Here is a 144,179-nt window from a genome sequence, read left to right as displayed (position 1 = left end):
CAAAATAAAAATCAATCTTTTATGCATCTTCCTATGCATAAATTCATTTTAAATGAGAATGACACTTTTGGATTAAAATAAATTCTTTATGCATCTTTCCATGCATTGTAAGGTCCCTCCCAAGCCATGTATGTATGTGTCTCTTTTAATATAGATTTCAATAAGGAAAGAGAGTGTAATTAGAGAAGAGTGAGACAACAAGGCTAGAAACATTAGGAAAGTGTTAGAATAAAAATATTAGCTCCAAAAAAATCCTAAAAGAAATAAGAACATAAGAATAGTTCTATTAAGAGATAAGTATCCCCAAAAATAGAATTTCGAGTTTAGGTGATAAGAGGTCATATTTAGAGTACTTTTACACATTTAGAGTCCATGCATACTAAAAATGTGGAAAAACAACGCGTTTCTAAAGATGGCGCGTTTGTGGCTACATACAGACGTTTTTGCTTATTCTGCCCGCGCTAGCTTGTAGACCAGATGCCTTCCCGTTCTTTCGACTAGCTATATGACCATATTCTGAGTTTTTATCAGAGAGTTATGGCCAAAACAATTTGCTGTTTCTGTCAGGGTCTCTACACAGAGAAAACTGTGAGAAGACAACAAGTAGCCTCAAGGTAATCCTAGAGTTTGAGATGTATATATCCCTTCATTCTTATCTAATATCTTAGAAAAGAAGCTTAGATTGCTATGGTCTTTCGGAGAAAGAGACCAAAATTCCATAGCTTTTCTTTTAGAGAAAGAATAGTATGCCGTAGTCCTGTAAGAGAAGGCTATTTTGCCATAGACCTTAGAAAGAGAGAAGAGTCACAGTACGAGTAAGAAGAGATAAAGCTTGGAGATTATTGGATAATTTCAATCAAAAGACAAGGTATTAGAAGACTCTATTCTCACATGTCAAGTTCTAAAGCTCTTGTTAACGAGCAAAGGTAACGATAAATGACAAATTTCTATAAGGTATATATATGCTTTGTTTTTCAATTATATATCATTCTTAGGAGTTGAGGTATGGCCCCGGCTTCTCTATTAATTGTTAATAGTGATCTATTTGATTGATTTACTATTTAAAGTTTGTATTCTTTTAAACAATAGTATATGCCTAAATAAAGAATGTCTTATCCGCAATCTCAAGTTGAAATGCAAAAATCTTTGTGAAAAGGATTGTTTTCTTAAGAAGGTAACATGGATTCTAGTCCTATGGTTTAGTTGAGTAAATGGATTGTTATCTTGGTTAAATTAAGGTACAGGTACAACTTCTCCCTGCCTTGACGCTGCTCCGTTCTTGTGCTTGTATAGCCGGACGACGGAGACGTTAGTAAGGCTCGGAGTTGGCCCATGGTATCCCTCATACCATTGGGAGAATGAGGTTCGCCGATTGAGGCGAGTGATTGTGATACTGCCTAGTTCTGAGGGCCCAAGCTAGTGCGGTGAATTAGCCCACCCTAGTGCACAGACATCCCTCCGAGGGGTGGGAGGATCGAGCGATGGAGCCTAAGAGGGGGAAAGGCCGGCTTGAGTCCTCGCCAGCGGTCGACGATGAGGTGTATGGTCCTGTAGGGTTTTGCCCCAGCATGTAGAGGCTGGAAGGCCGAATTCTAGATCATCGACGGTATAAAGGAAAAGAATAAGAGAGCCGGTTTGGCTTGTATGAAATTGATTCATGCTTAAACTTTGTTTTTATAAATCTTGTCTTTGGTATGATTATATTGTAGAAAAAGGATGTTTTAACAAACCTTCTGAAAAGGGCCTTAATTAAGAAACATGTTTTTTTATGTCAAACAGTGTGGTAGGATTAATTAGAAAATAAATTGACGCATAAGCAGGGTGGAAAGTGGGAGGATGGAATGCCCCGACGGCACCATCCTACGAACGGGTGGACCCGATTAGTCGGGTAGCTTTCCAATAGATTAAGTGAAAGCCCTACGCTAGATAATTAGGTTCTTGGGTAACTCTATTCTAGAAGACTAGGTCAGCGGGCGGCTGTGCCTTGCATGGATGAGAAAAAAAGCGTTGCCTCTAGAAATCAAGTCTAGTAGTTGCCCAATTTATGATAAATTATCCTATGGGTGATTTGACTTTTAGAAGACCACGTTCCCCCTGCGGGATAGAACTAGGTCTTACCTATGAATCGTATCGTTGAATCTCTGCAAGGTCAAGGTGTCGATGAGTAGGAAATTTTCTCCAAGATAAGACTTAGTGGACTATCTTAAGTGTTTCCTCTATTTTTGGAAGGGGGGAAACCTTACAAGTGGTATCAGATCCGATCTTAGTTCCTAGGATTTGTTTTTCAAAGGTTAACTGTCAAGGGATTAAAACAAGTGATTGTTTATCATATGAGGACGAATCAATCATCTCTACTAGCCATAAAAGTGATTTGAATATCCTCACATGTTGAGACAATCATCCTATGAAATTGTTCTTGTATCTTGGGGGTGCACACGACGCAAGATATTTATACAATAAATTTGAGAAATAAGATTGGGGAGAAAACCTTTTATGAGGAAAAACATAGGGTAATCAAATTAAGAAACTAGTGAGAGACTGAATGACTAGAAGGATAGACCGAAACTTGTTTAGAGAAATTTTCAAGATATATCTCATTAACTTGCATATTATAAATTATTAAGATTATAACTCCATTAAGATTTGAATAGTTAACGTGTGAATGCCATCCATTGGATGCTTTACACTAGGATGATCATCCAAGATCTAGAACCCATCTCAGACAAACATGGGTCTAACTTCGGATGTGTAATTCCCAGAGGATCACGCTCTTAGATGTGTTAATCCCAAGCTACTAGATGTGTAATTTTTAGAAAACTAATCATCTCAGACATGTTAATCCTGATAATCTTTGGATGTATCAATCCCAAGGCACCAGATGTGTAATTCTCAAAAAATGAAGATCTCACATATATTAATCCATAGTGGCTTTAGATGTGGTGCTATGATAAGTATTTGATAGTTTTGAGCTTTTCATGGATACAATGAAAGAAGCAAGCTCACCCTTGCTCGCGTCTAAAAATCATAAGAAATGCCAAATTAGTTGGAAGCATTGTTGTCAATCTAACCATTGGAGCTAAAAAGTTAGAAGCATTGTTGTCAATCTAACCACTGGAGCTAGAATCAGTTTATGAGATGCCATGAAAGTACACCTTCGTGAAAGGTTTTGTCCTCCAGGATTTTGAGAGGATAAAATGAATGAACTTTTGGAGCTAACCCAAGAAAGGAAGACCCTAAAAGAATACCACCAAACTTTTTTTGAACTTCTTCGATTTGCTCCAGAGATGGATGAGGTAACTCTTCTCCATCGATTCATTTGGAAGCTTAATCTACCTTTGAATAACCTCATCAAGAATGTAAAACCATCCTCTATTTTAGAAGCTATAATTATAACCAGAGACTATGATAAAGTTTTTAATATAGAAAGTGTCGAGAAGGACATGAGTCCTTCTTGAGAAGGACATGAGTCCTTCCATGTTAATCAAGAAGAGGTCTCCTAATTCAAGAGGAATGTCAAGCCCACCCCTGACTACAAGGAATCATGAGCTAGAGCAAAAAAATAGGTCAAGAAATAGGGATAGCAGGGTTAAAGATAACCAAATTCAACAAGTATTTCTATGAGTAAATAGAAGAGGATTGGTGCAAGATTTATGTGAAGTAATGTGCATGATGAATAGAGGTATTCTACAAGACGATACTAAGATTATGAAATTGCTATCATAGATTAGATTGCGTAAAGGATTAATTCCCTTACGTTTTTCCATGATAATTTGTTAAGTACCATATTACATGGGAGTATAGAATAAGGAAATTTGAAGGTTCATACTACATATGAGAGGTATATGGATACATGAAATTAGGATAATAAGGCCAATTAACTTTAGAATAATAAAGACCTTTTGGAGGCACAACAAAACGAGCCAAGCACATGAAATAAATGACTCTTTAAGAACAATATTTAGATAAAAGAAGATTTTTACCTAGTGGAGACACCACTTGGAAAGAGACAGGAGGATTTACTTAGATACTACCCCAGCTCGCGAGATGACGACATCTCGAATCTTTTAAGTGGGGGAGATTGTAAGGTCCCTCCCAAGCCATGTATGTATGTGTCTCTTTTAATATAGATTTCAATAAGGAAAGAGAGTGTAATTAGAGAAGAGTGAGACAACAAGGCTAGAAACATTAGAAAAGTGTTAGAATAAAAATATTAGCTCCAAAAAAATCCTAAAAGAAATAAGAACATAAGAATAGTTCTATTAAGAGATAAGTATCTCCAAAAATAGAATTTTGAGTTTAGGTGATAAGAGGTCATATTTAGAGTACTTTTACACATTTAGAGTCCATGCATACTAAAAATGTGGAAAAACAACGCGTTTCTAAAGATGGCGAGTTTGTGGCTACATACAGACGTTTTTGCCTATTCTGCCCGCGCGCGCTAGCTTGTAGACTAGATGCCTTCCCGTTCTTTCGACTGGTTATATAACCATATTCTGAGTTTTTATCATAGAGTTATGGCCAAAACAATTTGCTGTTTCTGTCAGGATCTCCACACAGAGAAAACTGTGAGAAGACAGCAAGTAGCTTCAAGGTAATCCTAGAGTTTGAGATGTATATATCCCTTCATTCTTATCTAATATCTTAGAAAAGAAGCTTAGATTGCTATGGCCTTTCGGAGAAAGAGACCAAAATTCCATAGCTTTTCTTTTAGAGAAAGAATAGTATGCCGTAGTCCTGTAAGAGAAGGCTATTTTGCCATAGACCTTAGAAAGAGAGAAGAGTCACAGTACGAGTAAGAAGAGATAAAGCTTGGAGATTATTGGATAATTTCAATCAAAAGACAGGGTATTAGAAGACTCTATTCTCATATGTCAAGTTCTAAAGCTCTTGTTAACGAGCAAAGGTAACGATAAACGATAAATTTCTATAAGGTATATACATGCTTTGTTTTTCAATTATATATCATTCTTAGGGGTTGAGGTATGGCGCCGGCTTCTCTATTAATTGTTAATAGTGATCTATTTGATTGATTTACTATTTAAAGTTTGTATTCTTTTAAACAACAGTATATGTCTAAATAAAGAATGTCTTATCTGCAATCTCAAGTTGAAATGCAAAAATCTTTGTGAAAAGGATTATTTTCTTAAGAAGGTAACATGGATTCTAGTCCTATGGTTTAGTTGAGTAAATGGATTGTTATCTTAGTTAAATTAAGGTACAGGTACAACTTCTCCCTGCCTTGACGCTGCCCCGTTCTTGTGCTTGTATAGCCGGACGGCGGAGACGTTAGTAAGGCTCAGAGTTGGCCCATGGTATCCCTCATACCATTGGGAGAATGAGGTTCACCGATTGAGGCGAGTGATTGTGATACTGCCTAGTTCTGAGGACCTAGGCTAGTGCGGTGAATTAGCCCACCCTAGTGCACAGACATCCCTCTGAGGGGTGGGAGGATCGAGCGATGGAGCCTGAGAGGGCGACAGGCCGGCTTGAGTCCTCGCCAGCGGCTGACGATGAGGTGTATGGTCCCGTAGGGTTTTGCCCAACATGTAGAGGCTGGAAGGCGGAATTCTAGATCATCGGCGGTATAAAGGAAAAGAATAAGAGAGCCGGTTTGGCTTGTATGAAATATATGAAAAGGGCCTTAATTAAGGAACATGTTTTTTTATGTCAAACAGTGTGGTAGGATTAATTAGAAAACAAATTGATGCGTGAGTAGGGTGGAAAGTGGGAGGATGGAATGCCTCGACGGCACCATCCTACGGACGGGTGGACCCGATTAGTTGGGTAGCTTTCCAACAGATTAAGTGAAAGCCCTACGCTAGATAATTAGGTTCTTGGGTAACTCTATTCTAGAAGACTAGGTCAGCGGCGGCTGTGCCTTGCATGGATGAGAAAAAAAGCGTTGCCTCTAGAAATCAACTCCAATAGTTGCCCAATTTATGATAAATTATCCTATGAATCGTATCCTTGAATCTCTGCATGGTTAAGGTGTCGATGATGATGAGTAGGAAATTTTCTCCAAGATAAGACTTAGTGGACTATCTTAAGTGTTTTCCCTATTTTTGGAAGGGGGGGAACCTTACAAGTGGTATCAGAGCCGATCTTAGTTCCTAGGATTTGTTTTTCAAAGGTTAACTGTCAAGGGATTAAAACAAGTGATTGTTTATCATATGAGGACAAATCAATCATCTCTACTGGCCATAGAAGTGATTTGAATATCCTCACATGTTGAGACAATCATCCTATGAAATTGTTCTTGTATCTTGGGGGTGCACACGCAAGATATTTGTACAATAAATTTGAGAAATAAGATTGGGGAGAAAACCTTTTATGAGGAAAAACATATGGTGATAAATTTAAGAAACTAGTGAGAGACTGAATGACTAGAAGGATAGACCGAAACTTGTTTAGAGAAATTTTCAAGATATATCTCATTAACTTGCATATTATAAATTATTAAGATTATAACTCCATTAAGATTTGAATAGTTAACGTGTGAATGCCATCCATTGGATGCTTTACACTAGGACGATCATCCAAGATCTAGAACCCATCTCAAACAAACATGGGTCTAACTTCGGATGTGTAATTCCCAGAGGATCATGCTCTTAGATGTGTTAATCCCAAGCTACTAGATGTGCAATTTTTAGAAAACTAATCATCTCAGACATGTTAATCCTGATAATCTTTGGATGTATCAATCCCAAGGGACAAGATGTGTAATTCTCAAAAAATGAAGATCTCACATATATTAATCCATAGTGGCTTTAGATGTGGTGCTATGATAAGTATTTGATAGTTTTGAGCTTTTCATGGATATAATGAAAGAAGCAAGCTCACCCTTGCTCGCGTCTAAAAATCATAAGAAATGCCAAATTAGTTGGAAGCATTGTTGTCAATCTAACCATTGGAGCTAAAAAGTTAGAAGCATTGTTGTCAATCTAACCACTGGAGCTAGAATCAGTTATGAGATGCCATGAAAGTACACCTTCGTGAAAGGTTTTGTCCTCCAGGATTTCAAGAGGATAAAATGAATGAACTTTTGGAGCTAACCCAAGAAAGGAAGACCCTAAAAGAATACCACCAAACTTTTTTTGAACTTCTTCGATTTGCTCCAGAGATGGATGAGGTAACTCTTCTCCATCGATTCATTTGGAAGCTTAATCTACCTTTGAATAACCTCATCAAGAATGTAAAACCATCCTCTATTTTAGAAGCTATAATTATAACCAGAGACTATGATAAAGTTTTTAATATAGAAAGTGTCGAGAAGGACATGAGTCCTTCTCGAGAAGCTATAATTATAACCAGAGACTATGATAAAGTTTTTAATATAGAAAGTGTCGAGAAGGACATGAGTCCTTCCATGTTAATCAAGAAGAGGTCTCCTAATTCAAGAGGAATGTCAAGCCCATCCCTAACTACAAGGAATCATGAGCTAGAGCAAAAAATTAGGTCAAGAAATAGGGATAGCAGGGTTAAAGATAACCAAATTCAATAAGTATTTCTATGAGTAAATAGAAGAGGATTGGTGCAAGATTTATGTGAAGTAATGTGCATGATGAATAGAGGTATTCTACAAGACGATACTAAGATTATGAAATTGCTATCATAGGTTAGATTGCGTAAAGGATTAATTCCCTTACGTTTTTCCATGATAATTTGTTAAGTACCATATTACATGGGGGTATAGAATAAGGAAATTCGAAGGTTCATACTATATATGAGAGGTATATGGATACATGAAATTAGGATAATAAGGCCAATTAACTTTAGAATAATAAAGACTTTTTGGAGGCACAACAAAACGAGCCAAGTACATGAAATAAATGACTCTTTAAGAACAATATTTAGATAAAAGAAGATTTTTACCTAGTGGAGACACCACTTGGAAAGAGACAAGAGGATTTACTTAGATACTACCCCAGTCGCGAGATGAGGACATCTCAAATCTTTTAAGTGGGGGAGATTGTAAGGTCCCTCCCAAGCCATGTATGTATGTGTCTCTTTTAATATAGATTTCAATAAGGAAAGAGAGTGTAGTTAGAGAAGAGTGAGACAACAAGGCTAGAAACATTAGAAAAGTTTTAGAATAAAAATATTAGCTCCAAAAAAATCCTAAAAGAAATAAGAACATAAGAATAGTTCTATTAAGAGATAAGTATCTCCAAAAATAGAATTTTGAGTTTAGGTGATAAGAGGTCATATTTAGAGTACTTTTACACATTTAGAGTCCATGCATACTAAAAATGTGAAAAAACAATGCGTTTCTAAAGATGGCGCGTTTGTGGCTATATACAGACATTTTTGCCTATTCTGCCCACGTGGGCTTGTAGACCAGATGCCTTCCCGTTCTTTCGATTGGTTATATAACCATATTCTGAGTTTTTATCAGAGAGTTATGGCCAAAACAATTTGCTGTTTCTGTCAGGGTCTCTACACAGAGAAAACTGTGAGAAGACAGCAAGTAGCCTCAAGGTAATCCTAGAGTTTGAGATGTATATATCCCTTCATTATTATCTAATATCTTAGAAAAGAAGCTTAGATTGCTATGGTCTTTCGGAGAAAGAGACCAAAATTCCATAGCTTTTCTTTTAGAGAAAGAATAGTATGCCGTAGTCCTGTAAGAGAAGGCTATTTTGCCATAGACCTTAGAAAGAGAGAAGAGTCACAGTACGAGTAAGAAGAGATAAAGCTTGGAGATTATTGGATAATTTCAATCAAAAGACAGGGTATTAGAAGACTCTATTCTCATATGTCAAGTTCTAAAGCTCTTGTTAAATGAGCAAAGGTAACGATAAACGATAAATTTCTATAAGGTATATACATGCTTTGTTTTTCAATTATATATCATTCTTAGGGGTTGAGGTATGGCCCCGGCTTCTCTATTAATTGTTAATAGTGATCTATTTTATTGATTTACTATTTAAAGTTTGTATTCTTTTAAACAACAGTATATGCCTAAATAAAGAATGTCTTATCTGCAATCTCAAGTTGAAATGCAAAAATCTTTGTGAAAAGGATTATTTTCTTAAGAAGGTAACATGGATTCTAGTCCTATGGTTTAGTTGAGTAAATGGATTGTTATCTTGGTTAAATTAAGGTACAGGTACAACTTCTCCCTGCCTTGACGCTGCCCCGTTCTTGTGCTTGTATAGCCGGACGATGGAGACGTTAGTAAGGCTCAGAGTTGGCCCATGGTATCCCTCATACCATTGGGATAATGAGGTTCGCCGATTGAGGCGAGTGATTGTGATGCTGCCCAGTTCTGAGGGCCCAGGCTAGTGCGGTGAATTAGCCCACCCTAGTGCACAGACATCCCTCTGAGGGGCGGGAGGATCAAGCGATGGAGCTTGAGAGGGCGACAGGCCGGCTTGAGTCCTCGCCAGCCGACGATGAGGTGTATGGTCCCGTAGGGTTTTGCCCAGCATGTAGAGGCTGGAAGGCCGAATTCTAGATCATCGGCAGTATAAAGGAAAAGAATAAGAGAGTCGGTTTGGCTTGTATGAAATTGATGAAAAGGGCCTTAATTAAGGAACATGTTTTTTTATGTCAAACAGTGTGGTAGGATTAATTAGAAAACAAATTGACGCGTGAGTAGGGTGGAAAGTGGGAGGATGGAATGCCCCGAGGGCACCATCCTACGAACGGGTGGACCCGATTAGTCGGGTAGCTTTCCAACAGATTAAGTGAAAGCCCTACGCTAGATAATTAGGTTCTTGGGTAACTCTATTCTAGAAGACTAGGTCAGCGGCGGTTGTGCCTTGCATGGATGAGAAAAAAGAGTTGCCTCTAGAAATCAAGTCTAGTAGTTGCCCAATTTATGATAAATTATCCTATGGGTGATTTGACTTTTAGAAGACCATGTTTCCCCTGCGGGATAGAACTAGGTCTTACATATGAATCGTATCCTTGAATCTCTGCATGGTCAAGGTGTCGATGATGAGTAGGAAATTTTCTCCAAGATAAGACTTAGTGGACTATCTTAAGTGTTTCCCCTATTTTTGGAAGGGAGGGAACCTTACAAGTGGTATCAGAGCCGATCTTAGTTCCTAGGATTTGTTTTTCAAAGGTTAACTGTCAAGGGATTAAAACAAGTGATTGTTTATCATATGAGGACGAATCAATCATCTCTACTGGCCATAGAAGTGATTTGAATATCCTCACATATTGAGACAATCATCCTATGAAATTGTTCTTGTATCTTGGGGGTGCACACGCAAGATATTTGTACAATAAATTTGAGAAATAAGATTGGGGAGAAAACCTTTTATGAGGAAAAACATAGGGTGATCAAATTAAGAAACTAGTGAGAGACTGAATGACTAGAAGGATAGACCGAAACTTGTTTAGAGAAATTTTCAAGATATATCTCATTAACTTGCATATTATAAATTATTAAGATTATAACTCCATTAAGATTTGAATAGTTAACGTGTGAATGCCATCCATTGGATGCTTTACACTAGGACGATCATCCAAGATCTAGAACCCATCTCAAACAAACATGGGTCTAACTTCGGATGTGTAATTCCCAGAGGATCATGCTCTTAGATGTGTTAATCCCAAGCTACTAGATGTGTAATTTTTAGAAAACTAATCATCTCAGACATGTTAATCCTGATAATCTTTGAATGTATCAATCCTAAGGCACCAGATGTGTAATTCTCAAAAAATGAAGATCTCACATATATTAATCCAGAGTGCCTTTAGATGTGGTGCTATGATAAGTATTTGATAGTTTTGAGCTTTTCATGTATGGTCCCATAGGGTTTTGCCCTGCATGTAGAGGCTGGAAGGCCGAATTCTAGATCATCGGCGGTATAAAGGAAAAGAATAAGAGAGCCGGTTTGGCTTGTATGAAATTGATTCATGTTTAAACTTTGTTTTTATAAATCTTGTCTTTGGTATGATTGTATTGTAGAAAAAGGCTGTTTTAACATACCTTGTGAAAAGGGCCTTAATTAAGGAACATGTTTTTTTTATGTCAAATAGTGCGGTAGGATTAATTAGAAAACAAATTGACGCATGAGTAGGGTGGAAAGTGGGAGGATGGAATGCCCCGACGGCATCATCCTACGGCGGGTGGACCCGATTAGTCGGGTAGCTTTCCAACACATTAAGTGAAAGCCCTACGCTAGATAATTAGGTTCTTGGGTAACTCTATTCTAGAAGACTAGGTCAGCGGCTGTGCCTTGCATGGATGAGAAAAAAAGCGTTGTCTCTAGAAATCAAGTCTAGTAGTTGCCCAATTTATGATAAATTATCCTATGGGTGATTTGACTTTTAGAAGACCACGTTCCCCCTGCGGGATAGAACTAGGTCTTACCTATGAATCGTATCCTTGAATCTCTGCATGGTCAAGGTGTCGATGAGTAGGAAATTTCTCCACCAAGACAAGACTTAGTGGACTATCTTAAGTGTTTCCCCTATTTTTGGAAGGGGGGAAACCTTACAAGCATAATCCAATTTAGTAGGAATTACACTTTTAGAATAAAAGAATTTCTCTTATGCATCTAATTTATACATAAAATCTATTTATGATGAAAATCACACTTTTAATATATATATATATATATAATATCTTCTATGCACCCATTTATGCATAAAAATCATTTATGATGAAAATCACACTTTTAATATAAAAAATATCTTCTATGCATATGTTTATGCATAAAAATCTCAGTATGATAAAAATCACACTTTTAATATAAAAAATATCTTCTATGCATATGTTTATGCATTTAAAAAAATTTATGATGAAAATCACACTTTTAATATTAAAAAATATCTTCTATGCATATGTTTATGCATAAAAATCTTTTATGATGAAAATCACACTTTTAATATAAAAAAATATCTTCTATGCATATGTTTATGCATAAAAATCTTTTATGATGAAAATCACACTTTTAATATAAAAAAAATATCTTCTATGCACCCATTTATGCATAAAAATCATTTATGATGAAAATCACTTTTAATATAAAAAACATCTTCTATGCATATGTTTATGCGTAAAAATCTTTTATGATGAAAATCACACTTTTAATATTAAAAAATATCTTCTATGCATATGTTTATGCATAAAAATCTTTTATGATGAAAATCACACTTTTAATATAAAAAAATATCTTCTATGCATATGTTTATGCATAAAAATCTTTTATGATGAAAATCACACTTTTATTGTAAAAAAATATCTTCTATGCATATGTTTATGCATAAAAATCTTTTATGATGAAAATCACACTTTTATAATAAAAAAATAATCTTTTATGCATACTTTTATGCATGAAAATCAATTATGATAAAAGTAACACTTTTATAATTAAAAAAAAAATCTTTTATGCATACTTTTATGCATGAAAATCAATTATAATGAAAGTAATACTTTTATAATAAAACTAAATTTCTTTTATACAAATAATCAAAATGCATCTTCTATGCATGAAAATGACACTTTAGAATATAGAAATCATAAGGATTACTCTTTTAGAATAATGAAAGATAATACTTATTTTCAAATTGTTGAAAATTTTTGCCTTAACCTCCTTTGTATGGCTGACCATTTTTCAATTTTAAGTCTCTAAAATTAATTAGAAATGCATCAAGATTATTTAAATCATTCTAAAGTAACATTTTTTGACTTATTTAAGAGAAACATTATGAAAAACTTGATTTTATTTATTAATCATTCACCTAGGATAAAGAATGGTTGGATTTACTAGAGAAGAGAGGGGAATGCCTTTTGCAATGAGGCATAACATCATTTGCAATGTAGAGAAGACAAAATCATAAAAAAATCATAAAATGAATGGGAAAGAGAAGAATCTCCAACTTACATAGATAATTTGAGAGCTTTCCTTTGGCTTGATGGTTTGAGGGTTCAACTCTTGTTTGAGACAAGAGTGGCCACCAATCTTTTGGAAGAGGGAAGGTCAAAAACTAATGAATTATGAGTAAAATTCACTATTTTTGGCACGTGGGAGAGACAGGGTAACAGTGCAAAACACTATTAAGCTTCAACAAAGGGGGAGGATTCTATTTATAGGAAAAAGTGAGTCTCTAACCAAGCAAACTAATTCTAGAATTTTTTGGATCAGTTTGGTCAATTTTTGAGCATTTTTAGGTTAGTTTTGCTCACTTTTTGGATCTAGTTGAAATAGGAGAGAGGAGAGATAAAAATATCTCATTATTTGGGAGTTTAAAACTCATTCAAGCATGTGAAATAGGTGCCTCCTTCATGAGGGGAATTCCCCCATACTGAGGTGTTAAAAATGCATCATTTCACCTAAATAACTCTCTTTTTTAACTATTAACCTTGTCCTTAGTCAACTCTTCATCTTATGTGAGTATTTACTCATTTTTGGGGGATTTTCCTTTTATTCTTCTATTTATCTCCTCCCTACATTTGCATGAATCTTATTGGTCCATAGAAACCTTAATTTAAAATTTCGAAAAAATCTTCACCCCCAGGATAATGCCTCTTGAACAGATTATACTTAATTTCTAATGCACCTTCTGTTGAAAATCTTTTTGAACTTCTGTTTCAGGGAAACTTATTTTAATAAGATGAGATATTTTTCTATCCAAAAATATTTAAAATCTGAATAATCTCTCTCTAGAATATTTTCTCTCTCTAGGCCAAAACAGGTAGAAACAAGGTCTTTTATATCTCTGAAGAGGGGATTGATTATCTGAGCATAACTAGGTATAAAGATTCGATACCACCCACTTAATCCTAAGAATCCTCTCGCTTCTTTCACTGTCTTGGGCTCTGGCCAACAATCTACGATTGCTTGGATTTTAGCGGGATCAAAGAAATTCCATCCTTAGATACTACGAATCCCAAATAATCAACACGATCTACTGAGAAGATGTTATGGCTCACCCAAACCTTCCTTGAAACACATCCAAAAAGAGATTACCCGGTGAACTACAATAGTCGTCTGAGGAACTTTCCAATGGCAGAGCTCGTAACCCTTGAGATCTCCAAGCTCTACAACTCCTTGAGAAGCAATTCCACCGTGTCTCTCATCGCAAGTGTTGTCACACCGCCACGTTGCACTACGGGTCCTCGTCCCTCCTCTCACCTCACTTCACTCACACACACTCACTAGCATAGATTAGGGAGAGATTAGCAAGAGGATTAGCAAAAGCAAGACTCAATTACACAATGGGAGAGTATGTTGTATTATGAGAGATATTCACTTATATACATGGCCATAAGTGCTCACACTCACTTAAATTGTAGCCAGCCGAGCACTTTAGGCTCATAAGAGGCCTAATGCTATTCACTTATATACATGGCCATAAGTGCTCACACTCACTTAAATTGTAGCCAGCCGAGCACTTTAGGCTCATAAGAGGCCTAATGCTATTACAATGACTACTCTCATAGTATATCCATGAAGTACATCACTTAGGACTTCATCCTAATTTGCAACCACACGCTCTTGAAGAGGGAATCACCATAAATACTCCGTGTCACACCATTACGGGCGCCTGTCCAAGCTATAGCTTTGGACACTATTGCTTTATATCTTGAATGTATGACCCTTTGGTGTATCTACCGTGACTCCTTAATGTAAGATAATGGCGGTAGATCTTGTTAATCCTAGAATTGGATTAACATCCCGCCCTTCTTGATGGCGAATCACGTCCTCGTCGTCGTGATGATCGTGTTAAAGATCTTTGTGTGGGGAGAATGAACAAGCTTTGTCAATTTTGTTGATCTTGAGTGACGTTCAATGGTCTTTGTTCCTCCGAAAGAAATAAGAAAGCTAGTTAATGAATGAAGAGGTTAGTGGTGTAGTGGTAATTCCTAACGGGAAGGGGGTGGGTTTTTTAACGAATGATTACATTTTTATATTTGTGTGAGTCCCTTTTTTTGGGCTGAATTTATTTTTGGCAATAATCATCAAGGTTACATGTGATTTTTGTTAGTGGGGGAGACACTGCTCTCTCTCCCCTGCTTCTTTTCACCCAATAGAGTGACCTCTAGCCTTCTATGTGAGTTCTATGCTTCTGCGATGATGTGACTTCTATGCTTTTGCAATGATGTGAATGATGAATGCTTGAATGCAAATGATGGCTTAAACTTATATATATATGCTTGAGGCCCTGGTCGGCCACTTGTTGTTGCTGTCGGCTTGTTCTGGACAAAATATTCATAAAATTATCTTTAAATGCTGTGCTTACTTCCTTGTTCTGCCCATGTGCTGTTGGCCAACTATTGAGCACCTGGCCACCTGAGTCCTCTACTGGCTACCGACTGGATACTCATGCCCTCCATGTTGTTGTTGATGATGATGATGTTGGTTATGTCCTAAATGCTGTTCTAATTGCTATCCTAATCAGGGTTTATACTGTTCATGCTGAAGATTAGCCATGGTCAGTGTTGCCAGGCGTTTCTGAAACGACAGGTACCAAGACCCCAGACCTTACCCAAAGGCCATAATTGCACAAGTAAAGATTAAATGGTTAAACATTTACCCAATTAAGGGTGCAAAATAAAGATGAGTTCGTTCTAAAATAAGTATGAATTCAACCCCTCACAAAAATAATAGATTAATTAATTAAGCAAAAGAAGAAATTTGTGACTATTCCTTTGGGAAAGTCCGAAAATTGAAATAAAAGATCTCATAAGAATAAAAACTTAGAAATCTTAGTTGATAAATCTTTTTGTGAAAATATAATTAATCTCACTGGAAATCTTAACTTGCATAGAAACTTGTTTTAATAAAAGGACTATTTTACACCAGAATGCTAGAGGGAGCATTTGGCTTATTGTTTTAAATAAGGTCGTGGAACTAAGAAGAACTCCTATTTCAACGGCCTGTAGGGAGTCATCGGAGGATGTCCCACGCGGGAAAGTCTCTTGACCAGCCTCGGTATGATTAAAATTGTGTGCTCTCGGTACGATAGGTGAGGGGCCGATGAAGCGGTCCCTGAGTGAAGTGCTAGGATACCTAAGGAGGATCCTAGAGGGTACTGACCACGCGATGCTCGGGTTCGCGGTCGCCCAATGACACCCATGGGTATGATGAGGGAGATCTTCATGGATTGGCGAGAAGTTTTATGTAGTATAAGAAATGATTTTTTAGAAACTGAATCTAAAACTCGTTGGTTGGTTAGTAGACCTTCAACGGGGCATCCGGAATGATACTTATGTTGTTTGAAAAGAATGGAACTTGATATATTCAAGCTGTGAAAATGTATTGGTACTAATGATTATTTATTCATCCTTGTCTTAAGAGGAGTGTGTGTGTAAATGTTTAAGAGGAGTGTGTGTATTTGTCTTCGAAAGCAAAATGGCATTTCAATTATGGATGGGTGAGTGATTGAATTTCCACTAATATAGTGGTTGGGTGGTCGGCTAGCCCATGGGACTAGATGGGGTTAAACTAGATCGGTGGAATTCCTGATAGCTGAAATATAAATAAATCAAGGGTAGAAGTTTAGTTCAAGATATATACGATAGAGAACCCAAACAAGTCTTGTTTCGGATCAACGACTGTGTCTCACTCGAGGGGGAAAAAAGCGTTGATCTCTATGAACCAATGCAAGACTTGCTCCTCTTACTACGAACTGGGTCACTCAACCATATGAGACTAGAAGACCAGTAGAGTAAATGACCATGTTAGATAAATTGCATTAGATTTTTCCTTGGAGGAATCGCCCATGTTTTTCCAGCAAGAAAATTTTTCAGGGTTTGGCTTAGGGAAGAAACCCCAATGGTAACCAAGTAGCAGTCTTACCTATCGCCTCGACAACATTTGAACCAAAAATTCAAGAATCAATTCCCACATCTGCAACAACGGAGACTTATGAGTGCATCAAAGACAAAATCACAATGCTCTTTTCACCCCTCTGGATATGAAGCTATTATTTTGGCTATGTTAATGTAGTAGCAGCTCCATGAGTACATATCCATACTCATGCGCACTGGAGAAAATCTGCACCAAAGCCTCACTATCGCGACAACTTCCAGGTATATCTCTCGATGGGGGGGCATGGTGGGCGAAAGCCTCGTCAATGGTACAATCCATCGCCTGAAGTTTTCCTTCAAATTACAAACCTCTCCAAACAACGCGACCATTTTCACAAATCAATGATCTCCAATCCTTAGTGAAGATATCGATATTAGCTGCAAGTCGATGTAATTCTTTCAATCCTGGCCAACCAATGGCTACTTCAACATAGAGCAATTCAATAAGAGTCTATATGACTCACTTCTTGTACTTCATGTATATCTGCTTTCTAAGAGTACTTAATTATACATAAAAACATAAGAAGCACATAGAAAGAAGCATGCAAGAACAGGTCCTACTTAACAACATTAACAAGAACCTTGTCACACGGAAGGACTTCATCGAAGGTCGATTTCTTTAAATGATGAATGTCGCTTCAATGAATCAAATGAGGAACTGAGAATCACCATCTCGTTCTGATGATTATGTCTACATTCCTCCAGGTCCTTTCCTCTCTTCTCTCCCATTATTAACATCTCTTAGCATCCCCACTAATACAAATCACTTGTAACTTTGCTTATGATTGCCAAAAACAAAGTGAGCAAAAAATCCCCAAAAAAAATGCTCACAAAAATATAAAAAAGCAATCATTCGCAAAAACCACAGACCCCCAACCTGTTAGGTATTCCCAATACACAACTAACCTTTTCCTTTACTAACTAGCCTTTCTCATTCCTTCCAGAGGAATAATGACCATTGAACCACTCAACATCAAGCCATCGACAAAGCTTGTCGATTCTTTCTACACAAAGGTCTTCAATGTGATCACGAGGACGCGATCGCCATCAGGAAAGGAAAATGTTAACCCATTCCTAGGGTTAATAAGAGCTACCGCCATTATCTTACATCAAGGAGTCAAGGTAGATACAACAAAATGTCATACATTTAAGGTATGAAGCAATGGTGTCAAAAGCTACAACTTGGATGGGTGCCCGTAATGGTCCAATGGAATACTTAAGGCGATTTTCGCTTCAAGAGCGTGTGATAGCAAGTTAGGATGAAGTCCCAAGTGATGTACTTCATGGGGATATACTATGAGAGTAGTCATTGTAATAGCATTAGGCCTCTTATAAGCCTAAAGTTCCTAGTCAGCCACAGTTTAAGCGAGTGTAAATACTTATGGCCATGTATATAAGTGAATTTCTCTCATAATACAACATACTCTCCCATTGTACAATTGAGTCTTGCTCTTGCTAATACTCGTGCTAATCTCTCCCTAATGTATGCTAGTGAGTGTGTGTGAGTGAAGTGAGGTGAGAGGAGGGATGAGTACCCGTAGTGCAACGAGGCGGTGTGACAATGCTCGCGGGAGGCGCAGTGGAATTTCTTCTCAAAGAGTTGAAGAGCTTGGGGACCTCAAGGGTTAGGAGCTCGACCATTGGAAAGGTCATCACAATAGTTGTTGAGGTTCACTAGGTAATCTCTTGTTGGATGTGTTTCAAGAGGGGTTAGGGTAAGCCATAACAGCTATGAGAGAAAGTGGAGAGAAAATTTTTCCCTTGCAAGAGTGAGAGAGAGTTGAGAGTAGAAGCTAGAATGATTTTTGGTGCATGTTCCTTTCTATTCTTTCTAAAAAAGGAGAAAGAGAGAGAGAGAGAGAGGTGAGTTTTCCCTTGCAAGGGATGGAAGAAACCCCCTCGTGAGCAGCTTGGAGGAGAGGCTTGAAGAGAGTGGAGTTGCACAAGTTGTGCTTGATTACTTCAAGGGAGCAAGGTAAATGGTTGTATTTCTTTCTTGCATTTTATGAATGAGTAGAGTTCTGGAAGGGGGTAGGAAGGGGCATACTTGGCTATAGCAGTAGCAAGGTAAATGGTTGTATTTCTTTCTTGCATTCCATGGGTAGAGTTCTAGAAGGGAGTAGGAAAGGGCATAACAAGCTACAAGTAGCACCCCCATCCTAAGCCCCCTTTTAAACCTCTTTGATAGAGGTGGTCGCTCTTTGTCAATCTACTTCAAATCAATCTTTGTCGATCTATTTAATGTTATGGTCCATTTTGTTTTAACGACCTTGTTGGGATGGAGTTGTTGACCTATTTGATGATGTGGTCCCCTCCTAGTGCCATTGGCCTCTGACTCGTCTCAACAGAGTTCAAATCAAGCTTCGTTGATCTATTTGATGCTATGGCCCCCTCCGTTTTAACGACCTTGTTGGGATGGAGCCGTTGACCTATTTGATGCTGCGGTCCTCTCCAAGTGCCATTGGCCTCTGACTTGTCTCAACAGAGTGCAATGTAAAATGCAACTGTGTTGAGCTCACCTCCTAGGTTGCTAGTTGCCTTAATTCCCCCACGGCCATAAGATAGATCTGAGCTCATGGTCCACAAATTATTCCCCCACCACCACAAGATAGATCTGAGCTCATGGTCCACAAATTATTCTTGAGCTTTTACTTCTACAATATCCTAATATGTTGTAGTTACCCTTTTTTGTGTTGTAGGTATGCCCAAAATGCATGTGTGTGTGTGTGTGTGTGTGTGTAACAAATTTTGATACATCACCATTGTCGCATCATTGCTACACACTTAATGCTTAACCACTTACACATGACCATTGTTGCTGCACTCTTAATGCTTAACATTGCATAGTTGCTTGTTCTACATATGGCTAAAACACTCTAGGCTACATGGAGCCATTGTAATTGACTATCAGACAGTCCTCCTCTCCACTATTTCCATAGGAGTCTTCCTCTGTATAGAGCCATCAGTTCTCTAATGACTACTCTCTCCTTCCCGAGCTTTTGAAGCTGTCAACAATGACTCCATACTCACCATCTCTTCTTCATTATTGAACTCAACAACCAATATGGCCCACTCTATCCAAGAAAGCAAGCACAAAAGCAACAAACCAATCGTAGATTGAATGCACTTGATGTTTGCTCGTAGTTTTGCCTTTCTCTATCACTCAAGAACACACACACACACACACACACACACACACACACACAAACAAACACTCATATCTAACAAAAAACATAAGATTGATCCATAATGCTAATTACTCCACAATGTTACACAAAGCTCAAAATAAACATAAGAATCAATGCAAGGAGCATAGGACCTCTTTGATGGCTAGAAATCCAAGAATATGGTCTTCAACTTCAAGAAAATCAAGAGCAAAACCTCCTCCTTCATTCTTGCAATTCTCATGTCCCCCTCCTTTTACATATGTGAACTAAGGCTCTCTTTTCAAATGCACTTGACCATGGGCCTTTCACCTATGCCTTGGCCTTTGGTGGTTATTGTCCACCCATCATCTTTTGGATTTGCCAATATTGTCATCAAGTTCTCTGTGGTTCTTCTCTAATCCACCTCTCACTGAGTTTGTTCTTTCTCTTTGGGATGGACCCGCCTCCTATTGTGGTACAAACTAAAAGTTATATATATAGCATGCCAACTGGTGTGTATTCTTCTTTTTTCTTTGGAAAGTGGATATATATAATATTACCACTGAAAGATCTTTACAAGGCCCTAGGCCAAAGCCTATCTATTACAAGATAAAGGAAGAGTGCCTACCTCTACACGTGGAGAAAGGAGAGGGAGAATTTTTGAAAAGGAGAAAGGAGATAAGAAGACAAGTGTTTAGGGGTTTCTTTCCCACACACCTAGATGCATTGGGGCTCACAATTAGTTGTCACCATCAAACCATTTACTCATTGAATGAGTTATATATATATATATATATACATAATACATTAGAAAGCAAATTGCCAACCCCTCCCCCCTCCTCCTCACACACACACACACACATATCTTCTAATATTATATTATGTGCATGTGAAAGAGAGAGAATATACACACACACATATATATATATAGTGCATGTGTAAGAGAGAGAATATACACACACGTATATATATTATGTATGTATGTGTATCTATAGGTATGTAAGCATGTATATATAAATAAATTTATATGTATGTCGACGCACACACATGTGTGTCCATGCACACACACACAACACATGATACGTGCACGCACATACACACACTCGCACGCATGGACACTTGGCAACACATAGAGATATGCACACTTGCACACATACTCAAGCTTGCACATACACACATGTGTATACATGCACACAAGCACATAAATACACTCATATACACAAGTACATGTGCACACACATGGACATGCACACATATCACACGAGTATATTCACATGCTCACACACACGTACATGCAAACACTCGCTATGGATACACATAAATAAAAACATACACACCATGTACACACACACAACAAATACACACTAACACATACACACAATCAAGACACTTGTACGACACATGCACGCGTGAAGACATTACACAATCACACATACATGTATATATGAACATACAATCACACACATATGTATATAAAAAAGAAGACAAAAGACATTGTATATAAGATACACTTATTAAGAGTGAACACACCTTATCATGCATCCCCACGTATTAAAATTTAATATTAATTAGTGTGTGTGTGTGTGTGTGTGTGTGAGAGAGAGAGAGAGAGAGAGAGAGAGAGAGAGAGGCAGAGAATTTCTACGTAGGAGAGAGTTTGTGTGGGAGGGGAGAGTGTGCATTTGCATTAGTGTATATGCGGTGTGTACATGTGTGTGTGTGTGTGTGTGTGTGTGAGAGAGAGAGAGAGAGAGAGAGAGAGAAAGAGAGAAAGAGAGAGTATATGCATCTATGTGTAGAATGTGCTTGTTGAGAGAGAGTGAGATGGGGCAGACCGAGAGAGAGAGAGAGAGAGAGAGAGAGAGAGAGAGAGGGTGAAAAGAGAGAGAAAGAGAGCGAGAGATAGAGAATAAAAAGTAGCTTTTAATAAAATATAAATTAAATAGGAAACATATATTTATATGTGTGTATATATGTTTGCCACATTTAAAACAAACATGTTTGCACATAATGTGGTATATTCCAAGGTATCTTTGCAATCTTCTCTTCTAGTAGATGACCGCATGCATTGCGCGTGTCGGATTAGATGTTACGCGTGTCGATTCCTCTTGTTGCATGGTGCATGTGTGTCAACTTGCTTGTTGGTGTACTTGTTAGAAGGCGAATGTCTACTCCGCTTATGACGTTTTCCTTGCCAGCAGAAGCTGATCGTGGGCTTCTGGGCACTTCTCTGCATGGAGCTTCTGGGTGCTTCTCTGTGTGGAGCCTCTGGGTTCCAAGGTATCTTCGGATTCTTCTGTTGGTTGCATGGTGTACGTGTGTCGACCTGCTTATTGGTGTACGTGTTCAAAGGATTGTCTGCGTGGAGCTTCTGGGCGCTTCTCTGCATGGAGCCTCTGGCCGGAGCTTCTGGTTGCTTCTCTACGTGGAGCCTCTGGGCGAACGTCTGCTAGGAGGTTCTAGGCGAATGTCTGCTCCGCTTATTGCGTTTTTCGTGCCGGCTGTTTCTGGCCTATCCTCTTATATGGTCGTCTTGTTTTGTTGTGCATGCCATGTTTGCCTCGGCATGCCTCAGCGCTCTCGTAGAGACGGACGAAGGTGTCGTCGCCTTCGCAGCTTCCTGGCGAACCTCCTCCTCCACAGCCGCTGGACTCCAACAAGAAAAATGTGCCTCCTCAAATCCTTACGCCTCTTGAAGGTCTAACCGGTTTAGAAAATTTGAAAGGTGTTAAACGCAAAGCTCGCTCCTCTGGTATGTAAATCTCTGCGTTCATCTCCTGTACGTTTTCGTATCTTTGGTATGTATTTTTCTGTTCCTTCGTCTTTCCTGCGCATTTTTTTCGTGCATGTTTCCATGCATGTTTGTGTGTGATCGTTTCTGAACATTTGCCTGAACATTTGCCTATACCTATTTGTGAATATGTGGCAAACATGTTTGTTTTAAATGTGGTATATTAATGTTTTTGAATATGCTCGTCGACATGTTCATGTGCATGTTTCTCTACGTTTCTGTGTGATCGTTTGTACATCTTTCTGCACATCCATGAGTGTATCTGTTTCTGAATATGCTTCGTGTGCATGTTTTTGTTCATTTATGATTTCTTCTTCTTCTTTGCAGGGACTTCGGAAACCTCGTGTGCTACGACAAAGAGGAAAAAGAGTGCAGATACTGTTGGCCCCTGCTCTGCACCTAACCGAGCCACTCGCAGCATGTCCTCAGTATCCTTCCCGGAACAATCTAAAGATGTTTGAGGTATCAATCACCATCGGCATTGGAAATGATGATGTGAACATCTCTTTGTGGGATAATCTTGTGGAGTTTGTACATCAAGAGTGCACTCAGGCTGTGTTCTCGCTTGAGAGAGAGGTGGAACTCTGCACCACCTTCATTTCGAGATGGTCACTCACATACTGTCTACCTCTATAATATCAATAGGTAAAACTGTGAGGCGTTATTTGATGTGGAATAAAGCCGCCGAGGGCTATTGTCATGTGCTGTGCATTGCGCCAGATAAAGATGCGTACGTTTGAAGGAATGGTAGGTTACTGTCTCAAAGATCTGCATAAACCTCACTTTCGCTTTCATGCACACAATGTTTCTGTTGAAGAAATCTCCCGAGGCCGAACACTGTATGCACAATTTGGGCAGGGTGACTTGAAAAATAGGGTTTGTCTCACGCCACTGAATATTTTTGAGAGGGGTTTTTGTATGCATGGAAAACTATATACTCAACAAATGGACAGTGACCCTTGGTGTTACTCTTCTGAAAATGATGAGAAGTGGAAAATATTTCCCTAGTGCTCAATGGATCATTTCCGAAGGCAGGCAATGGAATGGATTCAAGCAGAGCTCGTGTGGTGTGAAAGTGCTTGAAGACTCATGAGCTCGCAGGCAGACATCTCTGACATAAGAAAAGTGTTCTTCAGAGATCACTACATCAGAGGTGAGCCTGCCAGGTATTTTCTTCCGAAGCCATGTGAAGCACAGCAAGAAGATGATCCAAAAGCCTTCTTGCGAAGTGAAGAGGATGGAGTTTCACTTGGTGCCTGCAATAATCCAATGATCGTGGAGGACAGCCCTCCTGATGTGTCGACCCTGCAGAGCCATACATAAATTCCTCTGAAAGAGAATGCTGCAGAGTTCTTTAGAGCCATCAGCGAGGGAGATGAGTTCATCTCAGTACTGCCGAAGCTTGACCTTAGTGGAGAAGCCTTTGTCTGAGTCTTGCAGTTCACTTTCCTTGTAACGTCCGCTGGATATTTATCTACAACTTCTAGTGGATCAATAAAACAAAGTTTGCTTTCATTTCCGTCTTTTCTGTTTGAAATATCTTAAAACAAAGTTTGCTTTTGTTTCCGTCTCTTCTGTTTGAAACCCGCTGGAGTAAGTGACGTGCCACGTCGATACATGATATTCTGTATCCTAAGATACCTGCAGAAAATAATTCACAAAAATGCACCGGTCACAAAAATCTCAATATGCACCAGTCAAGTACCCAAAATTTTAAAACGCCTGCAACAAAAATAACATATCGTAACGTAAATGACATTAAATTGGACACAACATAAAAGATTTTGTTCTCACACAGACGGGCGCTTGCAGGTTCCGCGCGCGCGAGAGAGAGAGACTCTCTCGAGAGAGACAGACGACAGAGAGAGAGAGGACGACAGCATGGGAGTGCGATTCGGTGGTGACTGCACTCTTGTTGCGCAGAAAGCCGCTGCCATTCTGTCGGAAGAGGGCGTATGGAGCCCTGCGCTGGAGTCCACCCTCACCTCCCTCTTCCACGATCATCCGCTTACGCCTGCCCTGCTAAGCCTCGTCATCCTCCACCCTCGGACGTCGTCGGCCATGGCCTGGAGCCTCTTCAGATGGGCTCCCAAACAGCCCCGCTTCGCCCATAACTCCCACACTTTCACCGCGCTCGGCAGATCCCTCGGACGCCCAGCTCACCTCTACACCTTATGGTCCGTCCTCCATTCCATGAAAGACGCCCGCATCCCACCCATGCCCCACTTTTTTGCCGCGCTTATCAGCTCCCTCGGCCGGGCGAACTTACCTCACGAGGCCAAACGAGTCTTCCGCTCCATGCGGGACCTCCACTGCCCGCCCAACATCCATGTCTTCAACGCCCTCCTCTACGCCCTCCTCAACCCCAAGGGTAAAGTCTTCACCCAAGATCTTGCTTCAGAGAGAGCCACAGAAGCTCTTGCCTTCTTTGAACAAATGGCCAACATGGACTGCCAGCCCAACACAGTCACTTACAATGTGCTGATCGGCTGGTTGGCTCAGCATGACCGGGCGGAAATAGCTTTTCCGTTGCTCGAGCACATGAGCGCTAAGGGCTGCCCTCCAGACACAGTGACTTACAACAGCTTAATAGATGGCTTGCTCAAGACAGGCAAAGGCAACAGGACCCTTCACGTCTTCTCTCTGATGGTAGAGAAAGGGTGCAGTCCAAACACAGTGATCTGCAATTCAGTGATGCATTGGTTGGTCAAGGAGGGAAAGATGGATAAAGCTACAGAATTGTTTGACAAAATGGAAGGTATGGGCTGCCCTCCAAACACAGTGACTTACAACAGCTTAATAGATGGCTTGCTCAAGACAGGCAAAGGCAACAGGGCCCTTCATGTCTTCTCTCTGATGGCAGAGAAAGGGTGCAGTCCAAACACAGTGACCTGCAATTCAGTGATGCATTCGTTGGTCAAGGAGGGAAAGATGGATAAAGCTACAGAATTGTTTGACAAAATGGAAGGTATGGGCTGTCCTCCAGACACAGTGACTTACAACAGCGTAATAGATGGCTTGCTCAAGACAGGCAAAGGCAACATGGCCCTTCACATTTTCTCTCTGATGGCAGAGAAAGGATGCAGCCCAAACACGGTGACTTACACCAGTTTAATAGATGGCTTGCTCAAGATAGGCAAAGGCAACATGGCCCTTCACATTTTCTCTCTGATGGCAGAGAAAGGGTGCAGGCCAGACACAGTGACCTGCAATTCATTGATGCATTGGTTGGTCAAGGAGCGAAAGATAGAGGAAGCTACAGAATTGTTTGACAAAATGGAAGGTATGGGCTGCCCTCCAAACACAGTGACTTACAACAGCTTAATAGATGGCTTGCTCAAGACAGGCAAAGGCAACAGGGCCCTTCACGTCTTCTCTCTGATGGCAGAGAAAGGGTGCAGTCCAAACACAGTGACCTGCAATTCAGTGATGCATTCGTTGGTCAAGGAGGGAAAGATGGATAAAGCTACAGAATTGTTTGACAAAATGGAAGGTATGGGCTGCCCTCCAGACACAGTGACTTACAACAGCGTAATAGATGGCTTGCTCAAGACAGGCAAAGGCAACATGGCCCTTCACATTTTCTCTCTGATGGCAGAGAAAGGATGCAGCCCAAACACGGTGACTTACACCAGTTTAATAGATGGCTTGCTCAAGACAGGCAAAGGCAACAGGGCCCTTCACATCTTCTCTCTGATGGCAGAGAAAGGATGCAGCCCAGACACAGTGACTTACACCAGTTTAATAGATGGCTTGCTCAAGACAGGCAAAGTCAACATGGCCCTTCACATTTTCTCTCTGATGGCAGAGAAAGGGTGCAGCGCAAACACAGTGACCTGCAATGCCCTGTTTCATTGGTTCGTCAAGGAGGGAAAGATAGAGGAAGCTATGGAATTGTTGGACAAAATGGAAGGTATGGGCTGCCCTCCAAACACAGTGACTTACACCAGCTTAATAGATGGCCTGCTCAAGAGAGGCAAAGGCAACATGGCCCGTCACATTTATTCTCTGATGGCAGAGAAAGGATGCAACCCAGACCCTGTTGCATTAGGGAAAGATAAATGAGGCAACATGGCCCTTCACATCCTTCCTCAGATGGCAGATAAAGGATGCAACTCAGACACTGACTTGTAATGCCCTGTTGCATTGGATGAAAGATGGATGAAGCTGCCGAACTGTTGGATACAATCGAAGGTATGCGCTGCCCTCCAGACAGAATGACTCCACAAGCGTAATCATAGTTGCATTCTGTACTCATACGGATTTGTACAATCCGTCTAGTACATACCACCGTATGTTTTGTACGTGGTATAGAAAAATTGAATTTCACTTTGGGTAAAAAAGTCCCTTATGTTCTAGAAACCCTTCAGTTGCGTCTGTTGTCAATTCCCTCCAATTTTTCAAAATTTTCCCATTTCTCCCGAGTTTTTTCTCATTTTCCTCAAATTCTATAAACATTTTCAGTTTCCCCAATTTTCTCCAATTTTCTCCAAGTCCCTCCAATTTCTCCTAGATCTTCCAATATTCCCATATTTCTCCAAATCTCTATCCTAATTTCTCCCAATTTCTTTTTTCAAAATTTCTTTCATTTCTCCTATTTCTCCAAATTATGTAGAGTGGTCAAGATCGCTAATTTCTCTCAATTCCCCTAATTTCCTTCAGTTTCTTCCCATTTCTCCCAATTCTCCCGTGTTTCTCAATTTTCCTCGAGTCTCCTAATTTCCCTTAATTCTCATAATCTCCCTTGATTTCCCCAAGCCAGCGCAATTCCCCTCAAGTTTTCATGATTTTTTCAATTCTTCCAAGTCTCCCAAATTTCTCTAAAATTTCCAAATTAAATTCCCTTTTTAGATTTTCCATTTTTTTACTATAGATATTTAAAAAGAAAAAATTGAACGTACTTAAAGTACTTATCCGAGTATTTTGCATACTGGTTCCGTGCATGTATCATACCGCACCGTACCTAAAATACTGAACCACCTTGAGCTTAATAGATGGCTTGCTCAATGCATGTAAAGGCAACATGGCCCTTCAATTTTTTTCTCAGATGATAGAGAAAGGATGCAGGCCAGACACTGTAACTTGCTATGATGCTCTGGTTTGCCAGATAGACTATGCCACGGAATGATGGACAAAATTGAAGGTATGGGGTGCCAGTCCAACAAAGTGACATACAACAGGCTAATAGATGGCCTGCTGAAGGTAGGGAGAGGTGATATGGGCATTTTCATATTTTTCGAAGTGATGGATAAAGACTGCAGCCCAAACACAATGACTTGCACTGTACTAATGCATCCATTTGCCAAGCAGGGGAAGATAGGTGAAGCTATTGAGCTACTAGACAATATGGAAAACACTGGGTGTGATCCTGATAGGTTTACATGGTACTTACACAAGCCTTATCCATGGAATGCTCAGATAGGAAGAGGAAACGGTTGTTTCCATTTTAGCCCAGATTACAAAGCAAGGATGCAGCCAAACACAGACTACAGTGCCTTATGCTACATTGATGCATTGGTTTGCCAAGGAGGGAAAGATAGACGAGGCCATGGAATTGTTGGGAACATAATGGAAGGTATGGGGTGTTGGCTCAACACGGTGACATACAACAGCCTAATAGATAGCCTGCTCAAGGTAGCGAGAGTTGTGATGGGAATTTCCATTTTTGTCCAGATGATGGAGAAATGCATTGGTTTGTCAAGGTGGGGAAGAGAGATGAAGCTATTGAGCTGCTGGACAATATGGAAAACATTGGGTGCCACTGACACTTACACCAGCCTTAAATATGGAATACTCAAGGTCGAAAGAGGCAAAATCGTTGTTTCCATTTTAGCCCAGATGATAGAGAAAGGATGTAGGCGAGACACAGTGACTTGCAACACGCTGATGCATTGGGATGCCAAGAAGGTCACAATAGATGTAGCCATGGAACTTCTGGACAGTATGCATAAAAGGGGGGTGCCTCCGTACAGTGACAACAGCCTATTTGATGACCTGTTCAAAGCAGGTAAAGGCAGCATGATTTCTTCCATTCCGAGTCAGATGACAGAGAGAGGATGCAGTCTAGACACATTGACTTGCACTACATTGATGGCCTGGCTCACTAAGGAGGGAAAATTTGAAGAAGCTTCCCAACTGCTAGACTGCATGATGAGGCTACTGATCAACTCATGCATGGTATTAATCATCTGACTCAACAGATGGAAAATTTGAATCTGAACCTGTTGCAAGGAGGCAGGAATGCCCCTAGGGTAGCAGACAGAGATGGTTTGAGACGTAGGGGAAGAGAAGGACCCAACTTGAATGTTCCGTGTTGCAACTGTATGGAGAGGGGTCACAGTTCTCCTCACTACCCTTAAGTGTCAAGGAATTCAATGCATGTTGTGGATGATGAATGTGATCAAGCTGAGCTGGAAGATGCTTCTCCATGCTTTGTTGATAGTTTCTTAAATGATATTGATATTACTTGCTTTGATGTGGATGGCGAAAATGTTGTTGCAGTTGCTAAGCCTTTGGAGATGGGTGATGAAGATATCCATAATAGAAAACTGTGACTTGTATGACGCAGAGAGCTTGAAAAAAAAAACTATGATAGGTTTTTTTGTGCCAAGATATGATGCCCAAAATACGCGCCCATCCACACCATAGACACAAGAATAAATTGTCGAGTGTGGATGAAACCTTAGGAACAAGGGGCTGTTGTGTGGCCACCTTCTATTATAGAACTAGCCGTTGTCATCACCGGCCAAAAGAAGAAAGAGCTTTTGCATGCACAGTAGAGGAAGAGAGATTGCTGAGAGGTGCATTGGAGAACCTGGGAGAAGTGGGTTGAATGAGAGAGTAGAGGGCAAAGGAGCCAGGAGAGTCTAGCTGGTAGATTTGTGAGAAGGCTTTGTGGAAGCTTACTGTTGTGCTTTGCTGTTTTGTTAGTTTGGATTGGAGGTTGTTGTGACGACGGTGTTTTGTCTGGGAAGAAGACGCAGGAATGGGTGTGAGAAAGCTTGGATTTGTCTAGAGCAGAAGGTGCAGGGGTGACAGAGGATCTTGTAGGAGGTTGGATGAGAGAAGAGAGGGCGAAGGAGCTAGGAGAGTCTTGCTGGGGGATTTGTGAGAAGGCTCTATGGAAGCTTACTGTTGTGCTTTGCTGTTTTGTTAGTTTGGATTGGAGGTCGTTGTGACGACGGTGTTTTGTCCGGGAAGAAGATGCAGGAATGGGTGTGAGAAAGCTTGGATTTGTCTAGAGCAGAGGGTGCAGGGGTGACAGAGGATCTTGTAGGAGGTTGAATGAGAGAAGAGAGGGCGAAGGAGCCAGGAGAGTCTTGCTGGGGAATTTGTGAGAAGGCTCTGTGGAAGCTTACTGTTGTGCTTTGCTGTTTTGTTAGTTTGGATTGGAGGTCGTTGTGACGACGGTGTTTTGTCTGGAAAGAAGACGCAGGAATGGGTGTGAGAGCTTGGATTTGTCCAGAGCAGAGGGTGCAGGGGTGACAGAGGATCTTGTAGGAGGTTGGTGCCCTAGGATCTCTGAAGTTGCAGCTCAATTGGAACTTGGACCAGCCCAAAGCTTTGCTCAACTTTTCCTTTCTGTGTTCGTGGTGGAGGTCTGCAAAGTGTGCACTGTGGTTGCAGAGCCCTTTGTTGCTGGTTCTTATGGAAATTGAAGGAAAAGATTTGAAGAGTTTTGCCAAGATTTTACCGTGGTGGATTTCCCTTGTTCTTGATGTTTTCTCTCTCTTTTGTTTAATCCTCATGTCTTAGGGTTGTTGAGACAAGCTCATTAATCGTCTATATGCAAGTGGCTCCTTATGTGTTTGGATGGATGAATTGATTATGCTCTACTTTTTGCTGTTTGGTTTGAGATACTGAGGAAAATTCAATTGTGAGTGAAGAGCTGAATTGTGTTGAATCAGAGTTGTGTCAGATAGCTTTGTTTTGGAGTCAGCAGGGTCTGACAATGTTAGAAGTTGATCAGCAAGGAGTCAACTGAGGGCATACAAGGGTAGAAATGACCTCTTTGGGTTGAAGGGGAAAGTTTTGGGTTTTGGTCTGAATTTCAGTCAGTAGGAGTCAGATCTGAGTCAGCTGAGGAAGATAGGTCTGAATCCAATCAGTCGATAGTCAGTAGGGGAGAGCTGATAGGTTCTATGGGATTATAAAGTAAGTATTTGAAGTTTGCTGGTATTGGAGGAACTTTGAGGAAGCCTGGCGGACGTAATTCTGACTGGGGTCAGTTTCAGCTGTCCGATTCAATATTCAGTCACAGAAGTAGATCAATTTGTGTCAGCTGGGAGTGTTTGTGGTTAGCTAAGGTCAGCTGAAGACTTGGGAGTGAAGACCAAGGCCATTGGAGGTCAGGACGGACTTGGGAGGATGACTGCAAGAGTTAGCTGCATCAGTTTTGAAGAGTTTGGAGTGTGCTCAAGTATTCGCTTGTGTCAGTTGAAGATCAAGGGACATCAACTGAGTAGACTGGTGCTTTGATTTGGTGTTTGTGTTGGTGGTTGTTCCCTCCTTATGGTGGTGGGTTCGGACGGGCTATAGAGGCGAGCCTCCCCGACACATCAGCGGCATCTTTCAAATGCATACGAACCATTCGAAGCTTTGACCTTTTGGAGTAATCGTCTCCTTCAAAAGCGGCATCAAACTGTTTGACAAAAGATAGAGCTTTTTGGGTGTCCCGCTTTCCATGAAAAGCATCAAACTTGATGCTGTTCTCTCTTGGCTTGAAGTCCATCTTGCTGGTTGATGTAGGCTCTTTTGCCTTTCTTTCCTTTACCTGTCCCCAAGAAGCTACATCTGAGAAAGTAGGCCTAGGGAAAGCCTCCTTGTTTCCTCCATGAGAAATGGAACAGGTAGGTCTAGATCCTTCTGTGATGGTGACTCCCTTGGCACGAAGTAGCAGCTTCAAGTCCTTCGACTTCAGTGGCTCAAACCTCGATGAAATCTTCAAACATCCGAGCCCTTCTATGGTCCTGTTCCTTCTTGGCTCTCCAAGCAAGGAATTCTTTGTCTTGAAGAAACTGTCTAAACTGCTGAAAATCTCGGTACTCTGCCGATGTCATGGCCACGGTCTCATTAGAAATAGATCGACAGCCTTGGTTTCCATCTTGAAGTCCTTAATCAGCCTCATAGTTGTTCGCTTCATTAGGCTCTTGGTTTCCCTCTTCTCTCGACATGGCTTTGTCACCCCAAGAAAGTTTCTTCAAGAGAAATCCTGCTCTGATACCACCGTATTGTAATAGATTCTACCACATCTCCAAGAGATATAAATATAGAGAGAGGAGATAGAGAAAGGGAGAGAGAGAAGGGTTCAGAGAAGATTGCATGGTACACCACACTGAGCGGGGAACATGCTCAGGCCCGTTTTAGGAATTTATTATGGAACAATCCACGGGCACACTGGCCAAGATCAATACAACAATGAATACAAAAGCAAATAAATATATCGATGTAGAACCCCAAGTCGAAGTCGGTGTCGAGCCACGAGATCTCTGATGCTGAGCACACCACGGAGATGACCCACAAGAATCTCTCGCTGGGCTAGTACAAGATCCAATATCCAATTCCAGGTCCAAATCCAAGGGACTCCAAGTCCATACAAGAAGTATATGAGGGATGTGTGTAGATGACAAGGTTTATGGTGATTTAGTTGTAAGCTTGTTGCCCAAACCTGAGGTAGAAGCAGCCCACAAGATTCCACCAAACAGGGGAGTATGAACCGAGTCCAATACTTGTGGTCTCACAGTATGATCCAGTCAGCAACCGTAAGGTATAGCGTAGAATAACTCGTATGGTTGACTTCAATAGATGGCGGCTGGGGGTAGCAGCCAGCAAATATCGGTGGTTAGCTTTTGTTTAGCCTTGTTGAGCAATGGGCCTGATGTTGAGACAAAGTTGCTTGATTCCCACACCACCACAAGATCAAGACACATGCGATGGTATCGCCAGACATGGGTAGCAGCAGCATCTGAGAACCAGCTTGGAGCTCTGATACCAATGTCCCATGCGAAAACTTATGGGAGCCTTCTTTCAGGCCTAAATATCATTTGGGAACATGCTGATGCAAGACGCATGCAGAAGAGAGAGAGATACCTGAGTATTTAGTATATCATAAAGTACGAAAAGGTACAACAGTCTTGCAGCCGTTGGCTGCCTGCAAACCCTATTCCAAGCCTAATCTATGATCTAGTCAAATCGTTGAGCAAAACTGCCTTTTATAGGCTGGACATGACACCATAAACTGGCCGAATGCTGGTCGGCTAGCCACCTGGACAAACATCCGACTTTTACTGCAGCCAAGTGGACATTACGCTGAATCTGCTGGCCGACAGCCCTTCCATGTCCATCATTAGTCAAATCCCTGCCAAAACTAGCAATTCATGCTCCTAATCTCTGGTTCTGATCTGTCTTTATTTGGTTGCTCTCCTCAGCATTAGCTTTGAGCTTGGCCAGTGCATGTCTTGCACATGACATCTTGCGAGTGGTGCCCTTGGCTTGCGGTTAACCCAGTTTGACTTTTTGTTTTTTCTTGCTGTTTGGCCCTTGTCTCCATGCCTTCTTCCACCTGTTTGGTATTTGGGCAAAGGTTCCATCATGTGAAATAGAGCTAGGAGGGCCAAATGGTTACACAAACCTTCAGGTTTAGCAATGCTAAACACTCATGGTCTCCTAGATGAAGATGCATAGTCCAAGGAGAGTAACACAAGACATGGAAGAAGTTCTAATAAGTTTGGTTGGTGGTGTTCCACAAGACCCAAGGGGAATGGTAGCCTGTGAGTCGGATGCCACTTGGAGCATACCAAGAAAGGCTTTCAGGAAAATGGTTGCAAGGGATGATCATCATCCAAGGGGTGGAGTGAGAGTGCCAAAGACTCAATACTTAGGAAAAGAAGACCAAAGAAAGTGACCTAACGAAAGGTTTTTAGTGAAAAGGTTGCCAACCAGGAAGGGAAGGATGATCATGTGGAGGGTCATCCGAGTCCATGAGAAGACAAAGAGATGATAATAGTCATCTAGGGTCAGGAGTTGGAATCCCGTTATCAAGTTTAGCAGAAGGGGATATCATGTGCATGCACATATACATGCTAATCCCACAACTAATCCATGAAGGGCAATAGATTAAGATCATATTCAGGACCAGATTTAGGAGCTTCAGTAGCTATTATTGGCAGGGAAGGCATTGGGATGGGCCAGGTGGCTGTCGGCCACCAGCTGGATAAAGAAGGCATTCTGGTGTCGGCTACAACAAAGGTTTATTTTATGTCCGGGGACCTGGCTGACAGCAGGTCGGCTAGTCCACATGACCTTACACGGCTTATATAAGGCAACACATAGCTTTATCTTTTCCTTGATGTGGTCATAGAGTAGGACTTTTTGGAGTCAATAATACATTTTATGGGACAGCCTAGGGCTTGCAAATATTGTATCCTTTTTGTACAATATGAATACACTGAAAACATGTCTATCCCTTTCTCTTCTCTCCATCTTTTGTTTGTGTTTAGCATCAAGATGTTCTTGAAACCTTTTTAGGGTTGAAAGAAGACATAGAGCTTCCATGCATGTGACAAAGCCTTGATGGCTGCGATAATGAAAGTATTGGAGCCAAGCAACTTAGAGGAAGCACTAGTAGATCCGAATTGTAGGGAGGATATGGGATCTTGTGGATCGTCTTGTAAAACGGAAGGTTATCAGCACCAAGTGGGTTTGGAAGGCCAAGTACAAGTTTGATAGTAAATTGGACAAGGGAAGGCTTGTGGTAAAGAGTTTTGCATAAGTCAAAGGGTTTGACTTTCAAGAGACATTTATCTCCACATTATTTTTTTTTTCAGGGAAAAGATCCTTCAATTAGTTAAAGAAAAAACAGCCACAAAGGGCTACATACAAACTTACCTCATTTGAGGGTGGGAATCAAATGCTCATGAGGGACAGAGATGCTTCTCCTCCGGCTGCCGCTTTATGAGGAGAAGGCTATGTCATATGGGGGGAAATCATAGAGCGGCCACAAAGGGCTACATACAAACTCGCCTCATTTAAGGGTGGGAATCAAATGATCATGAGGGGAAGACGGGGGGAGACAGCCACACACATGTGGCCTGTAATGCCAAATGGGGTCACCTCCTCTCTATCTGTGAGGAACAAGCCGGGTCTCCAAAGTCGCGAAAGCTTCCCGTCACTTCCCCATGCAGTCTCAACCTCCCTATAACTTCCCTCACTGACTGTGGAGGGTGTGAATGATATTAAGCCATATGCTCCTGTGGTCTCCGCTGATGACAGAGTGTGGGTACGCTTGATGGCCTCGCTGCATCTAGCACGCCAAATGTGCTAGGCTGCTATGCTACTGCAAATCTCCCATCTCTGGCATCAGCCTGGCCGGCAGTCTCCTATAGGTGGGACTGTGATTGGTACTGCTGCAATATGATAGTGAGAGATGTTGAAATTTGAGCATAATGATGAGCTATGGTGGATCAAACACTAGAATCAACATCATTAACAAAGTGATTAGCAAAATAATTAAGACATAATTAGTGGGTAATTAACAAATAGATTAATGTAGGCATGGATACTCAAAAACCAGCCAATTCTCATTAGGGCTATGCCTCAATTTATAGAGTTTACATCAAGCATCAAATCCCATTGATTTCTCCATGATTCACTCCCAGAATATCTCCACCTCTTGCCTGATTCTCTCCACCTCTTCTCTTTTCCCTGAATATCTCCCAGAATAACTCCACACTCCTAAATTCTCTCATGCTACCCTTTATTCTCTCCCAGTAGATTCTTCTCACCTTTTCACAGGTTCTTTCACAATTACATCTTCTCTTTTACAGCCTCTAACCAAGGGCTTGTTCCTGCACACACCCTATTCACTTGTATTTTCAACACCTCCTCTCAAGTGAATAATCCTAGCACACCTGGACCCTGTATCAAGTTTCCCTCTTACTTGATAGCCCGCGACCAGTGCCTCAAGTCCCTAAACTCCATAGTCCTTGACACTCTCTCTCTCAATGTGTCCAAGGCTACTATAAGTGCCCGTGACCTTGACTAAAGTGCTCACACATACATCCACCACGTGGCCTACATCATCGGTGGCTCAGAGGTGGTTTTTACTTTGTTGGGTAGGTTACATTGGGTTGTGGGGTCTCTCTCTCTCTCTCTCTCTCTCTCAGAAAAGATGATCCGACTCCACTTCCTTTGGAGCCTCCATGAAGTTTGCCGATGTCGTTCGTTCTTCACTGGGTTTGCTGTAGCAGTCTCTCGCCATGTGTCCTGGCTTTCCACATTTGTGGCAAGTGAAGGTCCTTCCTCCTACTCTGCCTCTTCCTCGTCCTCGTCCTCGAGAGAATCCTCCTCGGGTGAAGAATGCTTTTTCTTCTTCTGCTGTTGAGTCGAGCCCTTTCTTCTCTTTGCCTCTGTGCTCTAGTAGAGGTGCTTCTATCTCTTGTAGCTTCAATTCAGGTACATTCTTTAGTGTTGCTACAATGTTTTCATAATCACCTTTGTCCACACTCTTCAGAAGTACAGCTAATGCTTCATCATCTTCTACATTTTTGCCAATAGCTGCCAGCTGTTGCTTGATGCTTTTATATTTGTTCAAGTGTGTGATTAAAGGTTCACTTTCCTTCATGTCCAATTTGTAGAATTGCATTAACAGATTTATCTTGGAATTTTTTGCTTGTGTACCAAATAATTTATTGAGTTCATCCCATGCATCTTTTGCCCACTGTATCCCTGTGATGTGATGAATGATTTCATCATTTAAACTGAGTGCAATAAGTCCCAATGCTTTTTCATTCTTGCTCTTCCACTCATTTTCCCCTCTCTCTGGGCATTCATCTCTCCCTTCAACTAATCCCCATAGATTTTTCCTCATCAGCAAATACATGGTTTTTATCTGCCATGTATAAAACTGTTCCCCATTAAATTTGGCTATTTCTTGTGCTGAACTCATGGTGATGTGAAGGGGGTCTTACCTCTTGATCCAATTTCAAGATTCAAGGGCAGTGTCTACCCTTTTACAACTCAATCTGGTGTTTAATAGATGATTACAACAAATTTATCAGCATAAAATCACCAGAAATTACACTAAATCAAGGGTAACCAATTTGTACGGGAGGGTTGGAGTATCAAACCAACTCCGATTTGCAATCTGAAGTTATAGGGATCTGTATCAGATACTTTATGGTTAATTTGAACCCTCAATTGCACCAAAATACAGTGATTAGCATTGATTAATCATTGATTAGTAAATTAATGCTAATCAATGTGTGCAAAAAACAGAGTATGCGGGGAGCCCAGATCTGGTGCCTTACACTTCAAATGAGCTCAAATGCTTTCAAAGGCATCAATAGCAATGAGTCTAGTAGAGGATTAAGCTAAGAAACACAAGATTTGACCAAATATTGAAAGCTTAATCTCTGTTTTACACCAGTCACCTGCTGCAGATTTGATGAAGAGCTTGGATCTCAATGTAGACTTGATGAAATTGAATTCTGTCTTCACCAGCTTGTAGAGCATGCTTGAATACACCTTGGGCTAAGAGGAATTAGAGACATTTGATTTGAGCAAGAAGAAATCTGCAAATTACTCAGGAAAAAACGCGCCCGCCAAATCGTTGATTTCTGCTTCCTTCGCTGGCGGTTTGCTGCGCCGTCTTGATGGGCTTGAAGCCAAGGATGTTGACTATGTTGGGCTAGAAGCACAAGACCTAATTTAGAGTGTACAAGAAGCTAGAGCTCCTCCACTGGCTGGGGGTGATGGAGTGAAGTGAAAAATAACTAAAAATTGGATTATTTCTTAATTATCTACTAATCTTGATTAATTAAATAATGGGCTCATAAACCTAATTGATTCTAGGCATGGCTCTGATACCATGTTGAAATTTGAGCATAATGATGAGCTATGGTGGATCAAACACTAGAATCAATATCATTAACAAAGTGATTAGCAAAATAATTAAGACGTAATTAGTGGGTAATTAACAAATAGATTAATGTAGGCATGGATACTTAAAAACCAGCCAATTCTCATTAGGGATATGCCTCAATTTATAGAGTTTACATCAAGCATCAAATCCCATTGATTTCTCCATGATTCACTCCCAGAATATCTCCACCTCTTGCCTGATTCTCTCCACCTCTTCTCTTTTCCCTGAATATCTCCCAGAATAACTCCACACTCCTAAATTCTCTCATGCTACCCTTTATTCTCTCCCAGTAGATTCTTCTCACCTTTTCACAGGTTCTTTCACAATTACATCTTCTCTTTTACAGCCTCTAACCAAGGGCTTGTTCCTGCACACACCCTATTCACTTGTATTTTCAACAAGAGATTTGAAGGCCTAGCCCTCCCCCATCCTCCTCATAAGCCATGACCACTCTAGCCTCTATGGCCCAAGCGACAGTGCCCCATGTGATGATCTGGGTTGATGTGTTGAGATGCGGAGAATCCTTTGCCGAATTTGCTGAGCCTTTTGGCAATCCCAAAGGCAATGTCTCTGAGTCTCTTGGGGGTGGCCGCACTGCGAGCAAGCTGCTGGTCGACCACCAACTGCCAACAAGTACCAATCGCTAAACTCCTATGTGCGATTAACCAAAGAGAGAGGGTGGTCTTTCTTGGCCGAAAGCTGTCCCATTGTCTCTTCCAAAAATCTGAAAGGAAACATTGTGAGAGGCCTTGAGATTGCCAATGTGCTGCTGTTGTTGGTGTGCCATTTATCTTGGGCATTTGGATCTTACGGCCTAGCCATGCAGTATATGCAAAGAAGGGGGCTCCAAAGTCTCCTCATGATCCATTGGATCATGCCAAGTCCACTCTCTTGGATCCCATTGAAGGCGCGTGAAAGGTCGGCACTCCCATATCCATAGCCGCCATAATCTTTTCATGGCCACCTTGGCCGGTGCTGGATCAATATACCATTCTCGTGCCTGAAAACTAATCACCCTTACCCTCTACAAGGTGCAGCCACTAAAATCCTCCAAGAGAAGCTCAGATCTCTCTAGTTTGCCATGGTATCCAATAGAGAAAGTGAGCAAACCACTGTCCTCATCTGCTCCATGACCGCCACTAGGATATCGTGTCTGGTAAACACACCTAGCCACAGTGAGGGAGTCAGCCACTCTTGAGGGATAGCTGAGTCGATGTCGATGTTGAGCCTATCTCTACCCCGGATCCTTGTCAGGCCTCTCTCCTGCACCTCCGAGGGTAATTGCTTGTGGGCGATCCAATCTCCAAGAGACCTGGCTGGTCCCATGCTCAAGGCGCCCCAAGAAACATGCGGGCGGGCCCCTAGCATGTGGCCATTGGGTAAATGGATCAGAGGGTTCTAGAGCAAAGACTGCCAAAGCCGCTCCTCTGTTGCAACTAGAGCTATCTGTCTGAGGGCAGGCCTAAGGTGCTCGCAAAGCACGAAGTAAGCTGGCTACAAATCTGTCCTCAAAAGCCAGGCTAAAACCACAGGCTCGTATCTTTGTGAAGATCCATTTGGTACTTTGTAGTCAAGGGTCCCCCAAGACTCGGAGTGTGGGCTGAAATCTGGGCTAACAAGAAATCCTTCCATGGCTTACCACTGGAAGGAGGCCTTTAACAATCAACTTGCCTAGCAGGGCACGGCTTTGAATAGCCGGGTCAATGAGGCCTAGCTCCCCTTTGCGAGACGAGGCTGAATAATCACTCTCCCTGCCACCTTGGCCCTGGCTGGCCTCCCATCACTTACGGCCCATAAGAAATTCCGGATCAATCGTTGTACCTGGCCAATACATGCGCGAGAAAAGGCCTACATTAAGTGATGTACTACATGGTGGCAAGAAGTACCTGGTTTTCCGCCACCACTTTGCTTGCTAGGGAGAGCCTCGTCGATCTCCAATATAGAACCGTCTTCCAAATACTTAGAAGAAGCGGGGCGAGCTGTTGCTTATTTAGAAGAGATATCAATGCCAACCTAGAAACCGGGATATCGAACTGGAGTGCCCCTCGGGATCCACTGAAAATCCTCAACTGGTTGCTGCCAAGTCGGGGCGGGTGCTGAGCCTACCCAAAAACCATTTGACTTGTGCCAGTTGATCTGTGCTCATGACCTCGATTGCCTCCGCAAATCTTTGTAGATTCCCCACATCTTGTGAAGGAAAGCTATTGTGTCGTTTGCAAACTCTAAGTCAAGCAGCTTCTCTTGCGTGCGGAGGAGAAGACACAATCCCTGAAGCCCGGTCTCGTGGGCGGAGAGAAAACTACTCATGGCCTCGACGACGAATACGAAGAGGTAAGGTGCCAAAGGACATCCTTGTCTAACCGAGTGTGAGAAGGGGAATCTGTCGCCACCCACGGGCTCCCTGAATGAGAACCTGGCTATGTGAGGTTGAGTAAAGTCCTGAGACTCCACGAATCCACTCCATGGGGAATCCCATCGGGCTCATAGTGCCCTCCAGAAAGCTCCAATCCACCCTATCATAAGCTTTCTCAAAGTCTAGGAGTAGCACAATGAGGTCCTGCTGCCGCATCCTGGCTGAAGCTGTCGCCTCCTAGAAGGTAAAGATGTTGTTCAAAATGCTCCGATGTTGAACAAAGCCGGTCTGAGTGCCATGGATCAAGTCTGGGAGAAAAGGCTGAAGTCTCCTGCTGCTGCTGCTGCTCTGCTGAATGGCCTTGGCCAAGATCTTATAGGCTGTCCTTAGAAGAGTGATGGGTCTCCAATAATCTATCACCACCCTCCTTGGCCAAGATCGTATAGGCTGTCCTTAGAAGAGTGATGGGTCTCCAATAATCTATCACCACCCTCCTTGGGAATCAAGTGAATCAAGCCCTCTGAGAGCCTCTCTGGCATGGCACCTGTGATCATAATCTCATTGAAGGCAGCTCGAAGGCCACCTTCCATGAGGTCCCAATGGTGAAGAAAGAAGGAGACTGGAAGCCCGTTTGCCCTCGAGCATTTGTCGTCTCAATGCCTTTGCCAATTCCTTAGCAGTAAATGGTGTCAATAAGAATGACCAAAGAGAAGGGGGAATCACCTCCCTCCTATACCGCCAGACCCTCTCGCGTGCTTCCACCACTTAGGGAGATGCTGGGGCACTAGTGAGGAGGGATCGAAAAAAGTTCGTGGCGATGGCTCTCACCTGGGGGGGATTTGAAACTATAGCTCCATCCTGGCCACGCAACTTGCGAATACTGTCGAAACGCCAGCCAATGGGTCAGATGTCAAGCCGTGCTGCCACCGTACAAAGAAGTCTTGTGCCGTACGCAGTGTAAGGGGACTCAACTGCATGACTCGTTCTAACGCCGATGGCAAGTCGAACTCCACTTGGTAGTATCCGCACCCCAGAGGGTGAATATTGGTGATCTTTGCAGGTTCACCAATGAGGCTCACTTGAACAAGATGCTTGAGCTGTTCACGCGTATGGTGGCTACCAACAATTTTGCAGACCAGGGTGAAGGCTCAAGTGAGGCAAAAGTTGTGGCAAGCTGTAGATCCGCTTTGGAGAAGGTAATGCAAGCAACGATGGCTTCGGTTGGGGATGATGAAGCGGCTGCCATGGAGTCCTCCCGAGGGTGAAGACCAGAATATTTGCCGAATAAAGCTGAAAACTCCAAAAGCTAGAAAGCACCAACCTGACGGGAGGGGAGAGAGGAGAGGGACAGGGAAACAAAGAGGAGGATGGAAAGAAAAGAGGGAGGGGGGGCATTTAGAATCTCTCAGAGTATACTTTTGTACATGAATTTGCTTTCTTGATAATTAAGACATTGCTAATTATTCTTTAGGCTTGTCTTCGTTTGCAAGATTTTTGTGTTCAAATATGTGAATCTCTCATGTTAAGAACTCATATTCCTCACTATATGTAAGGAAGACATATAATGTTTTGGTGGTGATTGTGACTTATGTGGATGATTTGATAGTCACAAATGATTGCGGGAATGATATAGCTAATGTCAACGTATCATTGAGGAGCTAGCTTGACATGAAATAATTGGTAGAATTGAGATGCTTTCTTGGCATTAAGCTAATTAAGACATCACATGGTATATGGTTGGTGTGCAAAGGCAATATCCCTTGGATATGTAAGTAAAGTATGGCATGACTAGATGTAAGCCTATGCTGACACCATTGGAGAAAAACATAAAGCTAATGATTGATTTTGTTGATAAGTTAAATGATGTTACCATGTACATGAAGATGGTTGGTAGCTTGAATTACTTGATTACCACTAGATGAGATTTATGTTATACAATGAGACTAGTTCACCAACTTATACAAAGTCCTAGGAAGCCACATTTGGATGATGTTAGAAGATTATGAGATATGTGAAGACCACTTCTCATTGTGGTCTATTTTATGAGCATAAAAATAATGTGATGGTGTATAGCCGTTACCTTAAATGGCCTTATCAAGGAATACAGCTAGTTTTAGCCCTCCATTGGAGTTCGAGAAAACTTTCTTGATTTTCAGGAATTGATTGCTCTTCTCATCCTATTATGAAAGGTTTATCCTCTCAAAATTTACATGAGCAAGCTTTCTACTCAGATACAGGTAGAAGTAGAGGTAAGTCTGTAAATAGAATGGGGATATATAAATAACGCTTACATAAACCCTAATTAGCTCTCTCACTCAACCATACACAAGAATAGATCTCCTTCACGTACTCTCCGTCTTCCAAAATCCACACACACAATGATAAGTTCACACCATACTAATGTAACACCAAATATTCATACACTTAGCCACTGGAGATGACTAATTACTGCCCACACACTCCTACCGCCACTAATGCACACCGCATGTATCACACCAACACTATTTGGATGAACTTGCTATCTCAACACTCCCCCTCGAGTTTATCATATCCATCTCTAGTACTCCAAGTCTGTCTCTGAAGTACTCATACTTCTCTTTCCCGAGTGACTTTGTAAAGATGTCGGCATCCTGTTCTTCAGTCTTCACATATGCCAAATCAATCTATCCATCTAACACCTCTCTAATAAAATGATAATTGGACTTTATTTGTTTGGTCCTTACATGATATATCGGATTACTCATGCTATTACAATGTATGAAAACTCCTCCATCATGATCACATTAAGTAGTTTCCTTAGTCAAACCACTTCAACCGTAGCTATCTTCTATATTCTTCCTCCATGCTTGATAATGTAGCTATGGGTTGCTTCTTATTGCTCCAACATACAGCAGCACTTCCCAAGCTGAATACATACCCACTAGTAGACCTCCTGTCTCGTAAGCACTTCCTACACAATCTGCTTCATATCATCATCATCTAATGGTGATCCAATAGAAGAAAGGGCATTTGCAAGCTCTTTAACCTTCATACTTAGCTTCCATGTGGTCATATTATATAGCTCTTGCTTTAGGTGCATCTTTTGAGCTTGGATATTTATACTATATCTTCACCAAGGTGTCCCAAGCCTCCTTAGGCATTTGTGCATCTTGTATATGCACAATCATAGAATCTATCACATTGATAGACAACCAATACAAATTCTTTCTCGCTCTTTCATGCCATGCTTTATATGGTTGCACCTATTGTGGGGTTAGATTTTTTCAGCAATCTCTGGTTCCTTTTCATCACTTGTAAATGAACCAATATTCTTTTCCCATAAGGAAATTTTTCATCTTAAACTTCTATGCTTGGAAGTTATTCTTGTCTAACTTCTTGCTCATAATAATTTGGGATAGACTATTGGACATGATTACATGTAGTAGCAACTTACCAAGTAGCGCTTGTAAATTCTTCAGCACTTGCAACAACAAACTTTGTAATCTTCAACACAATGGTATGGTACAGTAGTTATACTGCGAATAACTATATATGAAACAATCACACAAACGTTCATCCACCAAAAATTTTGTAAATCTTATAATCTTTACAAGAATGTCTTGTAACCAACTTTTTTGCCACAACTTTGCTCTAGCCAAAATTGGGTATACACAGTCAAAATCGATACTTTCTTAGAGTGCATATAGAAAACTTGTAGAGCCAAAACGAGACTGAATCACACTCAAATGTGTAAAACTTTCGGTTAATATTTTAGGCCTCATCTTGGGTGAAGCAAGAAGACCTTGTTTTGGTTCAAAACGCATAGTTGACTAAACACGACATGGTCTTCTTCCTTCACCTAGGAGGATGCCTCAATATGAGATAATGACTTTCCTACCTTTGCTGCCTATAGGTCTCATAGCTACCCAAGGTGTTGCTACTTGTCTTGTTCTTAGGTGTGTCACATAAATAGGAGCTCTGATACCATAAAGAGAATGTGGGGAGGGAGGGAGAGCTTGAGTTTCTTGCAAGTGAACACGCACACACAAGAGAGATGGATGGCTGAATTTTCTCCTATGTTTTTCTTCTCTCAATCTAGTATATCATAAAGATAAGACTACATACTATAAAGGAAAGTACTCTCCTACTAAAACATACACGGCTAGTCCATAGTGTGAATGAGACTATATGAGCTTGCACTATAACTATACCATACTCTAGTAATCCAAATATGGTTGTCACATAGCCTGTCATCACTGATAGCATACTCACCACACTGGTGGCATACTCACTAACTATGCCAATGGCATAGTTAGCCTGTCATCACTGGTGGCATACTCACCAACTATGCCAATGGCATAAATGCAGAAGCTATCATCCAGTGAGTCATCAATGTCCGTAGCACTAGTTGAGCTTGATATCTTAACAATTTTGGACAAAAAATATATTTCCCTTCTCTAGTTATTTGAATTAGTTAGCTAATTAAGCTTTAACTAGGATACTTAGGCTTGCATTGCTTAATTTTTATTAGAAATTGCATAAAGCTTAATTAGATCACTTAAGAATCATCAATTAAACTACTTACACTTGTTTTTGTTAATTAGAAAATTGTGACTTCTCTTTGGTTCATTTAGTAGGATAAGATTAATTAGCTTAATGAGATCACTTAGGAATCATCAATGAAGGCTACTTACACTTGTTTTCTTAAACTAGAAATTAGTTAGAAAATTACGACTTTTCCTTGGTTCATTTTGTTGGAGAAGATAAATTTGCTCATATATCTCTTATTTTTTTTTGATTTACAATTTAAACATACCATGATCATCAAGAGAGCAAGATTGAGTAAATCATAGCTTCAAATAATATATTTGTCTCAAATTCTTTGATTTTTTATTAATTAATCAATAATTTTTTTAAATCTAGTTTTGTTTATCTTCTTCCTCATGAGGAGTTGGATTTTTCCATGTTCTTGCATTAATTTATAGTGAAGGGGTGTGATTGGATTAATGTGAAATCAAGCTACCTCATATGTCACCCATAGGAGTTTCCCTGTACTTAGTCTCTATGCTCAACAAAGTAAAGGCTGCTTCTTACGACTCTGGCTAGTAGGGGCACTCCTAAAAGAAATTATAAAGCCACTAGTAGATCTCTTGTATGAGACACTATTAGCCCAATAATATGTATCTATGTACCTATGTTCTTGTATGTGTATCCCACTTATATGTGTATCCCAATCTCATAGAAATTTTGTGATGTTTTGTGGACCTCATATGTCACTCATAGGAGCATCCCTGTACTCAGTCTCTATACTCAATAAAGCAAAGGCTGCTTCTTACTACTACGACTAATAGGGGCACTCCTAAAAGAAATTATAAGCTAGTAGTAGATCTCATGTTTGAGACAATATCAATCCAATAATATGTATCTATGTACTTGTACGTGTATCCCACTTGTATGTGTATCCCAACATCATAGAAATTCTGTGATGTTTTGTGGAATTTATAGACTTGAGCCTTCTAGTAGACTTGAGCCTTCTGTGATGTTTTGTGGTCTCTTTGGGACTTGCATAAATTCATTTACTATTCTAGCATCACAACTTAAATCTAGCGCGGCGATAGTCATGTAAATCAAACTCCCTACTATGCAGTGATAATTAGCTCTCAACATATATGAATATCATCATCACTATCACTAGTGATAATTAGCTCTCAACATATATGAACACTAGCACAATCTCCTTGTTAGTCTTTCTCACATAGAGTAAGAAAATCTAAGAATCTAATAGTGATACAATACTCTCCTATCTTATCTAAGCATGCTTTAGTAGAGTGAGAATATTTGAGAATCTAATAGTACGAGTGATAATTAGCTCATTAACATATATGAATACTAGTATAGTTGTTGAGAGATGTAATCGCGGTGTTGTGTGTATGTGGGAAGATATTGTGGTAAGATAAGAATGCCACATGTAATATTAAATGGTGTGTGAGTGTTGACCAAAAGAAGTGGAAAAGGGAGTGCCACATGGATGATGATGTGTAAAGTGGGATAAGGCTAGAAGGCTAGAAAGCCTATATCATTGTATGGTTCATTTGAGATATGCAAAAGAATAGAGATCAAGTGTTGAGTGTGCAATATCTCTCTCTCTCTCTCTCTCTCTCTCTCTCATGGAGTTTTTAGTGTGGTATAATAATCCACCTTAATTATGTTGCTTAATCGATGTCCTTCACCATGATCAATCCCATTTTAGGATTGTTTAACATGGTATCAGAGCTTGGGTGGGCTCTTAGTCATGGTGATAGCTTCAGGAAGAAAACCACCAGAAAGGCTATCATTAAAGCTTGATTATCAAGATTCAGGCCACCTATGAGGTAAGCGTAAAGGTGCAACTAGGCACTTGTATGCAATCCACGCGGCAGATGAGGCACTGCAGTGCCAGCATGGCCAGTTTTGGCACACCTGGTTGGTCTAAACTGGTAGCACTGTGCCCAAAACAAGCTTGGGAAAATCGTCCCCGAGCCTACGTGCTCAAGATGAAAAATTTTGTAATCACCCATGGTATGAGGGTCGCCCTACCCGAGCTCACCTAGAAGCTCCAAATGGTTGTCGTGTGATGTGTGCATGAGCGATGCACGTGTGAGGTGCATGCGCATGCTCAGTGGTTTCGCTGAAAGCGAGTCGGCTCAAAATGGACTAGGTGTCTAAGATGGAAGACACACACACACATGTTTGGTTGATGGACACTCCAATGTATCATTGAGGGGGGAGTGTTGAGAGGTAGCGATTGTGGTTGTGCAATGCTACATTGATGGGTGATGGGTGAGTTGTGGAACACCTCGATTAAGAGGGGGTGTTGAGAGATGTAATCGCGGTGTTGTGTGTATGTGGGAAGATATTGTGGTAAGATAAGAATGCCACATGTAATATTGAATGGTGTGTGTGTTGACCAAAAGAAGTGGAAAAGGGAGTGCCACATGGATGATGATGTGTAAAATGGGATAAGGCTAGAAAGCCTATATCATTGTATGGCTCATTTGAGATATGCAAGAATAGAGATCAAGTGTTGATGAGTGTGCAATCTCTCTCTCTCTCTCTCATGGAGTTTTTAGTGTGGTATAATCCACCTTAATTATGTTGCTTAATCTATGTCCTTCACCATGATCAATCCCATTTTAGGATTGTTTAAACAATAGTATCCCTGTTAGTCTTTCTCACATAAGAGTGAGAATATATAAGAATGTAATAGTGATAAGATACTCTCCTATCTTGTCTAAGTATGCTCTAGTAGGTGCCTACTTTAAGCCATACAAGGCTTTGCATAACTTGTGAATACAATTAGGGTGTGCATGATCCTCATATCTCCTAGTGGCTACACCATGTAAACCTCTTCTTACAAATCACTATGTGGAAAGGTATTCTTTACATCCATCTGGAGCAACATGACTGCTCTCATGGGGTTACCATCCTAGCAATTGGAATAAATGTCTTATCAAAGTCAGTGCCATATGTCTATGCATATTGCTTCGTAACTAAGCTTGCCTTATTTTGCTAACATAACAATCTAAATTGTGTTTCATTTTAAGAACCCACTTATATCTAATTTCCTAGGCAAAGGCATCAAATCTCATATCATATTTACATCTAATGTAACCATCTCTTCACCATGGCATCTTCCCAATGCTTATGTCCAAGTGCCTCCTTAATACATGTGGGCTCTATCCCTTGAATGGTTTTGACCATATATACATAATAATAAGCTATATACACATCATACCTCAACAGGTTAACTGGATATTCAACCATGTTAGGCGGATACACTTGGATCACTTCTAGATGTTCTGATGTTTGGGTGCCAACAAAGATGGCTTCAATCAAAGGATGACATTATTATATATCTTTCATTGATGAGACCACACTAGGTAGGTGTAGATGTACTTCATGAAAGAGAAAAGTGAAGTGTTAATGCGCTTTCACAGCTTCAAGGAGATGGTTAAGAAAGATAAAGCCATGCATATAAAATGCCTAATATCATATGGTGGGGGAGAATCTGTCTTCAATAAATTCAATGATTATCTAGGAGAGCATGGAAACAAAAGACAATTCACATGTAGGTACACCTTGCATCAAGATGAGGTTGTGAAATGGAAGAACATGCATATTATATAAATTTCCCATGCATGAACGAGAAGGGAATAACTCACTATTTTCAGGCTACAGTTGCAACAATTGCAGTTTATATTATGAAGAAAACCACGATTACAGAGTAGTTCATGGTGTAATTCTTGAACATAAGCTTATTAATACTGACAAAAAAGCACATTTGGCACACTTGAAAGTGTTTAGGTGCAATACCTATGTACATGTGTCATATGATGTGAGAAGTAAATTGGATCTTAAGGCATATGTATCTTTATTGTGGATATTCCCTTGAGCAAAAACGTTATAGATGTGACAATCTCATTACACCTAAGATGCGAGTGAAAATTGTTGTGTTTGATGAGTAGCTAGTATGCACTATTGAAGGATTCCATAGAGGTTGGTGTAAACAATAATGTGGCTGCCCCCACAAATTGAGAGCAGTAATCACATGTACTTACCAACAGAGTCCTCTAGCAGTGGGTCTATTGTTAGACTTTGAACGCAAAAGGTTGAGGTAGAATAACATGAATTTCGACACATCATTTGGTGGTACTACAGGTGCCAAAAATTTCACATGTACTTACCAAGAGAGTCCTTTAGTAGTGGGTCTATTGTTAGACTTTGGTCGCAAAAGGTTAAGGTAGAATAACATGAATTTCGACACATCATTTGGTGGTACTATAGGTGCCAAAAAATTAGCAAATTTACATGTATTTCATAAGGGAAAAAAGAAGGTGAATGAGCCTTCAATAATGCTTAATGTTTCATAAAGTTCTTTTGTTGATGGGGATAGTGGCTCAGAACAAAGCCTTGATGAGGTGTTTTGTTAAAACCCTAAGATCTCTCTAGATAATTGTTATGCATAAACATGCATAAATTAGGCATAAACTCAACCACCCAACCACCCCCGAGCCCAAGGGATGCACACATGAATAATAAATGAAATACATCATACCTCTACCTTGACGTCCCATACCATCAAGAGGTATAACTCCAATCCAATAGCATGTAGCTAAAGTGTGAAATGGTAGATGAGTAGATATGGACCTTTACACAAGAGACTATAGCATAAGCCTTCAAGCCTCCAAGCCTCCAAGCCCCCTTGAGTGTGCCCCATGCCCCTATTATATAGGAGGGCCCTCAAGTGACTCTTGACTTTCCATTTCCCATGTGTCACCCTTGGATGCCTGACCCTAACCTTAACCCTTAAGGTTAGTCCTAACCCATGCTCCCACTAGAGCTTGTTCCCATGCTCCCATGCTCACAAGCCTAATGTGGGTTAGCCCCTAGTATATGCACACATAATGTGTATATAACATAGCACACATAATGTACATATAACATACTTCCCTTCTCTCAAAACATTGCACTCTTGCAATGAAAAGAAGGAGAACTGCACTGAACAATCTTAACAGACTCCCAAGTTGAATCCTCAATTTTCCTAACTTTCCACCTAATTTTAACCTCAGGGATTAGTCAACTAGAAAGTTTCATTTCCCTGAATTCAAGAACCTTATCAGGTTCATGTGGAACATAGGATAATTTTTGACTTCAACGAGTTCTTGAGGAGTAACTGTGTTATTCTCACCTCCCAGTTTCCCTTTCAATCTATTGATATGAAAGACTGGATGAACTCTAACATGTGGAGGTAGTTTTAAGTTCAAACGCAACCGTGCCAATCCGATGTATAACTCGAAATGGACCACAATATCTAGGAGATAAATTCGAGCATTTTCCCATTGACAAAGTCTTAGAATCTTTAAACCAACGCTCCTGGTTCAAAAGACCGAGATGAGCATCCCCTATCAGCATAAAACCGTGCCCTATCATGAGTACTCCTAATAGAATCCCGAGCTTCAGTCAGCATTTCCTGCATATCTCGCAAGAAATCCCTCGATGCATCAAGCTCTATGTTCTTAAGACCGACATCAATAGGTGCCCTGGGTTGATACCCATACATAAGTATGCACGGACTAAAAAATAATAGCCGTAAATTTAGAACTGTTATAGGCAAATTCCATCATTGGAAGATATTTTTTCCAATATGATGATTTTCTAGAGACATATGCACGAAGCAGATATACTATAATCTGATTCATACACTCTGTTTTAGACTACTACGGATGATCAGAGCAATTCACATTCAAAGTAACTTCCTCGTTTGTAAACCATTCGGAATAAAGAAGGAAAACAGGGCATTATAACAGCAGAAACCAGGGATTCATTGGCACCCCGACATATCCACATGTGCATATGGAATAATCGACGTCTCGAGTTACCCATATCAACATAGAGAGTCATCAACGTCTCGATGAGTTACATATGTCCATCCGTAAACCTATCAGGTTGATTGTGTAAATCACCTAAAGTACGGAACTAGAGAAAGAAATACCAACAAAGGAAGAATCCAAATTTCCTTATCCGAACACAACAAGATAAACTTGTTTGAACTTTAAAGAAAGAGATTTCAACAAGTGAAAATGCCGATGAGATTACCCTCATCACAACATGCACGCTATAGATAAAAGAAGTTTGTCTAGAGAATGCCCACAATATAACTTCTAGTGAATTTAGAAAATAAGATTATCTTTGAATGTTGAGATCAACATGCTAAGTGATGTAAGCAAAGCAACAATCTTGAGCCCAAATTATCCCATAAGATAATATATGTGAGGGATCACTAGCGTCCCATTCCGCCATGATACCACCCATACATACCTTAATAATTTGAAACTCCCTAGTATGCTGTCTAGGAAAATATGAATAAAATCCTGTATAAAAGGAATAAGATGGCCTTATCCAGACTTTCACATACTAAAACTGTCTCTATATACTTGAGACTACATCAAGGAATAACTCCTTCTGAGTACATCATTAGAAAAGAAATTGAATTATTGGCGCCTTTCTAATGATAACTACCCAAAACACAATAAAGTTAGGATAGAAAAATAACTCACCTAGATATATAAACAACTAGGTATTCGAGTTGGAATATATACAAGAGTATAAGAAATATACTCTAAAATTACGTGCAAAAAATGAAGGCAAATGCTACCTTCAAAGCACATGTAAATATTCAAAAGATCAAAAGATCCTTATAAAACCATGGATAAAAGCATAGAAGCTCCTTAAATCCATAAACACCATGGATAAAAGCATAGAAGCTCCTTAAATCCATAAACACCATAGTTGATCATAAAAATCAATGCATACCATCTAATGGACATAAACCATGCCAAAAGAAGCATTAAAATTGGTGGCCAACTCATCAATCCGGAATATATGAACGTTGTGTTGTTCAAATAAAACTCCAAAGTAAGAAAGTGAAACACATGTGTGTAGCACTCAATAAGAAAACCCTAGACATAAGTGATCTAGGCAGAATCTGATGAGTTTATATAAAACTTGGAAAACATCCAAAAAAAAATCCACCAAAACAAACCGATCAACTAACCCATGATAGAGTTTGTCTTAGGCTTAAGAAATTAAGCACAATCCATACTTAAATAAGTGCAAAATAAATTATCATGGAAAAGTGTCAAAGGTGAAACACACTTTGAACGCAAATTATAGCCATCAAAAGAAATTAAGGAACATGTCCAAAAAGAATGGCTAAACAATGGTAAAAAATCATGAATACATCGTTTAGAATTAATCCAAACATAAATATCTATTAACACGAGGTATAATCGTATTAATAATATGCGAATAACTCGCATCTATCTAATGTCAGCACGAGAAAACGTACTTCAACATTAAATAACCCTCAAAAATATTAAATTCTCGAGAAAAAGCCATGAATTTTTCCAAATTTTTTCTAATTTTATAGGGCCTCAAAATATAATAATTTTGAATTCCACCAAACCTATCTTATGGCATTCCAAACCTATATTTTTCCAAAAAAATTTTAGCAATTTAATTTGCCAAAATGCCATTGATATTTTAAAAATACCAATTTTTAGGATTTCTAAAAATAATTTCCTAATTTTTCCTGAGAATCCCATCGTTCACAAAATTTCCAATTCCGCCCGACAATTCTCAAATCCAATGAAAATTTTCAAATTTAATGAATTTTTCTAATTTTTTGGATCAAAAAATATAATTTTAAAGGAATTTGAATGGTCACGGGCGCCCAAATGGACACACCACATGCCAAACACCAACCTCACATTTTCTCGAAATTTAAAATAACCTTTGTCTAATTTCCACTAATTTTCAAGAATTTTTTGAAATTTTTAAATTACCCCGAATGCATTTAGAATACGAACGGTCAAAAAATTTCACAATTCCAACGGTTTTTCCGGAATACGGAAAGCCAAAAGTTTTGGGAAAATGAAAAGACAAAAAAATTGAAATGTGAAAGGTCAAAAGTTTCCGGAATACGGAAGGTCAAAAGTTTTTCCGGAATTTGGAAATCCAAAAGGTTTGAAGAAAACGGAAAGCCAAAGGTTTTCCGGAAGGTGAAAAGCCAAGAATTTTCAAGAAGAAATTTCCAAAAAAATTTTAGGGATTTTTTTCCTCAAATCCCATATTTTTCAGGCTTTTTTCAAGCTTTTTTTCTGAAATAAATTCAAAAGCTTTTTTTTTAAAATAAAAAAACTCATTTTTAAAAAAAAATGAAAAAAATAAGCTTTGATTAGCTTATAGTTGAATTTGATTTTTTAGGGGGGGGTTTCCACCGGTTGCTGTGCGCACCCCCCTCCCGTCCCCTGCGCATAGAGATGTGTGAGAGAGAGATGAGTCTCTTCTCTCCACCCTCTCCACCCTCTCCATTAACTTTCCTCTCCAATTCATTCTTCTCCCATCTCTTCTCTCTCTCTCTTAATTAGAGAGATTAACTTAATCCATGATTAAGTTTTTAATTAAACTTTTTTAAATCATAATTATCATTAATTATGATTAATGTTTTTAAAAAATCATTTTAAAGAGAGTTTCTCACGAAAAAAAGAAGGAAAAATCAGATTTGAGAGACGGAGAGAGTCCCACGCACACGAGAGAGCATCTCATGCATCAACACGCTGTCCCCTACTGAATTTCAGTAGAAATTGACAGAAATTTGATCGCATTCCCGCGCAAAAAACCCGTAAAAATGTATAAAAATACATTTAAAATCAAAAAAATGCTCAAAAAATTCCTAAAAAATTAGAAATTTTTTTAAAAATTCTAGAAATTCAGGGAATCCATTCTCTCAAAAATATCCACCATAAACTTTATGGTATTTTTGAAAAAATTCCATTAATGCTCAATTTTAACCATAAAAATAGAGAAAAATAGCATTAACTCACGGAATTTCTCCGCAACGTCGATTCATCCATTGAATTGTAGTTACACATGTTCCAATCACCAAATCGATGATCCACGTGTAATTCATCAACACAAATCAACAAAAAATAATATTTTATTAGTAAATATTAAAATTTACTAAAAGAAATCAATAATTAAATAGAGATTGCTCTGATACCACTGTTAAAACCCTAAGATCTCTCTAGATAATTGTTATGCATAAACATGCATAAATCAGGCATAAACTCAACCACCCAACCACCCCCGAGCCCAAGGGATGCACACATGAATAATAAATGAAATACATCATACCTCTACCTTGATGTCCCATACCATCAAGAGGTATAACTCCAATCCAATAGCATGTAGCTAAAGTGTGAAATGGTAGATGAGTAGATATGGACCTCTACACAAGAGACTATAGCATAAGCCTTCAAGCCTCCAAGCCTCCAAGCCCCCAAGCCCCCTTGAGTGTGCCCCATGCCCTATTATATAGGAGGGCCCTCAAGTGACTCTTGACTTTCCATTTCCCATGTGTGACCCTTGGATGCCTGACCCTAACCTTAACCCTTAAGGTTAGTCCTAACCCATGCTCCACTAGAGCTTGTTCCCATGCTCCCATGCTCACAAGACTAATGTGGGTTAGCCCCTAGTATATGCACACATAATGTGTATATAACATAGCACACATAATGTACATATAACATGTTTGGGATCTTGACTATTGTGTGGTGTATAGAGAGCTAGAGTAGTGTTGAGACCACCTAGCAGTGATCCAAGTGCAGGAAAGTCTACAAGGGTCAAATACCCAATGGGAAGGTTGAGATATGCACAGCCCATCATTATGCATATAGTCAAAGCAATATAAGAGATAGAGCCCATATATGTTGAGGAAACACTTGGACATAAGCATTGGGAAAATGCCAAGGAGGCATCAATGAAGAGATGGCTACATTGGATGAAAATGATAGATCAAATTCGATACTTTTTTCCAAGAAGAAGAGGGTAATTGTGTGGGTCTACAAAGTAAAATGGAATTCAAATGGGTGTGTGAGCAGGTACAAGGCAAGATTGTTAGCCAAGGGATATGCACAAATCTATGGCATTGACTATAAGGAGACCTTGGTCTTGGTTGCTAGGATGGCAAAAACCATGAGAACAGTCATTGCTATATGGCTGTATGCACAAATCTATGGCATTGACTATAAGGAGACCTTGGTCTTGGTTGCTAGGCTGGCAAAAACCATGAGAACAGTCATTGCTATATGGCTATAGTTAAGGGACGGTCTTTACATTGAGTGGATATAAATAATGAATTTCTATATAGTGATTTACAAGAGAAGGTCTACATGGTGCACCCACACCAGGATATAAGGACCATGCATAATTAGATTTTATTTGCAAGTTGTGTAAAGCCTTATATGGATTGAAGCAGCCACCTAAAGCATGGTTAGACAAGATAGGAGAGTATCTTGTCACACTATTAGATTTCAGATATCTACAATAAATTTTTTACTTTATGATAAAAAGACTAACATGTGCATTTGTGCTAGTGGTCATCTCTATGTTGATGACTTGAATGTCATAGGGGACAGTGATATTGACATTCATGAAGTGAAGAGGCTCCTTAATAAGAAGTTTGAGATGAAGGATTTACCACTAGTATTATGTTTTTTCTGACAATGTTGTTGTTAGCTAGAGTAACAAGAAGAAACCAATAAATTATTTACATAGTACAAAAATGGAGTACAAGGATATTGCTATGGTAGCATGTGAGGTAGCTTGGTTGCACAAGCTACTTCAAGATATGGGTGGTGAGATTATAGATAGGGTAGTTATCATTATTGTGATAACATAAAAATCATATAGTTGGCTAGTAACCTAGTGAATCATACTAGGATGAACTAGATTTAGGTTGTTTATCATTTTATATGGGAGAACATTGTAGTAGAGGTGTGACATGGATTTGGTATATGTCAACATAGAGGATTATGAAACTGACATATTCACAAGACATTGGTATACAAAGAAGCTCCACAAGTTTAGAAGCTTGCTTGGAGTGCAAGGTATGCCACTATAATTCTACATCAAATAAAAAATATGGAGAAACCAAAAGTATGCTTGATGAATCTATGAAACAAAAATGTCCAAATGTACAACTTGAATGAGCACACGAAAATGGTCTGACAGAACACTTATGGTGATTCTCACTCCAAGAACGTGTGGCAAAACAAGATGGAATGGATTGCTTATGAATGTAATTCATGCATGTAATATGAGATTAAGCACATTGTACAAGTGATAGGCCACTTATGAGCCTTAGGCACCTTATCGGCCATAGTGTGTGTGAACAACACTTATGACCTTGTATATAAATCATTTTCTCGTATAATACATCACAATCTCCCTTTGTTAAGTCATGCTTCTCTACTTGCTCTTATCTTGTTAAGGGAGAGAGAGATTTGAGATTAGAGTTTATGATTCTTGGTACATGTGCCTCTTACTCATTGTGTGAGACTTGGTGAGAGTGAGAGAGGTGAGTCCTTATAGGAGGTGAAGTATCGTCTTGGTGGGTGTAGCAATAAGAGGGAAAGCATAGGAACTTGGAGCTAGCAACCACTCGTGACACGTGGAGGCTGTGAATTCCAAGCTGAAAGCAAGGTAATTCCCCCTATAATGGTTGTTATTTATTCCACATTTTCTAGAATGGTAGAGTTTTGGTGAGGCTAGGAATGAGTCATAAAAATGTTATTGCTCGTTTTGGCTTCTCCTAGAAACACATTCATAAGGGTTACCTTAGTAAGATACAACTGTAGGGTCCCATGGCCGAGCTTAAAACCTTAAGGTCTCTACGCCCCACACTTCCTTGGGTAGCAGTTTTCGTCATCATTTCCCACGAGCATTGCTACACTGTTATGCTGGAAACTCTAGAAGCCTTCCTCACCATACAAGTGCATATTGTTGCATAAAAATCATGAAAGTCCAAACCCTTTAGTAAGATTTAAGTTTTCTATTGACCTTAGGCTTCTTGATTTTTATCTTAACCTTCAAGTGTTTCACATTGGTTAACTCACATAAAGTGGGCATTGAAGTTTTAGATGTGAACACATCCTTTCTTTGTGCAAAAAAATGGGTCAACTTGGAGGATAAAAATCTCTAAGAATCCATGAGGTTTTGCTAAGAATAAAATGAGAAAAGTAAATAGCAATGATTGAAGCTCATGTTAAGCACACTATAAATCTCCAATTAAGAATTATAATTAGGGTTAATGATTGTGGTTACCAAATATAGTCCTAGACTATGTAGAAGCTTCAATGGCATTGTTTTCTTCAAATTTTTACCCCGAGGCTAGCTAGATTTGCTTTGATTTGGTGTGGAGTCGTAGGTTGATGCATTTCTCCCAAATCTCTAAAGCATCTACAAAATTCATAATGCTAGACACCATGCACACAAATTGGAGTGATTAGAGCTATGTAACTAAGTATCTATGAGCTATCTAGCTTGCCCAAGTGGAGGTGGAAGCTTAGATGGCTTACATGTTGAGAATGGAAGCCTTCATGATGCAGAAGTTTTTACTACAAAATCCTAAAACAAAGAGTTATGGCTAATTGATTTGATTAGTGCTTAATGCTATTACTAATACAAGTGTACAAGGAATAGATAGCAAGGCTCGGATACCATTTGATGTGGTTATGAAGCAATGGCAATGACTCCTAAGCTATAGCTAAGGTGGATTGAAGTGATAATCACCATAGCTTCACGCATGACATAAAGAGGAAGGACGTTAAATTAATAAGAGCTTAATCACATATTTGATAGAGCAACATGAAAGCAATAAATGCGAATACCTTTCTCGTTAATGAAATGCCTCTTCAATAGGTTGAGGTTACAAAGCCAATACATCATAGATCAGGTCATTCATCTCCCACATGATCCTCCTTTGATTTAGAGTGCTAGTGGTCAACTTTCTAAGATAGAATATAGGTAAGAGAATTTACATGAATCCACTTGCAAGAGTTATGATATTATGAGCTGATTTTACAAGAGCTATAACCTTAGATAATGGCCCTTAGTCACAAGTACTAGGAACCCTTGGTGAACTATTAAAACCCTAAGATCTCTCTAGATAATTGTTATGCATAAACATGCATAAATCAGGCATAAACTCAACCACCCAACCACCCCCGAGCCCAAGGGATGCACACATGAATAATGAATGAAATACATCATACCTCTACCTTGATGTCCCATACCATCAAGAGGTATAACACAATCCAATAGCATATAGCTATAGTGTGAAATGGTAGGTGAGTAGATATGGACCTCTACACAAGAGACCATAGCATAAGCCTCCAAGCCTCCAAGCCCCCTTGAGTGTGCCCCATGCCCCTATTATATAGGAGGGCCCTCAAGTGACTCTTGACTTTCCATTCCTCATGTGTGACCCTTGGATGCCTGACCCTAACCTTAAACCTTAAGGTTAGTCCTAACCCATGCTCCACTAGAGCTTGTTCCCATGCTCCCATGCTCACAAGCCTAATGTGGGTTAGCCTCCTAGTATATGCACACATAATGTGTATATAACATATCACACATAATGTACATATAACATACTTTCCCTCTCTCAAAACATTGCACTCTTGCAATGAAAAGAAGGAGAACTGCGTTGAACAATCTCAACCGACTCCCAAGTCGAATTCTCAATTTTCTTATCTTTCCACCTAATTTTAACTTCGGGGATTAGTCAACTACAAAGTTTCCTTTCCCTAAATTCAAGTACCTTATCAGGTTCATGTGGAACATAGGATAATTCATCGACTTCAACGAGTTCTTGAGGAGTGACTGTGTCATCCTCACCTCCCAGTTTCCCTTTCAATCTATCGATATGAAAGACTGGATGAACTCTAACAATTGGAGATAGTTTTAGTTCATACGCAACTGTGCCCATCTGATATATAACTCGAAATGGACCACAATATCTAGGAGATAAATTCGAGCATTTTTCCATTGACAAAGTCTGAAAATCTTTAGGAACATTAAAATAAACCAACGCTCCTGGTTCAAAAGACCGAGATAAGCGTCTCCTATCAGCATAAAACCGTGCCCTATCATGAGCACTCCTGATAGAATCCCGAGCTTCGGTCAGAATTTCCTACATATCTCGCAAGAAATCCCTCGATGCATCAAGCTTGATGTCCTTAAGACTGACATCAATAGGGGCCCTGAGTTGATACCCATACATAAGTATGCACGGACTAAAATAATAGCCGTAAATTTAGAACTGTTATAGGCAAATTCCATCATTGGAAGATATTTCCCAATATGATGATTTTCTAGAGACATGCACGAAGCATATCCTCTACAATCTGATTCATACACTCTGTTTGCCCATCAGACTACTGCGGATGATCAGAACAATTCACATTCAAAGTAACTTTTTCGTTGGTAAACCTTTTGGAATAAAGTAGGAAAGCATGGCATTATAGCAGAAAACCAGGGATTCATCGGCGCCCCGACATACCCATATCTGCATATGGAATAATCGACGTCTCGAGTTACCCATATCAACATAGAGTCATCAACGTCTCGATGAGTCACATATGTCCATCCGTAAACCTATCAGGTTGATTGTGTAAATCACCTAAAGTAGGGAACTAGAGAAAGAAATGCCAACAAAGGAAGAATCCAAATTTCCTTATCCAAATACAACAAGATAAACTTGTTTGAACTCTAAAGAAAGAGATTTCAACACGTGAAAATGCCGATGAGATTGCCCTCATCATAACATGCAGGCTATAGATAAAAGAAGTTTATCTAGAGAATGCCCACACTATAACTTCTAGTGAATTTAGAAAATAAGATTGTCTTTGAATGTTGAGGTCAACATGCTAAGTGATGTAAGCAAAGCAACAATCTTGAGCCCAAATTATCTCATAAGATAATATATGTGAGGGATCCCTAGCGTCCCATACCACCATGATACCACCCATACATACCTTAACAATTTGGAACTCCCTAGTGTGTTGTCTAGGAAATATGAATTAAATCCTGTATAAAAGGAATAAGATGGCCTTATCCAGACTTTCACATACTAAACCTGTCTCTATATACTTGAGACTACATCAAGGAATAAATCCTTCTGAACATCATTAGAAAAGAAATTGAATTTTAGGTGCCTTTCCAATGATAACTACCCAAAACACAATAAAGTTAGGGTAGAAAAAAAACTCACCTAGATATATAAGCAACTAGGTATCTGAGTTGGAATATGTACAAGAGTACAAAAAATATACTCAAAATTACGTGCAAAAAATGAAGGCAAATGTTACCTTCAAAGCACATGTAAATATTCAAAAGATCAAAAGATCCTTATAAAACCATGGATAAAAGCATAGAAGCTCCTTCAATCCATAAATAACATAGTCGATCCATAAAAATCAATGCATACCATCTAATGGACATAAATCATGCCAAAAGAAGCATTAAAATTGGTGGCCAACTCATCAATCCGGAGTATATGAACATTGTGTTGTTCAAATAAAACTCCAAAGTAAGAAAGTGAAACACATGTGTGTAGCACTTAATAATAAACCCCTAGACACAAGTGATCTAGGCAGAACCTGATGAGTCCATATAAAACTTGGAAAATATCCAATAAAAATCCACCAAAACAAACCAATCAACTAACCCATGATAAAGGCTTAAGAAATTAAGCACAAACCATACTTAAAAAAGTGCAAAATAAATTATCATGAAAAAGTGTCAAAGGTGAAACACACTTTGAACGTAAATTATAGCCATCAAAAGAAATTAAGGAACATGTCCAAAAAGAATGGCTAAACAATGATAAAAAATCATGAATACATCGTTTAGAATTGATCCAAACATAAATATCCATTAATACGAGGTATAATCGTATTAATAAAATATGCGAATAACCCGCATCTATCTAATGTCAGCACGAGAAAACGTACTTCAACATTAAATAACCCTCGAAAATATTAAATTCTCGAGAAAAAAAATTATCATGATTTTTTTCTAATTTTTCCAAATTTTACAGGGCCTCAAAATATAATAATTTTGAATTCCACCAAACCTATCTTATGGCATTCCAAACCTATATTTTTCCAGAAAATTTTTAGCAATTTAATTTGCCAAAATACCATTGATATTTTAAAAATACCAATTTTTAGGATTTCTAAAAATAATTTCAGAATATTCCTAATTTTTCCTGAGAATCCCATCGTTCACGAAATTTCCAATTCCGCCCGACATTTCTCAAATCCAATGAAAATTTTTAATTTTAATGGATTTTTCTAATTTTTTGGGTCAAAAAATATAATTTAAAAAGAATTTGAATGGTCACGGGCGCCCGAATGGACACACCACATGCCAAACACCAACCCCACATTTTTCCAAAATTTAAAATAACCTTTGTCTAATTTTCCACTAATTTTCAGGAATTTTTCGAAATTTTTAAATTACCCCGAACGCATTTAGAATACGAACGGTCAAAAAATTTCGGAATTCCAACAGTTTTTCCGGAATACGGAAAGCCAAAAGTTTTGGGAAAATGAAAAGACAAAAAAAAATCGGAATGTGAAAGGTCAAAGGTTTCCGGAATACGGAAGGTCAAAAGTTTTTCCGGAATTCGGAAAGCCAAAAGGTTTCGGGAAAACGGAAAGCCAAAGGTTTTCCGGAAGTTGAAAAGCCAAGAAATTTTAAGAAGAAATTTTCAGAGAATTTTCAGAGATTTTTTTCTCAAATCCTCTATTTTTCAGTAAATTCCAGGCTTTTTCTAAGCTTTTTTTGAAATAAATTTAAAAGCTTTTTTTAAAATAAAAAACTCATTTTTTTAAAAAAAATGAAAAAAAAAGCTTTATTAAGCTTTAGCCAATTTGATTTTTTGTAAGCGGGGGGATTTTTTTCGCCCGGCTCTGCAGCGCAGCCCCCCCCCCCCCCCCGGTCGCCTGCGCGTGGACATGAGATAGATGTGAGAGACTCTTCTCTCCTCTCCACCCTCTCCACCCTCTCCAATAACTTTCTCTCCAATTCCATCTCTTCTCTCTCTCTCTGCTAATCAGGATTAACTTAATCCATGATTAAGATTTTTAATTAAACTTTCTTTTAATCATAATTATAATTAATTATGATTTATGCTTAAAAATCATTTTAAAGAGATTTTTCCACGGAAAAAAGAAGGAAATATCAGATTTGAGAGGCGGAGAGGACCCCACGCACACGGGAGAGCAATTTATGCATTAACACGCTGTCCCCTACTGAATTTCAGTAGCAAATTGACAGAAATTTGATCGCATTCCCGCGGAAAAAACCCGCAAAAAATGTATAAAAATACATTTTAAATCATAAAAATACTCAAAAAATTCCTAAAAAATTAGAAAAAAATTTCTAAAAATTCTAGAAATTCAGGGAATCCATTCTCTCAAAAATATCCACCATAAACTTTATGGTATTTTTGAAAACAATTCCATTAATGCTCGATTTTAACCATAAAGAATAGAGAAAAATAGCATTAACTCACGATATTCCCCCGCAACGTCGATTTGTCCATTGAATTGTAGTAACACATGTTCCAATCACCAAATCGATGATCCATGTGCAATTCATCAACACAAATCAATAAAAAATAACATTTTATTAGTAAATATTAAAATTTACTAAAAAAAATCAACAATTAAATAGAGATTGCTCTGATACCACTGTTAAAACCCTAAGATCTCTCTAGATAATTGTTATGCATAAACATGCATAAATCAGGCATAAACTCAACCACCCAACCACCCCCGAGCCCAAGGGATGCACACATGAATAATGAATGAAATATATCATACCTCTACCTTGATGTCCCATACCATCAAGAGGTATAACACAATCCAATAGCATATAGCTATAGTGTGAAATGGTAGGTGAGTAGATATGGACCTCTACACAAGAGACCATAGCATAAGCCTCCAAGCCTCCAAGCCCCCTTGAGTGTGCCCCATGCCCCTATTATATAGGAGGGCCCTCAAGTTACTCTTGACTTTCCATTCCTCATGTGTGACCCTTGGATGCCTGACCCTAACCTTAAACCTTAAGGTTAGTCCTAACCCATGCTCCACTAGAGCTTGTTCCCATGCTCCCATGCTCACAAGCCTAATGTGGGTTAGCCTCCTAGTATATGCACACATAATGTGTATATAACATATCACACATAATGTACATATAACATGAACATTGTCCCAAACAAATTTCCAAACTCTAAAGATTGCCTTTATCTATGGATTCTCTAGATAAGGCCCTAGGTGGAGTGCTGTAAATAGAACTCTACAGGATATAGTTCTATGGATTCTTTAGACAAGGCCCTAGGTGGAGTACTGTAAATAGAACTCTACAGGATAGAGTGGAGGCATGGGGATACATTACAAGATTCCATCTTGTTGAGAGATGTAATCGTAGTGTTCTGTGTATGTGGGAAAGCACCATAGAGATGCAAGATATTGTGGTAAGATAAAAATGCCACATATGATATTGTATGGTGTGTGAGTGGAGTTGCCACATGGATGATGATGTGTAAAGTGGGATAAGGCTAGAAAGCCTATATCATTGTATGGTTCAATTTAGATGCGGCAATAGAGCTTGTATCTTGAGTGTGCAATCTTTCTCTCTAGTCATGGAGTTTTTAGTGTGGTATAATCCACCTTAATTATGTTGCTTAATCTATGTCTATCACCGTGATCAATTCCATTCTAGGTTTGTTGACTTGGTATCAAAGCTTGGGTGGGCTCTTGATCATGGTGAATATCTATGTATAGTTTTCTTGTTTATGAGGTCATTTGATTAAGCATTATTTTTTGTTTTGTGAAAAAAATTAGCACACTCATTGTCATTCGTATTGCATTTAGAGAGAGATTTTGCTCATGGAGATTTGGATATTATGGTGCTATTATGGAAGCTGAAAATGAAGATTTCAGCAAACATGAAGTTTTGGAAGCTGCCATTAATGTGTACAAGGAGTTTTGCATCATGGAGGATGCAAATGGAATTGCCACCACCATCGTCTCAAGAAGATGCCAAGAAGATTACAAAGTAAGATTTTGGTAATTTGGTGTTTGAGCGTGGAAGAAGAAGGTAGCATGTAGCAGTGTTGAAGTAGAAGCAAAAGAGAGCCGCTATGGGAGTTGCCTGAAAGAAGTGTCAAAGACGAGCAGTGTTGAAGTAGAAGCAAAAGAGAGCCGCTATAGGAGTTGCCTTGAAAGAAGTGTCAAAGACGACGAGCTCATAGCTATGGTGTAGCAAAGAACAAATGCTGCAGAGATACAGAGGACAAGGGAGATGACCAGAGGGGGTCCCATTGTACCAACGATGGCAGGTTGAGGAGTGTGTCCTGATTTTAGAGAGGGTAGTCATGGCAAAGACCCGCTAAAAACTGTGCTGCTGCGGAGCGTAGGTCTACAGGGCAATCGTGGCGCGTAGCAGAGAAAAGCTGCAAGTGATTTCGAAGAAGATTAAAATTTTTAAGGATTATTTTCTTTTGAAAAAAAAATCATTCTTGATAAGGTTTTTAAAAAAACCTTAGAAGTAAGTGTTGCTTCACACACAAACTTCACAAACCTTCAAAAGCATGAAGATTTCTCACATGTTTTGTTAAAAACTGTGAGGCATGAAAGTATTCACACACATGAGGGTCCACTCTACCCGGCTTTGGCCAAAAGACTTTGTAATTTTTATTCTCACCCATAATTGATGATGGGCAATCGTGCCCAAGCTTGCACGCTCAAAATGTGAGAAACTTTTGTAATCACCCATTGGTATGAGGGTTGCCCTGCCCGAGCTCATCGAGATGCTCAAAATGGTTGTCGTGATATGTGCATGAGCGATAATCACCATGATAAGCCTCAAACTTGACAGATTTATCACCTACTTTAAATTCTTCGAGTCTCTTGGCATGGTGACCCTCATCCTCCATCTTTCTCTTCCTCTTATCCAATGGAGCAGCAGTGGGTGCATGCATAAGAACCTGATGAGAAACATGCGGCACGGAGGCATGTGCTGTATGTAATGGTGACTTGTGCAAGGGCGGCCCCCCAATACTTGCAGTCACTCATGAGACTTGTTCACCATTGGCATACTTGGTGGTATGAGTGGCAGGTGACTTGGAAAATATAAGAAGCTCACCCTAGGTATTGTGGTCCGTAGTACACAGTTAGCAAGCATCTAGGTAAAAGTGCCTATAAACTCCAGCTCCCAGTCCATATCAAAATCCACAATAAATTTCATGTAAATTTGTTAAAACCTTATGTACCCAGTCTCGATCATATTCTTGATGATGAACAATTTGTAATCCCTACTAAAGGAGTCCTTGAATTACAGCCCAGTAGGATCATAGATTCTAGTGAAAGGCAACTCCAAAATAAAACTCTTGTAGAACATCTAGTACAATAGAAAGATTACCCTGAAGAGGATGCAACTTGTAAAGATGAAGCTACACTCTTAAAGGATTATCCCCAATTCATGAGACGAGATGAGGACATCTCGATTTCTTTAAGGGGGGAAGGATGTAACATGCCCATCTTCATTAATAAAACAATGTCCATGTAATAGATGAATTTATGAGTTTTTATGGTATAAAAATCAGTGATTTTATTAAACCAGCCATTTCTACTTAGAATCCTCAAATTCTGAGTCCAAATTTGGAATTTGCGCACGATTTTTCCCTACTATAGGATTTTACAGCATCCAAAACAAACACCAAATCAAGCTTATACGTAAATTTTGGTTTATTTTTGTTAAAAAGGACACCCTTTAAACCTTAGAAAACTTCGTTTGGGTCGCACTCGTAGAAGAACTTTGTCTCCTTTCTTGAAGATCCTTTCAGACCTCTTGGTGTCAACATAATGCTTTTGCCAATCTTGAGCAGCTTTAATATCCCTTTGGATTCCCTTGGTATGTTTCTCCATCTCTTCGAGCATTTTCCTAGATGCCTCAACTCTTATGGTCGAATCAGAGAAATTTAGAGGAGATAAGCATTCTTGCCCATAGAGTGCTTTGAATGGTGACATTCCTATGCTCTGATAAGATGTATTGTAGGCAAATTCTACCAGAGAAAGGTATTGAATCTATCTTCTTGGTTCCTGTCCACAATATGCTCTGAGAATGTCTTCAATTACTTGGTTGACTCTCTGAGTCTAGCCATCAATCTCTGGGGATGATAAGCTGTACTAAAGCAAAGTTGAGTACCCAAGGCTTGAAATAAGGTCTACCAGAACTTTGAAGTCAGAATCTTGGTCTCACTAACTATCCTCTTTGGGAGACCATAAAGTTTGAAGACTTCCTTGATGAATATTCCAGCAACATCAGAAGCTTTGAGAAGGTCTTCTTTGCTGGTATAAGGTGAGCTACTTTGGTAAGTAAGTCCACTACTACCAGAATGGAGTCATATCCTCCTTGTACAGTGGGGAGACTTGTGACAAAATCCATACTAATGCACTCCCACTTCATTTGGGGAATATCCAAGGGTTGAAGTTTCCCAAGCATCTTGACCCTTTCAGCTTTGATCCTTTGGCATGAGAGACATGGCTTCAAGTACCGAAGGACATCATTTTTCAAGCCTGCCCAATGAAAGCTCCTTCTCATGGCATTTAATGTTTTGGCATAGCATAGGTGTCCTGAAGCAGCGGGACTATCATGAGCTTTATGGAGGATTAGTTTCTTTAAAGCAGGATCCGTACGGATACATAGCATGTGATTGAAGTAGAGGTTTCCTTCAAAGTGGAGTATCCCTTGATTAGATTCTTCTCTTTCTCTGAATTTTTCCCTTCTTCTACTAACTTCACCATCCTCTGATATTAATCTGGATCATGAGATGAGACTTCTTTCACCTTGACCAGTATGGGATCATTTGGCATTGAAATTGCACTTAAGAAAGATTTGCAACTAAGTGCTTCTGCTACCACATTATCTTTCCTAGGGCAGAATTTGATGTCAAAGTCATATTCTTGTAGAATTTCAATCCATCTCCTTTGCCGCATGTTGAGGTTAGGCTGGGTGAAGATCCACTTCAGACTAGCTAGAATTTGCCCCCCAAGAGATAAGAGCTCCAAATCATGGGTGGCATAATTTGCTTCAGCTTGCGGGAAGTATAAGCGACTGGTCTTCCTTCTTGGCCTAAGACACCACCAAGTGCTAGACTACTGGCATCAATAACCACTTCAAATTCCTTGGTGAAATCAAGAAGTTTCAGGACTGGGGCAGAAGTAATAATGGCCTTGAGCTGATCAAGACTCTTTTGATGGATTGGCAGCCACCCTATTTTGCAATCCTTCTTAAGAAGATCTGTCAAGGGTGCAACTACCAAGGCATAGTCTTTGATAAAAATCCTATACCATCCTGTGATTCCCAAAAACCCACGAACTTCACGAATTGATTTAGGGGGTGGCCACTCCAGTATATCTTTGACCTTGGCGGGGTCTACTGAGATGTCATCTTTGGAGATGATGAACCTAAGATACTCAATTTGATGAGTAAAGAAGGTATATTTACTCTTCTTGGCATAGAGTTTATGTCTACACAGCAATTGCAGAACCCTATGCACATGCTCCTCATGCTCTTCCATTAACTTGGAGTAGACTAAGATGTCATAAAAAAAACAAGCACAAATTCATCCAAGTAAGGACAGAATATATCTTGCATTAGGCGGTTGAAGGTTGCAGGAGCATTGGTTAACCCGAATGACATTACAATAAACTCATAGTGGCCATAACGGGTATTGAAGGCTGTCTTGGGTATATTTGCTTCCTTGACTTTGATCTGATAATAACCAGACCTCAAATATATTTTTGAGAAAACTTTGGCCCCATGAAGCCTGTCAAGAAGCTCATCGATGATTCGAGGGATAGGATACTTATTCTTGATAGTGGCTTGATTTAGTCCTCGATAATCTATACAGAGGCGGAGAGTTCCGTCCTTCTTCTTTTAGAAAAGAACAAGTGTCCCCCAAGGAGAGCTACTGGGGCGTACGAATCTTTACTCAATGACTTGGGAAAGTAGCTCTTTAAGTTCAATGGCTTCAGGGAGGGACATTTTATAGGGCATTTTTGAGATGGGTTTTGCTCCAGGGATCACCTCGATTTCATTATCGACTTCTCGAGGAGGCAGTAGCCCTGTAAGCTCGTCAAGGAAAGATGTCAAAGAATTCTTGGAGCCAAGAGGGTTCTGTCTCCTTACTATGTTCAATGGCTTTGTTGAGTTTGACGAAGAAAACTTACTGACCCTTACGTGCTCCCTTGAGAAGATGTTTTGCCTTGACTACCCTAGATTTAGGTTTACTTGTTTTCCCCTAAACGGATACTACTTAGCCATGCTCATTTTCAAAAGTGATACTCCCTTGGTTACAGTGAATGCTAGCTTTGTTTACAATTAACCAGTGCATCCCAAGGATTCCATCATAAATTCCTAATGGCAAGACTCTAAAGTGGCCATGAGTTTGCTCATTACCCAGCTCAAAATCAAGGTTTCCTACAGAGTGACGAGATACTACTTCTTTCCCATTGGCTAACTCTACAATCATTCTTCTAGCTATTTTTTGACCCAAGTTTAATTTTTGCAAACACCTAGGAGAAAGAAATGAATGGGTACTGCCACAATCAATCAAAAGCTAGAATGGCTTACCGTGATGAGTGGCTGGGGTTTGGATTACACCAAATTGTTGATTCGGACCTTGGTGTTATACTGTCGCATGGACAATGGCGCACTCTTCTTCAGCCATTTCCAAGGTCAGTTCTTCACTTATAGGACAGGCGGTTCTAGCAACTGTTCCTCCGTGGCCTCCTCTGCCTTGTCCACTGCCTCTTGCACCTTGGTGGATAGGGGTTCCATGACCTTGATTTCCTTTGCCACCTTGGGGAAATGATGTTGCCAGCTTGGGATAGTTGGCCCTAAAGTGTCCCGGCTCATTGCATTCAAAACACAGAGGGCCTTCTTCTGGAAGAAAGCAGCATACGAGCGGGGGACAAAAGAGTTGCTTTGCCACCCTCTATTGTAGTAGGGGAAATTCTGTAAGTGTTTCTTGTAGGGCTGATCTTTAGGATTTGCCTCAGGGTAAGATCTCTTTTGAGGCTTAGCTTTCATTTCTTTCACAATGGGCTTTGCTCGTATGAGAGCATCGTGTAACATGCTTGGCCTCATTACTCCAAGGCAGGAATCTAAGGGTTCATTTAACCCTTCACAGAAACGAGCCACTTGCTGGGACGTAGTCATAGATGGGGCATACTTCCGCCGAAGAGTGATAAATTTGGAATAGTAGTCCTCAAGAGTTAAGATGTACTGCCTGAGACTAAAAAACTCATTCATCTTTATGGATTTATGGGATGGGGGAAGATATCTTTCCTTCACAACCTGCTTTATGTCTTCCCACGTTTGAGAATCCTCGATGACTCCCTTGTCATGGCACCACTGTTTTCACTAGAGTTTAGCATCTCTGGTAAGGCAAAACCGTGCAAGCATAGATTGATTTGTTGATTCAGTACCGGCACATCAGAGAAATAATCGTCCATCGCTTCAATCCAGACTTTAGCATCCTTCTCAATCTTTAAACCTTCTCCTTTAAAGGAGGGAGGTTGCATTTGCTTGAGCAAGAGCTTCTTCTTCTGGTTATCGGTGTAAAGCGCATTGGGAAGTGGAGGTTGATTGTTGAAGAGCGATTCTCTCTACCGTGCAATATAGTACTCATAGAGTACTACCGATCAACAAATGTGTTGAGAAACACAATGTCAATCCGAGGACTCGACCCGATTAGTGCATGAAGGCTTATCCCTTGTGGGAGAGCTCACATACACAAACCACCACTTGACGATTTAACCATTCAATACCTCAATCCGAGGACTCGACCCGATTAGTGCATGAAAGCTTATCCCTTGCGGGAGAGCTCACATACACAAACCACCACTTGACGATTCAACCATTCAACAACTCAATCAATCTCTCAATCCCTTAAATCCACTACACTAATCAAGAGAACAAGCAATGCATGGCAATCTCTTAATCCCATTCAAACATTGATTAAATCTTAGCTTTCCCTAATGCCAGCAAACCCATAAGCGTGCATCTACTAACCCACAAGCTTAAGCAAGCATAGAATGTAACATTCACAAACCCACAAGCTCATTGAGAGAGTCTATCCCATGAATAACTCATTGCCAATGAAGTGGGCAAGAGGTTGCATCAATGGAGACTACACACACACTACAAGCATGCATACACAAGAGAAAGAAAGAAGCATTCAACTAATCATAGATTAATCTACTTCAATGATGCTAAAGCAGATTAAGAGAAAGAAGTGGAGCTATACTCATTGGAGCTTGATGCTCATTAGAGTACAATAGAGAGAGAGTTAGAGAGTTGCCATAGCTTGAGAGCTCAAGAGATTCACTCAATAGCTTATGAGAATGGCCAAAAACGTACTCTTCCTTTAGCTAACATCTCTTTTATAGAGATGTCACTAACCCTAGACCTCTTTCACACATGGACGGACAACCCCATAAGTGAGCCTTACTTAATACACTTAGAACTCTCATTTAGAACCCTCATTGGCCTAAAACGATTTACATTGCACTTTGGCACAAAAATATGGAAAAAATTATGTGCGTCTTTATGTTCCCATGGCTACAATCCCAGTCTCTCGCATTAACTGCTTTCGGCCTCCTTCCATAATCCGTGTTCCCGTGGAACATTCCCCCCTTCCTAAATCACGCATGTCCTCGGGCGCGGTAGAAACAAAAGCTGCAAAAAACAATGGAAGACAAGTAAAGTCTTTTATTGAAAAAAAAACCAGCAATGGCTATCTCACAATGAGCATGCAAGTGAAAGGCCGATTAGAGTTTTAAAGAGTACTAAAAGAAGTGAGTAAAGACTAGTCAAAGTGAGACTAAGTGATAGTAGATAGTGCTATGCAAAGGCAAGTGTGCTTGTACACCGCAGGTTATGACCGCAGTCTCAATGTCCTACAAGTGTTTAAGTTATTCCTAAGTGGCAACCCTGCTCCTAAATATAAGCAATTGTGATTGGACCTTTCTTTCTTTCTTTCTTTCTTTCTTTCTTTTTTTTGTGTGTGTGTGTGTGTAAAGAGCAGAAGATTAAAGAGAATTATTATTTTTAGCTTGATAAAGAGGAAGGTTCCATCCCAATGAGATCCAAGCAATGGCCAAGAGACCTCCGCCAAGAGAATCTAAAGGCCGCTAAGTATCTCAAGGGAGACAGACCCTTTTCTTTCTTTTTGACATAAGGAGTACCCCATGAAGATGAGGGCATCGGTCTCGAGGACCCATAATGTACCCAAGAGTCCTACCAGCATCTATCAAGGTGATAGAGTCCTTGTAGGTCTTCTTCTTAATCTTTTAGACGTCAGTGTTCACCCCATAGAAACCAAGGCATCGGCCCCAAGGTGCTATAACAACCCAAGGTCCTACCAAGCATTCCACATGGCTGTAGACATGTCATGTCTCAAGTCACTTCTATATATTTTTTAGGGCATGTGTTTCGTAAATTTTTTATTAATCATAGCACCTAGCCCATACCTAAGAGGTAGCTACCACTAGGGATAACTAATATACTTCGAGAGAATAAGAACTTGGCATACTCCGTTGGCATATATCTTACACCGTCTTCAAATAGAAATACCTTCTACTAAGTCCTCTAAGAATCTAGAAATCACTCACCACATAGTAACAACTAATTTAAAACTTAAACCAGCCAACTGTGTGTGAACATGCAAACAATATATGCAAAAGTGAAAAGCACATAAAGAACAAAAGATTATGATTTGAATACACCTGTTGTAGTGCTCGTTGATGTTGTGCGTTTGTCTTGATGCATTGCTGATGTGCAGATTGCTTCTCTTTGCTCTTTGTAGGCATTGCATGTCTCCCCCCCTTCCTAATTTGTGTGCATGGTAGGTGGACTATTGGAGCGTGTTTGTATGCTCTTGTTTAGCTGAGATCACTGCAAAATGTCTTATTAACAAACAAGAAAATAAAAGAATAAAATTTGTTATTGGTGCCAATCACCGAATATAGCTGAGGGAAAAGACCGAGTGGGAGAAAAGTGCCCTGGCTTGTTGATCTTATTGTGGAGTTGATGAGCTTATCCTTGCACTGGCGGTGGATCCATGTCCACTTCTGCTGGAAAGATGGTATCAATCACTTCAGGATGCAAGGACAACCCTGTACAAAAGCCGGCCTCCTGGAGAAGGTGGTAGAGGAAGGAGTGCTTCCTCGCTAAAATATGGCATTGGTTCTATGGGAAGGTTAAGCAGACAATTCCAATTTTGGAATTGCTTAATATAGGTGCTCATAGTGATCCAAAATTGACATGTTGAGGCTGGGGGAAGAAGGGCTTGCAGGATAGGTGGTTGCAAGTCATTTATGCATGTATCTCTCCATTGTTGTGCTTGAACCTCCTCATGTAATCTACGTTGATTTGGTCCTCGGTATGGTACTCTCACATCAAGAAGGTTATGGCGTTGGGGTGTAATTCCCACAATTTGTTTCATTAAGCCCGTGCCATATCATCGAAAGTAAGAGCGACATAGCCAACAAATGTGTGAAGCTTCCCCTAATACCAGTCGTGCACACTCTTGACAATGTGGAAATGGATGATGCTGTTGATAGAATAAAGTGACAAAGTGATGCCCACAGCAAATTTCACCCAAGGGAGCATAAAAGTACCTAGAATGAGTTTGAAAAGGAGGAGCACTATAACCCCTGCGATGTTTAGGTTGAGTACTATCAGGGTCAATGCATGGTGGACATGTATCTCGCCAAGTATTCATCAGGAGGTATGTGGACGTAGAACAATGAAATTTAGAAACTTCAAACTTTATACACTTATATCCATCATTACAATCCTTATCAAAAACAGTGTAGATAAGATCATCTCAAAAAGAACACAATCCTGTAAAGGCATAAGGAACCACATTAGTAAAAGATCATCTCAAAAAGAACACAATCCTGTAAAGGCATAAGGAACCACATTAGTAAAAGTGAGACTATTCAAACACTGATCTACCAAAGAGCTTCAATTGTAGTGTTAATGCCTTACCTTTGGTTTTGGGTATGTCCTTCTTAAGAGGTGGGAAGGATAGCAATTGTCGAGGAATTTGAGCAAGATAAGAGGATTTAGGCAGTGAAGTGCTAGAATCTATGCTCAAAGGAGACTCATGTAAAGTTGAATGTGTCTTAGGTACACAAGTTGATGGTGGAAGTGTGTAACAAGGAGAAGTTGGGACAACTGGTGATTCAATACATGTTTGGGAAAGTTCAACACAAGTAGATTTGTAGGTGCTATTACAACCACCTATCCTATCTTGAAGAGGTTGTGTTGATTTCCTTTGCACCCACTGATATGAAAAACCAAGAGTGGCTTTTGGAATCTTATTGATACACTCTTCTGGCTCTAGCAAACCATGGCATTTGGGAAGCCAAAGTGCTGTTGTACCCTCATAATAGCCTTGTGCTTTAAGAACATGCTTTGGACCCAATGAGTAACAATATGAGGTTTAGGCTTGGAAAAGATATGCTTTTTAGGAGGTTTAGCAACTAGGCTAGATGGTACAAGTTTGTACGCATCTTTGGGTAGCCAAATTGACAATGTGTTCTTGCCTGGCCTTTTTTGAGCAGTGACTAGAGTAGTTGGAACATGCCAGCCATGGCCCTCATTTGAGGACTCATCGATTATCCACATCATTTGTCTTGGATCTTGAAGAGCAGATGTTGAAATTGGGTTGTGTAAGGTAGAACTACCACCCTTTTGACATGATAAAACTCGTGGAGCAGCAGATCCCAAGATGCAATCAGAATCAATGTGCAATTTGTATTGTCTATTCTTCCAATCTAATGAACAATTGGTAGCACTTAACCATGATCGACCAAGAACAACCTCTACCACTGCCTTGGTGGACTTACTAGCCACATAAAAGTGAACTGACATCTGGTGATCCTGAATGGACATCATAATGACACATTTTTCCTCTATAGGGTTATCTTCACCTGAGAAGCTTCATAAGTCAATAGGAATGTGCACAAGTGTTGGTTGTCCCAAGGTTGCCCATGTGTCAAATGAGAGAACATTATAATCTGCACCAAAGTCTATTAAGGCAGAGACAAAGTAGGTAGTCTCATGAAGATGAAGACACACGTGAATATTGAAAGGATCGACATATTGTTCATCAGTAGCCAACTGTAAGGTCAACACAAAAGCCTTGCGATGCTCCTTGGCTTTTGCAACTCTAGCTTTAGCTTCTTCTTGAGCCTGACGTTTAAGTAGGTCCTGTGCTTCTTTCCGTGTGTTGGCAGCATGCATTTGTTGAAGCATGGCTCCAGTTAGTGGTTCATTGTATTTCTTGAGACGACTTCCATTAATGAAGTTAGGCATTTGCTCACCTTCCGTGTGTTGGCAGCATGCATTTGTTGAAGCATGGCTCTAGTTAGTGGTTCATTGTATTTCTTGAGACGACTTCCATTAATGAATTTAGGCATTTGCTCACCTTCTAGTGTCTCTAAACGCACTGCACCACTAGGAGTAAGCTCATTAATCACAAACGGTCCTATGCCACGTTTCTTGAGCTTTCGCTTATGCTTCTTAAGTGTGTACAAGAGCACAAGGTCCCCTTTTTTGAATCGGCCAGTTGTTACATTTCGATCATACCATTGCTTTTGTCTCCTCTTCTCGGCATACATCTCCATTACCGCCAATAAGCGGGTCTCATCAAGCTTTTCCAATTCATCAATGCATTGAGAAAGCTCATGACTAGTCCAGTCCAATTGTTTAGCAACTCGTAGAGTAGGTACAAGAAATTCAATGGGAAGAATTGCATCTAGCCCAAAAGCAAGCTCAAATGGGGTTGTGCTCACAGATGTTTTATAGGCTGTTCTATATGCCCAAAGAACTAAGTGCAACTTTTGCTCCCAATCAGTCCTATGTCCCTCAACAATCTTTGTGAGAGCTGTGCAGAGAATCTTGTTAGTACTCTCAGCTTGACCATTGGTCTGGGGATGATATGGTGCAGAACGCTTATGAATTACCAGAAATTCTTGAAGTAAAAACTCTATGACCTCATTCACAAAGCCTTCTCTTTCTGTTGTGGTATAATTCTTCTCAGCATTGTTCAACTATCGACTAGCGTATGAGATTGGGAAATCCTTATTATGTTCTCCCGATTGAGCCAAAATACATCCAATTGCAAAGTTTGAAGCATCAATATGGACATGAAAGATTTGGTTTCAATTTGGTGCCCGTAAGATGGGTGCAGACACTAATGCTTGCTTCAATTTTTCAAAGGATTCCTCACACTCGTCAGTCCAATTAAACTTTACAAGAAGAGCATATAATGGTCTGGCTAGGACAGCGTACATGTAGATGAATCGACGATAACAGCCACAATGTCCCATGAATATTTGTACCCCTTTAGGGTTGATAGTAGGCAGAGGTAATGAGACAATGACATCAATTTTATCCATATCTGTTGAAATGCCATTGCGAGAAACAATATGGCCCAAAATTTTCTCTTGTCTTACCATGAATTTGCACTTGTCAGGATTCAAGCATATATGATATACTTGACACTTTTGAAACACAAGTCTGAGGTGTTCTATATGATCATCATGCTCTTGTGAGTGAACACATAAATCATCCATGAAGATCTCAAGAAATAGCCTAAGGTACTCCTTGAATACATGACTCATTAACTGCTGAAAGGTTGCAGGTGCATTTGTTAGACCAAATGGCATAACACGATAGGCAAAGATGCCATCTTCAGTAGCAAAGGCTGTCTTGTGTTGATCCTTCGGATCAATTGACACTTGATTGTAACCGGAGAATCCATCCAAGAAACTATATGCCTTTTTTTCTGCAACACGTTCCAAAACATGATCCATGTGATTGGAAGTGGGTAATAATCACGTACAGTAGCTGCATTTACCTTCTTGAGGTTTACACATACTCGAAGTTTTCCATTTTTCTTGGGCACCACTACAATAGGGGAGACCCATTTAGTGTGTTCAATCTCATAGATAAATTTTACCTCTAAGAGCTTGTCTATTTCTTCTTTTATCTTTCGTGCAAAATTCTCATTATTGTAAGTATAAGGACGTTGCTTGGAAGGCTTTGCATCCTCTCGTAATGGAATTGTATGCTGACATATGCTTGGATCAATTCCTTTGAGGTTTTTATAACTCCAAGCAAAAACATCGCGATACTCCTTTATTGTTTGAATTAATAACTTCTTCTCATCTAAGGACAAGTCTGTGGCAATCCACACATAGCGAGGCTCTTTTCCTAGCTCAGCGATATCAAATTTTTTTGCATCTTCTGGACCATCATATGAAACCCCTGGCATGCTTGGCTTTTGTCGCATGGGCTGTTGAAGAACAATCTTCCAATCTTGAAGAGTGTACTGTGTGAAGTTGGGGGGAACATTGAGACCTTGTTCTTGTCCACTTGAGTCATCACTAATTGAAGACCATGCGGTTTTGAGCTCTCTTTTGCAATCTTCCATCAGAGTTCTTCGTTCAACCTTTATCTTTGCACTTCCGACACTCTCTTTTGAATCTGTTTGAGACTTGAGTTTTTGTTTTGGTCTCTTTGTTTTTTTTACGATTTTTGCTAACAGTTTTTAGCTTTTCTCCTGGTTGGAATCCATCTGATTGTTTTACTTGGTCTTTGATACTATCTTGTGCTTGGACATAGTATAGATATCCATCTGATCATTTTACTTGGTCTTTGATACTATCTTGTGCTTGGACATAGTATAGATATCCATTCTTTCCTGATAAGTGAGGTGGTGGTCGAGAGTGTTCATTCTTAAACTCCTCGTCTTCTTTTTGTATTCTCTCACATCGTTCCCTCTCATCTTGTTTACGGATTCTCTTATGGCTCTTATAGCATTTACGTTTAGGTCGGTTTCGAGGGATCTCTACTTGAACCTCCCTTTCTCTCAAGAGTAGGCGTGCCTTTCCTAACTCTTTCTCGGGGATTATCACATCATCATCAAAATTAGAGTCCCATCCATCTTCCTTATCAGCATCATTAGTAGCAAATTCGAGTGTTAAATCCTCCACTAAGACTTCCTCTACATGCAGTGATGTGGATGCATCCCCATAGTACAAATCATCTAGAAGGTCACGTGGTTGTACCATTCGAATAGGAATAATGTTATATCCATCTGAGTCACAAAATTGAATTGGCTTAGGTAAAGCACATGTTGATAATGTTGCAAGGACATGAATCCATTCTAGGGGATCAATTAAGTGCTCAGGGAAGGGTTGTGGAATGTATGCCTCATCTGATACACTTCGATTACCCTTAAGTCTCTCAGTGTTGAAATCCTTACATGAGGCTCCACACATCCACAGATCTTCTCGCCCATCTGACAATGTAACTCTTGAGCCCTCAAATGAAGCAGAATCAAGCTCATCTATTGGAGACCGCGTTACATTACGATATGAGTGATTCTTTAGGTTGACCCTTGTGATGACAGAATCATGTCAAAGGTACAAATAATTGTATCCCCAATCTTGAATCATTTGAAATTGTTGCATGAATGGTCTACCCAATATCACTTCATAGTTTGGATGCTTTCCAAAATCCACTACTGCAAATGTGTGCTCATATTCAATCCCACATGTGGTGACCAATATGTTCTCTAGCAGCCCAATGGGATGTTCTAAGCTTCCATCTGCTAGCTGCAAGCACATCCTTGTACTCCTAACAGCTGGTTTGCCCCACTTTTCCCAAATGGACCTTGTGACAATGCCCACTTCTGCACCACTATCAAGTATTGCAGTTGAAGCTACTTTTCACACTTCTAATGGGAGGGTAGCATTTCCCTGATCGTCCTCACAAAATTTTCCTACTTTGTTGATAGGAACTGGCATAACATGCTTTGTCTCAGGGTGTATAGTACATTGATGGTGACCCTTTTGTAGCAATACCTGCTCTGACAAACATGTGGTAATATCATTCCACAACTCTGGTCGAAGCTTTATCAAATCAAGCAAAGGTAAGGTACAAGCCACTGGTGCTGACAAAATAGCTTGCACGATACCCATATCTATCTCCTTTGTCAACCTTCTATGCATGGAGGGTATCCTCAAGGTTTGAGAACAGTTCTCATATTCTCCCAAATAAGATGGTAAGGTTTTCATTGTATGCTTACTTCTAGGAGAAATAATTGTTTGAACTTTCTCCTGGATGCTTGGGCGTCTAAAGTTGTTTTCTGTGCCCCTGGTAAAATCCACTTCAGAGAATGGAGGTGAAATAATAGAGGACATATTCTCATTAACTTTCTCATGAACTGCTGCCCACATCTCATTTGCCATGTCCTCGTTAGCATCAATAACTTCATCATTGCATGGGAAGGCAAGACTAGGTGGTGGCAGAATGCCTTCTTTCAATGGGGTGTCAATTGGTGCAGACTTCTCGCTATGTGAGATCAACTCACTTTTCATTTCCAAGCTTGATGACACTTCTGGTATGGTTTCTAATGTTGGCTTAAGAGAAGTGGGGCCCCGAGGGATAGGTGGAGGTGGGCCCTCACGTATTGATTGAGCTTCCCTAATGAGTTGCTGATGTACAGCTAGATTGATCTTCTCCTCATCACGAGGGTTTGGGTATTCTTGAAGCTTCTTGGGTAGCTCAAATAAAGCTGCAACGCGACTTCTATGAGCATCAATGATGGCATCTAGAGTCTCGTTCGCCTTATCCAAAAAAACAGAACCCCTTGAACTATCCTCGGTTGTAATAGCCTCATCTTGTTTAGTGCTAGGCCCAGGTTGAGGTTGATGCTCCTCATGCACTTCTTGGGATGTAAAAGCTTGATCCTTCATGTTTTGTTTAGAGACTTCTTGAGAACTAGTGGATGCACTCTTAGTTTGCTTGTTGCGGTTCTTTTTCCTCCTAGTGGTCCTTTTTCTATTGGAATGTAGGGTCTTGTCCACTAGATTTGGCTTTGCATCCCTAGTTCGAGGTGTCTCATCAGTCTGCATTTCGGCATTTCGTGTCTATGATCTAGTCATGACTCTAAGTGGCACGACATCCTCATTCTCTGATGAAGGTGGCGATGGAACTGCCTCTACAAAGTTGAGTGAGACCTTTGGTTGAGAGGTGCCTTCCTCATGTGGTTTCAGCAAACAATCCTTTGGAAAGTGTTCTACACAACATCCTAGACAATATCTTTCAATTGGTGGAAACTGTGGTACTGTTGAATTGGATCGAGCTGGTTGCCTTTGGCGATGTGGACAATCATGAGTCCAATGGGCTTCTCTGCACTCATAACAGGGGCCCATTAGTTTGGCTTCTACCTTCCTTTGCTGCCATTGACCTAAGGGGCCTGGAGTCCTAGGTTGGTAGCAGCCTAGCAATATCAAAGAATTTTGTTCCCCCGGTTGAGCCTCCAGTGCTTGGCTTGGATATGCGGGACCTCAAAGAGATTTTCCTTGGATGAATATGATGCATATTCCTCCTCCACATAGCTTGGGTTTACCAAGTCTCTACACATATTTGAATTGTTGTAGTCAACAAACCTCACAGGAGCAGTCCCAGGAGCAGGAGGTTGAGCTCCAAGTACAAGTCGTGCTTGCTCTTGTGCCGTCGGTGGCTTACGTTCAAAATTAGTACATTGTTGATGCATTTGTGGAGCCACTACACCCCTTTGCTGCTCACGCTCCTGTCTCATTCTTGCAATGCGAGTACATTCCTGTGTGGTGTGGGTATAATTCCAAGCACAGGCTTGGCACCACTTTCTTTGTGGGTTGGTTTGTGACTAGAGGAGAAAAGGTATTACATTCTTTGGTTTTATGGTTACCGCCACATGCTCCACAAAGATGAGGACCTGTAGGTAGTACACTCCTCATTCGCTGCTCTGCAGTTGTTGTGGCTACATGGGTGGGCGATAGGTTTGTCCCAATCTCCTTAGTACTAGGTTAGCTATTATCTGGTATGGATTTACTAGTGCCCTAGACCCTGAACTTTGGTCACATCACCCCACTGATCTCTAGGTTGCACCTCAGGGCCAGTACCATCTTGGAATTTGAAGTTATCTGTGAAATCCATAGCATCATGGCAACACTCATTGAAATTTGTATGCTTCTTTGCATAGAGATGTGTGTGCAGTGTTGAATTTTTGAGTCCTTTTAAGAAGAGAGAAATTAATCGACTCTGGGTGGTGGGTGGGCTTCTCATCTTCTGGGCAACGATTAATGTACTGCTTCATCCTATTTACACAATCTCTAACACTCTCAGCCTCGCCTTGCTTGAAAGAGTAGATGTTTGCTACTGTGTCATGCTGAATCCCCATCAAGGAAAAAGCAACAATGAATCTCTCTTCCAAAACTCGTAAAGAAGATTTGTCTAAAGCCTCTAGTGCCTGAAACCAAGCAAGGGCCTTTCCCTCAAGGGTGAGCCCAAATCCTTCAATTTGGGTATGCTTATCAGTCACTTGCTCAACTCGAATTGCTTGCCTAAATGCTGCTACATGGTCATATGGATCTCCCGACCCTTCGTACTTCTTTACCAGTTTCTAAAGAGTTGATGGCCTTACTCGTCTTGAATACTCATCATCAGGCCTACGGCCTCTCACTCTCAGTGGCTCCTCTCTTTGGTAAGGTGGTCCATATGCATCCCAAATTGGTGTGGGTCCCCTATTACCTGCCTCACCAACCCTCTCCAAAGATCTTGTTACCTGCATTTCAAGAGGTGCATTTATGGGAGGCCGAGTTGGCTCCCCTACCCTCCGATTGTCATAGTGAGAGAAACGTTGTTGTGGTGTGATCTGTGGTCGCACTTTTGGTGTAGGATAATATCTTGGTGCTAGAGTTGGGCTACTTGCAGTGGTCCACTTTGATGTTGAGGGTCCCTCTCTAGTGAATTCTCGTAGCCCCATGATGTCGGCTTCAAATGGATTAAAAGATCTTGTGGGTGTCCTATTTGGGGCTAAGGGATCACTATTTGACGGCCCTAGATTGTCCATAGACAATGAACTAGTTGTCCTGGAAAGGGTATCAGATTGTGATTCGGAAAAGGTTTCAGCAATATCTGCCAAATTTCCTACCGATTGGGTCCCACTTTCCTGCGTCGGTACTCTAGAAGGTGCCCTAGACCCTATGGGGCAGTGTCTATATGATGTCCCGACCGCAAGTGCATAAGGTCAAATTTTAAGGTTTTTATTTATTTTATTTTTTTTTTCAAAAAATCTAAAAATTTTCAAGTTGGCTCAAACTTTGCCAGAACCCATTTTGAACCCCCTCGAACACATTAGGCCAAAAAAATAGCGTATTTTTCAGGATCAAAAATCGCCTAAAATTTACCAGTTTCCCATACTGAACTCACTATGGGAAAATGGTTCCGAGATCGAAATTTCGACGATGGGTGTTTTCTAACTCCTCTCGAAAAGTTAGATAACCTCCCAATTTTTTACGGCAGAAAATGAAAAATTTTCCAGACTCTCTTTTTTTTTGGGCACCCCTTTATCTATCCGGTGCGGTGGCGGTCTTTATGGTGCGGTGTGTGGGTCTCTCTGTGCGGTGTGCCAACCGCCTTCTTTTATTATTATTATTTTTTTCTTTTTTGAAGTGTGTGTGCAGTGAACTCAATGTGTGTGCAGCTGTGAGATTTGCAGCGAATTCAATGCGTGTGTAGGGAACTCAATGCGCGTGCAGCTGTGAGATTTGCAGCAAATTCAATGTGTGTGTAGGGAACTCAATGCGTGTGCAGCTGTGAGATTTGCAGCAAATTCAAAATGTTCAATCTTCATGTGTGTGTACAGATTTCAATTTCTCTACAAGTGCAGGTTTAACAGAGAACTAAAATGCAGGTTTAACAGAGAACTAAAATGCACAAAATTAAAGATGCAAAAAACTAAACTAAGCTAAGAATAGAAAATAAAACGAACATGCAAAAATTTGAAACTGTAAAAATTAACCTCAAACAGCAAAAATTATCCTCAAAAACAGAATGATAGAAATGCAAAACAGGCCTCTCTCTTTCGCACACAAATTGAAATTGGCAAGTTTAGCGCCTACCTCCAATCCTTCCCGTCTGTTGAATCCTTGTCCTGACCTCAAGGGAGAGGCGTAGCTAGTCAATCGCACTCAAATTGAAGACAATAAAGAGAATTTAACAACAGATTAGTCTTAAATAAGTACCAAAATTAGTCCCAAAGCCTGCTCTCCTATCCAAAGGTTTTGCAACCGAGCTTAACAAGGAGTGGTAGTGTGTGTATGGTGCTCAACTAATGTAGGCACTCTTTCCCCGACAGTGGCGCCATTGAAGAGAGGTTCTCTCTACCGTGCAATATAGTGCTCATAGAGTACTACCGATCAACAAATGTGTTGAGAAACACAATGTCAATCCGAGGACTCGACCCGATTAGTGCATGAAGGCTTATCCCTTGCGGGAGAGCTCACATACACAAACCACCACTTGACGATTCAACCATTCAACACCTCAATCAATCTCTCAATCCCTTAAATCCACTACACTAATCAAGAGAACAAGCAATGCATGGCAATCTCTTAATCCCATTCAAACATTGATTAAATCTTAGCTTTCCCTAATGCCAGCAAACCCGTAAGTGTGCATCTACTAACCCACAAGCTTAAGCAAGCATAGAATGTAACATTCACAAACCCACAAGCTCATTGAGAGAGTCTATCCATGAATAACTCATTGCCAATGAAGTGGGCAAGAGGTTGCATCAATGGAGACTACACACACACACTACAAGCATGCATACACAAGAGAAAGAAAGAAGCATTCAACTAATCATAGATTAATCTACTTCAATGATGCTAAAACAAATTAAGAGAAAGAAGTGGAGCTATACTCATTGGAGCTTGATGCTCATTAGAGTACAATAGAGAGAGAGTTAGAGAGTTGCCATAGCTTGAGAGCTCAAGAGCTTCACTCAATAGCTTATGAGAATGGCCAAAAACGTACTCTTCCTTTAGCTAACATCTCTTTTATAGAGATGTCACTAACCCTAGACCTCTTTCACACATGGGCAGACAACCCCATAAGTGAGCCTTGCTTAATACACTTAGAACTCTCATTTAGAACCCTCATTGGCCTAAAACGATTTACATTGCACTTCGGCACAAAAATATGGAAAAATTATGTGCGTCTTTATGTTCCCATGGCTACAATCCCGCTCTCTCGCATTAATTGCTTCCGGCCTCCTTCCATAATCCGTGTTCCCGTGAGTGTTCCCGTGGAACAATCATCCTCGCCATCATTGTAAAAAAATTTAAGATTACAAGATTCATACTTTGCAGAACGCTTAAGCTTTTTTTTAGAGTAAAACATTGAAATCATTTTATTTTTAAATATTTACAAGGATAAGTTTTATTACAAAGATATGAGACTAATATAATTAGTCTTATTTGTCTCATGAAGGGAGATTCCTAAGCTCGACTATGACATAAGGGTAGAGCGGTCCACATAGGTGAAGTATGGGGATTTTGCTTAGTTTCCAAGACTCAAAAAACTGATGTAAGTCGACTATGACATAAGGGTAGAGCGGTCCACATAGGTGAAGTATGGGGATTTTGCTTAGTTTCTAAGACTCAAAAAACTGATGTAAGGATGCTAGACTTTGGATTGGGATAGGTCCCAACACAGCTACTCTGTCGGCACAGCGAGTAAGATCTGCATCACTCGATCATACATGGAGTGATCCTGAGGTATGGGAATCCCATCTATAGTCACAGAGGTGTCGAGGCCCTGGGAGTACCGACAAACCAAAATAAATAGACCATCTTCAACTTTTCAATCCAACGAATCCGCTTTAGGTCGGTGGTAATTCGATCTGCTTGGATGAAGAAATATCTTGGCCCGCGAATCCAGAAATCTCTACCCCATCCTCTTTTGATACGAGAGAAATGGGGGTGAGACATCTTCTCTAGTATCTTCACCATGGTGTCACGGAACTCAAAATTTGAGGAGTGACTAGCAGTCTCGAAGATGCATTGGAAAACTAGAAACTTCGAGTAGGCATCTTCCTCTTCCTCCAATCATTCAAACATTAATTCAACTTGTTTTTAGTAAGATGTTTTTATTAATTAGCATTATGTTAGGTAAAACATACATTACAAAACAATCCTTAAATGGCAAGTCCTAGGAGCTAAGATCGGCTCTGATACCAATTGTAAGGTTCCCCCCCTTCCAAAATAGAGGAAACACTTAAGATAGTCCACTAAGTCTTAACTTGGAGAAAATTTCCTACTCATCGACACCTTGACCATGCAGAGATTCAAGGATACGATTCATAGGTAAGACCTAGTCCTATCCCATAGGGGGAGCGTGGTCTTCTAAAAATCAAATCACCTATAGGGTAATTGATCATAATTTGGGCAACTACTAGTCTTGATAGAGAACGCTTTTTTCCTCATCCATGCAAGGCACAGCCGCTGGCCTAGTCTTCTAGAATAGAATTTCCCGAGAACCTATTTATCTAGCGTAGGGATTTCACTTAATCTGTTGTGGAAAGCTACCCGGTTAATCGAGTCACTTGTCCTTAGGATGGTGCCATCGGGGCATTCCATCCTCCCACTTTCCACCCTACTCCCGCGTCAATTTGTTTTCTAATTAATACTACCACACTTTTTGACATAAATAAACATGTTTCTTAATTCATTAAAATAACCTTTTTCCACAATACAATAATGACAAAGACAAGATTTATTTAAAAAAAAGTTTATACATGAATCAATTCCATACAAGCCAAACCAGCTCTCTTATTCTTTTCCTTTATACTCCCAATGATCTAGAATTCGGCCTTCCCAACCTCTACATGGTGGGAAAAACCCTACGGGACCATACACCTCGTGGTCGGCCACCACTGGTGGCGAGGACTCAAGCCGGCATGTTGCCCTCTCAAGCTCCATCGCTCGATCCTCCCGCCCCTCAGAGAGATGTCTACACACTAGGGTGGGCTAATTCACCACACTAGCCTGGGCCCTTAGAACTAGACAGCATGACAATCTCTCGCCTGAATCGGCAAACCTTATTCTCCCAATGGTATGAGGGATGCCTTGGGCCAATCCTGGGCTTTACTAACGACGCCGCCCGACTACACAAGCACGGAACGGAGTTAGTGTCAAAGCCAGGAAAAACCTGCACTCTTTCTCTTAAAGATAACAATTTCAATACAAACCATTGAATACAGCATCACTTCAAATAGTAGCTTCACACATTTTTTTCAAAGGAAAAGATACACATCTTCTTTCTCTTCATTTATTGACATTAATATTAAAGAAAAACTCTTTGTAAAAGATAACCAAGCTAACCTGGCCACCATTTCCTTGTGGAGCTTGTACAACGAGAGGGTTGGAGCCGCATTAGGAGCATCTTCTCCAATCTCATTGTTGGAGCCGCATTAGGAGCATCTTCTCTAATCTCATTATTGCGTGCTTCTCCCGAGGTAATATTTTGGCATTTTTTAGATGGGGTCATCCTTAATGTCGCCTTGTATTTTTGCTCGATGCTGCGGTCGTAATGCTTCAGTCCGATCTCAATTCTGAGATCGTTTACTCACTCTACGGGCCAAAAAATTGCAGCGTGCGAACCTTCTCTAAGGTAGAAAACCTCTTGCTAAAGTCCACACAAACCGGGAGGGGGGAACGGGAATTTGTGAGATGTCCTTAAGGAAAAGGCAAAAACATTTTATCGAGGGGTGAGGGATGCTGTTGTAATTCTCTTCACACGGGGGGGAGAAGAGCTAAGGACACTCTCTCCTCACAAGGGTGGATTGGCTAGAAATGGGCTTACTGGAGAGTTGGGAGATTAGGGGGGCTGAGAGGAAGGCTGCAAGGGGTGGCTGTAAGTACAGTACGGAGGTGCAGAAGGACGGTACGGGCTGGCGGTACAGCCTTAAGTGTTGAAATTTGAGCTAAATGATGAGCTATGGTGGATCAAACACTAGAATCAACATAATTATCAAAGTGATTAGCAAGTGATTAAGATGTAATTAGTGAATAATTAGCACATAGATTAATGTAAGCATGGATACTCAAAAACCAGCAAATTCTCATTAGGGCTATGCCTCAATTTATAGAGTTTACATCAAGCATCAAATCCCTTTGATTTCTCCATGATTCACTCCCAGAATATCTCCACCTCTTGCCTGATTCTCTCCACCTCTTCTCTTTTCCCTGATTATCTCCCAGAATAACTCCACACTCCTAAATTCCCTCATGCTACCCATTATTCTCTCCCAGTAGATTCTTCTAACCTTTTCACAGGTTCTTTCATAATTACATCTTCTCTTTTACAGCCTCTATCCAAGAGCTTGTTCCCACACACACCCTTTTCACTTGTATATTTCAACACCTCCCCTCAAGTGAATAATCCTAACACACCTGGACCCTGTATCAAGTTTCCCTCTTACTTGATAGCCCGCGACCAGTGCCTCAAGTCCCTAAACTCCATAGTCCTTGACACTCTCTCTCTCTATGTGTCCAAGGCTACTATAAGTGCCCGCGACCTTGACTAAAGTGCTCACACATACAACTACCACTTGGCCTACATCATCGGTGGCTCAGAGGTGGTTTTACTTTATTGGGGCAGGTTACATTGGGTTGTGGGTTCTCTCTCTCTCTCTCTCAGAAAAGATGATCCGACTCCACTTCTCTTGGAGCCTCCATGAAGTTTGCTGATGTCGTTCCTTCTTCACTGGGTTTGCTGTAGCAGTCTCTCGCCATGTGTCCTGGCTTTCCACATTTGTGGCAAGTGAAGGTCCTCCCTCCTACTCTGCCTCTTCCTCGTCCTCGTCCTCGAGAGAATCCTCCTCGGGTGAAGAATGCTTTTTCCTCTCCTGCAGGCTGCTGTTGAGTCGAGCTCTTTCTTCTCTTTGCCTCTGCTCTCTTGCTCTAGTAGAGCTGCTTCTATCTCATGTATCTTCAGTTCAGGTACATTCTTTAGTGTTGCTACAATGTTTTCATAATCTCCTTTGTCCACACTCTTCAAAAGTACAGCTAATGCTTCATCATCTTCTACCTTTTTGCCAATAGCTGCCAGCTGTTGCTTAATACTTTTATATTTGTTCAAGTGTGTGATTAAGGGTTCACTTTCCTTCATGTCCAATTTGTAGAATTGCATTAATAGATTTATCTTGGAATTTTTTGCTTGTGTACCAAATAGTTTATTGAGTTCATCCCATGCATCTTTTGCCCACTGTATCCCTGTGATATGATGAATGATCTCATCATTTAAACTGAGTGCAATAAGCCCCAATGCTTTTTCATTCCTACTCTTCCACTCATTTTCCCCTCTCTCTGGGCATTCATCTCTCCCTTCAACTAATCCCCACAGATTTTTCCTCATCAGCAAATACATGGTTTTTGTTTGCCATGTATAAAACTGTTCTCCATTAAATTTGGCTATTTCCTGTGTTGAATTCATGGTGATGTGAAGGGGTCCTTACCTCTTGATCCAAATTCAAGATTCAAGGGCAGTGTCTACCCTTTTACAACTCAATCTGGTGTTTAATAGATGATTACAACAATTTTATCAGCATAAAATCACCAGAAATTACATTAAATTGAGAGTAACCAATTTGTATAGGATGGTTGGAGTTCAAACCAACACCGATTTGCAATCTGAAGCTTTAGGGATCTGTATCAGATACCTAATGGTTAATTTGAACCCTCAATTGCACCAAAGTACTGTGATTAGCACTGATTAATCACTGATTAGCAAATTAATGCTCTGGTTTGTGTGCAGAAAACAGAGTATGCGGGGAGCCCAGATCTGGTGCCTTCCACTTCAAATGAGCTCAAATGCTTTCAAAGGCATCAATAGCAATGAGTCTAGTAGAGGATTAAGCCAAGAAACACAAGATTTGACCAAATAATGAAAGCTTAATCTCTGTTTTACCAAAGTCACCTGCAGATTTGATGAAGAGCTTTGATCTCTCTGTAGACTTGATGAAATCGATTTCTGTCTTCACCAGCTTGTAGAGCATGCTTGATTACCCCTTGGGCTAGGAGGAATTGAAGTAATTTGATTGGAGCAAAGAGAAATCTGCAGATTACTCAGGAAAAAACGCGCCGGCTTAAAACGTAAATTCTCCTGAATGCCTTCGCGGTTTGCAGCGCCGTTTCGATGGGCTGGTAGCCAGGGGTGTTGGCTAGCTTAAGCTAGAAGCTTGTGACCTAATTTGAAGTGTGCTAAGTGCTAGAGACCCTCCACTGGCTGGGGGTGAAGGGGAAGAGTGAAAGCTTACTAAAAAATTGATTTTTTGCTAATTATTTTACTAATCCTAATTAATTCACTAATGGGCTCATAAATCTGGTTGATTCTAGGCATGGCTCTGATACCATGTTGAAATTTGAGCTAAATGATGAGCTATGGTGGATCAAACACTAGAATCAACATAATTATCAAAGTGATTAGCAAGTGATTAAGACGTAATTAGTGAATAATTAGCACATAGATTAATGTAGGCATGGATACTCAAAAACCAACAAATTCTCATTAGGGCTATGCCTCAATTTATAGAGTTTACATCAAGCATCAAATCCCTTTGATTTCTCCATGATTCACTCCCAGAATATCTCCACCTCTTGCCTGATTCTCTCCACCTCTTCTCTTTTCCCTGATTATCTCCCAGAATAACTCCACACTCCTAAATTCCCTCATGCTACCCATTATTCTCTCCCAGTAGATTCTTCTAACCTTTTCATAGGTTCTTTCACAATTACATCTTCTCTTTTACAGCCTCTATCCAAGAGCTTGTTCCCACACACACCCTTTTCACTTGTATATTTCAACATTAAGCAGGGTATACTCTATGCAAGAATGCATGCTGGCCATGGAGTACCCCGGGGGTTTATATAGTTGTGGGCCACGAGTGTGGGCGTTGAGCAAAGTACGGTTGAAAGGATGGTATACCATCAAAGTGTGGCAATCAGTGGTCTGCATGGGCCTGAGGAAAGTTACGGTAGCAGTGCACAGAAGCAAAGGAGTGGTACATACAAGAGAGAAGCAGCCAGCATCATCTACACATGAGCTAGATGTTTCTCCAGAAAGCCCTCCAGTAGCATGAAACTCACATCCACCATTAATGCTTGATTTACATCTTTTGGATGGCATGTCACATAGCTAGATGGTAAGCCATCCTGAAATTTCCTATGATAGTTATATGAAACATATTCTATGCAATATGCTTATCATCAATTGTGTCTTCCATTTTCATGGCCGCACAACAGTAAGAAAAATTCCAAGGCACTTGGCATTGTGGCATGGAAAAACATCCAAACTTTTGCACGTAAGTCTATCCGCAAATCAATAATTTTTAAGTTCCTCCCAAAATGGCTAGAGTTTGCACACACACCGCATCCTCTCTTTTTTGTCATCATTGCATCAGCATCGAGAGTGATCTTCATTAGTGCTTGTGATGTATAGCAACACGGTTCCCTCCACGGGAGTTACCTTTACCATATTTTTGTGAGGCTAACAGTTGGCACTCTTTTCTAGTCTAGGTAATTCAAGTTCCATTCTATATGAGAGGACGGTTGTATTGTTCAAGCTCTTGTCCATAACAGTTTGGCACTCTTTTTAGCACGAGTTTTGATCCCATTTCCATACTTTTTGTGTTTTAGGAGGAATGATCATGCTTCAAAGTTTTCATAGGGGGACAACACTCTTCGTCTGCCGTAGTGCCTAGTGTGGCTGATCAGCAAAGCACACTTCCATCTTGGCCTACGTCTATTCTTGAAGAGGGCAATAGTCATGAGCCAAGCACATATGGAAGCAGCCTAGCCAAATATCCTTCTTGATGGCATCGTATAGCCAAAGTCGCTCCCTCACCTCAAGTGAAGACTGTCATGGCCATGGCCATAGGAAACATGGCCATGGACATAGTCGAAGCCAGTCTCAACACACATCGCCATGGCCATAGGAGTCGTTAATCCAATAAGAGCCATCAACATTAATATAGCCATAGTAGCAATAGAGTAGTAGCAGAGACATTCATTGTCACAATCATACCCATAGCAGGCGTAATCATAATCGTAGTCGAGGGAAGCCATAGTCATGGTCATAATGACAAGGGAAGTCGAACCAAAAAGCATAAGGAAGCGTGAGGATCCTCGAAAGCTGGCGCAATCATAATCGCAGTCGAGGGAAGCCATAGTCATGGTCATAATGACAGGGGAATAGCCATCATATACAAGTTTGAAAGATCATGGCACAGAGACCTCTGAGAGAAGAACTGACCAGGTTTCTGAGAGCGCTAAGAAGCCACAAACCTAGCTAGAATATTACTTAAAAACTTTCATACAGTGCTCTTGTACAACAATAAAATTTGGGATACTATTGTCTATTACTCTCTACCTTCTTTACAAACGTCTCATTGGGATTTATATCTCTTAGTTTTCTCTTGAGTGGATGATTCTCATAAGATAAAGGTTGATTATGATGGTGTGTTTAATTGATTTGTTTGAATTTCTAATTACCATGGGTATTCTATCATCATTACTATGTTTTACTTTCCCAATTAAATATCTCCATTTAGTTTGAATGAAATAAACTTCTTGCATATCTCTGACACAGTAGCTATAAAAGAACAATTTTTAGCTTTTTGTAGAAGCAACATAATATGGAGAGTGACATGTGGTGATGTGCTTAGGGATATCATGTAATCATTTGGTATTCATGAAAGTGACATGTGATGTTGCCTTGTGGATAAGCATATGGATTGAGTCTTACATATGTGGATATTGTACATGTGTGAATGGTATAAATTTGGAGTTTTAGATAGAGCATGACATGTGTGAGAGATCTATGCATAACCAAGTTATAGTAGATAAATTGTACTATCATTAGGTCAAACCCTAGGAAAAACCATCTACAGCCATGGTCTAGGTGTGGCGACAGAGGCATACGGACTGTAGTTTACAGTAGCCATGTTTTTTATGATTTTTTATGTTACATATGACATCCACATGGGTTTTGATAGTTGGATGAGTATATCTAATGTGTATACAAGTGAGCCATCAATTTCTAAAGGGTTGGACATGTGGGTCTCCCACTAGGACAGGTCAAAACAATGAGCAACAGGACAACCAAAGTTAAGGAGGGCCCCAAACCTTCCACATCAACCCAAAAGAGAACTCCACTAAGACTACCACAATCATGATATCTTAATAGTATCAAAATGTGGAGAAGCAGCTACTTGTAGCTCAAGGCTACTATGAAGGTGCCAAAAAAAGTTGGGTGCCTCGTCAGTCAAAACCTCTTCCTTAACGTAACACTCGGAGGCCAAGGAAAAAGAAAAGTACTCCACAACACAGTCCACAAAAGCCTATACGAATTTCTCTAAAATCTCCACCAAGTCATCAAGTGTGGGTACCAAAAACACTGTTTCACGCACAAGGGTACTACCAAGGAAATACTAAGCGCATCACAAATTCCCCTGAGTTTGCACAAAAAAGAAATCCTTCACAAAGCAAGAACACATTGGAATAGGCCTTTTACTCTAATTCAAGTAGAGGCAGAGGTAGAGGCTATGGTCGAGGCAGATGGAAGAGGAGATCCTGAAACCTATCTTCCATCACTGTCTTAAGATGAAAAAAAAAATCAAGAATTTTTCCCTATTACCAATTTACAATGTTCATCAAGGATGGGTGTCTGTGCATGTGCTTCAACATCAACAAGGATACTCTAATGGTAATTTCATAATATCATTGCCAAAATCGACAAAGAAGAAAGCTTCAACACCAAGCACATCGGCCACCAATTTACAATGTTCATCAAAGATGGGTGCCTGTGCATGTGCTTCAACATCAACAACAACAAGGATACTCTAATGGTAATTTCATAATATCATTGCCAAAATCGAACAATGTGAAAAAAGCCTCACCACCAACTTCAACCCCAACAACTTCACCTAAAGTTCGACAAGAATGGAGACCCAAGCAACAATAAGCAAATCACTCAACCACTCTCATGCATTCAACACCATCACAAGAGCTTGTGTGTTCAAGCAAACAATGAGCAGTCAATACTCATGCACTAGAGAGCATTTGCACCAAAGCCTCACCATCGACAACTTCCAAGTACATCCTTAGATGGGGGGACCATGGTGGGTGAAAGCTTGGTCAATGGTACAACCCATCACCTGGAATTTTCCTTCAAATTACAAACCTCTTCAAACGACGCTACCATCTTCACAAATCAATGATCTATCTATATTAGCCTCGCAAGTCGACGTAATTCTTCCAATCCTCACTAAGAAGTGGCGAATTCGACACAAAGCAGTTCAATAAGAGTTTATATGACTCAATTCTTGTACTTCATGTAAATCTACTTCTAAGAGCACTTACATATACAAAGAATCATAAAAAGCACTTGGACGGAAGAAAGCAAGAATAGGTCCTACCCAAAAACATTTGACAAGAATACTGCCAAAAGGGACATCATCAAAAGCCAATTACTTCAAAAGATGAATGTCGCTTCAATGAATCAAAAGAGGAACTAAGAATCACCATCTCGTTCAGATGATTAAGTCTACGGATGATCCTCTCTTATATTCCATTATTTATATGTATTAGTGTCTCCACTAACAAAAATCACATGTAACCTTGCTGATGATTGCAAAAAACAAATTCAGCCCAAAAAAGGGACTCACACAAATATAATAATGCAATCATTTGTAAAAAAACCCACCCCCAACCCGTTAGGAATTACCACTACACCACTAACCTCTTCATTAATTAACTAACTTTTCTTGTTTCTTCCGGAGGAACAAAGACCATTGAACGTCACTCAAGATCAACAAAATTGACAAACTTGTTCATTCTCCCCACACAAAGATCTTTAACACGATCACGAGGACGTGATCGCCATCAAGAAGGGCAGGATGTTAATCCAATTCTAGGATTAACAAGACCTACTACCATTATCTTACATCAAGGAGTCACAGTAGATACACCAAAAGGTCATAAATTCAAGATATAAAGCAATAGTGTCCAAAGCTACAACTTGGACAGGCGCCCATAATGGTGTGATGGAGTATTTATGGCAATTCCCACTTCAAGAGCGTGTGGTAGCAAATTAGGATAAAGTCCTAAGTGATGTACTTCATGGATATACTATGAGAGTAGTCATTGTAATAGCATTAGGCCTCTTATGAGCCTAAAGTGCTCGATCGACTATAGTTTAAGTGAGTGTGAACACTTATGGCCATGTATATAAGTGAATATCTCTCATAATACAACATACTCTCCCATTGTGTAATTGAGTCTTGCTTTTGCTAATCCTCTTGCTAATCTCTCCCTAATCTATGCTAGTGAGCGTGTGTGAGTGAAGTGAGGTGAGAGGAGGGATGAGGACCCGTAGTGCAACGTGGCGGTGTGACAACACTTGCGAGATGGGAGACGCAATGGAATTGCTTCTCAAGGAGTTGTAGAGCTTGGAGATCTCAAGGGTTATGAGCTCGGCCATTGGAAATTTCCTTAGACGAATATTGTTGTTCACCAGGTAATCTCTTTTTGGATGTGTTTCAAGGAAGGTTAGGGTGAGCCATAACATCTTCTCAGTAGATCGTGTTGATTATTTAGGATTCATAGTATCTAAGGATGGAATTAATCTTGATCTTGCTAAAATCCAAGCAGTTGTAGATTGGAATTTCTCTTGATCCTGCTAAAATCCAAGCAGTCATAGATTGGCCAGAGCCCAAGACAGTGAAAGAAGTCAAAGGATTCTTAGGATTAAGTGGGTGGTATCGAATCTTTATCTAGGTATGCTCAGATAGCATCTCCTTTAACCAACCTTCTAAAGAAGAATATCCTATTCTAGTGGATGGCTTCATGTCAAAGTGCTTTTGATAAGCTGAAGGCTACCTTAGTAAAAACTAACCCTGCTCTTAAATTGCTAGATTTTTCCATACCTTTTGAAGTAGTAATAGATGGGCTTTGCCTTAGGAGGTGTACTCATACAGGAAGGTCATGCAGTAACTTATGAATCCAGAAAGGCCGCATGAAAAGAATTATGCTATCCACCATGACTTGGAATTACTCTTAGTAGTATACACTCTAAAGTTATGGAGACATTATCTCTTGGGGGACAGAGGTTCACTTTAATGACTGATCATCAAAGTCTGAAGTGGATTTTTACTCAAAAGGACCTCAATGTGCGTTAAAGAAGATGGATGCAAACTCTATAGGAGTATGATTTTGATATTAAGTATCGACCAAGGAAAGAGAATGTGGTTGCAGATGCGCTCAATAGGAAAGCTTCCTTACTTGCAGTAACCTCAGTATTAAATCCTTGATCAGTGAGCAAAAGAAACAATCATGCAGGACAAAACCTTTGGCCCTATCTACCTTACTTATGCAAGAGAGCAAGACTCCTTAGGAAATGAGCCGAGTTTATGGGTACAAATTAGAAGATGGATGCATGTATTACAATAATCGGCTATGCATCCCCAATGTTGAAGAAATAAAGGGAAACATTCTGAGAGAAGCCCATGATAGCTTGATAGCTGGACATCCAGGTTTCATAAAGACCTACATGTCTGTCAAGAAAAGTTTCTTTTGGCCAGGACTCAAAAAGGATGTACTCAATCATGTGCATTAATGCTTAGTATGCCAAAGAGTGAAGGCAGAGAAAATTAAGATGCCAAGAAAGTTGCACCCTTTAGACATTCCACAAATGAAGTGGGAATGTATCAGTATGGATTTTGTTTACTGGATTACCATAAGTGCAATTAGGTTACAACCCATCTTTTAGTTGACATGCTAATCAAAGTTACCCATCTGATTCCAATAAAAGAGACTTACACTGTAGTAGATTTCACTAAAGTCTTCGTGAAAGAGATTTTCAGATTGCATGGATCTACGAGAATTGTGAGATGCTAAGTTCAATCAAGATTTTAGACTGCCTTCTTTAAAGCAGTATGAACTTTTTTGGATCTCAGTATAGGTGAATCGTTGTATTCAATAGATGAATCCATGCAAACAGTTACCTTGAACACTCCTGCTGCAAGCAATGTAAGATTGCTATTACGAGAGGAAGAGACCTTGCGAGAGCTAGAACTTCCAACAGATCTCACTGATTTATTAGGTCAACTAACACTCACGGCACATCCTAAAAGGATTATCTTTACACAGGACTTGAACATGTCGTGTGTTAGATCATTGTAACACCACTACGGGCGTTACCACCACAAGAGGGGATAGCCTTTGGCTCACCACCCAGCCATAGAGGAAGAATGAGGATTGCCCCTCATCCCCCAAGCTATATAGTGTGTGGCCTGTTGTCCACACTAGCCTGGCTGCCCATGACTCTACATGGGCATCCTCTCCCACTGAACCCTGGATGGCCACGTCCTCGGTCATTCGGTTTGCCGTCGTCGGTCACAGGCGTTACAGCCTACGTGACATTACCCCCCCCCTTAAGAAGAGTTTTCATCCTCGAAAACAAACTGGGGAAACCTCTTGGAAATTGCATTCCCAAGTAGCTGCCTCCTCATCCCTGTCTGTCCATTTAATAAGTACCTCCTGGTACACTTTGTGTCGGGGGTTTGTCTGTCACACGATACTCTAGAATCTTTTCAGGTTCATGTGGTATCTTTCGTGGCTCTATCAAGTCCACCAAAATCTTTGGAGAAACTGTGTTCTCTAACCGATGAACTGATTTCTTCAGTTTACTGACATGGAAGACAGGATCGATTTGAGAACTCTCTGGTAACTCAAGTTTATATGCTACATCCCCAATCTTCTTAAGGATTTTAAAAGGACCACAACATCTCGGAGAAAGTTTATCACACTTTTTTGTTTTCATGGTTTCTGACTGCACAGGAACCTTAAGGAATACAAAGTCACCTTCTGCAAAGGTCACCTTTCTACGTCCTTTATCTGCATAAGTTTTAGCACGATCCTGAGTGCTACGAATGCTCTCATGTGCGGCTCTGAGCATATCATTCATATCTTCAAGGAAATCCTTGACAGATTGAATCTTCTCCTTTTCTAGGCCTATAGCCATCGAAGATCTCGGCTGGAATCCATACATTAACATGAATGGTGTAAATCCATCACTGAGTGTTTGGAGCTGTTATAGGCAAACTCCAATAAGGGCAAGTACTCTTAGATTGCTTCTTACTAACATAAGAATGCAACATATCCTCTAGAATTTGGTTAACTCTTTCAGTTTGACCATCAGACTCCGGATGATCTGCCGTACTCATACTCAAAGTAGTATCCAACTTTTTGAAGACTTCCCTCCAAAAATGATTGTTGAACTTTCTATCTCTATCCGACACTATATCTGCAGGTAGGCCATATAGCTTGTAGAGATGTTCAATAAAGAGTTTTGCCAACTCTGGCAAAACTCTTTATATCTGCGGGCAGGTCATATAGCTTGTAGAGATGTTCAATAAAGAGTTTTGCCAACTCTGGCAAAACAGTTTTCTTCGTGGCAATAAACTTTGCCATTTTAGTTAACTTGTCCACTACCACCCACACCGAGTCATTCCCTCGACTCGTCTTGGGTAAACCGGTAATGAAATCCATGGAAATACTTTCCCATTTCCCTTGAGGAATCTCCAGCGGATGGAGTAGTCCTCCAACCTTAAGACGTTCATGTTTATTGACCTGGCACTTATTGCATTTCAGCACATAAGTCTGGACGTCCTTAAACAAACTAGGCCAATAAAACTGTCTTTTTACTAGTGCATAGGTCTTCTGAATCCCGGGATGACCCGCACTCGGACTATCATGACTTTCTTTAAGAATTTGGGCCCGAAAATCACCAATAGTTGGTACAAATACTCTACCACCCTTGTAGAGTAAGTACCCATCATCTCAATGGAGTAATTAGCATATTTCTTCCCCCGACGAAGTTTATCACTCCCCTTTGAAGCCGTGGCAGTCAAAGGTGATGAAGGGCCTATGTCAGAGCTCTCTGGCTCCAAACTATACCCAGAAGACACTGCTAATCTCTTCGAACTAACTCTTGCTTCCCTTCCTGTTGCACCTTCGGCCAGTCTCTCCGGACTAGCAATCCATGCCAACGAGGGAGGTGGTCGCGTCTGTGAAGAAGTGCGTATGCGTACAGCATGCCACCAGACCTCTATAAAAGATGGATCGTGCTCACATAAACCACGTAGTGACTCCAAGAAATCATTCTTGAAGACTATGAAACTAAGTTCATTAATCTGTGGCATGCGACTAAGTGCATCTACCACCACGTTATACTTACCTTCCTGGTAACATATCTAAAGGTCAAACTCCTATAGAATCTCTGCCCACCACCGAGCTTTTCTACCCTTCAGTTCATTTTGACTTGAAAGCCATTTCAGACTTTCATGGTTTGTCCAGACCTCAAAAGAAGCACCATATAAATAGTGTCTCCACTTTTTGAGTGCATGAACTATCGCTAGTAACTCTCACTCGTAAGCCGAGTAGTTATGCTGCGCACAATCTAACTTTTAACTCTCAAATACAATTGGGCGTCCCCTTTGCATAAGTACGGCCCCAATGGCCTCATTACTAGCATTTGTTTTTAAGACAAATGGCTCATTTGGATCGACAATAGTTAAAACAGGTGCAGCTGCTACTACGGTCACCTTGAGCTTATCAAAGCTCTTCTATTGGGCTTCCTCCCAACTAATGTTTTTAGATTTTGACTGAAACTGGTCAGTCAATGGGACTGCGATCTTCGCGTAGTCTTTCACATACTGTCGGTAGAACCCCCACATGCCAAATAAAATCTGTAATTCCTCGAGATTCTTTGGATCTGGCCATTTAAGAATAGCCTCTACTTTTTCTGGCTCCATCCGCGTACCATCGGCGAATATAATATGGCCAAGGTAGTGAATTTCTATTTCAAAAAATTCACATTTGCTCTTCGTTGCAAATAGTTTGTGCTCTCGCAAGAACTCGAACACTAGACGCAAATGCTCTATGTGTTCTTTCTGTGTCTTACTATACACAAGAATATCATCTAGGAAAACTACTACGAATTTTCCTAGATATGGACATAAAATGCCGTCCATCAGTGTCATAAATGTCGCTGGAGCATTGGTTAGCCCAAATGGCATAACCAAAAACTCAAAATGCCCGAAACGGGTCCTAAATGCTGTCTTCGCAACATCTTCTGCTTTAATTCTAACCTAATGATACCCTGATCTCAAGTCTACTTTTGTAAAGTATCTCGATCCATAGAGTTGATCAAACAACTCATCCATGCATGGCATCGGATACTTGTTCTTAATCGTTTTATCTGATTTTTAAGAGCCCTATAGTCTATGCACATCCGCATAGATCTATCTTTCTTCTTTACTAAAAGAATAGGCGATGCCCACGTAGGCCGAATGAAGCCTTTGTTCAAATATTCCATCAATTGTTTTTTCACCTCTTGTGCCTCGGAGTGGCTTAATCTATAAGCAGGTTTGCTTATAGGTTTTGATCCTAGCATAACTTCGATCCATGGTCTACTTCTCTAGATGGTGGTAAGCCATCTGGCAAATCATCAGGAAAAACATCCTGAAATTCCTCTAATAAATTCATTAAAGTATCTACGTACTTTTTCTTTAATGTCTCTTTCACCTTAGATTTTCTCTTGTTTGAATCGCATGCATGCCAAACAAGGTTTTCAAACAGTGGGTCTCGTCCAAGGCTATTTTGTTTTCCTTGTTTGTCTGCGCAAATATCATCTACAGTTTCATCTACGGAAACACAATTTAAAAGAGGGTAACAAGCATATACCTCTGCTATCTGGTCTCTACAGACCACTGTGCAGGACCGCTGTGCACAGCTCCATGGAGGAAATAAGTGGTGTGGCGGGGACAGTACGATCACCCTGCAGGGTAATGATTCTACCTCCATGCTCAAAACGTAGCGTATTATGTAGGTAATTCTGAGCTAGACTAGGGCCCAAGCCATACAGTCACACCCTTCCTAGATATACGTCTGCTCTGGCTAAGTGCATGACCTGAAAGTCAAGCGGAGCCTCGTAGTCCTACATAGATAATGGGACCCCCAGTACTACGGTATTCCATTCCATTTTGTCATACTCGTTGGCTAGGCCAACAGTGTACTCATGATCGCTCTGGGTCTCAGTCAGCCCCAACTTCTTGACTAATGAGTAGTTCAAGAAGTTGTGGCTAGCTCCATCATCAATAAAAGCTGTGACTCTACAGCCACCTATGGTGCCATACATGCGCACCATGTCATGCGGACCTACAGTAGGCTGCCACATCGCTGGTGTCACTGAATAAGTGTGATGCTCATCACAATGACACACTGTCACCTCTCTAAACTCTACGGAACTGAAAGGGAGTCTCTGCACTGTATGCAACTGCCTAGAGGATTTACCATCTCTTTTGGGCTCGTTGCCACTCGTGCTGGCTTTAGTCTTTGGACACTCAGGTTTCGTGTGCCCTACATCATTGTAATTAAAGCAGCGATTTTCCTTTCGCGCTTTAATATACTGCTCTTTCTTTTGGATTTCGTTGTCTCTTTTCTTCTTGGATGGTCGCGGTTTTTTAGACCCAATGACCACCCTAGATCCTTCCTGGTCCATCCTATCCCCCTGCTTATCACTGCGGAACCCTTTTCTTTTAAGGCCTGACCTCCTCTTCTCACTACCCTCGGCCCTGCTAGAACCACCATCCGCACTATGGCGCTTGATGTCATCAAATATCTGTGCATACTTAATTGCCTCTACTAAGTCTTTAGGCTGTAAGGGCTCTATGTACTCAAGGTAATCATCTTTGAGGCCTCTTTTAAAGCCTCGCAATGTCTAGAATGCATCGATCCCCTTTAGCTTGAGTACTATCTCCCTATAGTCTAAGATGTACTGAGTCAGGGATTTGTTCTCCATCGAGCACTTGTCCCATAACTCCCAGCTTCTCTGCGCCTCATTAACAGGCGAAAACTCTTTTCGAAACATCGTTTCAAACTCTGTCCAAGTGGCAGGACGAGTTGTCAAACTCATCCACCACTTGTACACTTTGTTGGTTAATGAGAGGCTAGCCTCTACGGGCTGCATCCAGCTAGGCTGCTATCGCAGCGCGTGCAAGTCTGACCACTTCGCTAGAAACATATTGACCGAGTCCTTGTTTCTCTCCTTCTCCTCGCCACCAAAACTAGGTGGCTTTAAGTCTTTTAATAACGACAAAGCTATCTCTACGGACAGCCCTGCGCGCATCGGCCTTGTACTCCTGCAACCACCAGCGAAGGCTACGCTCACCCGTGCCGCAGGAGCTCGGCTACCACGAGGAGTCGGAGTACTAGCCGAGGCGACTGTAATGGCATCTAACCGTGTGGAGATGCTTTGTAGCATCGTGACTAAGTCAGCCTAGACTTTTACCCATATTGTTCAGTTTTGCATTAAGATATTTAAAAAGTCCACTAGAGAGCTCCGTCTCTGTCAGGACGTCGGCAGGGTCCAATAGGTCATAATTGTCATCATCGTATTCCAAGAGGTCCTCCTCGGTCCCCTCGGCGACGTCGGTGTTCATGTCATCTGGTTCATCAGCGGTCAAAAAGGAGTCATCTGCTACTACTGCAGCCACTGCGAGCTCGCTGGGGTCCTAAGGCGATGTCGATAGACGAGGGCGCTGGCGGATTATTTCTCCACTGCCGGGAGAGACGTGTCCGTTTGATTAACCAAAAAATAATAATTTTTGTGGCAGCGTTCTCTTTGGATGTAAAATCTGCTACGGCCGCCTATGGGCTGTGGGCCACCTGCAGTGCCAGGCAGGCCGCTCGCTGTGGCCAGGCCGACCGTCGGCTGCGCCGGTCGTGGCTGGCTGCCTGGGGCTAGTCTTCGTCCCCTCGTTGATTGGCTGGCCGCTTGTCTTAGTAGAGGAACCCATGCTGGCCCCCACGTTGATTGGCTGCGCCGGTCGTGGCTGGCCGTTTGTCTCAGTAGAGGCATCGATGCTGCTGGCTTGTGAGAACACACAGTAGAGGCATCGATGCTGCTAGCCTGTGAGAACACACAGTGGACAGCAAAGTCGACCTTTTCTCTACACCAACGGTCCTCGGGCTGGTCTTTGCACCCCGCACACAGTGGACGATTCGTTATCTCCAAGCTCTACAACTCCTTGAGAAGCACTTCCATTGTGTCTCCCGTCTCGCAAGTGTTGTCACACCGCCACATTGCACTATGGGTCCTCGTCCCTCATCTCACCTCACTTCACTCACATACACTCACTAGCATAGATAAGGGAGAGATTAGCAAGAGGATTATTAAAAGCAAGACTCAATTGCACAATGGAAGAGTATGTTGTATTATGAGAGATATTCACTTATATACGTGGCCATAAGTGTTCACACTCACTTAAATTGTAGCCGGCCGAGCACTTTAGGCTTATAAGAGGCCTAATGCTATTACAAGGACTACTCTCATAGTATATCCATGAAGTACATCAGATGAGACTAAAATCGTGAAAGTGCAGGTTCTTAAGCCATGATACAGTGGCTAGTGCGTGATACAAGTTAATCTGTGATGAGACTAAAATCGTGAAAGTGCAAGTTCTTAAGCCGTGAGATGGAACTTCATGAATTGTAATTCCGCGAGATGGAATTCCGTGAATTTGCAGATTTTGAAAAGCTAGTTAATGAATGAAGAGGTTAGTGGTGTAGTGGAAATTCCTAATGGGATGGGGGTGGGGTTTTTTACGAATGATTGTATTTTTATATTTGTGTGAGCCCCTTTTTTTGACTGAATTTGTTTTCGGCAATCATCAGCAAGGTTACATGTGATTTTTGTTAGTGGAGACACTAATAGATATTAATAATGGAATATAAGAGAGGAGGATCCGGAGGAATGTAGACTTAATCATCTGAATGAGATGGTGATTCTCAGTTCCTCTTTTGATTCATTGAAGCGACATTCATCTTTTGAAGTAATTGGCTTTTGATGATGTCCCTTTGTGTGGCAGTATTCTTGTCAAATGTTGTAGGACCTATTCCCGCTTTCTTCTATCCAAGTGCTTTTATGTTTTTATGTATATTTAAGTGCTCTTAGAAGTAGATTTACATGAAGTACAAGAATTGAGTCATATAAACTCTTATTGAACTGCTCTGTGTCGAATTAGCCACTTCTTAGTGAGGATTGGAAGAATTACGTCAACTTGCGAGGCTAATATAGATAGATCATTGATTTGTGAAGATGGTAGCACCGTTTGGAGAGGTTTGTAATTTGAAGGAAAATTCTAGGTGATGGGTTGTACCATTGACGAGGCTTTCGCCCACCATGCCCCCCCCCTATCTAAGGATGTATCTGGAAGTTGTCGATGGTGAGGCTTTGGTGCAAATGCTCTCCAGTGCATGAGTATAGATATGTACTCATGGAGCAGCTGCTACATTAATTTAGCCAAAAGAATAGTAAGCAATAAGCTTAACAAATATATAGTGGCTATTGCGTGATACAGGTTAATCTGTGAGGTGAGACTTAAATCGTGAAAGTGTAGGTTCTTGAGGGAACTCTATGAATTGTAATTCTGGAAGATGGAATTCTATAAATTTACAGATTTTGAACTCATGAAGTTGCACGTTTTGACCTCGATAGTATTTATTTTTAAATTTATTTTATTGGTCAACTAGATCATGACTTGCGAGCAACTTCTTGTGTGCTTATTTCTCACATCCAGAGGGGTGACAAGAGCGTTGTTATTTTGTCCTTGATGCAATCATAAGACTCCATTGTAGACATGGGTATTGATTCTTGACTTTTTTGCTCAAATGTTGTCGAGGAAGTAGAGGAGAGTGCTGGTTGTTTGCTTGAACACACAAGCTCTTGTGACGGTGTTGAATGCACGAGAGTGGTTGAGTGATTTGCTTGTTGTTGCTTGGGTCTCCAGAGTCTTGTCGAACTTTAGGTGAAGTTGTTGGGGTTGAAGTCAATGGTGAGGCTTTTTTCACATTGTTCAATTTTGGCAATGATATTATGAAATTACCATCAGAGTATCCTTGTTGTTGTTGATGTTGAAGCACATGCACAGGCACCCATCTTTGATGAACATTATAAACTGGTGGCCGATGTGCTTGGTGTTGAGGCTTTCTTCTTTGTGCAAACTCAGGGGACTTTGTGATGCGCTTGGGGACCCAAGCTTTAGTATTTCCTTTTGGTAGTACCCTTGTGCGTGCAATAGTGTTTTTGGTACCCACATTTGATGACTTGTGAGAAATTCGTATAGGCTTTTGTGGACTGTGTTGTGGAGTACTTTTCTTTTTCCTTGGCCTCCGAAGTGTTGCGTTAAGGAAGAGGTTTTGACTGTCGAGGCACCCAAATTTGTTTGGCACCTTCATAGTAGCCTTGAGCTACAAGTAGCTGCTTCTCCACCCACATTTTGATACTATTAAGATATCATGATTGTGGTCGTCTTAGTGGAGTTCTCTTTTGGGTTGATGTGGAAGGTTTGAGGCCCTCCTTGACTTCGGTTGTCGTTGAGGTTGCAGGTTTGAGACTCATGGGCATTGTTGATAATGATGAGATTAGAGTCTCTTATGGAATGGCTGTCAATGACGAGGCCTTTGAGCATGTGGTTGTCTCCCTTGGTGAGGTTTGTCGATAAAGATGCATAGGCTCCGAGGTCTTTCCTTTGAGTTCCTTGTGAGAGATAGATGGTTTGGCTGTGGAAACTTCTTCAAGAATAGCTGTTGATTGTGAGGTTTTGGCATATCAAACTTTGTAGAGGTGAGGATGGGATTAAAGGAGTAGATGCTTTATCGGAGTTGGTTGTTGACGCAGATGTTGACGCAGATGGTAGGTCATTGTGTAGAGGGGCTTTTGTGGAAGAGGCTTGTATCCTTTTGCGTTTAGCATCATAGATATCCATTAAAGTTGGATCCTCTTCCTTGCAGTATGGTATTGTCACCTTTTTGTTGTTGTGATTATGATGACTCTATCGCTAGTAAAGCGCAATGGTGCTTGGGGAACGATATTCCATTTATGTTCCAAGATTAAATCTGCTTCTAAGACATCCTCAACCACCAAAAACTTGCAAGTGTGGGGGTTAGTTTCAATATACATTGTATCTTCAAAGTACCCTAAACACGATGTCACGTAGGCTGTAACACCTGTGAGACCGATGGCGATGGCTGAGGACGTGGCCATCCGGGGTTCAGTGCGCCCATGCGGAGCCATGGTGGGCGGCCAGGCTAGTGTGGATGGCAGGCCACACACTATATAGCCTGGTGGGGGATGAAGGGTAATCCTCATTCTTCCTCTATGGTGGCTGGGTGGTTACCGTCCCCTCTTGTGGTAACGCCCGTAGTGGTGTTACGATGATCTAACACTGGTATCAGAGCGTGAGTTTTGATTGGGTCAGGGTCAGTGCGTGATCGGGGGACCGGAGCCCACTCAATGGTTTTCAACCATTCAAAAAACTCTTATCCTTATCTCCACAAATTGACTGTGTGGAGGGAGGCGGCCAGAATTGGAAGGAAGAATTCTCTCTCTCTCTCCCTCCCTCTCTCTCTCTCTCTCTCTCTCTCTCTCCGTTGCACACACCAAAGCGCTCCATTGCAGGTAAGCAATGTCGTTTTTTTTTTGCTTTGGAGCTTGTCTGCGAATTAGAAGTTTTTCGTCTAATGTAGAGAGTAGTATCCAACTGCAAAGAGAGAGTGGTGTCGACTGCGCAGGTAATCTCTTTTTGGATGTGTTTCAAGGAGGGTTAGGGTGAGCCATAACATCTTCTCAGTAGATCGTGTTGATTATTTGGGATTCACAGTATCTAAGGATGGAATTTCTCTGATCCCACTCAAATCCCCCTCAAATCCAAGCAGTCGTAGATTAGCCAGAGCTCAAGACAGTGAAAGAAGTGAGAGGATTCTTAGGATTAAGTGGGTGGTATCGAATCTTTATACCTAGATATGCTCAGATCCTTTAACCAACCTTCTCAAGAAGAATATCCCATTCTAGTGGACGGCTTCATATGTCAAAGTACTTTTGATAAGCTAAAGGCTGCCTTAGTAACTAACCCTATTCTTAAATTGCCAGATTTTTCCTTACCTTTTGAAGTAGTAACAGATGCCATTGGCTTTGCCTTAGGAGGTGTACTCATGCAGGAAGGTCATGCAGTAGCTTATGAATCCGGAAAGGCCGCATGAAAAGAATTATGTTGTCCATGACTTGGAATTACTCTTAGTAGTATACACTCTAAAGTTATGGAGACATTATCTCTTGGGACAGAGGTTCACTTTAATGACTGATCATCAAAGTTTGAAGTGGATTTTCACTCAAAAGGACCTTAATATGTGTCAAAGAAGATGGATGCAGACTCTGTAGGAGTATGATTTGTAGATTAAGTATCGACCAAGGAAAGAGAATGTGGTTGCATGTGCTCAATAAGAAAGCTTCCTTGCTTGCAGTAACCCCAATATTAAATCCCTTTATCAGTGAAGCAAAAGAAAGAATCATGCAGGACAAAACATTTGGCCCTATTGCTACCTTACTTATGCAAGAGAGCAAGACTCCTCAGGAAATGAGCCGAGTTTATGGATACAAATTAGAAGATGGATGCATGTATTACAATAATCGGCTATGCATCCCCAATGTTGAAGAAATAAAGGGAAAAATTCTGAGAGAAGCCCATGATATCTAGCTTGATAGCTGGACATCCAAGTTTCATAAAGACCTACATGTTTGTCAAGAAAAGTTGCTTTTGGCCAGGACTCAAAAAGAATGTACTCAATCATGTGTGTCAATGCTTAGTATGCCAAAGAGTCAAGGCAGAAAAAATTAAGATGCTAGGAAAGTTACACCCTTTAGACATTCCATAAATGAAGTGGGAATGTATCAGGATGGATTTTGTTACTGGATTACCATCAGTGCAATCAGGTTACAACCCATCTTGGTGGTAGTTGATAGACTAATCAAAGTTACCCATCTCATTCCAATAAATGAGACTTACACTGTAGTAGATTTCACTAGTCTTTCTGAAAGAGATTTTCAGATTGCATGGATTGCCTAGGAGAATTTTGAGTGATAGAGTTGCTAAGTTCACATCAAGATTTTAAAGCAGTAGGAACTTTTTTGGATCTCAGTATAGGTGAATCATTGTATTCAATAGATGAATCCATGCAAACAGTTACCTTGAACACTCTTACAAGCAATGTAAAATTGCTATTACGAGAGGAAGAGACCTTGCAAGAGCTAGAACTTCCAACATATCTCACTGAAAAGTTCCTACTGCCTTCTTTGAAGCAGTAGAAACTTTTTTGGATCTCAGTATAGGTGAATCGTTGTATTCAATAGATGAATCCATGCAAACAGTTACCTTGAACACTCCTACAAGAAATGTAAAATTGCTATTATTACGAGAGGAAGAGACCTTGCAAGAGCTAGAACTTCCAACATATCTCACTGAAAAGATCCCTAGGATTCTGGTTGGATTGGAAATTGCAAATAAAATAACCACTACTCAAGCACAGATTTATCCAATACGAGAACACAATCTCATGACCCTGGAGCTATGGGATTTATTAGGTCAACTAACACTCACGACACATCCTACAAGGATTATCTTTACACAAGACTTGAACATGTCGTGTTTGGGGTATGCAAAAGATACAATGTATATTGAAACTAACCCCCTCACTTGCAAGTTTTTGGTGGTTAAGTATGTCTTAGAAGCAGATTTAATCTTGGGGAATAAATGGACTATCGCTGCCCAAGCACCATTGTGCTTTACTAGCGATAGAGTCATCATAATGGTCAACGACAAAAAGTTGACAATACCATACTACTGCACGGAAGAGGATCCAACTTTAATTAATATTTATGATGCTGAACGCAAAAGGATACAAGCCTCTTCCACAAAAGCCCCTCTACACAATGACCTACCATCTACGTCAACAACCGACTCCAATAAAGCATCTACTCCTTTAATCCCATCCTCACCTCTACGAAGTTCCATGCCAAAACCTTGCAATTAACAGCTATTCCTGAAGAAGTTTCAACAGCCAAACAACCTATCTCTCACAAGGAACTCAAAGGAAAGACCTTGGAGCCTATGCATCTTTATCAACAAACCTCACCAAGGGAGTCACTCGTCATGGATAGCCACTCGTCATGGATAGCCACTCCATAAGAGACTCTAACCTCATCATTATCAACAATGCCCATGAGTCTCAAACTTGCAACCTCAACGACAACCGAAGTCAAGGAGGGCCCCAAACCTTCCACATCAACCCAAAAGAGAACTCCACTAAGACTACCACAATCATGATATCTTAATAGTATCAAAATGTGGGTGGAGAAGCAACTACTTGTAGCTCAAGGCTACTATGAAGGTGCCAAACAAATTTGGGTGCCTCGATAGTCAAAACCTCTTCCTCAACGCAATACTCGGAGGCCAAGGAAAAAGAAAAGTACTCCACAACACAGTCCATAAAAGCCTATACGAATTTCTCAAAAATCTCCACCAATCAAGTGTGGGTACCAAAAACACTGTTATACGCACAAGGGTGCTACCAAGGAAATACTAAAGCTTGGGTCCCCAAGCGCATCACAAAGTCCCCTGTGTTTGCACAAAGAAGAAAGCCTCAACACCAAGCACATCAGGCAATTCACAATATTCATCAAAGATGGTGCATGTGCTTCAACAAGGATACTATGATGGTAATTTCATCATATTGTTGCCGAATCGAACAATGTGAAAAAAACCTCACCACACCAACTTCAACCCTAACCGCTTCACCTAAAGTTTGACAAGAATGGAGGCCCAAGCAATAACAAGCAAATCGCTCAACCACTCTCGTGCATTCAACACCAACACAAGAGTTTGTGTGTTCAAGCAAACAATCAACAGTCTCCTCTACTTCCTCGATCGACAACATTTGAGCAACAAAGTCAAGAATCAAAACCCACGTCTGCCCAACGGAGACTTATAGGCGCATCAAGGACAAAATAACAATGCTCTTGTCACCCCTCTAGATGTGAGAAATAAGTGCACAAGAAGCTGTTGCTCGCAAGTCATGACCTAGCTGACCAATAAAACCAATTTAAAAATAAAAACTATCAAGGTCAAAACCTGCAACTTCATGAGTTCAAAAGCTGCAAATTCACGGAATTCCATCTCCCGGGATTACAATTCATGGAGTTCCATCTCACAGGCTAAGAACTTGCACTTTCACGATTTAAGCCTCGTCACAGATTAAGCCATATCACGCAATAGCCACTATATATTTGTTAAGCTTATTTCTTACTATTCTTTTGGCTAAATTAATGTAGCAGCTACTCCATGAGCTACTCCATATAGCAGCCACTATATATTTATTACTCCATATAGTGGCTACTCCATGTAGCAGCCACTATATATTTGTTAAGCTTATTTCTTACTATTCTTTTGGCTAAATTAATGTAGCAGCTACTCCATGAGTACATATCTATACTCATGCACTGGAGAGCATTTGCACCAAACCCTCGCCATCGACAACTTCCAGGTACATCCCTAGATGGGAGGGCCATGGTGGGCGAAAGCCTGGTCAATGGTACAACCCATTGTCTGGAATTTTCGTTCCAATCACAAACCTCTCCAAATGACGCTACCATCTTCACAAATCAATGATCTATCTATATTAGCCTCGCAAGTCGGCGTAATTCTTCCAATCCTCACTAAGAAGTGGCTAATTTCACACAGAGCAGTTCAATAAGAGTTTATATGACTCAATTCTTGTACTTCATGTAAATCTACTTCTAAGAGCACTTAAATATACAAAGAATCATAAAAAGCACTTGGACAGAAGAAAGCAGGAATAGGTCCTACCCCAACAACATTTGACAAGAATACTGCCACATAAAGGGACATCATCAAAAGCCAATTACTTCAAAAGATGAGTGTCGTCTCAATGAATCAAAAGAAGAACTGAGAATCACCATCTCGTTTTGATGATTAAGTCTACGTTCCTCCGGATCCTCCCCTTTTCTATTTCATTATTAATATCTATTAGTGTCTCCACTAACAAAAATCACATGTAACCTTGTCGATGATTGCCAAAAATCACATGTAACCTTGTCGATGATTGCCAAAAACAAATTAAGCCCAAAAAAGGGGACACACAAATATAAAAATGTAATCATTCATAAAAAAATGTAATCACACAAATATAAAAATGTAATCATTCATAAAAAAACCATACCCCCAACAAAAATCACATGTAACCTTGTCGATGATTGCCAAAAATCACATGTAACCTTGTCGATGATTGCCAAAAACAAATTAAGCCCAAAAAAAGGGGACACACAAATATAAAAATGTAATCACTCATAAAAAAATGTAATCACACAAATATAAAAATGTAATCATTCATAAAAAAACCATACCCCCAACCCGTTATTAGGAATTACCACTACACCACTAACCTCTTCATTCATTAACTAGCTTTTCTTATTTCTTTTGGAGTTTTGGAGGAACAAAGGCCATTGAACGTCACTCAAGATCAACAAAATTGACAAAGCTCGTGCATTCTCTCCACACAAAGGTCTTCAATGCGATCACGAGGACGTGATCGCCATCAGGAAGGGGGGGATCACGAGGACGTGATCGCCATCAGGAGGGGGGGATGTTGGACGTGATCGCCATCAAGAAGGGGGGGATGTTAATCCAATTCCAGGATTAACAAGAGCTACCACCATTATCTTACATTAAGGAGTCACGGTAGATACACCAAAGGGTCATACATTCGAGATATAAAGCAATAGTGTCCAAAGCTACAACTTGGATGGGTGCCCATAATGGTGCGATGAAGTATTTATGGCGAATCCCACTTCAAGAGCGTGTGGTAGCAAATTAGGATGAAGTCCTAAGTGATGTACTTCATGGATATATAATGAGAGTAGTCATTATAATAGCATTAGGCCTCTTATGAACCTAAAGTACCATCAGTATGGATTTTGTTACTAGATTACCATCAGTGCAATCATGGATATATTATGAGAGTAGTCATTATAATAGCATTAGGCCTCTTATGAACCTAAAGTACCATCAGTATGGATTTTGTTACTAGATTACCATCAGTGCAATCATGTTACAACTCCATATTGGTGGTAGTTAGACAGACTAACCAAAGTTGCCCATATGATTCCAATAAAAGAGACTTACACTTTAGTAGATTTCACTAAAGTCTTCCTGAAAGAGATTTTCAAATTGCATGGATTGCCTAGGAGAATTGTGTGATAGAGATGCTAAGTTCACATCAAGATTTTGGACTATCTTTTTTGAAGCAGTAGAAACTTTCTTAGATCTCAGTGTACAGCTTATCACCCAAATGCTGATGGTCAAACAGAAAGAGTAAACCAAGTGATTGAATATATTCTTCGATCATATTGTGGTAGAGAACCAAGGAAGTGGTTAAGCTATTTACACTTAGTCGAGTTTGCTTATAATGCCTCTTATCCCCAAACCATCGGAATTAGCCCTTTCAAAGCTCTGTATGGACAAGATTGCCTCACACAATTAACTTGGTCCGATCATTGATTAGGGTCGAGATGTCTAGACAGATGCTTGATGATATGGGTCATCAGATGCAGTTAATTTGCAAGGATATTAAGGCTGCCCCCCCACACCAGGAGGGATAGACAAAAGTAGTATGCAGATAAGAAGAGGACTGACAGAGTATTTGAAGAAGGAGATATGGTCTTCATTCGTGTACAACCCAAAAGGAGTTCCTTATCCTTAGGGAAATACAAGAAGCTATCTCCTAGATACTATGGACCATATGTGATCACAAAGAAAGTAGGAGATCTAGCCTACGAACTCTTACTACCCCCACACTTGAAGGTACATAATGTGTTCCATGTTAGTTTACTTAAAAAGTATGTACCAAGTCAGAGTCATGTTCTAGATGATGTGAACAATTAACATTTCCAACTCAAGGTTAGATGGAACTTGAACCTGAAAAGATCCTAGATGTATGGGAGAAGACACATATTAAGGGAATTTTTGGTCAAGTGAAAGTTCTACCCTCTAGAGATTGCCACTTGGGAGAAAGAAGAAGAAGGATTACCTCCAGTTCGCGAGATGAGGACATCTACCGTTTCTTAAGTGGGAGAGAATGTAAGATTCGTCCTCCAACCTCTAAAGGTGTATGACACATTCCCTCAATCCCCAGTGATCACCCCTCTCTTCAGTGCAATGAAAGACCTTGTTTACCCTTTTCTAACGTAGAGAGAGAAGAACACATCTTGAAAATATTCCTGACGGAGAAATTGTCCCAGACTTTATGATCACATTCCTCAAAGTCGTATCTTAAAAAGGATTTTCAGTTGAGAGATATTTTAGATGGTGGATGCACGTCTTACATAAGGTAAGAATTAAGTCTAGATTTAGGAAGTGGAATTTTAATAAATCCTTTTGATGGAAAATATTTTTCTAGGCTCTATAATATAGAACGACCGATTAGAAACCAAAAAGGATTTATAGATTGGGTTAAAATCTTGGACGCTGATGGGTGCATGGAAACACAACCTTATTCAAAAATGATAGTGTAAAAATTTTCAAAGGCAAAAAATAAGAGATCTTTCTAGATATCAATATTTACACGCATGGGAAATGTGGAACATTGGAAAAATAGAAGATAATTATCATAAAAAACATAAAATATTCAAGCATGTGTGGTGACAAACAAGTGGCAAGTGGTGGCATAGACTTGGGAGAGGGAATCTCACTTCAAGGAGGCGCCTAGAAATCATATCAATGGGCCATTTTTTTAATTCAAAAAGTACATGATGCGGCTAGATATTTCTCCATTTTTTTAGATGGACATAACTAGGCCAATTTGGACTAAAATTAAGCCAAATTAAATGGGAACCTCTAAACTTAGAGGGCACCCCCATCTATAAATAAAGCCTCCCCCTTTGTAAAAAGTTAGTGTAAACCTTATTCTAGTGTATTTTTCTCATTTCTCCCTTCCTCTCCCTTGTTTGGTGGAAGCTTTGGGGCTTCAATAAACCACTTCATCTTGCCCTAATCCTCTCCATGGTGGCCATGGATCTCTTCTCTTGAAGCCTACTCCTCTTCATGGTGGTCTAGCCTCTTCTCTTAAAGGTGAACCCTCTTTTGAAGACTCCTTTTTCTTCTTTTGAAGGCTATCTCTTCTTGAAGGCTACACTCTTCCCTCCAAGCTCAAGAAGCAAGCTCACACTAAGAGTAAGCCTAAACCATGATGCTTATACTCTCTTCTTCTCTTTGTAATGTTTTGGAAGCATGGAAGTCATGGTTTCCTTCTCTAAGTCATGTTTATGAGTTCTTTTAGATCTTTAATCATTAGGACTTTCTCTCTTCTCTTCCACATGCTTAGGAAGCTCTCCACTCCATGGTTCTTCTCCTAAACCATGTAGAGTTGATCTATATATCTTCATGTTTAAGTATAAATCATGTCAAATGCTAAAAAGAAGAAGTTTTGTTATAATTCCATATTTATATTCATGTATGTGTATAGATGAATCATATAGATGCTAAAAGAGGATGTCTAGTCACATTCTCACATTCATATTCATGTTATGTGTAAACGTGAATGTCATAGATGTCAAAAAGAGGAATTTTAGTTATATTTTCATATTCACATTCATGGCATGCTTATGCATGAATGTCATAGATATCAAAAAAGGATGTTTGGTTACATTTTCATGTTCATATTCATGACATAATTATGCATGAATGTCATCGATGTCAAAAGAGGAATTTTAGTTCCATTTTCATGTCATATTCATGGCATGCTTATGCATGAATTATGTAGATGCTAAAGGAAGATGTTCAGTTCCATTTTCATGTATACATAGCATGTTTATGCCTCAATAGTTTAAATGAAATAAATAGAGAAAGGTTAGAGAAATTTCCTTTGTTTTCATGGATAAGAATTTAACATATGGAGTATGTAAAAACAAACCTCTCAAAGTACCACCCAGCGTTGTCCGACGGGGTTGTCGGGAGTGATTTTTGAAAAAATGTCCATGGCTGTCCCGTGACCATAAGGGTACTTCCCGAGTCTCAAATAGACAATTGGATGACTTTTTATCTTGGACGGTGGACCGTCAGATTATAAATTTCAATCATGATTAAAGTAGTCTCGGGTCCCGAAAAATGGGAGATTAGGGTATTGTGATGGTACTGATGCCAAATTTGACCTCAGAATTCTCAAATTCATGGTAGAAATAGCCTAACTTGAAAGTACTACTTTTTGGACCTATAAAAATAAGATGTTAAGAGTAGGATCTTCGAAGTGGTTATCATGTCAAGACCCCAGACCTTACCCAAAGGCCATAATTGCACAAGTAAAGATTAAATGGTAAAACATTTACCCAATTAAGGGCGCAAAATAAAGATGAGTTCGTTCTAGAATAAGTATGAATTCAACCCCATGCAAAAATAATAGATTAATTAAGCAAAAGAGGAAATTTGTGACTATTCCTTTGGGAAAGTCCGAAAATTGAAATAAAAGATCTCATAAGAATAAAAACTTAGAAATCTTAGTTGATAAATCTTTTTGTGAAAATATAATTAATCTCACTGGAAATCTTAACTTGCATAGAAACTTGTTTTAATAAAAGGACTGTTTTACACCAGAATGCTAGAGGGAGCATTCTGTTTTACACCAGAATGCTAGAGGGTGCATTTGGCTTATTGTTTTAAATAAGGTCGTGTTTCAACGGCCTGTAGGGAGTCATCAGAGGATGTCCCACGCCGCGGGAAAGTCTGCCGAGGTCTTGACTAGCCTCGGTATGATTAAAATGGTGTGCTCCGCTACGATAGGTGAGGGGCCGACGAAGCGGTCCCTGAGTGAAGTGCTAGGATACCTAAGGAGGATCCTAGAGGGTACTGACCAGGCGATGCTCGGGCTCGCGGTCGCCCGATGACATCCATGGGTATGACGAGGGAGATCTTCATGGATTGGCGAGAAGTTTTATGTATAAGAAATGAATTTTTAGAAACTAAATCTAGAACTCGTTGGTTGGTTAGTAGACCTTCAACGGGGCATCCGGAATGATACTTATGTTGTTTGAAAAGGATGGAACTTGATATATTCAAGCTGTGAAAATGTATTGGTACTAATGATTATTTATTCATCCTTGTCTTAAGAGGAGTGTGTGTGTAAATGTTTAAGAGGAGTGTGTGTATTTGTCTTCGAAAGTAAAATGGCATTTCAATTATGGGTGGGTGAGTGATTGAATTCCCACTAATACAGTGGTTGGGTGGTCGGCTAACCCATGGGACTAGATGGGGTTAAACTAAATCAGTGGAATTCCTTATAGTTGAAATATAAATAAATCAAGGGTAGAAGTTTAGTTCAAGATACATACGATCGATAGAGAAACCAAACAAGTCTTGTTTTAGGGGACCGGATCAACCGCTGTGTCTCACTCGAGGGGGAAAAAAGCGTTGATCTCTATGAACCAATGCAAGACTTGCTCCTCTTACGGACTGGGTCACTCAACCATATGGGACTAGAAGACCAATAGACTAAATGACCACATTCGATAGTTTGCATTAGATTTTTCCTTGGAGGAATCGCCCATGTTTTCCCAGCAAGAAAATTTTCCCATGTTTTCCCATGTTTTCCCAGCAAGAAAATTTTTGAGGGTTTGGCTTAGGGAAGAGTCACCAGATAGTCTGTTGCTCGGATAGACATAGGCGAGGCCCTGAGTGGGATACTCTACCCTGTGTAATTGTTATTCCACTGCTAGCATTCTGATAATATTGTAGAGGGTAGGGGTCTCACAAACGGTAATGAGTCTCAAACCTGCAGTCTTAGCGCTAACTAATGTGAAGGAGGGCTCACAACCTTCCACTTCAACCAAAAAGGAAAATACACCAAGACAACAAAAATGAAGGTATCTTAATGGTATCAAAATGTGGGTGGAGAAGTAGCTACTTGTTGCTCAAGGCTATTACTACGAAGGTGCCAATCAAATTTGGGTGTCTTAATAGTCAAAGCCTCTTCCTCAACGGATCACTCAGGGCCAAGGAAAAAGATAAGTACTCCATAACACCATCCACAAAAGCCTATGTAAGTTCCTCAGCGAACTCTAACATCTCAGCAAGTGTGGGTGCCCAAAAGATTACTGCAAGCACAAGGGTACTATCAAGGAAATACCAACACTTGGATTTCCAAGCACATCACAAAGTCCCCTAAGCTTACACAAAGAAGGAAACCTCAGCACTACTAAAAGCATCAGGCACTAATTTCTAATGTTCATCAAAGATGGGTGCCTGTGCACGTGCTTCAACAACAAAGATATTATGAAGGTAATACTGTCATATGGTTGCCAAAATCGAACAACGTGAAGAAAACCTCACCAACAAATTTCAACCTCAACAGCTTCGACAAGAATGACAACCCAAGCAACACCAAGCAAGTCACTCAACCACTCTCGTGCATTCAGCACCTACCACCACAGCTCATGTGTTCAAGCAACCCCAATGGTAACCAAGCAGCAGTCTTACCTATCACCTCGACAACATTTGAACAAAAATTCAAGAATCAATTCCCACATCTGCAACGGAGACTTATGAGTGCATCAAAGACAAAATCACAATGCTCTTTTCACCCCTCTATATATGAAGCTATTCTTTTGGCTATGTTAATGTAGTAGCAGCTCCATGAGTACATATCCATACTCATGCACTGGAGAAAATATGCATCGAGCCTCACTATCGACAACTTCCAGGTATATCTCTCGATGGGGGGGCATGGTGGGCGAAAGCCTCGTCAATGGTACAACCCATCGCTTGAAGTTTTCCTTCAAATTACACACCTCTCCAAACGACGCGACCATTTTCACAAATCAATGATCTCCAATCCTTAGTGAAGATATCCATATTAGCCTCACAAGTCGATGTAATTCTTTCAATCCTGGCCAACCAATGGCTACTTCAACATAGAGCAATTCAATAAGAGGCTATATGACTCACTTCTTGTACTTCATGTATATCTGCTTTCTAAGAGTATTTAATTATACATAAAAACATAAGAAGCACATAGAAAGAAGCATGTAAGAACAGGTCCTACTCCCTAACATTAACAAGAACCTTGCCACACGGAAGGACTTCATCGAAGGCCGATTTCTTTAAATGATGAATGTCGCTTCAATGAATCAAATGAGGAATTGAGAATCACCATCTCGTTCTGATGATTATGTCTACATTCCTCCGGATCCTTCCCGCTCTTCTCTCCCATTATTAACATCTCTTAGCATCCCCACTAATACAAATCACATGTAACTTTGCTTATGATTGCCAAAAACAAAGTGAGCAAAAAACCCCCAAAAAAAACATACTCACAAAAATATAAAAATGCAATCATTCGCAAAAACCGCAGACCCCCAACCTGCTAGGAATTCCCAATATACAACTAACCTTTTCCTTTACTAACTAGCCTTTCTCATTCCTTCCAGAGGAATAACGTCCATTGAACGTCACTCAACATCAAGCCATCGACAAAGCTTGTCGATTCTTCCTACACAAAGGTCTTCAATGTGATCATGAGGACGCGATCGCCATCAAGAAAGGGAAATGTTAACCCATTCCTAGGGTTAATAAGAGCTACCGCCATTATCTTACATCAAGGAGTCAAGGTAGATACAACAAAAGGTCATACATTCAAGGTATGAAGCAATGGTGTCCAAAGCTACAAGTTGGATGGGCTCCCGTAATGGTCCGATGGAATACTTAAGGCGATTTTTGCTTCAAGAGCGTGTGATAGCAAATTAGGATGAAGTCCCAAGTGATGTACTTCATGGATATATTATGAGAGTAGTCATTGTAATAGCAGTAGGCCTCTTATGAACCTAAAGTTCCTAGTCGACCACAGTTTAAGTGAGTGTAAATACTTATGGCCATGTATATAAGTGAATTTCTCTCATAATACAACATACTCTCCCATTGTACAATTGAGTCTTGCTCTTGCTAATACTCTTGCTAATCTCTCTCCCTAATGCATGCTAGTGAGTGTGTGTGAGTGAAGTGAGGTGAGAGGAGGGACGAGTACCCGTAGTGCAACGAGGCGGTGTGACAACGCTCGCGGGAGGCGCAGTGGAATTTCTTCTCAAAGAGTTGCAGAGCTTGGAGACCTCAAGGGTTACGAGCTCAAGAATTGGAAAGGTCATCACGATAGTGTTGAGGTTCACTAGGTAATCTCTTGTTGGATATGTTTCAAGAGGGGTTAGGGTGAGCCATAACAGCTATGAGAGAAAGTGGAGAGAAAATTTTTCCCTTGCAAGAGTGAGAGAGAGTTGAGAGTAGAAGCTAGAATGATTTTTGGTGCATGTTCCTTTCTATTCTTATAAGAGAAAGTAGAGAGAGAGAGAGAGAGAGAGAGAGAGAGAGAGGAGAGTTTTCCCTTGCCAAGGGATGGAAGAAACCCCTTCGTGAGCAGCTTGGAGGAGAGGCTTGAAGAGAGTGGAGTTGCACAAGTTGTGCTTGATTACTTCAAGAGGACCGAGCTCAGGAGCAAGGTAAATGGTTGTATTTCTTTCTTGCATTTTATGAATGAGTAGAGTTCTAGAAGGGGGTAGGAAGGGGGTAGGAAGGGGCATACTTAGTTATAGCAGTAACAAGGTAAATGGTTGTATTTCTTTCTTGCATTCCATGGGTAGAGTTCTAGAAGGGGGTAGGAAAGGGCATAACAAGCTACAAGTAGCACCCCCATCCTAAGCCCCCTTTTAAACCTCTTTGATAGAGGTGGTCGCTCTTTGTCAATCTACTTCAAATCAAGCTTTGTCGATCTATTTAATGTTATGGTCCCTTTTGTTTTAACGACCTTGTTGGGATGGAGTTGTTGACCTATTTGATGATGTGGTCCCCTCCTAGTGCCATTGGCCTCTAACTCGTCTCAACACAGTTCAAATCAAGCTTTGTTGATCTATTTGATGCTATGGCCCCCTCCGTTTTAACGACCTTGTTGGGATGGAGCCATAGACCTATTTGATGCTGTGGTCCTCTCCAAGTGCCATTGGCCTCTGACTTATCTCAATAGAGTGCAATGTAAAATGCAACTGTGTCTCCAAGTGCCATTGGCCTCTGTCTCAATAGAGTGCAACTGTGTTGAGCTCACCTCCTAGGTTGCTAGTTGCCTTAATTCCCCCACGGCCATAAGATAGATCTGAGCTCATGGTCCACAAATTATTCCCCCACCACCACAAGATAGATCTGAGCTCATGGTCCACAAATTATTCTTGAGCTTTTACTTCTACAATATCCTAATATGTTGTAGTTCCCCTTTTTTGTGTTGTAGGTATGCCCAAAATGCACGTGTGTGTGTGTAACAAATTTTGATACATCACCATTGTCGCATCATTGCTACACACTTAATGCTTAACCACTTACACATCACCATTGTTGCTGCACTCTTAATGCTTAACATTGCATAGTTGCTTGTTCTACATATGGCTAAAACACTCTAGGCTACATGGAGCCACTGTAATTGACTGTGAGACAGTCCTCCTCTCCACTATTTCCATAGGAGTCTCCCTCTTTATAGAGCCAGCAGTTCTCTAATAACTACTCTCTCCTTCCCAGGCTTTTGAAGCTGTCAACAATGACTCCATACTCACCATCTCTTCTTCATTATTGAACTCAACAACCAATATGGCCCACTCTATCCAAGAAAGCTAGCACAAAAGCAACAACCCAATTGTAGATTGAATGCACTTGATGTTTGCTCGTAGTTTTGCCTTTCTCTATCACTCAAGAACACACACACACACACACACACACACACACACACACACACACAAAAACACTCATATCTAACATAAAACATAAGATTGATCCATATGCTAATTACTCCACAATGTTACATAAAGCTCAAAATAAACATAAGAATCAATGCAAGGAGCATAGGACCTCTTTGATGGCTAGAAATCCAAGAATATGGTCTTCAACTTCAAGAAAATCAAGAGCAAAACCTCCTCCTTCATTCTTGCAATTCTCATGTCCCCCTCTTTTTACATATGTGAACTAAGGCTCTCTTTTCAAATGCACTTGACCATGGGCCCGTTTTCATGCACACAATGTTTCTGCTGAAGAAATCTCCCGAGGCCGAACACTGTATGCACAATTTGGGCAGGGTGACTTGAAAAATAGGATTTGTCTCACGCCACTGAATATTTTTGAGAGGGGTTTTGTATACATGGAAAACTATATATTCTCAACAAATGGACAGTGACCCTTGGTGTTACTCTTCTAAAAATGATGAGAAGTGGAAAATATTTCCCTAGTGCTCAATGGATCATTTCCGAAGGCAGGCAATGGAATGGATTCAAGCAGAGCTCGTGCGGTGTGAAAGTGCTTGAAGACTCCTGAGCTCGCAGACATCTCTGACATAAGAAAAGTGTTCTTCAGAGATCACTACATCAAAGGTGAGCCTGCCAGGTATTTTCTTACGAAGCCATGTGAAGCACAGCAAGAAGATGATCCAGAAGCCTTCTTGCGAAGAAGTGAAGAGGATGGAGTTCCACTTGGTGGCTGCAATAATCCAATCATCGTGGAGGACAGCCCTCCTGAGTGTCGACCCCTGCAGAGCCATACATAAATTCCTGTGAAGAGAAAGCTGCAAGAGCCATCAGCGAGGGAGATGAGTTCATCTCAGTACTGCCGAAGCTTGACATTAGTGGAGAAGCCTTTGTCTGAGTCTTGCAGTTCACTTTCCTTGTAACGTCCGCTGGATATTTATGTACACAAATAAAACTTCTGGTGGATCAATAAAACAAAGTTTGCTTTCATTTCCGTCTTTTCTGTTTGAAATATCTTAAAACAAAGTTTGCTTTCGTTTTCGTCCTTTCTCTTTGAAACCCGCTGGAGTAGGTGACGTGCCACGTCGATACATGATATTCTGTATCCTAAGATACCTGCAGAAAATAATTCACAAAAATGCACCAGTCACAAAAATCTCAATATGAACCAGTCACAAAAATCTCAATAAGAAATAAGAGAATCGTGTAAGTATCCAAAATTTTAAAACGCCTGCAACAAAAATAACACATCGTAACGTAAATGACATTAAATTGGACACAACATAAAAGATTTTGTTCTCTCACAACATTAAGGCGCTTGCAGGTTCCGCGCGCGAGAGAGAGAGACAGACGACAGAGAGAGAGAGAGAGAAAAAGAGAGAGAGCACGACAGCATGGGAGTGCGATTCGGTGGTGACTGCACTCTTGTTGCGCAGAAAGCCGCTGCCATTCTGTCGGAAGAGGGCGTATGGAGCCCTGCGCTGGAGTCCACCCTCACCTCCCTCTTCCACGATCATCCGCTTACGCCTGCCCTGCTAAGCCTCGTCATCCTGCACCCTCGGACGTCGTCGGCCATGGCCTGGAGCCTCTTCAGATGGGCTCCCAAACAGCCCCGCTTCGCCCATAACTCCCACACTTTCACCGCGCTCGGCAGATCCCTCGGACGCCCAGCTCATCTCTACACCTTATGGTCCGTCCTCCATTCCATGAAAGACGCTCGCATCCCACCCATGCCCCACTTTTTTGCCGCCCTTATCGGCTCCCTCGGCCGGGCGAACTTACCTCACGAGGCCAAACGAGTCTTCCGCTCCATGCGGGACCTCCACTGCCCGCCCAACATCCATGTCTTCAACGCCCTCCTCTTCGCCCTCCTCAACCCCAAGGGTAAAGTCTTCACCCAAGATCTTGCTTGAGAGAGAGCCACAGAAGCTCTTGCCTTCTTTGAACAAATGGCCAACATGGACTGCCAGCCCAACACAGTCACTTACAATGTGCTGATCGGCTGGTTGGCTCAGCATGACCGGGCGGAAATAGCTTTTCCGCTGCTCGAGCACATGAGCGCTAAGGGCTGCCCTCCAGAAGTGACTTACAACAGCTTAATAGATGGCTTGCTCAAGACAGGCAAAGGCAACAGGACCCTTCACGTCTTCTCTCTGATGGCAGAGAAAGGGTGCAGTCCAAACACAGTGACCTGCAATTCAGTGATGCATTCGTTGGTCAAGGAGGGAAAGATGGATAAAGCTACAGAATTGTTTGACAAAATGGAAGGTATGGGCTGCCCTCCAGACACAGTGACTTACAACAGCGTAATAGATGGCTTGCTCAAGACAGGCAAAGGCAACATGGCCCTTCACATTTTCTCTCTGATGGCAGAGAAAGGATGCAGCCCAAACACGGTGACTTACACCAGTTTAATAGATGGCTTGCTCAAGACAGGCAAAGGCAACAGGGCCCTTCACATCTTCTCTCTGATGGCAGAAAAAGGGTGCAGTCCAAACACAGTGACCTGCAATTCAGTGATGCATTGGTTGGTCAAGGAGGGAAAGATAGAGGAAGCTACAGAATTGTTTGACAAAATGGAAGGTATGGGCTGCCCTCCAAACACAGTGACTTACACCAGTTTAATAGATGGCTTGCTCAAGACAGGCAAAGGCAACATGGCCCTTCACCTTTTCTCTCTGATGGCAGAGAAAGGGTGCAGGCCAGACACAGTGACCTGCAATTCAGTGATGCATGGGTTGGTCAAGGAGGGAAAGATAGAGGAAGCTACAGAATTGTTTGACAAAATGGAAGGTATGGGCTGCCCTCCAGACACAGTGACTTACAACAGCGTAATAGATGGCTTGCTCAAGACAGGCAAAGGCAACATGGCCCTTCACATTTTCTCTCTGATGGCAGAGAAAGGATGCAGCCCAAACACGGTGACTTACACCAGTTTAATAGATGGCTTGCTCAAGACGGGCAAAGGCAACAGGGCCCTTCACATCTTCTCTCTGATGGCAGAAAAAGGGTGCAGTCCAAACACAGTGACCTGCAATTCAGTGATGCATTGGTTGGTCAAGGAGGGAAAGATAGAGGAAGCTACAGAATTGTTTGACAAAATGGAAGGTATGGGCTGCCCTCCAGACACAATGACTTACAACAGCTTAATAGATGGCTTGCTCAAGACAGGCAAAGGCAACATGGCCCTTCACATTTTCTCTCTGATGGCAGAGAAAGGATGCAGCCCGAACACGGTGACTTACACCAGTTCAATAGATAGCTTGCTCAAGACAGGCAAAGGCAACATGGCCCTTCACATTTTCTCTCTGATGGCAGAGAAAGGATGCAGGCCAGGCACAACCTGCAATTCAGTGATGCATTGGTTGGTCAAGGAGGGCAAGATAGAGGAAGCTAGAGAATTGTGTCACGTGCATCCCGCACTTGGATGCCACGTAGACATTTCTGTACAGAAGGTGGAGGACCTGGGATGGTGAACTGGTCCCATGTGAGCCTAGTCCGGGACGAGTCAGCCAGGGATCCATCTCAGATGTCCGAGGTCAGGTGTGCATTGTCCTGCACAGGAGTCTAAGGTCAAGTGTGCACTGTCCTGCACATGAAACAGTGCCAGTCCGCGCTGTGAGTCTCCCTCTAGAATGATGTCAGCGGTTCTGTGTATCTGGTATGGTACCGGATGCCAAATCACTGAGTAGATTATGTTTAGGACAAGGGGCCAGCCCATAGGACTACCCCGGATCTGAGTATGGGCATGGGAATGGTGTAGAACCACCCCCATGAGGGCCAGGAAGGCCCAGGCTGAACCCACCAGCCATGGAGGGGCTGTAGGACAGCCCTAGGGCACAGATAAGGCAATCTCCAGGAGATTACAGCCTTTAGGATGGATGAGGTTCATTGCTTTAACTTTGGAGTAAGGGGACATGTGGCACTTCAATGTCTGCAGCCAAGGAGAGCACTAGGTGGAGTCTATGCTGTCATTCAGAGACAAGAGGTCAATAGGGTTGTTGATTATTGGGATGAAGTGAGAGAGAATCATGTGCCTGGACAACAGCCACCCCAAGGTCAGATTGGTAATGTAAGTATGCTGGAAGCAGCCACTGAAGAGGAAAGTGAAATTATTGGTCTGAGAAGTGGGAAGATAAGCTTGGATACTTGTGTGACAGGGTCTTCAGATGGATCAGATAATGAAACAGATTTGGACCAAAGTTTGTTAGAAGCAGAAGTGGGAGACCCATGCACTGATGCTCATGAAGTCTTGGGGATGACTGTTGGTATGCTTACAAAGGAAGCAGACATGGTTTTGAAGGATGCTGGCCACATGTTTTCAGGAAGGGGTTTGGAGGAGAATGATATTGTGAAGCAGGCACCTGAATGTGTACTAGAAGTGTCAAGGAATTCAATGCATGTTGTGGATGATGAATGTGATCAAGCTGAGCTGGAAGATGCTTCTCCATGCTTTGTTGATAGTTTCTTAAATGATATTGATATTACTTGTTTTGATGTGGATGGCGAAAATGTTGTTGCAGTTGCTAAGCCTTTGGAGATGGGTGATGAAGATATCCAGTCAAATGGCTATGGTGATGTAATAGAAAACTGTGACTTGTATGACGCAGAGAGCTTGAAAAAAAAAACTATGATAGGTTTTTTTTGTGCCAAGATATGATGCCCAAAATACGCGCCCATCCACACCATAGACACAAGAATAAATTGTCGAGTGTGGATGAAACCTTAGGAACAAGGGACCTTCTATTATAGAACTAGCCGTTGTCAGCACCGGCCAAAAGAAGAAAGAGCTTTTGCATGCACAGTAGAGGAAGAGAGATTGCTGAGAGGTGCATTGGAGAACCTGGGAGAAGTGGGTTGAATGAGAGAGTAGAGGGCAAAGGAGCCAGGAGAGTCTAGCTGGTAGATTTGTGAGAAGGCTTTGTGGAAGCTTACTGTTGTGCTTTGCTGTTTTGTTAGTTTGGATTGAAGGTCGTTGTGACGACGGTGTTTTGTCTGGGAAGAAGACGCAGGAATGGGTGTGAGAAAGCTTGGATTTGTCTAGGGCAGAGGGTGCAGGGGTGACAGAGGATCTTGTAGGAGGTTGGATGAGAGAAGAGAGGGCGAAGGAGCTAGGAGAGTCTTGCTGGGGGATTTGTGAGAAGGCTCTATGGAAGCTTACTGTTGTGCTTTGCTGTTTTGATAGTTTGGATTGGAGGTCGTTGTGACGACGGTGTTTTGTCCGGGAAGAAGATGTAGGAATGGGTGTGAGAAAGCTTGGATTTGTCTAGAGCAGAGGGTGCAGGGGTGACAGGATCTTGTAGGAGGTTGAATGAGAGAAGAGAGGGCGAAGGAGCCAGGAGAGTCTTGCTGGGGAATTTGTGAGAAGGCTCTGTGGAAGCTTACTGTTGTGCTTTGCTGTTTTGTTAGTTTGGATTGGAGGTCGTTGTGACGACGGTTTTTTGTCTGGGAAGAAGACGCAGGAATGGGTGTGAGAGCTTGGATTTGTCCAGAGCAGAGGGTGCAGGGGTGACAGAGGATCTTGTAGGAGGTTGGTGCCCTAGGATCTCTGAAGTTGCAGCTCAATTGGAACTTGGACCAGCCCAAAGCTTTGCTCAACTTTTCCTTTCTGTGTTCGTGGTGGAGGTTTGCAAAGCGTGCACTGTGGTTGCAGAGCCCTTTGTTGCTGGTTCTTATGGAAATTGAAGGAAAAGATTTGAAGAGTTTTGCCAAGATTTTACCGTGGTGGATTTCCCTTGTTCTTGATGTTTTCTCTCTCTTTTGTTTAATCCTCATGTCTTAGGGTTTTGAGACAAGCTCATTAATCGTCTATATGCAAATGGCTCCTTATGTGTTTGGAAGGATGAATTGATTATGCTCTATTTTTTGCTGTTTGGTTTGAGATACTGAGGAAAATTCAATTGTGAGTGAAGAGCTGAATTGTGTTGAATCAGAGTTGTGTCAGATAGCTTTGTTTTGGAGTCAGCAGGGTCTGACAATGTTAGAAGTTGATCAGCAAGGAGTCAACTGAGGGCATACAAGGGTAGAAATGACCTCTTTGGGTTGAAGGGGAAAGTTTTGGGTTTTGGTCTGACTGTCAGAATTTCAGTCAGTAGGAGTCAGATCTGAGTCAGTTGAGGAAGATAGGTCTGAATCCAATCAGTCGATAGTCAGTAGGGGAGAGCTGATAGGTTCTATGGGATTATAAAGTAAGTATTTGAAGTTTGCTGGTATTGGAGGAACTTTGAGGAAGCCTGGCGGACGTAATTCTGACTGCGGTCAGTTTCAGCTGTCCGATTCAATATTCAGTCATAGAAGTAGATCAATTTGTGTCAGCTGGGAGTGTTTGTGGTCAGCTAAGGTCAGCTGAAGACTTGGGAGTGAAGACCAAGGCCATTGGAGGTCAGGACGGACCTGGGAGGACGACTGGAAGAGTCAGCTGCATCAGTTTTGAAGAGTTTGGAGTGTGCTCAAGTATTCGCTTGTGTCAGTTGAAGATCAAGGGACATCAACTGAATAGACTGGTGCTTTGATTTGGTGTTTGTGTTGGTGGTTGTTCCCTCCTTATGGTGGTGGGTTCGGACAGGCTATAGAGGCGAGCCTCCCCGACACATTAGCGGCATCCTTCAAATGCATACGAACCATTCGAAGCTTTGACTTTTTGGAGTAATCATCTCCTTCAAAAGCGGCATCAAACTGTTTGACAAAAGATAGAGCTTTTTGGGTGTCCCGCTTTCCACGAAAAGCATCAAACTTGATGCTGTTCTCTCTTGGCTTGAAGTCCATCTTGCTGGTTGATGTAGGCTCCTTTGCCTTTCTTTCCTTTACCTGTCCCCAAGAAGCTACATCTGAGAATGTAGGCCTAGGGAAAGCCTTCTTGTTTTCTCCATGAGAAATGGAACAGGTAGCTGTAGATCCTTCTGTGATGGTGACTCCCTTGGCACGAAGATAAGCTTTAGCAGCTTCAAGTCCTTCGGCTTCAGTGGCTCAAACCTTGATGAAATCTTCAAACATCCGAGCCCTTCTATGGTCCTGTTCCTTCTTGGCTCTCCAAGCAAGGAATTCTTTGTCTTGAAGAAACAGTCTAAACTGCTGAAAATCTCGGTACTCTGCCGATGTCATGGCCACGGTCTCATTAGAAATAGATCGATAGCCTTGGTTTCCATCTTGAAGTCCTTAATCGGCCTCATAGTTGTTCGCTTCATTAGGCTCTTGGTTTCCCTCTTCTCTCGACATGGCTATGTCACCCCAAGAAAGTTTCTTCAAGAGAAATCCTGCTCTGGTACCACCGTATTGTAATAGATTCTATCACATCTCCAAGAGATATAAATATAGAGAGAGGAGATAGAGAAAGGGAGAGAGAGAAGGGTTTAGAGAAGTTTGCACGGTACACCACACTGAGCGGGGAACATGCTCAGGCCCGTTTTAGGAATTTATTATGGAACAATCCATGGGCACACTGGCCAAGATCAATACAACAATGAATACAAAAGCGAACAAATATGTCGATGTAGAACCCCAAGTCGAAGTCGATGTCGAGCCACGAGATCTCTAATGCTGAGCACACCACGGAGATGACCCACAAGAATCTCTCACTGGGCTAGTATAAGATCCAATATCCAATTCCAGGTCCAAATCCAAGTCCAAATCCAAATCCAAGAAGTCCAAGTCCAAATCCAAGGGACTCCAAGTCCGTACAAGAAGTATATGAGAGATGTGTGTAGATGACAAGGTTTATGGTTGTAAGCTTGTTGCCCAAACCTGAGGTAGAAGAAGCCCACAAGATTCCAAACACGGGAGTATGAACCGAGTCCAATACTTGTGGTCTCACAGTGATCCAGTCAGCAACCGCCGTAAGGTATAGCGTAGAATGACTCGTATGGCCGGCTTAAATAGATGTGGATCAGGTGGCGGCTGGGGGTAGCAGCCAGCAAATATCGGTAGTTAGCTCTTGTTCAACGGGCTGCCGCTAGGTATATCCTCTGGCGGCCAGGTGTAGACAGCGGCGGCCAGGTGTATTAGTAGGCTCTGGCGGCTCTGTCCGGACAGCAGCTCTAGATGGCAGAAGTGCTGGCAGCACAGAGCGGCCAAGAGTAGTTGTTGGTGGCCAGGTGGAGTTGGTGGCGGCCTGGTACAAAGGGTGGCGACGGCGCAAGTCGGGTAGCACACAGGCCAGAAAACGGAACTTTCCAAAAGTTCAAGAGGCACAGCAAAGCTAGAGAAAGCACCAGCAGCAAGTGGCGCACATATGGTGACAGCTAGGCGCACACATGTAAAGAGCGGGCAGTACATACGACAGCGCTTTCAGACAAGCGCTGGGGGCAGTATTGATGACGTCGGCCAGCAGGCGGTTCCAGTCAGTGGCGGTTGGCTGCAGTTGGTTAGGAAGGCGAAGAGGTGCAGGCGTTCAGCAAAATGGCGGCGCACAACAGCTTGGTGGCACACACAGGTACATTGTTGGTTAGCGCACGAGTGGATGGAGGCTGGCTGATGAATCCCGCATTCTTGTTGATGATGATGATGTTTTGAAGATGGCAATGTTGAATACCAAGACTTGATGATGAAGTTGTTGATGAGCCCCACGACGTTCAGGGGATCCCTGCTTTTAGCAAAAAGCGATGCTTTTGCTTTGCTTTCCCCTCCTACTTTGCTTTTCGTCTTTTAGTTTATGCTTTTCCTTATAGTTTTTTTGTTCATCTCAGTTTTCTCTTGTGTCACATGCGGCTCTGGGAGCCTTCTTTCAGCCCTACACACCATCCGAGAACATGCTAATGCAAAACGCATGCAGAAGAGAGAGAGAGATAGCTGAGTATTCAGTATATCATAAAGTACAAAAAGGTACAACAATCTTGCAGCCCTTGGCTCCCTCCAATGAAAAGCTGTAAACCCTAGTCTAGGCCTAATCTATGATCCAGCCCATTGCTGGCCTGAATGAATCAAATTGTTGAGCAAAACTGCCTTTTATAGGCTGGACATGACACCATAAACTGGCTGAAAGCTCGTCGGCCAGCCACTTGGACAAACGTCCGACTTTTGCTGCAGCCAACTGGCCAACAGCCCCTCCATGTCCATCATTAGTCAAATCCCTAGCAATTCATTCTCCTAATCTCTGGTTCTGATGTGTCTTTATCTGGTTGCTCTCCTCAGCATTAGCTCTGAGCTCAGCTAGTGCATGTCGTGCACATGACATCCCCCTTTGCTAAACTTGATGATGGGATTCCAATCTGTTTTCTTGGATGACTGTCATCATCCCATTCTCTTTTCCTGGAGTCCTTCAATCATCCTTCCTTCTCTGGCAACCTATTCACTGACACCCGACCCGATCTCCAAATCCACTCTAACTCTGATGAAGATCTATGCATTTGTTCCATTCAGTCCCCAGTCCGTTCCTGCCCTGCCCCTGAACAATGCCTCTAGTCTTCTTTCTTGAGAAATGAGTCTAGCACTCTCACTCCGCCCCTTGGAGGATCAACCTCCCCTGGAACCGTTACCTGAAAGCCTTTCTTGGTGTACCCCAAGTGGCACCCGACTCACAGGATTGCCATCTCCTTGGGCTTTGTGGAACACCACCAACCAACCTCTTGGGAGTTCTTCCTTGTCTTGTGTTCCTTGCCTTGGGCCTCGTACCTGTGCACTTTCCTGTATCTTGGACCTGTGTACCTTCATCTGGGACTGAATCAATGTTTAGCCTTGTTGAGCAATGGGCCTGATGTTGAGACAAAGTTGCTTGATTCCCACACCACCGCAAGATCAAGACACATGCGATGGTTTCATCCATGCGCGATGCAGTCACCAGACATGGGCAGGAACAATATCTCAGAACTAGCTTGAAGCTTTGATACCAATGTCACATGCGGAAGCTGTGGGAGCCTTCATTCAGCCCTAAACACTATCTGGGAACATGCTGATGCAAAATGCATGCAGAAGAGAGGGAAGAGAGAGAGATAGCTGAGTATTTAGTACATCATAAAGCACAAAAAGGTACAACAATCTTGTAGCCCTTGGTTGCCTCCAATGAAAAGGTGTAAACCTTAGTCTAGGCCTAATCTATGATCCAGCCCATTGCTAGCCTAAGCAAAATTGCCTTTTATAGACTAGACATGACACCCTAAACTGGTCAACTACTGGTCGGCGAGGCACTTGAACAAACATCATAATTTTGCTGCAGCTGACTAGACCTTAACCTGAATTTACTGGCCAACAGTCCCACCATGTCCATCATTAGTCAAATCCTTGTCAAAACTAGCTATTTATGCTCCTAATCTCTAGTTCTGATCTGTCTTTATCTGCTTGCTCTCCTCAGCATTAGCTCTGAGCTCAGCCAGTGCATGTCTTGCACATGACATCCCCCTTTGCTAAACTTGATGATGGGATTCCAATCTGTTTTGTTGGATGATTGTCATCATCCCATTCTCTATTCTCGGAGTCCCTCAGTCATTGTTCCTGTCAAACCAGCCTGGACATTTCCCAGTCTGAAAGGGGTCTGGTGGACTCCAGGATGTTTAAATATTTGGAAAGTACAAGCTTTGGGAATGGGGGATTATCCTAGAATACAAAGGACCACACTCCTAAAATTTAGGAGAGTTGCTATTTTTGGCCCGACTCCGATGGAAATTCTGTTCGCGTCATTACATCTGGAATTGAGCAGATACCAAAAGTTGGCAAAGTGCTTATGACAGAATGTCTACCAGTTGGGATATTTTTAGAGGTAAAGATTATGGAAGGACCCATCTCTTAGATTGGGACATGTGGCAAGAAAGTGGACCAAAGTGAGACAAGTGGCCTGACACTTGTTAGAAAAAGGGATCAAAGTGAGACAAGTGGCCTCACACTTGTCACTTCAGCTATTGTGTGGCTCTCCACTTGTCATCGTAACCTTCTCTTGCCATTTTAGCTCATGGGAGGCCCAAATCTATAAATTGGAGCCCTCTCTCTTCAATGGAGGCTCTCTTGCTGCACACTAGCCTCTACCACCGTTGAAGGCTTCCCTAATGATGGCTACTCTCTTTCTCTCTCTCTTGAAGGCTGCCCATGAAGAATACCGGCTGTTGGGGACTGTTTTGGAGGCTTCCATCGCGAAGAAATACTGAAGGCAAGGGTATTCAATCATTTATTATGATTTCTAGCCATTGTACTTGTTGTACCAGCATTTATACTTGATGTACTTGTTGTACCAGCCATCGTACCTATTGTACCAGCCACTGTACTTGCTGTACTAGCCACTATTTTGGCTGTACCAGCCATTGTACCTACTGTACCGACTAAATGGAGAGTGGTACTTGTCAGAATATGCAGCGAAAATGATAACCAAACTTGGGTAGACAAGAGCAAGTAGACTGCAGAAAATAGACAGCACAAGAAACACAGAGAGATAGGTGTGTAAACTCTTCTCTATACACAAGATCCTGCAAATGACTGAATTAGGAAGTGGTGGGGGCATGGGGCCTATTTATATGCCCCATGTGAGCAGTCGGCACTGGTGGCCCTCCATGACTGCATGAGCAGTCGGCCCAGCAATAAATGAAGCCCACGACTGCATACATCCAGTCGGCCAGCAGTAAAGTACTCACGACTGATATCTGGGCAGTCGGCCAGCCACACATCTGCTGATGGGACAGTCGGCCAGCCACTAGGTGCTCCTGCCAACCTCTGGCATCCCTCCACACCACTGAAAAATGGGAAAAAATAGGGAAAAAATACGGGGAGTGAGGAAAAATGATAAAACACCTCATAAGGGCGGGCACACCCACAACAAAGGCCCTGGTGTATAAAAGTAGACAGGAGATGACTTCTAACACCCCCTCTCAGCTCCTGGCTGTGAAACCAACCCAAGGGAGCTAGAGTGCCGCCTGAGCGTAGCCTGAGGTAGAGACTTCGTGAAGAGGTCCGCCGCATTATCCTCCGTCGAACAATAAAGTAGCAAGATGTCACCAGCCAAGATCTTCTCACGTACAAAGTGATACTGTATCTCTATATGCTTGGTCCGGGCATGGAAGACCGGGTTCCGAGCAATAGCTATACAACTCTAGTTATCGCACTGGATGACGGTGGGCTTCTTCTGTGGAAACCCAATCTCGCCTAGCAGCCTCCGCAGCCAGACAACCTCACAAGCAGCACCACAAGCAGCCCGGTACTCTGCCTCTGTCGAAGAAAGGGCATTAGTTGGCTGCCTCTTGCTGCTCCAAGAAACTGCTCCTGAGCCGAGGGTGAAATCGTATCCTGAAGTAGATCTCCTTGTGTCTGGATCTCCTCCCCAATCCGAGTCACTCCAACCTTGGAGCTTGACTCCATCCCCTCCTGTGTAAAAGAGTCCCAGATCCTTCGTACTCATCCTTCGTACTCTGCAGATACCGCAAGATCCGCAATCCTGCGTCCCAATGAGACTTCAATGGCGTCTGCATAAAAGAGCTCAACAGCCCCACGGAGCCAATCTGGTGCTCAGCAACCAGATCAATGAACCAACCAACTTCCGGTACTGTGAGGCATCAACTGGCTCACAAGGATCAGTAATGGTTAACTTTGTGTTCGGGTCCATCGGCGAAGTAATAGGCTTGCAGTTCTCCATCCCAAAGGCCTCAAGCAACTCATGAACATACCGCTGCTGAGAGACGAAAAACCCCCTCTGGGTCTGCCAGATCTCAATCCCAAAAAGAAGTGGAGTAAGCCTAAGTCGGTCATCTCAAACTCCTTTGACAAGGCAGCCTTCGTCACTCTAATGTGCTCCACATGACCGCCGGTGAGAATGAGATCATCCACATAAAGGATGATAAGCGTGACCATGCCGCGTTCCCGAAAGAGATACAGGTTCGGATCTGCAAGTGATCTTTGAAATCCAGTCCGAATAAAGAAGGAATCAATCTTCTGATTCCAAGCCCTGGGAGCCTGCTTAAGACCATACAAGGCCTTACGTAACCTGTAAACCATCCCTTCAGATCCTGGAACAATAAAGCCCGGAGGCTGCTCAACATACACCTCCTCCTGTAGGTCACCATTAAGGAATGCAGATTTTACATCCATTTGATACACGGGCCACCTCTGAGAAGAAGCAAGGGCAAGAACGGTCCTAATCGTGGACATCCGTGCTGTCGGTGCAAAGGTATCCTCGTAGTCGATGCCTGGCCGCCGCCGCTGAGCATAACCTTTAGCCACAAGTCTGGCTTTGTGTTTGTCCACCGACCCATCAGACGCATATTTGGTCTTAAAGACCCATTTGACACCAATGACTGACCGCTTCGACGGCCTCGGTACCAACTCCCAAGTGTTGTTCTTCTCGATGGCATCAAGTTCCGACATCAAAGCATAGTTCACCTGAAGAAGCTCCGCTGTATTGCTTTTATCTCGGACTCTATGTGATCTTTGAGGGCCATCCTCTGTGGTCCACTCGGAGGGTAGCTCCGTGACACCTGACTCCCGAAGGGTGTCTAACAACCACCTAGGTACTCGAATAGATCGTGGAGCCTCCTGTGGTCGCGGGGGCTCTACTCCAGCTGCGGGCTCAACCTCCTGTAGTGACTGAGGTTGATCAACTGGAATGATGGTCTGGGAATCATCATCAGACTCCTTTGGATCGCCAAGAAGTGGCGGCTCCTCGACAGTGGATACTGGAACATGCTCGTCAAAGACCACATCCCTGCTGTGACAACAATCTCGTTCCTATATGGATCATACAACCTGTATCCCTTGGAAAGAGAGTTATACCCCACAAATACAAGCTTGCGGGACTTGGAGTCAAGCTTCCCCCTCTGCTTCTTCGGAATATGTACATACACGTCACTCCCAAAGACACGAAAGTGTGAGACATCAGGTTTCCTGCCAAAGTATGCCTCAAATGGAGTCATATGGGGTACTGAAGTCGTCGAAGATCGGTTGAGGGTATGGACAGCCATTGCCACTGCCTCTCCCCAAAGTGGACGAGGAAGATCACGATGCTCCAGCATGGTCCTCACCATCTCCACCACAGTCCTGTTCTTGCATTCGACAACTCCATTCTCCGAAGACGATCTAGTATTGGCCAGTTCCCTTGATGCCATGATCTGCACAAAATCTGAGAAATACAGTCGAGGAGAATTCACCTCCTTTATCAGCCCTGATGAGAGTCTTGACCTGAAATCCAGACTCTTTCTCCACCATCACGTGCCAATCCTTGAACCGAGCAAAAGCTTGGTCCTTCTGGGAAAGAAAGTAGACCCACGTGAATCTGGTACTATCATCAGCAAGCAGCATAAAGTAAAGAGATCCTCCCAAAGATGGTGTCTGCTGAGGTCCACACAAGTCAGTGTGAATCAACTCCAATGGTTTTGAAGCCCGTCTGGAAGCCTGCTTCGGAAAGGATTCCCTGTGCTGCTTACCACGTATGCAAGAACTGCAACGCCCTTGCCTACTACCAACATCTGGCAAGCCAACCACCATCTGGTCCCGGAAAACTCGCCTCAATGCATCCACATTTAAGTGGCCAAAACGAAAGTGCCACAAATCTCCGACCTGAGAACCTGTCACAATGAGGAGAGTGCAGAGAGCTTGTAGATACCATTCTCCACACCGCCTTCCCAAACAACCTAGCCAGTCTCACGGTCCCTTAGAGCAACTGAATGCTCCTCAAATTTCACTCGAAAGCCAGTCTTGCATACTTCATGCACTAACAGAAGATGAAAGCCCAGAGCAGGGACATAAAGAACACGGGAAGCATGCTTGCCCCCCTTGCCGTCGGGAATAATCTCCATCCGGTCCTCACTATGTATCGGAATAGTGGAGTTGTTGCCAATAAAGATGCGACCTAACTGCCGTTTTAGATCCAGAAAGAAGTCACGGGATGGAGTCATGTGCCTGGAAGCACCACTGTCAAGAATCCATTCTCGGGTATCCTTCGCGGTGAAGCCAACTGCCTCCTGGCTTGAAGATGATGAAGCGTCGGAGTCCACCATCTCTAAGTGCACAAATGCCGGAGTCTTTGCAGCTGAGGCTGAGGAATTAGCACTCTTCCCTATCCGCTTAGGGCACTTCCTCCAATAGTGGCCTTTTTTGCCACAATCATTACAGGATCTTTCGACCTTCAGCTTCTCTCGTTTTCTGAATCCGGCTTCTTCTCAGAAGACTTCTCCGGTGAAGCCTTCCCTTTGCCCTTGTTGTTATTCCGGCCTTTCTACCATTGGCGAGTTAAGGCCTCCGAACCTCTGCTGTGAGGAGGGTTCGTGAAACGTTCCTCCTGGTCCGAGACCATTGGCACAAGCTCCTCCCAGGTAGTGGTGCTAAGCCTGCCACTTGTAATAATCAACGAGGAATAGAAAGCAGAATACTGAGCAGGCAAGTGGGACAGCAAAGTGATGGCCATGTCTTCAAATGATATCTCTTTCCTAGTTTGTAGGACTTCCTGCTGAAGGGCCTGCAGCTTGTTAATGTGTTCCTGCATCGTCGTCGAGGACTTTGCAGGGTTCATAACCCACATCTGCACTTCCAAGGAGATCCGTTTCATGGGTGATACCCTGTTATACAAAGAAGCCAAGTGCTCCCATATGCCTCTCGCCAGTGTCATGTGCTTTACATGATTGATCACTTGTGGTGTGCAGTTGAGGAAAATAAATGACCGGACCCTGGCGTTGACACGATCCCACATGTGTGCCTGCGCCTCTCAGTCCTTCCTCGTCGACAGTAACTCCCCTTCCTCTGCTTCCGGCCGTGGAACCTTGATGATGATAAAATCAGCAAGGTCATATGACTCCAGCACAGACTCCATCATAACCTTTCAGATGCCGTAATTGGACCCGTCCAACTTACTGACGATCCACTGGGAATGTGGGGAGAGTCGGAATCTTCATGTGCTTCTGAGCCATCTCTAGTAAATTTGCCATCGCGGGGAGTAAACTGAAAGGGTGAGTGGGTGGGAAAAAAAATCTGTATAATCTGCAAGTGGCTGTCCAGCACCTTGGCCCGCCTTCCTCTTGCACCTTCTCTTCCCAAACAGTCCAAAACAGTCCACCAATCAGTAACCTAACGATCCCCCTCTTGCTCAGAAAAACTCCCAAGATCTATCACAAGCCTAGGGCTCTGATACCATGTCAGAATATGCAGCGAAAATGATAACCAAACTTGGGTAGACAAGAGCAAGTAGACTGCAGAAAATAGACAGCACAAGAAACACAGAGAGATAGGTGTGTAAACTCTTCTCTATACACAAGATCTTGCAAATGACTGAATTAGGAAGTGGTGGGGGCATGGGGTCTATTTATATGCCCCATGTGAGCAGTCGACCAGCACTGGTGGCCCTCCATGACTGCATGAGCAGTCGACCAGCAATAAATGAAGCCCACGACTGCATACATCCAGTCAGCCAGCAGTAAAGTACTCAGGACTGATGTCTGGGCAGTCGGCCAGCCACACATCTACTGATGGGACAGTCAGCCAGCCACTAGGTGCTCCTGCCAACCTCTGGCATCCCTCCACACCACTGAAAAATGGGGAAAAAATACGAGGAGTGAGGAAAAATGATAAAACACCTCATAAGGGCGGGCACACCCACAACAAAGGCCCTGGTGTATAAAAGTAGACAGGAGATGACTTCTAACAGTACTTGCTTTACCAACTCTATTGCATGAAGACCCGGTTTTCTTTGGGGAAGAATCAGTACCCACACGAAGGTATATGGATTATGTTGTTGGCTTGGCATTTCTACAGCCTATGTTCCGGCTCAGTTGCCTTGTGTTGGGCTGTGTTATGGCATTTGTATATGGACAATCCGGCATCTCCCGTGGGGAGAGTAAGGCTCTCAAAGCTTGTACATGATATTATTCTCCTTGGGTAATAAAATACTCCAAGGGGGGGCCTCTATGTGGTGTCACATGTGCAAGATCCATTTTTAGCATTTGTGGATGTTTTGTCCAGCTTTATGTTTTATGCAAAGTGATGATGGATATGTGTTAAGTCTGTGGCCATGTTTAAATGTTTTAATATGCATTGATGGTATCAACAAGTGTGTCAAAGGCCCTAGTCCCCCAAGCACCCGCCGCGAGTTACATTGGTATCAGAGCATAGGCTTTCTTGGAAGCGGAGGCTTCCTTCTATCAATAAGGAAGAGAAAAGATCTCAAGTGGGGACCACACTTACCATCATTGCTATTAAGCATGGCCAGCCACTTCAGAGCCTATGAAGCAAGAGCATGAGCAATAGACAGCTTGGTCTAAGGATTTATGAATTCACAAAATTTATCTTGGAAGTGTGGAATTGGCTTTATGCGCACACGTTTAGCACTCTTTCCATATGGATATTGTGGATTATATTATCAAGCTTACAGGCAAGCTATATGGAGATATATCTCAGGATATCTTAAGGATATGGTGACGAGATATTTCTTTTGGCTTCATGACCAACCTAGCAAAGAAAAGCTAAGTATACTTTGAGTTTGCAAAGTTAGTGCTTTTGCTATGAAGTGTTTTTGATGTTCACTAACCCTTGTATAGCTATGCAAGGAGAAAGGTGTTGTTGTTTGCCTTGAGATGGTTTCAAGGAAACATTGTTTATGGCTCCCTTTAATCAAAGCTGTCGCCTCCTAGAAGGTAAAGATGTTGTTCAGAATGCTCCGATGTTGAACAAAGCCAGTCTGAGTGCCATGGATCAAGTCTGGGAGAAAAGGCTGAAGTCTCCTACTGGTGATGGCCTTGGCCACCCACAAGATCTTATAGGCTGTCCTTAGAAGAGTGATGGGTCTCCAATCTGTCACCACCCTCCTTGGGAATCAAGTGAATCAAGCCCTCTGAGAGCCTCTCTGGCATGGCACCTGTGATCATAATCTCATTAAAGGTAGCTCGAAGGCCACCTTCCATGAGGTCCCAATGGTGAAGAAGGAGACTGGAAGCCCGTTTGCCCTCGGGCATTTGTTGTCTCAATGCCTTTGCCAACTCCTTAGCAGTAAATGGTGTCAATAAGAATGAACAAAGAGAAGGGGGAATCACCTCCCTCGTATGCCGCCAGACCCTCTCGCTTCCACCACTTGTGGAGATGCTGGGGCACTAGTGAGGAGGGATCGAAAAAAGTTCGTGTGGCGATGGCTCTCACCTGGGGGGATCTAAAACTATAGCTCCATCCTGGCCATGCAACCTGCAAATACCGTTGAAACGCCAGCCAATGGGTCAAACTCCAAGCCGTGCTGCCACCGTGCAAAGAAGTCTTGTGCCGTACATGCAGTGCAAGGGGACTCAACTGCATGACTCGTTCTGACACCGATGGCGAGTCGAACTCCACTTGGTAGTATCTGCACCCCAAAGGGTGAATATTGGTGATCTTTGCAGGTTCGCCAATGAGGCTGACTTGAATAAGATGCTTGACCTATTCATGCGTATGGTGGCTACCAACAATTTTGCAGACCAGGGTGAAGGCTCAAGTGAGGCAAAAGTCGTGGCAAGCTGTAGATCCGCTTTGGAGAAGGTAATGCAAGCAACGATGGCTTCGGTTGGGGATGATGGAGCGGCTGCCATGGAGTCCTCCCGAGGGTGAAGACCATAATATTTGCCGAATAAAGCTGAAAACTCCAAAAGCTAGAAAGCACCAACCTGACGGGAGGGGAGAGAGGAGAGGGACAGGGAAACAAAGAGGAGGATGGAAAGAAAAGAGGGAGGGGGGGCGTTTAGAATCTCTTAGAGTATACTTCTGTACATGAATTTGCTTTCTTGATAATTAAGACATTGCTAATTATTCTTTAGGCTTGTCTTCGTTTGTAAGATTTTTGTGTTCAAATATGTGAATCTCTCATGTTAAGAACTCATATTCTTCACTATATGTAAGGAAGATATATAATGTTTTGGTGGTGATTGTGACTTATGTGGATGATTTGATAGTCACAGATGATTGCGGGAATGATATAGCTAATGTCAACGTATCATTGAGGAGCTAGCTTGACATGAAAGACTTGGTAGAATTGAGATGCTTTCTTGGCATTTAGGTTATTAAGACATCACATGGTATATGGTTGGTGCAAAGGCAATATCCCTTCGATATGTAAGTAAAGTATGGCGTGACTAGATGTAAGCCTATGGTGACACCATTGGAGAAAAACATAAAGCTAATGATTGATTTTGTTGATAAGTTAAATGATGTTACCATGTACATGAAGATGGTTGGTAGCTTGAATTACTTGATTACCACTAGATGAGATTTATGTTATACAGTGAGACTAGTTCACCAACTTATACAGAGTCCTAGTAGGAAGCCACATTTGGATGATGTTAGAAGATTATGAGATATGTGAAGACCACTTCTCATTGTGGTCTATTTTATGAGCATAAAAAGAATGTGATGGTGTATGGTTACATGGATACAGATTGTGTAGGAAGTGCTTACGACAGGAGGTCTACTAGTGGGTATGTATTCAGCTTGGGAAGTGCTGCTGTATGTTGGAGCAATAAGAAGCAACCCATAGTTACATTATTGGGCATGGAGGAAGAGTATAGAAGAGTAGCTAGGGTTGAAGTGGTTTGGCTAAGGAAACTACTTAATGATTTGTGATCATGATGGAGGAGTTTTCATACATTGTGATAGCATGAGTAGTATTCAGTTGGCCAACAATCCGATATATCATGTAAGGACCAAACAAATAAAGTCCAATTATCATTTTATTAGAGAGGTGTTAGATGGATAGATTGATTTGGCATATGTGGACTGAAGAACAGGATGCCGACATCTTTACAAAGTCACTTGGGAAAGAGAAGTATGAGTACTTCAGAGACAGACTTGGAGTACTAGAGATGGATATGATAAACTTGAGGGGGAGTGTTGAGATAGCAAGTTCATCCAAATAGTGTTGGTGTGATACATGCAGTGTGCATTAGTGGCGGTAGGAGTGTGTGGATAGTAATTAGTCATGTCCAGTGGCTAAGTGTATGAATATTTGGTGTTACATTAGTATGGTGTGAACTTATCATTGTGTGTGTGGATTTTGGAAGACGGAGAGTACGTGAAGGAGATCTATTCTTGTGTATGGTTGAGTGAGAGAGCTAATTAGGGTTTATGTAAGCGTTATTTATATATCCCCATTCTATTTACAGACTTACCTCTACTTCTACCTGTATCTGAGTAGAAAGCTTGCTCATGTAAATTTTGAGAGGATAAATCTTTCCTAATAGGATGAGAAGAGTAATAAATTCCTTAAAAATCAAGAAAATTTTCTCAAACTCCAATGGAGGTCTAAAACTAGCTGTATTCCTTGATAAGGCCATTTACGGTAACGGATATCATATCATCATCATCTAATGGTGATCCAATAGAAGCAAGGGCATTTGCAAGCTCTCTAACCTTCATACTTAGCTTCCATGTGGTCATATTATATAGCTCTTGCCTTAGGTGCATCTTTTGAGCTTGGATATTTATCCTATATCTTCACCAAGGTGTCCCAAGCCTCCTTAGGCATTTGTGCATCTTGTATATGCACAATCGTAGAATCTATCACATTGATAGACAACCAATATAACTTCTTTCTAGCTCTTTCATGCCATGCTTTATATGGTTGCACCTATTGTGGGGTTAGATTTTCTTCAGCAATCTCTGGTTCCTTTTCATCACTTGTAATGAACCAATATTCTTTTCCTATAAGGAAATTTTTCATCTTAAACTTCTATGCTTGGAAGTTATTCTTGTCTAACTTCTTGCTCATAATAATTTGGGATAGACTATCGGACATGATTACATTCATTTTGTTGGAGAAGAGAAATTTGCTCATATATCTCTTAATTTTTTTTGATTTACAATTTAAACATACCATGATTATCAAGAGAGCAAGATTGAGTTAATCATAGCTTCAAATAATATATTTGTCTCAAATTCTTTGATTTTTTATTAATTAATCAATAATTTTTTTAAATCTAGTTTTGTTTATCTTCTTCCTCACGAGGAGTTGGATTTTTCCATGTTCTTGCATTAATTTATAGAAGAGGTGTGATTGGATTAATGTGAAATCAAGCTACCTCATATGTCACCCATAGGCGTTTCCCTGTACTTAGTCTCTGCTCAACAAAGCAAAGGCTGCTTCTTACGACTCCGGCTAGTAGGGGCACTCCTAAAAGAAATTATAAAGCCACTAGTAGATCTCTTGTATGAGACACTATTAGCCCAATAATATGTATCTATGTACCTATGTTCTTGTATGTGTATCCCACTTATATGTGTATCCCAATCTCATAGAAATTTTGTGATGTTTTGTGGACCTCATATGTCACTCATAGGAGCATCCCTGTACTTAGTCTCTATACTCAACAAAGCAAAGGCTGCTTCTTACTACTACGACTAATAGAGGCACTCCTAAAAGAAATTATAAAGCCAGTAGTAGATCTCATGTCTGAGACAATATCAATCCAATAATATGTATCTATGTACCTATGTACTTGTACGTGTATCCCACTTGTATGTGTATCCCAACGTCAAATAAATTCTATGATGTTTTGTGGAATTTATAGACATGAGCCTTCTTCTAGCAGTATCTAAGTGTGGTCTCTTTGGGACTTGCATAAATTCATTCACTATTCTAACATCACAACTTAAATCTAGCGTGACGATAGTCATGTAAATCAAACTCCCTACTATGTAGTGATAATTAGCTCTCAACATATATGAATATCATCATCACTATCACTAGGGATAATTAGCTCTCAACATATATGAACACTAGCACAATCTCCTGTTAGTGTATGTGGGAAGATATTGTGGTAAGATAAGAATGCCACATGTAATATTGAATGGTGTGTGAATGTTGACCAAAAGAAGTGGAAAAGGGAGCGCCACATGGATGATGATGTGTAAAATGGGATAAGGCTAGAAAGCCTATATCATTGTATGGTTCATTTGAGATATGCAAAAGAATAGAGATCAAGTGTTGTGTGTGCAATCTCTCTCTCTCTCTCTCATGGAGTTTTTAGTGTGGTATAATCTACCTTAATTATGTTGCTTAATCTATGTCCTTCACCGTGATCAATCCCATTTTAGGATTTTTTAACATGGTATCAGAGCTTGGGTGGGCTCTTGGTCATGGTGATTATTATGTATATTAGCTTGTTTATGTGTTCATATGATTAAGCATTATTTTCAGTTATTATGGAAAAAAAATTATGCACACTCATATTATCATTTGGATTTGCATTTGTGAGGATTTGAGAGGAGATTTGCAACAATAAGGAGGTTGCATAGAAGCTGCCCAACAGAGTTGCAAATGGGAGTTTTGCAACATGGAGAGCTTGCTCATCATCAAAGAAGCTGAAAATGGAGATTTCAGCAAGTATGAAGACTATGGAGTCTTCGGTGTCATCAAGGAGAAGCTTCAGGAAGAAAACCACCAAAAAGGCTATCATTAAAGCTTGATTATCAAGATTCAGGCCACCTATGAGGTAAGCGTAAAGGTGCAGCTAGGCACTTGTATGCAATCCGCGATGAGGCACTGCAGTGCCAGCGTGGCCAGTTTAGGCACACGTGGTTGGTCCAAACTGGTAGCACCGCCCAACAAGCTTAGAGAAGTGCAACAAAGTAATAGAGAGAGGCGAAAAACATTAATTGTAGAGCAAAGTAGAGCTAGGCAGCCAATGAGGAGAAAGAGAAGAAGTTTGAGATGCGAGACAAGAAGTAATAGACGTATAATAGAGCATTAGAGCAACGCATCTTGAAGCTCCAACAATGAAAGCTTAACAGAGAGGAGGCATGCGAATTCCTTCAGGTACAGTGCAAGAAAATTGGAAGCTTGCAGGCACGAGAGCAAGCCTAAGTGTAGACCAGCAAGGAGCAGTCACATTAAATGTTGCCATGAGACCTACAGCAGCCGAGAGGAAGCTGAAGAAGTGAGCGAGGACTGTGGAAGCTATAGAGAAAGTAAGAAGCCATGGCGACTTTAAAAAAAAAAGAAGTAGTGGCAAATAAGAGAAGATAGGCATGACCACTAGCTATCTCCAGAGCGCATTCAATGTAGCGAGGAAGAAGCCAAAAGGTAGTGGCAAACGGGTCCCAGGAGGGTGCATTCAACGTAGTCACAACCATGTGCAGGCAGTGTCGTACTCAAGAAAATTTAATTATTCAAAAAATAATAACTATGGTTTTAAGGGAAGATTAACCCACCCTCATTGTAAGCCCCCATTCACATCACCAAGGTATATGCCTTGTTCACATGCCTTTAAAAGGCATTATATGAGAACACACTAATTTTCAAAGTTTTTAAGAAGATGTTCACACACACATCGAGGGTCCGCTGCCCGGCTTTGGCCAAAAGGCTTTGTAATTTTTACCCATAATTGATGATGGGAAAACCTAGAAGCTCCAAATGGTTGTCGTGTGATGTGTGCATGAGCGATGCACGTGTGAGGTGCATGCGCATGGGTTGGTTCCCACCCGAACTTCCATGTTCAAATCGGACTCAGTGGTTCCGCTATGAGCGAGTTGGCTCAAAATGGACTAGGTGTCTAAGATGGTAGACACACGCACACATGTTTGGTTGATGGACACTCCAATGTATCATTGAGAGGGGAAGTGTTGAGAGGTAGCGATTGTGGTTGTGCAATGCTACATTGATGGTTGATGATGTGAGTTGTGGAACACCTCGATTAAGAGGGGGTGTTGAGAGATGTAATCGCGGTGTTGTGTGTATGTGGGAAGATATTGTGGTAAGATAAGAATGACACATGTAATATTGAATGGTGTGTGTTGACCAAAAGAAGTGGAAAAGGGAGTGCCACATGGATGATGATTTGTAAAATGGGATAAGGGTAGAAAGCCTATATCATTGTATGGTTCATTTGAGATATGCAAAAGAATAGAGATCAAGTGTTGAGTGTGCAATCTCTCTCTCTCTCTCTCTCTCTCATGGAGTTTTTAGTGTGGTATAATCCACCTTAATTATGTTGCCTAATCTATGTCCTTCACCATGATCAATCCCATTTTAGGATTATTTAAACAATAGTATCCCTATTAGTCTTTCTCACATAAGAGTGAGAATATATAAGAATGTAATAGTGATAAGATACTCTCCTATCTTGTCTAAGTATGCTCTAGTAGGTGCCTACTTTAAGCCATACAAGGCTTTGCATAACTTGTGAATACAATTAGGGTGTGCATGATCCTCATATCTCCTAGTGGCTACACCATGTAAACCTCTTCTTACAAATCACTATGTGGAAAGGTATTCTTTACATCCATCTGGAGCAACATGACTGCTCTCATGGGGTTACCATCCTAGCAATTGGAATAAATGTCTTATCAAAGTCAGTGCCATATGTCTATGCATATTGCTTCATAACTAAGCTTGCCTTATTTTGCTAACAGAACAATCTAAATTGTGTTTCATTTAAGAACCCACTTATATCTAATTTCCTAGGCAAAGGCATCAAATCTCATATCATATTTACATCTAATGTAACCATCTCTTCACCATGGCATCTTCCCAATGCTTATGTCCAAGTCCCTCCTTAATACATGTGGGCTCTATCCTTTGAATGGTTTTGACCATATATGCATAAGATTAAGCTATATACCCATCATACCTCAACAGGTTAACTGGATATTCAACCATGTTAGATGGATACACTTGGATCACTTCTAGATGTTCTTAATTGGCTTGGAGAGATTGGGAAAAATGGTCTAAGCACATCTTTTCCACATGGTAAGAATGTAAGTCGATACCTTAAGTTGTGGTGCATTTTGATGTTTGGGTGCCAACAAAGATGGCTTCAATCAAAGGATGACATTATTATATATCTTTCATTGATGAGACCACACTAGGTAGGTGTAGATGTACTTCATGAAAGAGAAAAAAAGGTGTTAATGGTTAAGAAAGATAAAGCCATGCATATAAAATGCCTAATATCATATGGTGGGGGAGAATCTGTCTTCAATGAATTCAATGATTATCTAGGAGAGCATGGAAACAAAAGATAATTCACATGTAGGTACACCTTGCATCAAGATGAGGTTGTGAAATGGAACATGCATATTATATAAATTTCCCATGCATGAACGAGAAGGGAATAACTCACTATATTTAGGCTACCATTGCAACAATTGCAGTTTATATTATGAAAAAAACCACGATTACAAAGTAGTTCATGGTGTAATGCTTGAACTTAAGCTTATTACATAATATTGACAGAAAAGCACATTTGGCACACTTGAAAGTGTTTAGGTGCAATACCTATGTACATGTGTCATATGATTATTCCCTTGAGCAAAAACGTTATAGATGTGACAATCTCATTACACCTAAGATGCGAGTGAAAATTGTTGTGTTTGATGAGATGAGTAGCTAGTATGCACTATTGAAGTATTCCATAGAGGTTGGTGTAAACAATAATGTGGCTGCCATAAATTGAGAGCAGTAATCACATGTACTTACCAAGAGAGTCCTCTAGCAGTGGGTCTATTGTTAGACTTTGGTCGCAAAAGGTTGAGGTAGAATAACATGAATTTCGACACATCATTTGGTGGTACTACAGGTGCCTAAAAGTTCACATGTACTTACCCAAGAGAGTCCTTTAGTAGTGGGTCTATTGTTAGACTTTGGTCGCAAAAGGTTGAGGTAGAATAACATGAATTTTGACACATCATTTGGTGGTACTATAGGTGCCAAAAAATTAGCAAATTTACATGTATTTCATAAGGGAAAAAGAGAAGGTGGATGAGCCTTCAATCATGCTTAATGTTTCATTAAGTTCTTTTGTTGATGGGGATAGTGGCTCAGAACAAAGCCTTGATGAGGTGTTTGGGATCTCGACTATTGTTACCCGTGATGTGTAGAGAGCCAAAGTAGTGTTGAGACCACCTGGCAGTGATCCAAGTGCAGGAAAGTCTACAAGGGTCAAATACCCAATGGAAAGGTTGAGATATGCACAGCCCATCATTATGCATATAGTCAAAGCAATATAAGAGATAGAGCCCATATATGTTGAGGAAGCACTTGGACATAAGCATTGGGAAAATGCCAAGGCGTCGATGAAGAGATGGCTACATTGGATGAAAATGATAGATCAAATTTGATAATTTTTTCCAAGAAGAAGAGGGTAATTGTGTGGGTCTACAAAGTAAAATAGAATTCAAATGGGTATGTGGGCAAGATTGTTAGCCAAGGAGACCTT

The 144,179-nt window shown here is 41.2% G+C and overlaps 2 protein-coding genes across 6 annotated transcripts; both read left to right on the top strand.

The window, feature by feature from the left end:
• The first annotated feature begins 24,482 nt into the window (after nt 1-24,482).
• LOC147617622 (uncharacterized) lies at nt 24,483-137,037 on the top strand. Of its 5 annotated transcripts, none has more exons than XM_086775907.1 (2): nt 24,483-26,905; nt 136,929-137,037. In XM_086775907.1, exon 1 carries the CDS (start codon nt 24,593-24,595, stop codon nt 26,774-26,776), a length of 2,184 nt encoding a protein of 727 aa, XP_086632033.1. In that variant the 5' UTR covers nt 24,483-24,592; the 3' UTR covers nt 26,777-26,905; nt 136,929-137,037. The 5 variants fall into 5 exon arrangements, with proteins under 5 accessions (XP_086632033.1, XP_086632036.1, XP_086632035.1 ...); XM_086775910.1 differs by lacking the exon at nt 136,929-137,037 and adding an exon at nt 29,944-30,485 and having other exon boundaries at nt 24,483-26,880; XM_086775909.1 differs by lacking the exon at nt 136,929-137,037 and adding an exon at nt 27,819-30,398.
• Nucleotides 120,069-122,772, top strand: LOC147617623 (uncharacterized). Its single transcript, XM_086775912.1, has one exon. The coding sequence runs from the start codon at nt 120,069-120,071 to the stop codon at nt 121,593-121,595; it is 1,527 nt and encodes a 508-aa protein (XP_086632038.1). The 3' UTR covers nt 121,596-122,772.
• Nucleotides 137,038-144,179: the final 7,142 nt, after the last annotated feature.

The sequence above is a fragment of the Cibotium barometz genome, chromosome 36 (assembly GCF_041138505.1).
Source record: "Cibotium barometz isolate CiBa-2024 chromosome 36, ASM4113850v1, whole genome shotgun sequence".
NCBI lineage: Eukaryota > Viridiplantae > Streptophyta > Polypodiopsida > Cyatheales > Cibotiaceae > Cibotium > Cibotium barometz.
Note: the sequence above shows the minus strand (reverse complement) of the source record. Positions and strands in the feature narration are given on the sequence as shown.

Excerpts from the sequence above, each read along its gene's own strand:
- LOC147617623 (XM_086775912.1), top strand. The coding sequence starts at position 120,069 with ATGGCCAACATGGACTGCCAGCCCAACACAGTCACTTACAATGTGCTG.
- LOC147617622 (XM_086775907.1), top strand. The coding sequence starts at position 24,593 with ATGGGAGTGCGATTCGGTGGTGACTGCACTCTTGTTGCGCAGAAAGCC.